This window comes from Anastrepha obliqua, chromosome 5 (assembly GCF_027943255.1).
Source record: "Anastrepha obliqua isolate idAnaObli1 chromosome 5, idAnaObli1_1.0, whole genome shotgun sequence".
In the NCBI taxonomy this organism is placed as follows: domain Eukaryota; kingdom Metazoa; phylum Arthropoda; class Insecta; order Diptera; family Tephritidae; genus Anastrepha; species Anastrepha obliqua.
Genome location: NC_072896.1, coordinates 87,511,817 through 87,655,995, shown reverse-complemented (window position 1 = coordinate 87,655,995; position 144,179 = coordinate 87,511,817).

The window sequence follows — 144,179 nt, the reverse complement described above, 5'->3', positions numbered from 1 at the left end:
TGGATCTGTCATGAAGATAATGATCCTAAATCCACGAGTCGGAATTCAAGAATTGGCTTCGCGCAAATAAAATTCAGGTTATGGAATGGTCAGCCTATTTCGCCGACCACAATACTAAAGAAAATCTGTGAGTGACTTAAAAAGAGCTATACACAATGCCAACCCGAGTAAATTCGGAACTTGGTAGAGATGCGTGGTTGAAGATTCCGTAGCAGCGGGAGACTCAATGCTCGTCGTTGAGCTGCAGTAGTAAAAATTTGGCAGATTCAACTAAATGTTAGTTACAACTTTGTATCAGCAAACTTTGTCAATGCAGTTCTTCTTAAATTTTTCTATAAACTTGAGAATGAGCTATCAGAATGAGCTGCGTAGATGACCACTGCTATCTTAGTGTTAACCCTGAATTTCTATTTTTTGTTATACAAATTTTGGTTTTTCGTTATAGAATTATTTTGCATTTGTTTGTAATTAAAGGATAGAATAATATTTCAAAACAATAATAAAAATTTTCTAATCATATCATTAATTAAAATTTTGTTGAAAAAAATCTAATATTTTGTGATACCGCTATTTTCGTGCTCGCAACTGTATATATATTCTTATATGTATCCAATAGGAAAGTTATTTTCGTAGTTTTCCAAGGTTATTCATATAATGCATGCCCATTGCATGGAGTGAATTTCTGAAAATTAATGAAATCAACTGTCGCTAAATAAATGCTTTTGGCGAACTTTCTCGCTGATTGTAATTCCCCAAAGAGTAATCTCCAGAATTAAGTAGTGCTTATTATAATACGAATAGAAGCAATGATAATTATCTGGCACATGTCATCTGACCTTTGTGAGGTCGCAGAGATTCTCAGATGGTAAGCAGCTCAGCTGCTGGAAGGTCTCTACTAGAAAAAGTGAATTTATACTACATTTAATACAATTGAGCGACGAGGAAGTATTATCAAAGAGTGCTATGGAGTACATAATTAAAAACGATTGAAAAACTTTCTTCGCTCCTTTGAGTACACGCGTTGATTCTCATTCTAAAATAGTCATACTTTGGAAAACTTATTGAGACACCAGCATAGAAGGCGCATATGAATCTAATGGAAAATTTATGGCACCACTTGAAAAAATAATCAATGTTCCCCCTTTTAAAAACATTGTCTTAACCAACTGTATACTTACTAACTGGAGTATAAAATTTAGAAAATTGCACTCATTCCATGCTTTTGCTATACTCGTATACAAACGTACACGTATTCACATACACACACATATATATATATATATATATAATTGTAATACAATCATTCGTCTTTTGTAAGCCAAGACGTGTGTTTGTCTGTTCATCTTAAATCAATTGAAAGTATTAGTACGTACAAAAAAAAAACATTGACAATGACACTAAAAAATAATCGAAATGATGTGAATTCAACTCAATTCAATTGAGATGAGATGGACTGAGGTAATAGAAAACACAAGCGAAATTTAGCAGGATGCAGGAGTGTAATAAATGCGTGGAAGAACAAGATAGAATAGTCGTAAAAAAATACCTACAAAGCAAAATGGAATTCCAAGGGGTTACGCGGGAAAGTAAATGCACACAAAACACTTATTCGAGTGCAAACTGAAGCACAATAGAAGAAAAAAAAAGAGATATTGAATGGAAAAGTAGAAAGTGGCAGTGGAGAAAATGTATAGAAATCTCATAAAAATGCAGCTGTACCTATAAATAAGAAAAGTTACAGTATGTAGGCACCTTGAAGTTGTGGTGAATCGAACTAACTCAAGTGCAGTACAGGAATAGCAGCGGTTAACCCTTCTAAAGTGTTTTGTATAAAAAGGAGGCGTTTTTAAAGAAAAAAATATGCGATGATGGTGGAAAGTAAAACAGGCCGACCAAATTTGATTGAATTGTCGAACTTAAGAATTATTAGTAAAAACCAGAGATATTCCTGTTGAAAAGTGCAAAAACATGAATTTTGCTATATTTGGAGTTATATCATTTTTAAAGTCCTAAAAGTAATTGGAAGTATAGATTTCTCACTTCTAAGCCAATTTTGATACATAAACATTTTTATCTCTCTAACAGCTTTAGCTTTACAGTGTTTATTTTATACTAGCCATCACGGATGATAGATTTACAAGATTTGCTCTTTAACTATGATGCAAAAGAAATTTGTGAGGGAAGCTTTATCTGTCACGTCACTTGAGGGATTCGGCAGCCGAATATAGTGCAACATTTCATTTCACATACATATTTTCACACACTTGCCCAATCAGTCGTCGCTCAGATGGAACAAAGTGCCATTGCTTGATTTAATTCGCATATCACTAGCACAATCTCAGTTTTCTTTAAACACATTCCAAGTGACGTCAGCTCATCAGCTGATTCTGTCAATTTCGCTCGGAGCCGAATAACGAGCTGTTAATGAGCACATCTCTAAAAATCTTTTCTCCATGCTAGCAAATACCAGGCATGCGCTGCTCTGTCCTTAAGGCAAAATATATATGAAGGTATAGGGAGAAACACAATAACAAGTTAGCAGATATAAAAATCAGAGACCGAACATTGTCGATCTTTGCTTGGCCTACTTATTCTCACTTATGTCGCTTAGCGGAGTTTGGCACACAGCGAAATTATTGAATTACAGAAAGCAATTTTTTGAAAAAATGTTCTTTTAAGGTTCTTTAAGGTTCGAAAGGAAATAAACATTACACTTACCGGTTGAGTCATTTTTGGTTTCTTTGAGTTTGAAAACTAATTTCGTGATTTTTTAACTCATTTTGGCTTATGGGCACACCTGTTTTCTAAGTTTATGAAATTGATGTCGAAAAAGCCTTTCAGGAGTGGCAGACTTCAAAATGTAAAAAACCGCGTGCAAATCGGAATATTCTGTGCGTAGTTATTAGCGTACATATTTATATATTTTGTTACAGCAATTTATATGATCCTAAGACCCTAGATGTCATAGGCTGATGTTTTTATTGCTTTAATATTTATGAAACAACTTCAAATAAAAAAATAAGATTTCTTAAATAAATAAAATTTACAAGATATAGAGATTTTCCCTAAGAGATACGGGCCTAGAGATATACGAGTATGCCTTATGCTAGACAAGGAGATCAGGACAGCAGTAAGTAGGTAAGAAAGAGATTTTCTCTAAATCTGATGCTTGGTAATTATGGCACATCGACGAATTCACTAAACCCTAGGGGTTTTGTTTTAAGTTCCGAGCAAACTACGCTAATTCTGTAGAATAATGTCAAGGAAGCTCAGGTAAAGTAAAATACATGTTTTTTTGTGTCTTTTTTCAGAAGGTCACCAACCATACACCCTGTAATTTGGGATATTTATACACAAATTAATATTTGCCTAAATTTTAAAGTAATTTCGATCCCGCAAACTTACAACGCCTAGTAATTAATGACCTACTGCCTTAAAAAAAACTGCAGAAAATTGTTAAATCTTGATGACCGAATTGATTTCTGGGAGTCTTGTTGTTGTTTTTCAGGGTATCACACATATATTGAAAGCAAGCCTGATAAAAAAACAAACAAATTCTCTCAAAATTTTTTTAAAAATATACAAATATACATACATATTTTCTCAAAAAAATCTGATTAAAAACAATTTTTTTTTAGAAATTTTTGCACAGAAATTATTAATTTTTTAATTCTAAAAACTCCGCGCTGCAATTTTCAAAATTGAATACATTTTAATATAGTTGCATTTTTTCTGTTTCTAAAAATTTTTAATAAAAAAACTATTAATTTTTAATAAAAAATATATTAAAATTTATAAAAATGTTAATAATAACCGAAGATTACGAAGATTGACTTAAGAAAAACTCCGCCCTGAAATTTTCAACATTGAATAAATCTCAAAATAGTTAAACTTAATAAAAAATACGTTTTTTATACATAAAATTAAAAAAAAAAATTATAAAAATGTTAAAAATAACTGAAGATTGACTTAAAAAAACTTCATCCCTATATTTTAAATATTACATAGATCTCTAAATAATAATAATTTTTCAGCTTTAAAAAATTTGAATAAAAAAATATTTTTTTCCCAAAATTTGAATAAAAAAATAATTTTTTCCCCAAAAATTTGAATAAGAAATAATTTTTTTTTAATTAAAAAAAGATTTAAAAAAGTCAAAAAGAAACGGAGATATTTGACTTTAAAAAACTCGGCACCGAAACTTTCAAAATGGAATAAAATCTCAAAGTAATTAAATATTTTCAGTTTCAAAAATGCTTCCCCCCAAAAATTTTGAACTAAATTTAGTAAAAAAATATTTTTTTTTTCCCAGAGATTTTTAATAAAAAACTTAAAATTAAAAAATCTTATAAAAATGTTAAAAATTACCGAAGATATTTGACTTTAAAGAAACTCGGCACCGAAACTTTCAAAATGGAATAAAATCTCAAATAATTAAATCTTTTCAGTTTCAAAAATGCTTCCCCCCAAAAATTTTGAGCTAAATTTAGTGAAAAAAAATTTTTTTTCCAGAAATTTTTAATAAAAGACTTAAAATTAAAAAATCTTATAAAAATGTTAAAAATAACCGAAGATATTTGACTTTAAAGAAACTCGGCGCCGAAACTTTCAAAATGGAATAAAGTCTCATATAATTAAATATTTTCAGTTTCAAAACTGTTTCCCCCCAAAAATTTTGAACTAAGTTTAGTAAAAAAATATTTTTTTTCCCAGAAATTTTTAATAAAAAACTTAAAATTAAGAAATCTTATAAAAATGTTAAAAATAACCGAAGATATTTGACTTTAAAAAAACTCCGCAACGATTTTCAATATTAAGAAGATACAATTTTTCCAGCTTTAAAAAATAAGAATAAAAATTTTTTTTTTCCCAAAATTTGAAGACAAAACTATTTCCTTATTTTATTATTTTATGAATAGAAAAATATTTTTGTTTAATTAGAAAAAAGATTTATAAAATTTCAAAAAGAAACAAAGATATTTGATTCAAAAAAACTTGGCCCCGATACTTTCAAAACGGAATAAATCTCAAAATAATTAAATATTTTCAGTTTCAAAAAAGTTGAATAAAAAATAACTTTTTTCCTAAAAATGTTCTATAAAAAGTTTTTTTTCTAATTGTTTTCTCCGAAAAATTTTAAATAGAAAAATTTCTTTGTTTTTAATTAAAACATACAACTTTTTATAAAAGTATTAAAAAGAAACGAAGATATTTGAATTTAAAGAACGTCACACCAAAATTTTTAACATTAAATAAATCGCAAAATATCTACCATTTTTTCTGTTTACTTCTACAAATAAACTAATTTTCGGAAAAAATTTGCGACAATGAGGAAAATAATACTTAAATCACTTGACACAAAATTGCTTCTGTACACAGGGGTACACTACTCCAGAAGGATTACTCTGCCATAAAAATGTATTCCATTTTCTAATAAGGCCAGGCAGAAAAGATGAGTCTTATTAACTCTCTGTTATGAGTTTCAACTGCCGCTCTTTGCCGTCTACGCCAAGCCCACGATGCTCATGAAATACGTTTTATAGAACTGATTCTTATGTGAGACTGTGAAAATTTCTAATGCTAGATATACGAGTACGTATAGCACTTTGTGTGTGAATGGGAATGTGAATGTGAATGTGAATACCAGGAAGTTTATAAAAAGAAGCAGCAACAGAGGTCGATAAGATAAAAGAAGGAAGAAGAGCTTTTTGGTAGGACAAAGCCAACTGACGATGCGAAGAAAAAAACGATGATGAAAAATGCTGATTTCTCTCCATGCACACTACATACATACATGTGTGTGTATGCGTATGTAAGTATACTTATATATACTCTTATGTAGTACTCCCAGTTGAATACTGTTCAGTAAGAATGTAAACGCATAACGAGCGCAAACTACAGCAGGTGTTGTTGAAATGGCATCAATTTACAAAAGCGCATTTCAAGCGTATTGAAGACATATTGGCTGACTAACTGACTGACTGAGTGAGGGACTGACTGAGTGACTGACTGACTGACTGCCTGACTGCCTGACTGCCTGACTGTCTTGGCTGGTGTTTTATAAGCGCCTTTGCTGAAGGATTGTAAGAGTAAAGTGAACTAGTGAAGGTGGAGTGAAAAAGTCAGCTTGGCAAGCAAGTGTTGGAGTAGCTCCTCGGGAGCAGGCGTCAGACGATGTATGCCAAGTGGATGCCAATTGAATTCAGTCTATTATTATGTCAATTGAGCGCATTGAATACTACATATTGCACTAACAAACACAAACGTTCATGAATAGCTGCATATCTATCCATTTGTACGAGTGAACACTTTTATCGCTGGTGTCAGAGTAACAGCGGACAATAAAGGACAACAACAGCAGCAGCAGCAGCAGCAGCAACAGCAAGGAATTGAATCAAATAATGTCGATACAAAAGACAACGCAATTTCATGTAGTCCAGCCCTAGCCCACGTGTGACAGGGGGTGGAGGATGGATGAATGAAGCAATGCTTCGCCGCAGTAAACTGCGAGGCTGCATGCACTTTAAGATTGCACTGAGTGAGTGACGATGTGCTTGGCGAAAGAAGACTTAGCAGCTGTGCGCTTTTGTGTGCTATAAATTGACGGCATTCAAGTTGGCACAAATGCCAAAAGTGAGTTTAGCGTAAAATAACAAATGTGTAGAATGCAATGCAATGTGCGGATAGTTGATACAATTTCTGAATGTAGGGCTGCAGGTTCATGAGGTTGTAAAGAAAATTTCAAAATACAAGCACAGTTGGCAAAACGACCGGCCATAAGCGGAAATTACTTGCATTTGTGACGTTTTAATGCTTGCCTGAATGTTATTAAGTAGCTGCTTTGTGCCAAAAGTACAGAATATTCTTAGGACTACTTGTAAAGGGTTTTACGAAAGGTCAGGTAGAAATAGTAATTGTAGAAGATAAGCTTTGTGTGAGGTATTAATGGAATTCAATGTTTGTTTGATTTTTTTTATTTTAATTTTTTTTCATTTGCGAAGCTCATTAATGGCATTATGTAGAGGATATGACTGGTTCAGATGTTGACATGGACTCACCACTATGAGAAGTAAGGAATAGATTTGTAGCAGTAGGCATTTCATGAACATTTTTGTGATGCTATTTGAAAGTACTAATAATGAATTCTTTCCCATATTTTCGCGATGCCACAAATCAAAATCGAAGGACGCGGGAGGATTCCACTGGGGAAAAAGTTTCTTACACGCAGCTGGTCAAACATTATGAAGTCACCGTGAATGGTGTCAAAAACATAATTAACAAATTTGCAGAAACTTGTTCCCTGGAAGGCAAACCAAAAATTCGAAGAAAAAGTGGGCGAGGAAACCGAGCCCTGAAGGAAAAGTACTGACTATAAAAATATAAAACAAAATAATATTTGTGTGACGTATGGAGAAAAAGCCAAGAACTAATGCTTCAATGATACAAAAAGTGAAGAAAAGTCATAATTTAAAAATATAGAGAAAAAAGAAAAAAATCCCAAAAAAAAAATTTAGAAAAACCAGGCTGTGAAAATAGTATAACCGAGAGCCTGTTGCCTATATTATGACGGATGACGAAAATTACGTCTAAATTAACTCTAGAACCCTATCAGGTTCACAGTACTTCATAAAAGAGAAATGAGGTACAGTGGATGGGTGGGTAATGAACATAAAAGTAGAAAATTTTAGTGAGTATTTAAGTGAGGAGTTGCCTAATCGGGCGCGTCCTAGGTGGTGGATAGGGAAGCCCTGGCATCCCACGAGTGGCCTTCCCTGACGGGGTAGGCTCAACACTCGTGTGATGACTCCAAATTAGCATAGAATCAGCGTGCCATCTGCGAACCAAACTGGCTAGAGAAGAATCTCGAGTTAAAACCTTCCTCGGTAATGGACAACAGCAAGGATAATACTCCACGTGGAACCCACACAAGTGACAATCCACCCACTTTGGCGGCAGGGGCATGGATTCTGCCAATCATTACTCAAGTCTCTCAGCTGTATGAGCCAACGCGCATCCTGGAGGAATCGGGGGTTGTTATCGCAATCTCATCTTCTTCAGAGACTGATAAACGTTTTCCAGTTTCGGAGGGCCTGAGTTGTGAGGTCCCCTCGGTGGCGGCACGACCTCGCAAAGAAGCCGAGAAATCGAAGAGCGTGGCAAGGAAGGAAAGAAGAAAGCGGCGGGCAAGACTCATGCGGGAGAAATCCTTATGATTGGCTCTTACGGTTCCTGTAGTTTCCGTCCCTTGACGGTGACACAAATTAACTTGCAGCATTCCAAAGCCGCTACCGCACTACTAAGTACCATAGATGTCGCTAGGAGTATTTTTAAACCTTCCCAAATATCTTGTTTTTTCGTCTGCCATCTGTCTACAACTGAACTGAATGTTCATTGTTTGTTACATTGATGGCAGATCAGTTTGGAGTGACCCAAAAAACTATTTCCAAACGTTTGAAAGACATGGGCATGATTTTAAAGATCGGAAGATGGGTGCCGCATGAACTGACTGAAAGGCAGCAAGAGAACCGAAAAACCATTTGTGAAATGATGCTCTCCCGGTTCAAAAGGAAGTCTTTTTTGCATCGAACCGTTACGGGTGATGAAAAATGGGTGTATTTCTCCAATCCCAAGCGTAAACGAGCGTATGGACCCGGCCACAAGTCAAAAACAACGGCCAAAAAGAATCGCTTCGGCCGCAAGGTAATGCTGTGTGTTTTCTGGGATCAGCGAGGTATGATTTGGTACGAGCTATTAAAACCAGGTGAAACAGTTGACGGTGCACGCTACCAACGACAATTGGCCGATTTGAATAGCGCTATACACCGAAAACGCCCAGAATATGCCGATCGGCGTCACAAAGTAATTTTTCTTGATGAAAATGCACCGCCACGTCGAACAAGAGCGACCCGGGAATTGGTGGAGACGTACGATTGGGAACCGCTGGTGCATGCGGCTTACTCACCCGACTTGGCGCCTTCCTATTATTATTTGTGTGCATCGATGGGCCACGCACTTTCCGAGCAGCGCTTCAATTCTCACGAAGAAGCCAAAAAATTGCTCGATGATTGGTTTGCGGCCAAAGACGGCCAAGTTTTTTGGCGCGGCATCCACAAATTGCCTGAGAGATGGGAAAAATGTGCCGCTAGTGATGGCTATTATTTTGAAGCTTAAATTTGTAACCATTTTTTGTTAATAAACTTTTGAAATTGATAAAAGTCTCATTTCATAGGTATATACCAAGGCTGACCTGGGTTGGGCTTGAGGCAAACTTCGTTGATCGGGAGACCGTTCTGCCACTCCTTTCTGCAGCTATCAAAGCCACGTTTAGTAAACGGGTTACTCTAACCCACAAGCGAGCTTGGCAGGCTGAGAGAGGCGGACAAAACTGATGTTACCTGACATGTGCGACCGACTGTCGCAGTTCTTCCTGTCACTAAGCAGAGGCTCGTAGGAGGCTCGTTTGCGGGCCACTTTCTATGGGCAAAGCACATGGAAAACGTGGGCATCTCAGACAGTGCACTCTGCCCAACATGTGGAGAGGAGGATGAGACGGCGGACCACTTTCTGTGCATCTCCCCCGCCTGCGCTCTAATCAGGCTTGAGGTCTTTGGCACTGATGTGTTAAGAAACGACCACCTTTGCTCTTTGGCGCTCCCAGATCTACTCAGATTTCCTCGGAGTTCGAACAGATTTAAAGGAAATTAAAAAGGGAATCCGAGTGCAGTACAATGGACTTAATTGTGTACGAGTGCTGTATTTGCTAGTCAGTCCCGACAAAAAAAAAAAGTATTTAAGTGAGTAAGGGTCTAATATGGCGGGCTATTCGAGCTTGTGGACTTAAAATCACACCATTTTACACGACAGAGTCCGCATCGGTCGAGTTTTACATGAAAGTAGTACTTTAATCAATCATTGCCTTATAACAATAAAAAGAAAAATCAGTATTTCAATAATATCGTGGCATGATTTTGCTACGGCGCATTCAGCAATTCCATTTTGGCTTTAATGAAAAAGAACAATTTCAGTTATGCGGTAAAAGAGGAGAACCCACCAAACCCTCCACAATTGAGGCCAATTGGTAAAAAAACGAAATCATAAGAGGAATGCGCAAGCTGCCATTCATTATATGGTCTTTGTTATAGAAGAAATAAGCAAAAAATAAAATAACTAAGTAAATAATCAGGAATTGCTTCTGTTTTTCTATCTATCGACATAGCTGAAAGCACAAAATTCAATTTTGTTTAAATTCGCTTAATTAGTTTCGAGTGAATTTGTCGCCATAAAAATCTGTCAACAGACAATTTAAATGCAGATGAACCAAATAACTATTAATTGGCTGCATACAAATTAATTTATTAAACAATTTATCTTGAATACGAGCTATTCAAATAGTTCAAGTAGTTTTTATTTTCCACTCCAAAAACCACAAAACTAATTTATGGCGCCAACAAAAAAAAACGAACTCGCGATCACACGAACTTTCAGTTGCTCATTTGTATACCAGCAGACAGCAGAGTTCAGCAACCTTTGACAAGTGTTTAAAGTTTATTTTCCACATTAACTAATCCTTGAATATGTATATGTAGAGAAACAAACACATACTTACAAATATTGAACGAATGTAGTTCGTTGCACGTTGAAGTATTTTCTTCATATTTTTCAAAAGATATTCCATTGGAAACCCATGGAAATATATAAGTACATTCATGTGAGTGCGGATTTGTATATGTGTAAGTGTTAATGGCTACTTATGTACACTGATGCACAAAATTAAAGCAAATGAAGTCATATGATTTTATATTGGCTTAAGTGTTTCTTAATTGGAATAAAAAAACAATTAAAACAAGAAATTGTCGACGTTTTAGCTGTAAGTCAAATTCAATTAAACGCAAGTAAAATGAGCTGAACTTCTCATGTAATATTTTTGATATAACGAGCAATGATGATCCGTTCCATGGGGCTGATATCGACAAACTAAGCAGCCAATGCTGGGCTAAGAATTAATACAGAGAAAACGAAGTTTATGGTCGGATCCAGCTCCGGTTTAAACCAAGATGACCTGCTGATGGGAGACTATGCATTCGAGAGTGTATAAGAATTTATCTATCTGGGTATTAAAATATCAGCCAATAAGGAAACATCATTGACAATAAATTATAGAGTTTTAGCAGCAAATAAGTCTTTTTCTAATTTGAAGCTGTTTAAGTGTACCCATTGCGGTTGCGAACTATATATAATAATTGGCGCGTACACCCTTTTTAGATGTTTGGCAGAGCTCATTCTCTTATTTGTGGTGTGCGTCTTGATGTTGTTCCACAAATGGAGGGACCTACAGTTTCAAACCGACTTCGAACGGCAGATATTTTTGTGAGGAGCTTTTTCATGGCAGAAATACACTCAGAGGTTTGCCATTGCCTGCCGAGGGGTGACCGCTATTAGAAAAATGTTTTTCTTAATGTTGGTGTTTTCACCGAGATTCGAGTCGACGTTCTCTCTGTGATTTCCGAATGGTAATGACGCACCAACCCATTCGGCTACGGCGGTTGCGTACTAGGGACGTTAAAAACTACTGACATCAATCAGCTGATGATATTTAAAAAAAAAAAACATATTGTATTGACCAGTAAGACTGCACGACGGTACCTATCGAATTAGGTATAATCCTGAGCTGGAACTACATATGTATTAGCAAAGAACGAAACTGTGAAAAAATGTATAAAATCTCAGGGGATGAGATGGCTCGGACACGTGTATAGAACGCCCAAGGGGAAAACAACTCGAAAGGCAATTGAATTACGCCCTATTGGAGGCCGAAGAAGAGGACGCCCCAGAAAGAGATGGCTTCGAAGACGTGGAAGTTGACCTTGAGAAGCTAAAGGTGCGGCGATGGAAGGAGGTAGTCTTAGGTTCTGTCTTTACCCAAAGGCGAAAGGTTGTGAGTGAAGCACTGATGAAGAAGAGCAGCCAATTTAAAACTTAAATCTAACTTATATTACTTAGGGTAAACAGAAATTTAGTTTGGATATACAGTATTTGGAAGCTAACGACAAGTAATTGAACATAAATCGAAATATGATATTATAAATTTGACAAATTTAAAGTCGGTCTATTAGAAAAATTAGAAACAAATGTTGCTAAATGAACCTGCATAACTATGCCAAAAACTTGTGAAAATTGTAAGGCCACTTAGTTGCCAGATTATGCTATTAATTTATCTTCCTTTTTTAAACGATGTAATTTAATAAATTTTTTTTTATGAATAAAAATGCTTAAAACTTTTTTAGAAGGGGCGGGCATACTTGAACAGGTTAATAAAGGAAACTATAAACACAAAAAGGAAAACTTGAAAGGGACAGATAAGGCATTCGAAAAACAATTATACGGGATTTTAGATGAAAAATAGCTGCACCTCGAACAGGTGGGTATGTTCAAGCCAAACATCTACTAATACACAACTTACTACTGTGGGCAAAAAGTAAGGTGAATGTGGTTGTAAAATGAAAAATATTTATTTATTCTTGTAAATCAATTTCATCCCCTTCAAAATAATCCCCTCTCGATGAAATACACTTATGCCAAAGATTTTTCTAATCCCCGAAACATGCCAAATAGTCCATTTCCGGTATAGCCATCAGCACCTTCTTCGATTCAGCTTTTATCTCCTCAATCGACTCGAAACGCGTTTCCCGGAGTGATCTCTTGAGTTTTGGGAATAGCCAGAAGTCACACGGAGCCAAATCAGGCGTATACGGTGGTTGCCTTCTGCAACATGCTAAACGTTTCCGCAGCCGAAATTTCATTCCGCAAACAAAATTTGATGGCACTTCTTTGCTCAATCAAATCAGACATTGTAAAAATCGAAAAATGCACTCTTGATCGTTTGGTAAACACAAGCGTAAATATATTACTGATAATGACATTCACATGAAAGTTGGCCCAAATGTTATTAACAGTGCTGCCAACTCATGAAAAAAATAACTAGAACGAAATTTTAATCCCGCGAAGTTTGACAAATAAATTCACCTTACTTTTGCCCACGAAATGAGAGCTAGCAAGTCTGAAACATAGCCACGCGCAAGTAAGAAAGCTGAGGAGTAGTGATTGATAAGCACATAGATAGATTGCAACATGTGTATAATGATGCCATAACAAGAATACAAAGGTGGTTGAATAACGCCAGCCTGGAACTAGCTGCCCAAAAAACAGAACTATTGCTGATCATCAGGAGCAAGCAGAAAGAAAAGCTGTCAATATAAGTTGGTGGCCACGATATAGAGTCCCAGAAGTCTATAAAATATCTTAGCGTGTATATTGATGCCAGGCTAACATTCAGGGAACATCTTATAGCTGTTAGTGTGAAGGCGACAAAGGTTAATAACGCACTTATGGGCATGTTACCGTACATAGGAGGACCACAGGGTGCCAGGAGAAAAATTATTTCCACTGTGACAGACTCCACAATGCTGTACGCCTCTCCAATCTGGTCTGGAGCAAAAAGGTGTCATTTTAAAGAAGTACTACACGACAGTAGAACAAGTGCATTGAGGACCGACTGTGCCTATAGAACGGTGTTGGACGAAGCAATCTGCGTCATAGCATAGCAAAATGCCTATAAACATCCGGGAAAACTTACAGAAGAGGTTTTACTGCTCGCAAGGTATGAAGCTGACACAGGAATTCAAGTAAGCAGCACATTCTACCTGGCTAGCTGACTGACAATCAAAGTGGGACCCGTCATCAAACGTTGATTTCTTCCTAACGCAGCAATTAAGTGGACACGGATGTTTTAAAAAATATCTGCATCGCCTTGACTTGGCTGGTAGTTCTTATTGTCCAGAATGCTTGGACGAAGAGGAGACGGTCGAACATGTGGCTTTCTATTGTAGCAGATTCGTTAGCAATAACAACTGGTGTGTTTCTCACGCCCAATAACCTAGTTCCACAAATGCTCGAGTCGAATGAAAAATGGAGGGGAGTGCAAACTTTTGCAACTCGAATTATCGTGGAACTTCGCAACATTGACTAGAGGCGAAGGAGCTATGCGAGACGAACGCGGCAGCAACCATAACTGTCGCATTGATAAAATGCAGCAAGACGCACAGTAGACGAATATTACTGACAATTGAGCTTATTGCTTACGACGGCCTGCAGACGTAATTATCAAAACGGTATTCCTGTAGGATGCACCGTCGGACTTGAGGTGCTTTTAGTGGCGTTAAAGTCCCACACCGACTAAGGCATTCGATTGCTTTTACACATCGTTAAAACAAAAAAAAAAAAAAAAACAAAAAAAAAACTGACATTGCCTTCCAGACTGTCTTGCAGTTGGTCAGTAGAGCTGTCAATCCCGGTATTTTTAAGCATTGAAAATAACGAATTTTTTAATGGCTTCGAAGTTAAGCAGAAGATAAGATCTTTAATTAGCTCTTCTTGAAAGAAAGCCGGCATTAGTCCAAATTATAAAATGTTCGCCTTTTGTTGTGCCAATCACTGGGATAAATGTAAAAAATTGACAATTTTGTTGTTATTTTATTGAATTTGAAAGATTTATATCTCGGGACTAGTTTCGAGATCCCGGTAATACCTACTTGCTTCTGTTTTTTTATAAAAAGAATAAGGATTATTAATATTTTATAGAATTTGAAAGAGTTATTTTTCGGTACTAATTTCGGGATCCCGGTCTCACACTTAAAGTCCTCCCTACTTCTAATTTTTATAAAACATTTTGAGATTAACGATTTTTTATTGAATTTGAAAGAGTTATACCTCGGGACTAATTTCGGGATTCCGGTCTTACACTAAAAATCCTTCCTGTTTCTGTTTTTTACTAAACACATAACGATTTTTGATTGAATTTCTAAGTTATATGTCGGGACTTTATAAAACAAAACACATTAAAATTATTGTTTTTTTATTAAATTTTAAAGTTATGTATATCTCGGCACCCTTTCTGAGATTTCGCGATATCCTTTAAAATTATCCCGAAATTCTGGGCTAAAAAATTTGCCCCATTATTGGCATCACCGCTATGCATCATATGGCACATCATATTTGAGGCTGGTGTAAATAGAAGAAGAAGAAGGTGTTAGGGTCACAAACACCAACTGAGCAGTGAGAGTTGGCAGAGATCTTTCTGAGCCATTTCAAATAAAGCGGGGCTTCAGATAAGGCGACTCCTTATCATGGAACTTTTTCAATTTGATGATGCAGCCATTTTTTCGCGCCGCCAACATTGACATTTCGGGTACTATTTTCTATAAAAGTGTCATGCTGCTCGCTTACGCTGATGATATCGACATTATTGGCATTAGTCAGCGTGCAGTCAGTGACACCTTCTCTACTCTTGAAAAAGAATCCTGTCGAGTGGGTCTTGCGGTAAACGAAGACAAGAGAAAATACCTTGTGTCAACAACCAAAAAGTCTACACGTATTGGCCAGCAGGTTGCGATTGTCAATTACGAGATCGGCGTAGTCAAGGATTTTGTCGACCGAGAATCCAGCATTAACACTAACAACAACGTCAGCCAAGAGATCCAGCGAAGAATAAGTCTTGCTAACAGGTGCTAGTTTGGGCTGAGTAAGCAATTTAAAAGCAGATCCCTTTCTCGATTCACGAAAAAAATTCTATCAGTCTCTCATCCTACCGATCTCACTGTATGGGGCTGAGTTCGTGACATTGACGAACACCGATGGGCGGTAATTAGGAGCTTTCGAGTGAACAATTCTTTGCAAGATCTATGATTCGATTTGCGTGATTCGAGGCGTATCGAATAAGATCGAACCACGAGCTGTACGAGCTGTATGCTGGCATGGACGCATAAAGATTCAGGGGGTTGGTTGGCTAGGACACGTTGAGTGAATGTACGATAACACTCCAGCAAAGAAGGTGCTCTTTTCGAAATGCAGTGGTGTAACTCGCGATAAAGGACGTCCTCTCATCTATGTTGGAAATACCAAGTCGGCGCCGACCTGACCGCCTTTGGTTTTTCTAACTGGCGTCAACGCGCGCAATGCAGAGGCGATTGGCGTAATATATTCGCCAAGACAAATTATCGATTGCATTTGCTAGCGAAATAAGTAGGTTTTTTAGGTTTGGCAGCCGCATCGCACATAGAAACAGCGATGCTACTAAGACCACGAAATCGTTCCGTTGTTAGCACCGAAATAAGTAAGTAAGTACATACATAGAAACATGTACAGTTTATATAAAAGAGTACCTGAAACACCTTGCGTGCTACAGCCCCGTATTCCCAGCCGATGTTGTGCTCGCTGCCTAGAGTTTACATTTCATCCTTCATCGAGCGATATGGTCAATAAAACCAGAAACTGTTCACACTCGATAAAGAGTGCACAGAGATGAAGGCTTGAAGCTTATGCTGGCATACCTTCCATTCTCTTTGCATCACAGGAGACCAATACTTAGCCCTTGTTATAAGATTTTTGTTGGGCACCAAAATATTTCCACTTTCATAAGCAAACGTTCTGAACCCCATCATCAGCTGTTGCTTATATTTAGTTCAACACTGTTGAATATTTACGCTTTCCGCTCATCTTTAACAGGGGTTAAGTAATAAAAATTTCGTTGCGCGCCCAGATAAATGCATAATTAATTGCTCTACATGCAACTCAACACACCAACACAAACGCACATATTAAGAAATTTAATGCGCTCAGCATAAATCAATTTTCAACGCCACATTATGCCCCACAAACCCATCCACTGTCGCTCCCTTCCACCACCGCCGCTATCAATTCCACACTAATCAATTTGTGTGGGTGTGTGTGTGTATTTTGCTCCATGAGCTGATTGCTGCAGACGAAGTGGCGGCGAGCACACAGGATATCGCTGGATAGTGGATGGTGAATTTCAATGAGCTATTGAACTTTTATGCACATCTATTGATCAATTCAAGTGGTGGCACTCAGTTGAGCTGAGATTTTTAAGTAGCAACTGTTGCAGTCGTTTGTTATAGTGTACGTGAGTGTAAAGGCAACGGGTGTGGGTAAACATTTGTATGTTTTTTGCTTGTTGAATGTGTTTCTTTTTTTTTTTGAGTGAGAATCAACACATCACCAAGCGTTTTATAATTATGATCGCATGCGTGCCTTAGACCGTCTGATTTAGTCACAAATCTATGCATTGCAGATATGAAGGAATTTTCATGCTTAGGTGCGTGTGTGTAAGTATGTATGTACACTTAAGTGATTGGGTGCATGTAAAAAATTTCGTGTATGCGCATTTTCCATACTCCAATGTAAAGAAATGTCAAAACTAAAATTTATTTTAATTAAAATTCTCCCACCCGCACGCTAGTTGCCTATGGTTATTCACATAAAAACACAAAATTTTCCAAAAAAAAAAGATAAGCTTTTTAACTTCAAATATTTCCTACAACTGACATGTTGAATATCTGCTCTTGCCACATCCGCTTGCCATTCCACGAAAATTCAAAACTTCTATATGCTGTCATGTAAATGTTTGCCCTAAATTCATCCGATTATCACGGGCCGCGTCATATACTCATTCATTTATTCACATGTCAAACTTGGCTAAGCCGGTGCTGGCGTGCCCTGTTACCCTACCACACACACACACACACACGCATGCACATACACTATTGCATCAACGCTTGCACATTCTGAGTGCTTTACACACACAAGCATAAAGTGCAGAACAGCTTGGCTTTGTGAAAATTTAAATACTCCAGACATTCTTTAGGTGGCATACCGCATCCGAGCTGGAATGAAGGCGAGCGAAACAACAGAGAATGAATGGCAAGGTTCCATGCCAGATTTGTGAATTATGCTGCAGCTAAATTAGGCATTCGCCATACGAAGCAGGCAAGCTGCTAGCAGTCAACAGCACATGAAGAAGCTGGGCAAGCGAGGATCAGACGAACTGTGCATGTTAGAGCAGATAGAACCACTAGAGCCAGCTGCGAGCTGGCTCGGTAAGCAGGCTATGCATGTGTGTATGTATGCATGTATATGAACACCTTTATATGTATGTGCCGGGCACCTTTGCTGGAAAGTGTCACAGGTTGTTAGTTATTGGAGTTCAGAAGGCGTTGGGAGGGAGTCACTTTTAAATCATTTAAGCTATTTCAAATTGCGACAGCCAACGCAATAAAGAAGCATTTCAGAGGAGGTCAGGACATAAATGTGCAGAAGCATGTGTGCGTATTACAAAAACAAAAAGCAAGAAAATAAAAAAAAAGATATAAAAAAAATTGTGGAAAACTCCAAAAACAGAAAAAAATGGCAAACGCATTTTTGTATTTGCCAGGTATCAGCAATTCTCACTCGATATGCGTACATTCATTGCGTTGATGAAGAAGCTGCAAAAGCGGCCGTGGCGCGCAAAAGGAAGCGAATATAAAAATGCGAAAAAAAGCGTCACGGAAATTGCGCTGTGTTGCCTCTTCCGCCAGCCGCTTCCTGGAGTTCTTACCAATGGCCTTGCAGCCTTATCCGGCGATCCCCACATACCCATGCGCATATATAAATGTGCAGATATGAATATATGTAAAGGTCAAGGAACAATACGCCTGCACACGTACGTACACTCGAGTTCTCAACATGAGCAGAGCATGACAATATTGCAAAGTTTTGATTTTTTTTTTAAATTTGCTTAATTTTTTACAAAAACATAGTTCATACTGCAACAAAAATTATATGGCGAAATGTTTTGGGCTTTGCATAAAATTGAAAAATATTTCATCAATTTTTATCAAAAATTCTAACCTAAACTAACTATCAAATATGCAGAATTTTTTAATCGGAATTTATCTAAATTTTTTTTTATTTTTGTACAATTTTTTTCTAATAATTCTAGGTATGCAGTTTTGTAACCCATTTTGGTTCAATTTGGTACAATTGTTCTCGTATTAGAAATTTTTCTAAAAATAAGGATTGAAATTTTGAAATTTTTATGAAAATTTGTTGAAAATTTGTGGAAAATTCCTCGAATATTTTTATTTATCTACATACAGTGATGAACAGAAGTATTGGCACAGCAAGATACTTCCACCTTAACATTATTTTTTGTGCACTTTTGAAGTGATTTTTAATCTCGAAAAAACTGGCCAGTCGGCATGGCAAATTATCAATTAGATTCCGTTTAATTTATTTTATATAATTAACACTAATTATAAAAGAAAAAAGTACTTACTATAACGAAAATAAATTACAAAAAAAAAAAAACTAAAAAAAATTCTGGGTATGCTGTTTTGTAGGCAAATTTGGTTCAGAAGTTTGCATTGATTTTTCATGCTTTTTTCCGTTTCGCCATTTAAAGAAAGTTAGACATGTTTTTATTTAGAGGAAACGCAAAAGACTGGTAGCAAAAACAAAAGGGGAAAAACAAACAAAAAATACAAAAAAAAAATCATAAAACAACCTTCGATTTGTTATGCCATGTCCAACTTGCACTTTTTTATAACAAAAGCCATTGAGCTGCATACTCGAAATTTTTCTAAAAATTCTGATACAAATTTTTAAATTTTGACGAAAATTTCTGTAATAGTTTTTTAATTTATTTCTTCATTTATTTATCCAGTTCTTTATTTTTTGAAAACTTTATTACGAAAATTTTTTAAATTTGCGCAAAGTATGAAATTTCGATTTAAAAACTTTCTGTTATAAAAAAATTATTGAAAATTATTAAATACAAATATAAATAAACAGTTTTTTCCACTTTCTCTATATAACGAATGGTAGATATTTTTTTTATATAGAGCAAACGCACAAGACCGCCAGAAAAAAAAGAGAAAATAACCTTCGATTTTTTAGCTATGTCGAATTTGCACTTTTTTAGAACAAAATTCAATCAGCTATGAAACTGCCAACTCAAAATTTTCCTAAAAATTCTGATTAAAATTTAGAAATTCTGCTAAATAATTTTTTTGCATATTTTTATTTATTTATATGTATATCTAAATTTTTGTTTTGTAAAAACTAGATTCCGAAATTTTTTTTTTTCAAATTTGTGCATGCAATTTGAGTATGAAAAGTCGATTTGAAGACTTTCTGTCAGGGGAAAAAAATTATTGAAAATTAATGAGTACAAAAATAAATAAATTTTTTTTAGAGAAAACGCACAAGACCGCCAGAAAAAAAATCACAAAATATCCTTGAATTTTTTAGCCATGTCGTATTTGCACAAGAACAAAAATTATAACACAATTCAATCAGCTATGAAACTGAAAACTCTACATTTTCCTTAAAATTAAATCTTAGAAATTCTGATTGCGAAATTTTTTTTAAATTTGTGCATGAAATTTGAGTATGAAAAGTCGATTTGCAGACTTTCTGTTATGGAAAAAAATTATTGAAAAATAAATAAGTAGTCAAAACTTTGCAGTATATTTTTTTCATGGAGGTGGCAAAAATCATTGAAAGCCGAAAAGTGTGAGACTTGTCTTTCGGCTCACCCACTAAAAACTCATCTCAGCTCCATTTCCCTCCCTCGGGACGATTGTTAGATAATATTTAACAGGATGGAGGAGTGACCTATTGACTCTACATAAAAATCTACGCTGTTGTTCAGCGCGACGCAGTTTGGTATTTACTATTCTTTCCAAATTACTGACAGCGGACCAATGTTCTTGTGAGTCAAGCATGATATCTACTAGGTTCCCAACCCTATCACTCAGGACTTCTCTTTCCAGCTCAAAACGAGGGCAGACAAAGAAGGTAGTGCTGTTATTGTGCACACAGGTGTACCGACGCACCAATTGAAATTTACGCATGTATGCGTGCTCGCTGCGACCCAACCAAGGCTTTAGGTTAATTAACGACTTGCTTTTAAAAATGCGGTATTAGCAGCATTTATTTAATTAGCCAACAAGGATCACAAAAAGTGAGTATAATTAGAAATAAAATTTAAAACTTGGAAGCAAAAAAAAAAAAAAATAATGTATTGTAATTAAAAAAATTGTATAATAATAAAATAAAAAAAAAATTAAATAAAAAAGCAGCTAAGCGCATGCATGCGCGGAAAATTATGTCCTAGTCTGTGAAATATTTTTATATGAAATTCATTAATGGTCAACTTAAAAGGCACTTCAAATAACTATTACAGCCACAAGAGGCCAGCAAAACAGATAAAAAGGAGCTGAGGGGGTGAGAGAATGCGGAAAATGTATGCAAGAGAGTGCAGGAAACCACAATTTACGCAACAATTTTTAATGAAAATACCGCTAGCAGGCAATTGTGTTAAAAAAGTAAAAAGAGAAATATGTTAATTAAAAAAAAAAAATATATAATAAAAAAATATCAAAAATACCGCAGTTTATGTATAAAAGTGAACACTTTTTACTAAGAAAAAACATTTTTGCTATTAAGCTATTTTTTCATGCTACCGGCTAAAAATGTTCAAACACGATAATTCTCGCTTATGACTTCTTGCTTAACATTCCAACGGTGTGTGTTTATAACTCATAATGCTCTGTTCACAGTTATGTCGAACAACATAACAACAACTCTCATTTGTATTATGCGACATTTCGTAATTTGTGCACTACTTTTTTGCCTATCAAATATGAGTACTAAAATACACAGCGTTTTTTCGCCATTGCACTATAAAGAAATTGACAAATATTTTTATTTAATATGCACATTAATTACTTAATTAAAAGCTATTATTGTGCATAAACAATCAAGACTATAGATTGGAACTGATAGCGAGCAGCAGGCCACGCAAAAGCAAGAAAAAATTTTAGCCTATAAGCGAAAAAATGAAAAAAAATATCGCTCGCAGGGAATGTTATATTACATACTCGGCTTACATTTCTATCTAAATATACACACACACTCGTGTATTTTTTTGTAGCCCACCAACGTATAAGCCGTCCAAGCGAGTGTGATGCTGATTTGGTGAGTTATGGCAAGCTTGACGAGTATGCTGCGACCCACTATGTAGGTAGGAGTCGTTGGAGTGCAGATATTTATAGAAATCTTATTGATAAGGTTTGTGAAGGGGTTAAGGGTAGTCAGAGGCCCGAAAAAATGATAATTTTCAATGATTTTTTTACTAGTCAATTGCTTTATTTTTTAAAATAAAAACACCCCTTCAATACATCATGTTTCGACTTGACTTTAGGAAAAAAAGTAGTATTTGTAAAAGTTTTCGCTGTTTGTGTAGAGCCCGTTTCTCAAGAAATGCCTTGCGGTGATCATCACAAGTCCTTGGAGATTCATCTAAAATCAATCGGACAAGAGAAATTAGTTTTATTAATAGATAATAGGTATTGTCCCCGACCGAAGTTTTTTTTTTTTTTTTCAAAATTAACAACATGGCGGTCTCAGGAAATATTTTTCAGATTTTCGAGAAAAAACCCAAGAATTAATTTGCCAAAAAAAAACCGAGTTGTTTGAAAATTCTGACTACCTCCAAGCCCTTAATTTATTGCTTATTTAAGTTTAATAATTTTTTTATGAAGAATAATTCATGATACTATAAGACCCGTATAAATAAAACAGAGAAACTTTGAACCAATAAAAATAATCAACAAAATTTCTCAATAGAATCTTTAGAAAAACTTTCGGGTACACAGTTTTGAAGCCTCTTGAGTTTTGGTGTAATATGTGGTAAATTTTTAGAAGCACAAAAATACCGTCGAATTTTATGAAATTTTTTGATGACGTTGGTAGATGTTTACTTCCATATAAAAAAGAAGTCGAGCATTCATTATGCTATTTCGGGAAATCATAGTAATGGTCCTATTTGGTTCACAATCTGAATATATTAACAAATGGAGCGCATAAGACTCAAAGTGAAGATTTCCATAGCTCAAAATTATTATTTTTTTTAGTAAAAAAGTTATTAAAAAATTAGTTCTGCTACGAAAAAGCTCCTCACAAAAATATTTGCCGTTTGGAGTCGGCTTAAAACTGTAGGTCCCTCCATTTGTGGAACAACATCAATACGCTCGCCACAAAATAGGAGGAACTCGGCCAAACACCCAAGTATGGGTGTAAGGGCCAATTACATATTTATATAGGTATATTAAAAATCAAAATTATAGGAGTTTATCTACTGACGCTGGATGTTTCAGGTCCATCTCGTTTCCAGCGTCACTAACCATAAACCAGAACACTGATTGGAAAGCTACAAATGCCGCCCTTGGCACAATAAAGACTTGGCGCAATAAAGACTACCAACAGCAAACCATGGATTTCTGACACCACCCGAGGCATCATTCAGCTCAGAAATGAACTTAAAAGGCCACTTATGAGCGATGGCTCCCTTCAGCCAGCCTATAGAGAGGTGGCGAAGCAAGTGAAGAAATCGGCCAGAAATGATAAGGGAAAGTTCATTGAAGATCTTGCTAGCGAAGCCGAAGCGGCAGCAGGAGTAAGCAGCTGTACCGCATAGTTGGCCGCCTAACCAACCAGCAGAGTAACAGCAATCAGTCGATCAGAGATCAGAATGGTGCTTTGCTGACTTCCAATGATGACCAGATCCGCAAATGCAAGGAGCACTTTGAAGCAACTAGCAACATTGCTCTTAGCAGTATATCTTGCTTTAAAGTGGCCAGCACAACAACCAGCAATAAAGTAAAAACATCCTGCCCCAGCCTAGCGGAGATTCGGGATGCAATTAAGAAGCTGAAGCTCAACAAAGCTGCCGGTGAAGATGGCATACAGCCTGAACTAATGATTGTCGACCCGCAAATATCAGCGGAAGTTCTTCATCCCCACATCACCGCCGTTTGGAGCAAGGAAAATCTGCCTCCGTCCTGGACAAAAGGCATCATAGTCAAGCTGCCCAATAAAGGCGACCTGCGTTACTGCGGCAACTGGCGAGGAATAACAAAATTGTAGCCGTGATCATGTAAAGTAGGCTCACAAGCAAGCTAGTTTTCGCCGTCACCGAATCTGTGTTGACCTAGCCAACACACTTCGGATTATAGTAGAACAATCAGTTTAGTGGCGCTCCTCTCTCTATACGCTGTTGGTTGACTTTAAGAAGGCGTTCGACACTATCAAACGAACGCAGTATGGCTGGCACTGAGAGAAAGGGAGTTCCCGCCAAGAAAATCCGCCTCATTAAAGCCCTCTACGAGAACTCCGAACTGGCAGTACTTCACAAAGGCGATATCAGCGAACGATTCACTACCAATGCAGAGGTAAGGCAAGGTTGTACCCTGTCGCCCCTTCTCTTCTCATGAGCCAACTGACCCTGCACAAAAAAGGCATCGGATGGAGTTTCATCAGACATCTTGAGGATCTGGAATTCGCCGATGGTATCTGCCGTCTCTCTCATAAACTAACTGACATGCCAGCAAATGCGGAGAGACTAGTCGCGCTGGCACGCACTGTCGGACTCTAGGTCAACATCGCCAAGACCAAGACTATGAGAATTAACCAAAATAACGTTAGGCTGATATTGGTTGGCGGATACCCGGTGAAATTCGTCGAAAGCGTCTGTTACCTCGGCTGCATCATCACGGCAGATGGTGGAGCGGATAAAAATGCCAACTGTTGGCAAAACAAAGAGAGGGCGGCATTCGGGCGAATGCATCCACTATGAATATTCGGCTCATGCATGAAGTCCGTATTGTTGTACGGAAGAGAAACTTGGCTGGTCTGCAACACCATCACACAGAGGCTACAGTCTTTCGTCAAGCAATGCCTCCGCATCATCTGCAGAATATTCTGGCCAAACACCATCAGTAACGACGCACTGTGGAGATTAACGAAAGAGCAACCCATCCTCAGGCAAATCAAACGCAGACAATGGCGATGGATAGGTCGCACGTTTAGAAAATCACCAGATAGCAACTTCAGAATGGCACTGGACTGGAATCTGCATGGGAGTAGAAGTCGCGGTTGACCAAAAAACATTTGAAGATGTGTCCGTGCGAACTAGAACAGATGTCGACATCTCATGGGACAGTGAAAAAACAACAGCATAGAACTGTGTACGATGGAAGAGTCTTGTCGAGGCTCTTGAAAAAGTTCATTTGCCGGAAATGACTAACTGCAAACCTTCGCTTTCCGAAGTATTACCTACCTGTAAAAAAATCAGTATAGCCGAAAAAAGTTTCACATGAAACTTGAAAAAACCGCTACTGAAAATAATAATATATTTAAAAAATAAAAAGTATTAGAACGAAAGACATTGAAAAATATTCATGCCCTTTCTCCCAATCATCCTCAAAAATTTTACTGAAGAAATTATGATTGTACATATGTATATCTTTACTGGATATCTGTGGAAACTAAGTCAAAATTACTACCTTCACGTTTAAGTGATTGAATGCTGATAAAGAATAAATAAAAAAAATCGATCTGAGTTGTGGAGGTATCGGCTATGAGTTCTCCAGAAAGACAATGTGCCTGCCGCCCTTTTTTGTAACCTAATCTAATGATTTGTAGCTAAGTGCAGCAGAGTATACAAAGTGGCGTAGAATTAATCATCCAATTTTTGAATAATTTCTCTACTGTCCAGTTCACAAGTGTCAAAAATGATTGGCGCACGACAGCATTTGTAAAAATTAATAATCTTCCGATAGGGTGACTAGTTTTGTGCCACTATATTGTAGACACTCGTACTATTCGACTTATTCAGGGTGTCTTATGACGCAGGACTGCTAACGATTTCTTTCAATAAAATATGATTCTCCATTCTTCTACGTAGGTTAACGACCTCTTTCGTCCAGCAAGGCCAAAAGGCCTTTTTTCTTCGTGCCATCAAGGCCGGTTTTCCTTCATGCCAAGATCTTAATTCCCATTGTAGAATCCTTGGTATGTCGGACTTGCATTAACAAAACTAGCTTTTTTCAGTATATTATTGTAAATGGTAGAATTCTAAATTTTTTAAATAAAATGAACTAATATGAAATATGAAGAAAACGACCCACACATTCAAGGAAAAAAATGATGAAAAATGAACGTGATTTTTGCGTCACTTGAAACTTTCACTTTATTAATAAAAACTTATTAGACTCTGCATACTCAGAATTGTTCTAAATTTTTCTTCTTATTTAAAAGTTCGACATTTTTAGGACAATTTGTCGAACTTTTAAAAATTTTGTACAAAGCTTGAAACATGACTTAATATGACATAGACACTCAATAATTTTATAAAAAAAGTATATATTTCTTTATACAATATTTTTTATTGAAATGTTATAAATTCTTAAATACATTTCATTAAATTACACCTACTTACAGTATAACTTCATTGCGCCTATGAAAATATCCCACAAAACTCCTGGAAAGAGATTCAATACACATTAAGTAAAGTCCTCAAATCAAATAAAGCGGCAGGATATGACCTACTAACAAGTAAAGAGTTTCAGATTCATTACTTTTTTATTTAATGCGATGATGAAGTAAGAATACTTTCTCATTCAATGGAAAATTGTGCAGATTTACTATCCGGAAAATGGGTTTCGAGTAGAGCATTAATCGTTTCCGATTTGGAAATGGTGCATGAACCATCTGGTTTCCGAATGGAATCCTGCCTTATTGAGTGGTCTAGATGAAGGGCTTTACAAAGTCTCGCTGCTTCCACATGTCTTCGACGTTGCTACAGAAATTTCTATAGGATTCAAGTTTGGCTTTCCGTTCTTTTTTCTTATATTCTCTCTGTGTAAGTCGACGATTGGTCCAGTCCTCTTCTGTTTGGGTTTTTAAGGCCTTATTAAAAAGTTTTCTGGACCGTACACGAAACTTCGACAGTTCAGGGTTCCACCAAGGATCCGCTTCCCCTTGTCTATTTTGCCTGAGTGGGCACAATTCCTCAAAGCAATTGATTAAAGTACCTTCTACTTTCTCAGTAGCATCTTCAATCATTTCTATTGATTTCAGTTTTTTCAGGTTTGGTAATTGCTTTGTTACAGGCTCACCATACCTGTCCCAGTCCATATTTCGAGGATTCCTACCGTAAGGTATTGATATTGTATCAATTCCCAGTCGGAATTCGATAAGACGATGATCAGAAAGAGAGTCCTCTTCCAAAACTCGCTATCGGTTGACTTAATTTCCAACTGACGCATTGGTAAGTGTTAAATCAATCACCTCTTGTCTCCTTTTTGGTCACAAAAGTTGGTTTGTTACCAGTGTTTTGAATGACCAAATCTGATGACAGGATAAAATCCAGTAACTTGAGACCTCTGGGGTTGCATTTGCTGCTTCCACATACAATGTTCTGTGAATTTGCATTACAACCAAGCCCTCCACCTTATCCTAGACACGGAAATAGATTCGCCCCAAATGTAGATGAGGACGGCATCCGTACTTCAAATTCAGCACTTTGAGCGCCCCAAGATCGATACCCAGCCCCAGGTGGGAACCCGCTTCCGAAGTGGTAGCGAATTTCTAACTAGTGCACGAGTATACTCTCCAGAGAGTCATGTCAATATCGTGTTTTTTGAACACGGATGCGTGTGATGACTTCTGCTGAACTAAAGGAAGAACCCGGAATCGAGACACTCGCCCGTACCAGCTTTTCCCTGCTACTCTCAACAAGAATGAACTTGCTGTTTTCGCAGACTGGAATTTTTGTTATCTCCTTTTCCCGCATTCTAGGGAAAATTGGAAGAGTCCACCACACTTTTACCCTCGAAAGTCTTGTTGCCCTTTGGACAATAGACCGTCTTGTTTGTCGGTATATATCTCTACCGTTATTGCCTTTGCTGCCAGTCTCACGAATGATTCGCCTGACGTTGACGGAGGAGTGCTATTCGACATGTGAGGTTTCTTAGCTTTTGCCTTCTCAGTTAAAGGTTTATCTGCCTTGTATTGGGTCGAGGATGCAGGTATTTCCGCTTTCTCTCTCTCAACTTCCTCTTCATTGTCTTTCTTCTGTAGTTATTGTTGTTGTAGCAGCATAAACATTCCCCATACATATATGGGGGATGCTGCTGAAGTGATAGTCTTTGGCAGGATATAAATCCGGGTCGTTCCGGTAACGTAGAACCGACTGTCGCGGGAACGTCTCCTTTCTCCTCATTCCGGTCGTTGGCACATACTCCGTTTATCTCCGGAAGAGTACAACGTTACAGAGAAGTCCCCAGTTCTGCCGCGCTTTCCCGTTTCCATTACAGGTGTCAAAGTTGACGGAGCTTGAGTACTTGCCTTAGCTAATGCTTCGGCTTTCTTCGCCTTCTGTCTTCTTCGTTTGATCTGCCTTGTGAATAGACCAGCACCTGTGATCGAATCTCCAATAACTTCAGTCTTTTTACCGATACTTACCTTATTCACACCAGGTTTAACCGTTGCCAAAGACTTACTCGGTACCAGAGATCCACCCGAACCTATTGAGATATTGATCGCCATCTTCATATCCTCCACAACTTGTTCAGTTGCTTCAGATCATTTCGACGTTGGTGTAGTGCTCTCATCCACTCGGCTCTCCATTAACATAGCCAATGTGCCATTTTTCACCACTAGTAGTGCACATCCTCCTCCAGAACCCTGGGTGTCAGTTCCGGTCATAAGGGGAAGAGAGGTTCGGGCTTGCACATCCGATGCCCGAGCCGCCGATTGCTTGACGGGAGGATTTCACAAAAAAGGGTTACCTCGTGCAGAGAGATCTTTGTTTAGCCTCCACATTACAAGGAAGAAATGCATTTTATACCTCCTGCCAGGTTGTCGCTACGGTAATCTCCACGTAGTATTTGGTTAGCCACCAATTCCGCCGTTCTCCTATATGGAGCTGCATCCTTAGTTCGTGGTAAGTTAATCTCCATAACATGGGGTTAAATCCCCACTTAAGCCTGATCTCCGCGGCAAGGAGACCGACACGATGAGGAAAAAAAACAATGTTTAGAATTATGTAAGGGACTCCACTGGGATTTTTTGCTCAATGCCCACCTTAAATTTCAACTAAAAGTAATACAGAATGTTACTTTTAAATGACAGATTGCGTGTAATAGATAGAGTTAAAAACAAAAAAAATCGAACAAAGAACCTGAATCAAATTTTGTGTGAAAAACGAAATAAAGTGCGCGGATGCATTTCGAATGTTGACTGCGTCATACGGAGAAGCAACTTTGGACCAAAGCAACGTTTATCGGTGGTACAAAATGTTCTCAGAAGGCCGAAAAGATGTGAACGACGAAAAGCGTGGCGGACGCCCCGAGTACTTCAACAACAGATGAAAAAATTGATGAAGTGAAGAAAATGGTATTGGCCAATCATCGAATCACCGTTAGAGAAGTTGCTGAGGACCATTCTATTTTTTCAATGATTTGGGCATGAGAGGGGTCGCCGCAAAATTCATACCAAAACTGCTCAATTTCGACCAAAAGTAGCATCGCATGAACATTGCTAATGAGATGTTGGACTCTATTCACGACGACCCAAATTTGCTCCAGAGGGTCATAACTGGTGACGAATCATGAGTTTATGGTTATGACGTAGAGACCAAAGCTCAATCATCTCAATGGAAGCTGCCGCATGAACCAAGACCAACAAAAAGCGCGTCAAGTTCGGTCGAATGTAAAAGTTTTGTTCACCGTTTTCTTCGATTGCAGGGGCGTTGTGCATCATGAGTTCTTGCCACAGGGTAAAACGGTTAATAAGGAATATTACCCGCAAGTTATGCGCAATTTCCGCGAAGCAATCCACCAGGAACGAGAAGCGCCAGGGTTTTTGCAAGAACAAAAATTGGCTCTTGCATCAAGATAGTGCCCCTGCTCACACATTGTTACTTGTGCGTGACTTTTTGGCCAAAAACAACACACTAATGATGCCACAGCCACCGTATTCCCCAGATCTGGCCCCCTGTGACTTTTTCTTGTTCCCGTACTCCCGAAACTGAAGAGACCCATGAAAGGACGACGCTACGCTACGATTGACGAGGTGTAGACGGCATCGAAGGAGGAGCTGAACAAGATAAAAAAAACGATTTTTTGAAGTGCTTCGAAGATTGGAAAAACGCTGACACAAGTGCATAGTATCTCATGGGGATTACTTTGAAGGGGACAAACTAGATATTAGTAAATAAATAAATAATAGATATTAATAAAAAAATAACAATACACAAAGTTCGTGACACTTTTTGAACACACCTCGTATCTTAGCATACAATGCGATTCCACTGACTCGGAAAGTTATCTTTAGGAAAACTTTTATACGAGTACCTGATCGAACGAAATGAAACAAAAAGATGTCAAAATAAAAATCTGGCCAACCAAACATCAGTAAAAGTTTACTGGTACTGCAAATTAAATTTCATTATCAGTAAAATTTTACTGGTTACTGCTATTTGTAATGCCGTAAATATGTTGTATAATGCGGTGTGCCTATCCGTGTATACCCCACATGGGAGCGGTACGCTTAATCCATGCAGCACAACGTTTGATTTTTATACGCCAACTTTCTTTAGATTCCGGCTACTCTCACCATCAAATTACTAAAATGTGTCCTAAGAATATTTAAAGCGCCTCACCGTTTCCAGCATAAATGACAACGGAAATAAAATTTTCCATCAACATTTATTACGTGATTCACTAAATACTTAAAACTGATGATGAAACAACAAAAAGATTGCACTGTCATTCATTTAATTCCTGCGCTAATGGAGACCAAAAACAAATAAAAATAAATAAAAACAAAATTAAAAAGAAAATGAATACAAAAATGTAAATGAAATTTACCTCAATGGCACTTGGCAGCTGAGTTGGTGTGGTGATGGTTGTGGCGATGACGGTGACAACCCCCCACAGTTGCCGTACTGAAGCACCAGGCTCCAATGAAAAAGCGCAAATGTGTAACAGCAGCCTAATAAAATGAGCAGAGATACATTTTATGATAAGCAAATGAAAATAACAATTTTTTGCTTGATTTGTTTTTAGCTCAACAAAAGGTACAAATTCTGTCTTTTATGGTTACTTTTTCTGACCACTTTGTCTTATTGCTTGTAGTTTCTTTTGCTGGGTGCTTCGTTAGGCATTTTTGTCATGCAGCGGCGTAGCTAATGTACAGTTATATTTATTTGTATAGGTATGTGCCATCATGTTTTGTTATTTGTGTTGCATTTCATTAGAATTACAAAATTAATTAAGTAGAAAATGAAAATCATAAAACAGTGGAATTTATGAAGAAAACGATTAAATACAAGGAAATGAAAATACTCTAAGTGTTACCAACGGAGAAACCCTCTTGCAACAAGTGCTACTTTGGAGCAAATGGCCAATTGAGTATTGAAGCCCTTTTTGGACGAATGAAAACAACATTCCGAAGCCTGGACAATCAAGCAATCAGATGCACCGCTCTTGGTGTTTTTGAGAGAATTTTGTGAAAACTTCGCAAATTTGTTGGTTCTGCTCGCGTGATTATGACATAGTCAAACAAGTAACCCTGCAGCGACTAAGGTGGCTGGGTCATGTTGTCCGTACGGAGGGATCTGCCCTGGCGAAGGAGGGGTTTGAGACGGTAGTGGGCGGCTGACGGCGAAAAGGACGCTCGTGTGTCCGGTGGAAGTACCAAATTGAAGATGAACTGGATGTTCTTGGCTTGAGAAACTGGAAAAGATGTGCGGAAAATAGATACAACTGGCGAGGCATTATTCGGCAGGCCCTAACTCGGAAACGGCCAACTAAATAATTAAATTCTGTCAAAAAAAAAAAATAAAAAAATAACGGGAATTGTTCATTTACAAAGCGCGCATTACACAAATGTCTAATTTTTTTTTGCTGTAATGTTGTTACAACTATCCTCTATAGTGCCGCAGAGCTTGAGCGTGATCTGTCAATTATCTTGTTTTTGGCATTTAATTATATCAGTCAACAACCGCAGCTGTCTTCTTCGGTTTTTACTATGGATAAAAATATCGAACAAAGAATTTGTCTTAAATTTGGTGTTTTGAACGGGATTTCGTAAGCCGAATTGTTGAAAATATTGCAGAAAGCCTATGGCGAGTGTGCTTCATCAAAAACATGGACTTTCGCAGAGGGCCGAGAAGTCGTGGAAGATTTGCCCGATCTGGTCGCCCGTCAACGTCTTCAACGGATAAAAACGTCGACAAAGTCAAGGAAATGTTACTGAAAAACCATCATTTAAATTTGAGGGAGGTAGCTCGTAACCTTAGCGTGTCTCACGAATCAATTCGCAACATTTTACACCATCAATTAGACATGAGGCGCGTGGCTGCTCGACTAATTCCAAGAGAGTTGAATTTATTTAAAAAAATTCATCGGAAGAAAGTGGCTGAAGACATGCTTGAGCAAGTGAATACAGACCCAACGTTTTTCCATCGCATCATACCAGGTGACGTGACGTGGGTATAGGAGTTTGACATGCAAACCAGTCAACAGGCGCTTGATTGGCGCTATCCACATGAGCCGAAATCCAAAAAACCACTTCGAAGTCGATCAAAAGTGAAAGTCATGCTACTCGTTTTCCTTGATTATCATGGAGCTGTGCACTCGGAATTCATTCCAAATGGTGCTACGGTAAATAAAGAATATTATTTGGAAGTTATGCGACGTTTGAGAGCGAATATGCGTAGGAAACGGCCCAATTTGTTGAAGGAAAATTAATGGATCTTGCACCAAGATAACGCACCGTCTCACAAAGCTTATATTGTGAACACTTTTAGGACCAAAAACTCAACAAATATCATCCTGTCACTTTTTCCTTTTCTCAAAACTTAAATTGCCACTCCTCGGACGAAGCTTTGAGTCGATAGAGGCCATTAAGGAGAATTCGCTGAAGGAGCTGGAGAAGTTCTCTTAGATCGCGTTTAAAGGGTGCTTTGATGATTGGACTAATCGTTAGAAAATGTTTAATGGAACTAATTCTAACAAAAGGGATATTTATTCTAAATTTGCCATAGCCCTCATGCTGGCCCTTTTTAATATATCATAATGAGAGCAGCGGTTTTTTTCAATGTGCCGCGGAATTTGAGGTCTCCTGCATGTGAACGACCTCAAATTGTGTCTTTGAAGACATTAAGACCACTTCTCTTTAAAATTTCTTCAGTTCACGCAACGATAATTTTGGCTCTGTCGTAAACAAATCAATGATCTTCTATTCTTGTTTTGGAGCGCATGTTTTTGAGCCATTTCCAGGGATGTTCTCAACGTTTTTAAATTCGATGTACCATCGCGCCCATTTATTTATAAACATCTTCGACTTCTTGAAATACTTGAATGCAGATGCATGTTACTTGTTTGGACCTTTAAGGTGTTTATATAGGAACAATGCTTCAAATTTAAATTTTTTATAACGTCGGTCACGCTTCCATTAGACAGACTTTACATGCCCGTATTGTACCTACTTAAATACACATACAATCACATACATTCACAATCTCAACAAAGGGCGTTAAGCAGTTATTTTATCGTTTCCAGCAACTTAAGTGGACGATATTACCGATTCCAGTGTTGTTGTTGCTCCTGATAGCAACATGGTTTTTTTTTGTTGCTTTTTTGCCATGCTCAAAATTAGTTGTTCACCTTGCTATTGCTGATACTACTTGCACGACGTCAGCTTGCCGTTAAGTTGTTATTGTATTTTTCAAAATATTATAGAATTTTCATCATCGCGTTTTGTTTAGAAACTTTTAATTAGTGTTGCAGAAACTTTTTCAATTAACACCACCTGCAAACTATTTATTTCCTTTTAATTTAGTACGCTGCCATTAAGAATGAACAACAACGCGCGCGCTCAAATACACCCACACGCACACACAAACATACACCCTTCTAAGCAAGCAAACAAAAATGCGTAGCCCACTCAGCGCACTTTTGGCGGGCGGCAGATTGAAAGAATCTTTGTGTGAGTTGCGCTACCTAAAGCGCAAGATCCTTAGTCCTTGCCCGCTTTCTCATTCTCTTTCGCATTATCCTTATCACTGCCGTCATCATCGTTTTATTTTATTGCTGCTGTCAACAATAAATTACAAAAATATAACTCCAGCTTCCCTGTTCAAATGCATCAGCGTCCAAACGATTGGCTGGCTACAGTCACTACTGACCTTCAAAGTGTTTGCTTTGTATTGCTAAGATTTCGCTCTGAGAAAATATATTTTAAACCCTAATAAAATAATAAGTTTTCGAGTTCTTCGGTTGTGCATTGGAAGCTTCGTTCATTCCTTACCTTCGCACTTTACTGTAGGTAACAAATTACACTGCCCCTCTGCTATGTTGAATGGTCCATTCCTTGGCGAAGTGCTGCAAATCTGCAAATGCTTGGTATGCGTTAATTGCTTGAGTTTGCCTGTGTGCGCCAACTTAATTGAAATATTGAGAAATTGTTGTACATTTGGTGGTGCATTTCAAAGTAGTAATGGCATTGGTTGGCTGTTAAAGCAGTGAAATTGCAGAAATTTCTATTTTGTAAACCTGGCAAAAGAAACAGTCAACTATTGTAATTGCTTTAGATTTACCGAAATGTGGAACAAGCGCGAGGAAGGAGGTAGAAATGGCTTCTCAAAAATAGTGATATTCTTCTACACTCAACAAGTTCTAATTAGATCAAAGTCGAGTTGCATTAGTGCAGGCAAATGTTCGAGTTTTGAATTACTCACTTATAGTTTGCTTTGCAGCTGAAGAAGTTCGCTGTTCTATACTAGCAACTGGTAGTTTGCTGATTTAGTAATTAATTATTGAGCGATTTCATATCAAGTAATTCAAATAACGGGTGATTTTTTAGCTATTATCTTTTTAAATAGTTGGTTTAACCAGCTGACGCACGTTTCGTGTTTTGTTTCACTGTCAAACATCTTCAGTTTGGTCTATAATTTAACCATGAATCGTCTTACAAACGAACAACACTTGTAAATCATTGAATTTTGTTATAAAAATACCTGTTCTGTTAAGAAAATTTATCGCTCGCTTCCTTTATTTTATGGTCAGTTTAATCGACCCACTGAAGCGGCTATTCGAGCTATAGTGACTAAATTTAGAACCAAATTTACATTATTGGACATCAAACCACCAACACGCTTACGTAGAGTGCGAACTGAAGAAAATATCGCAGCTGTATCGGCCAGTGTTAATGATGACCATCAATTATCGATTCGTCACCGTTCGCAGCAATTGGGCCTCTGTTACTCAACAACGTGCAACATTTTGCGAAAGGATTTAGGTGTGAAGCCTAGAATTGAAGCGGAACGACCTACCGCAACGCAGAATTTTTGGTGAATGGGCTCTTGGAAAGTCGGCCGAAGAATCCACACAAAATTGTGTTCAGCGACGAAGCTCATTTTTGGATCAATGGGTACGTAAATAAGCAGAAGTGTCGATTTTGGAGTGAAGATCATCCAGAAGAATTGCTAGAGCTACCAATGTATCCAGAAAAGGTCACAGTTTGGTGCGGTTTATGGGCTGGAGGTATCATTGGACCGTACATTGAGTGCTACCTTGAAGTGATATCCAACTTTTTTTGCCCAAAATGCAAGAGCTTGACTTGCATGACATGTGGTTTCAGTAAGACGGTGCCACATGCCACACAGCACGCGTAACAATGGACTTGTTGAGAGGCGAGTTCGGTGAACATTTTATTTCACGTTCGGGACTTGTCAATTGGCCACCCAGGTCGTGCGATATAACGCCTTTAGATTATTTTTTGTGAGGCTATGTTAAAGCTCATGTCTATTCAGACAAGCCTGCTTCAATTAACGCATTGGAAGGCAGCAATCAAGCACTTATATGTGAGATACCGGCCGAAACATTGGAAAGAGTATGCCAAAATTGGACTAAGCGGATGGACCATTTGAAGCGCACTCGCGGCCAAGATTTGCAAGAAATAATCTTCAAACATTAAATTATATGGACTGTACTATCGATTTAAATAAAAGTTTCATGCATTTTTCTGAATTTTACGTATGTTTTTTTGAAAAACTTTCCTATAGCTCTTAAAAAATGGCCCTTTACTTACCATTTATTTAAATATTTTTCTTTCTTTTTTGATATGAATTAAATTCTTTAAAAAATATGGCTTTGGGAAACTTTTAATTTTATTTCTTATTTTAAAAAAAATTTGGATTTTGATGTATGTAAATATTGGAATAGAGTTTTTTAATCTGAAATAACTGCAGTGTTGTTTAACATTTTTATATATTATTTTTATTAATTTTATAGTGTAAAATATATTCTTTGAAAACATTTTTTGGGAAGATATTAAACTTATTTATTATTGGAAATTTATTACTTAAAAACAAAAATTTGGAACCTTTTTGGTTAAAAATTTTAAGATTTTCAAAAAACATAAAATAATTTTGTTGTTGGAAAATTTTATACCATTTTTTTTAAAAATCTTAGAATTTTCAAAAATTATAGAACGAAGTTCTTTTCTTAAAACCATTTTTGTGGGATTTGGTGGAAAATATATTCTTAAAAAATTTTCGAAAGAGAAATTTTAATTGTTTTGGAACCATTTTTAATTATATTTATTAATTTATTAATGTTTTTTTTGACTATTAACTAAAAAAAATGTTGTAATGTCTTTGTTTTAATTGTTAGATTTTCAAAAATGATAAAACAAAATTTTTTGGATTTTCAAAAATGACAAAAGAAGAATTTTGAACAATTACTTTTTCTAAAAAATATGAGAGTTTTCAAAAATAGCAAAAACAAATTTCTCTTCTCAAAACCAATTTTTTCCAAATAATGCGAAGCTGATTTGGTATAAAATATATTCTTAACAAATTTTTATTTTGTTTGGAAACATTTTTAATTTTATTTATTAGTTTAAAAAAAAAGTTTGGGAAATTTATTAATTAAAAAAAACAATGACACCATTTACAAAATGTTTTTTTAGTTGTAAGATTTTCAAAAACGATAAAACAAAGTTTATTGGAAAATTGTATATTCTTTTTTTTCAAAAAGTTTAGAATTTTCAAAAATGACAAAACCAAATTTCTCTTCTCAAATCAATTCAAAACAGATTTGGTATAAAATATATATTCCCAAAAACATTGAAAACATTTTTTGGGAAGATATTAAACTTATTTATTATTGGAAATTTATTACTTAAAAACAAAAATTTGGAACCTTTTTGGTTAAAAATTTTAAGATTTTCAAAAAACATAAAATAATTTTGTTGTTGGAAAATTTTATACCATTTTTTTTAAAAATCTTAGAATTTTCAAAAATTATAGAACGAAGTTCTTTTCTTAAAACCATTTTTGTGGGATTTGGTGGAAAATATATTCTTAAAAAATTTTCGAAAGAGAAATTTTAATTGTTTTGGAACCATTTTTAATTATATTTATTAATTTATTAATGTTTTTTTTGACTATTAACTAAAAAAAATGTTGTAATGTCTTTGTTTTAATTGTTAGATTTTCAAAAATGATAAAACAAAATTTTTTGGATTTTCAAAAATGACAAAAGAAGAATTTTGAACAATTACTTTTTCTAAAAAATATGAGAGTTTTCAAAAATAGCAAAAACAAATTTCTCTTCTCAAAACCAATTTTTTCCAAATAATGCGAAGCTGATTTGGTATAAAATATATTCTTAACAAATTTTTATTTTGTTTGGAAACATTTTTAATTTTATTTATTAGTTTAAAAAAAAAGTTTGGGAAATTTATTAATTAAAAAAAACAATGACACCATTTACAAAATGTTTTTTTAGTTGTAAGATTTTCAAAAACGATAAAACAAAGTTTATTGGAAAATTTTATATTCTTTTTTTTCAAAAAGTTTAGAATTTTCAAAAATGACAAAACCAAATTTCTCTTCTCAAATCAATTCAAAACAGATTTGGTATAAAATATATATTCCCAAAAAATTGTTACTTTTTTTGGAAACATTTTTAGTTTTATTTATTAAAAAAAAATTTGGAAAACCTATTAACCTAATTGTGAGATTTTCAAAAATGCCAAAACAAATTTTTTGGAAAATTTTATATTATTTTTTGTTTTAATTTTAGAATTTTGAAAAATGGCAAAAACCAAATTCTCTTCTCAAAACCAATGTTGTAATTTTTTTTAATTGTAGGGTTTTCAAATATTATAAAACAAAATTATATTTTGGAAAATTTTATATAATTTTTTCGACAATTTTACACTTTTCAAAAATGACAAAAATCAAATTTTCTTATCAAAAGCAATTTTTTTCCAAACAATAAAAAACTTATTGGATAATTAAAATTGCATAACATTAAAGTAATCCAAATATTTTACCGTCAAATTAAAAAAAATTAATTATTTGTGAGTTTGGGTATAATGAGGAGTAAGTTTAAAAAATTTTACAATTTTTAGATATATTCAATGGTCAAAATTTTGGAAAAAATTATTTAAGAATTATTTATAATTATGTTTAAAAGGTTTTGAATTTTCAGAAATAATGAAACAACAGTTTTTCGCATTAACAAAAAAATACTTAGTTTTACAATTATTTTTGTGTATATTTGTTTTGGAAAACTTCTATTTGGAAAATTCGGGCTTGGAAAAAATCTTCCTAGACATTTTTTAAAGTTTTTATTCAAAAAGTTTTGAATTTTCAAATAACTCTTTTCTAAAAAACTTGATAAAAAATATCTATTTTGTTTTTTTTTTTAATATTATTTAAGCATATTTTTAGTTTTAATGAAATTATATTTTGGTTTTAATTAAAAAACTGAAATATTCCTTTTAAATAACTGTATATCAAAAGTTTCAAAATTGAGTAAATTTCAAAATTTTAAAATGCATCAAACATTTTTTCAGTTTATTTCTTATCACCTCAGCTTACACCTAACCTAATTTTCGAAAAATTTAGAACAATGTCCAAAACGCTTGGATCACTTGACATGGAATCCCTCTGTTATATGTATATAAACTAAAGTAGACACAGCAACAATGCTCTCCGCTGTTTTCAGTGATAACAACTGCCATTTTTTATGTATAGATGTCGTACGTGACAACTAATATTTCTCTAAGGGAGTTAATACTTCACGAGTTATGCCTGATTTTCCCATGCCAAGAAGGAATTGACGTATTTCTAAATTCATTTTTGTTTTTCTAATTTATATAATTTTTATATTTGTCTATCTGTTGTAATTTTTCCCAGTACGATAGATGGCGATCCTCGCCGATCTTATGTAATAAAATTCAATACTCTACAATCCACTTAATTATACTCGTATTCCATTTTAATCCATTTTAATCCACTTCAATCCAACCAGCTTCAATTCAATTCAATCACATCGAATTCAATGGAACCTAATCCAATCTAATGCAGTCTAATCGAGCTTCACCTAATCCAATCTAATCCACTCAGTCATCTAATTCCACGAAATTTCGCTAAATTCCATTATATGTATTCCAGTCCATCCCAAACCTTTTGGTTACATTCCATTTCGTTCCACTTCGTGCGAGTACATTGCGCTCTCACACTTTTCACTCCAAAACTGTCTTGCTGGGTTTCTTAGGCCATTCCTTCCATTGTATTTCTACCCACGAGCTTCAATGCCTATTATCGAATATCTTGGTTTTCATTCCTTTATATTTGAGATAGTTTTAATATCTGCTACCTGTCAAAATATGTTTGAATTTAAATAAATTTTTTTGTAATAAAATTTAATTAGTTATTGTAAACACTCTCAAATTTCCTTTCTTTTCATATAGGCGACTATTACATACAATAAAATGACACCAAATTTGCGTATGAGCATTTTTGTATTACAACAACGGGTAGCCAAACATAAAAACAATAAAACACTCAGCCACCGACTTGTATTAAAAGCGAAAAATGAATATCATCGAAATGAGTTTGCAGATTTTTGCAATAATTGTCGGCGCATTTTTCGCAAAATTTCAACGCTACACAAATAGCATTACATAACTTTGCGTATTTGTATAGATGTGCTCGATTGCCTGTACAATGGCGCCCGCAACATTTGGCGCCGACCACAACGCTTACACAACTCAAAACACCAATACGAGCAACAAACAACAACAAGTAACTGCTGTGGCTGCCACAACATTGGCGATGCCGATACCAGGCATTGTCGATATGCCTACACAGATATACTCGTACGTGAAGGGTACGTTGAATGTGTGTGTATGTGGGTGTTCTCATTTATACGAATGTTAGTTTGGAAAAGTGCTATGCAAACATTTATTTATAAGTGCGATATGAATAGCTCTCCAAAATCCGCAAATACTTTGGTCGGCATTGCTCTTTTGCATATAGGCAGGTATGACCACCACATTTTCAGCTATCGCTTAGATTGGCTTTCATAGGCATATGTGTGCGTATGTGTGTGGGTATATGAATTTCAATAACAACAGCACCAACAAAACAACAAATATTAGTACTAACTTTACGGTATTATTTTTAGTTGTTTAGCCAATTTTATATATACATATATTTTTTTTTTTGTTGCATATTAAGTTGAGTGGATGTTGTAGGTAGTCACACAATAGGCGTATAAAATAACTGGTGACACTATTGGCATGTGACCACCAACAATAATACCACTAGCAGTGGCACAAAGCTCACAAACTCATTTAGTGCGGCCACCAGCTAACCATAACTTAAGCCGAACTCTCATCTGGAACACCGCAAATGTATTGGCAATCACCATCACCATCACCATCGCAATCACCATCAAGCACCTACGTAGTATCGAGTTTGGTTGTTGTGTTTGTGGCTATCTGGTGCTTCTGCCGCCATTTCATTACTTTTATTACAAAACTTTTCATATTTAATTTTACATTTTTGTGCTACTTTTGCGCCGAATATTTGTTAATAAATATAAAGTTTTTTGTTCTCTTTCCGTTTGGCACTCTTTGTTTGTTATTCTTGCGGTGAAAAGCATGCAAATTTACCGTGAAATTTTTTTATTAAAAGTAAAGGAAAAATCTTTTGTTTGTAAATTGACTGTAGTGATGGGGTATTTAGAATGTTTTTTATTCATACTGTTCAGTTTACTTTGAAAGTAATATTTGTGGAAAATAGCAAACAGAGATATTCATTTATTTGTGTTGTGTATTTATCAGCACTTACGTACGTACAGGCCGCGAAAAAAATCCAGCACCTCAATATTCTGACCAGGTGTGTAGTTATTTTTTTCCATAAAATTATTATTATTTAATAAAAAACAAACCCAAAAAGCTCAAAAAAAAAACATATAAATGAGAACTTAAAATTTTATACAAAAAATAGAAAAATTGGTAGAATTTTCATCAAAATTTAAATATTTTTATTTGGAATTAAAAAAATAGGAATGCAGTTTTAAAGCTCATTCAGTTGTAATATACTAAAGAGCAGCTTAGAAATTCCTAGTAGATCATCGATTTGCCTTTTTCAAGACACATTACACTCGAAACACTCCCTTTCATTTCCTACTTTCCCTATCATCGTCCCATTCTCAACAGTGAAATGGTTCATTGCCATGCACACAGGATGAAGGCAAATGCAAATACAAATATGTGAATTTATATAAATATGCGCATATACATACATATACATACATATATATGCTCACTTAAGTTGGAGAGAGCTAGATGTCAAACGTTGCCGAACGCGATGGCTGATTGTGCCTCTTTCTAGTTCGTTCCGCGCTCTCGCTTGCAGTTCAAACAAGGTAACGACGCATTGTTTGGTGTGTTCAGCCGGCTAAATCGAATTATAAGACGTTATCATGTCAAAAAAAATTAATAATTCTAAAAGTTATCGCTGTTTGTGTGGTCCCTGTTTCTCCGAAAGTTCCTTGCGGTGATCATCACAAGTCCTTGGAAATTCATCTAAAATCAATCGAACAAGAAAAATTAGTTTTATTAATAGATAATCTTATTCCTGATCGAAGCTGTTTTTTTCCAAAATAAACAATATGTCGGCTTCAGGAAATACTTTTTACACATTTTCGAGAAAAAACCGACAATTTAAAAAAAAACGAAATTTTTGAAAAAAACATCTTTCGATCAGACACGACTTTTTCAAAAGCACCGGTTTTTAACTTACTGTGATCACCAGTTGAAAAAGCATAGTTTAAAAAAAAACGCATTTAAAGTTTTGCTATTTGGTCTTGAACGCTCCAGAGCGCCCGAGCGCCCCCTGTTAATTGTGGAATAACTCGAAAAGTATTTGTCGGTTTCACTTCAAATTTTCACACAATATTTCTAAGATATCATACTTTAAGAAAATGTAAAAAAGTAAATTTTTTAAAAATTCTGACTACCCCTAACCAATGAATAATATTTAATAAATAATTCGTGTTATAACTAATAAAGTATCGAATACATCGGCGAGGCGGTAGTTTGCGATATTTGATTCTGCTGATTCTGATTCTGGTGTGCGTATTGAAGATGGCGCACGCTCTGGCAGGCCAATCGCCGAAAATCCTAGAAATCGTCCAGTCGCGCCAATATGGCATAACTTTTTCTATTGCCTGGGAATTAAAGATTACTCAGAAAACTGATTGGCACAATTCGCAGAAAGATCATTATAACTTTACAAATTTCATCGCCGAAATAAAGCGAGAAAATGTTAGCAACTTGGCACCAAAAAAACTGCATAATTTATTTATATTACAACAAAGTTCATTTACCATTTGGCTTACATCTTATTTCTTTATGCAATCCCTACTTTCTCTATTACTAAAACTACAACTCGTGCATATAACAAAAGTGTTTTTTCTGTTTGCCAGGCAGAAATCTGCATTTACTTACCCCTATTCAGATGCAGCGAAGCTTGTTTTTGGCACTCTGATCTTATGTAAGTAAATATTAAATGGCTGCTTACAAGCACTTTTTCTACGTTCCCTCACATTTATTTAACTTTCAGCAGTACAAAATTACAACAAAAAAGAAAATGAAGAGAAAAAGTTTGCAAAAGTTTAGAAAAGTTAAATAAGAGTGTTAGCAGGCCCAAATAAAACACTTTACAGCCACCTTTGCATGCGTTTGCAGGTGAAATAAGTAAAAAGTATTGCACTCGTATTCCCACTTTCACAAAGAAATATAATATTAGTTGGAGAAGTGGAACTATTGCAAGCAAAATTTGTGCATCTTTCTAAGCTCTTTGGCAGCAGCACAAAATTCTCGCTCCGCCCACGCATACATTTCTATTCACTTATATGCATTTAGTTTCAAAGCAAAATATCAAACATGTTTTGCATAAGTGCAATGGTTACTTAGAAGATTTTGCAAAATTTATTTCTATGGTTTTTTTCGTGCTAAGTACAGCTGAAGAGCGTTATGTGGACTTTGAAATTTGGCTACAGCAAAAGTTTGCCAAAAACAAAACTTGACTGAAAAATAACTACAAAAACGCATAAATACAGAATTTTCGAATAGTTTTTGCATCAAATTTTGCTTAATACACGTATTTTGTTTTAAGTTTGCGTATATGTAGTTGTGTGTGTGCATATTTTTATTAAAGCCATTGCGTGGCGTATGAGTAACTTCTGTGCATTAAAAGTTAGGGTGTAGTTGCCTAATAGAACTAGTTCTATACTATGCTTAGATATACCACTTTGAAACTAGTTGGAATAAAGAAAATACAGGCTTTCAGTCTGCTCTGCTAAAATAGGAAATGTTTCACAGAGCGCAGCTTCAAATTAGCCCATATGAGGCCGATATGTAGCAGCAGGCAACTACGAATATCCATAGCCAGTGGGTATATAAAGCTATAGCCATGCGCGACAAATTTTGGTCCCAATAAAAGCTGCCACTCTTCGTATTAGTAGGTAGATAAAAAGCAGCTCTCATCCGAGGCCTTGTGTAGTTTTTCATTGGAGGAGATTTTTTCGTGGTGGATCCCAAACCCAGCGTTCAACCAGATATTCTGGGATGCTTCGCCTTCTTACATTAGCTTGCTTTCAAACAGGTGTTCGGGAGCTACCCTGAGGATACTTGGGCAAAGCCGCCCGGAGGTTGTGAGCTGCTTGGATTTGTATGCAGAAGAATTCTCCTGGTCCCTCCGAAGTGAATGACAATCAGGAACTTTTCCCACTTGCGTGGACTTCTACACATGGAACCATCTTCAGCATCCTCCAGACTCGAATCCCAACGTGGCAATTGAGTAGTAAAATGTTCTCTCTACCAACAAAACTCACACTTTGTAAGGCTCTCATTATGCCCGTCCTATCGTATGGCGCAGAAGCTTGGACGGTGCCAACATCCGATGAGGCATCACTTGGAATATTGGAGAAAAAGATTCTGCTCAAGATTTTTGGCCCTTAGTACGTTAGCAACGAGGATGGAACTATGAGCTGTATGAGCTTTACGACGACGTAGACAGAGTGCAGCGAATAAAAGTCCAACGACTTCATCAAATCGTCCGAATAGCCACGATATGGTACCAGTTGGTGATAGCAGAGGAAGAGGAAGGCTCCTCTGCGCAACTTTGTTAAAATGTTTACTCTAAGAAATATGAAATTATATCGGCTAATATATCCGAATTATGCAGCATATTTACTTGTGCAATGATCTTGCGGAGAGCTTTTCTCTCGAAGGCTCCCCAAACTTTTCCCAACTGCTGTTAACATCCCCCTTTTAACATCACCCCATATAAAAGGGCAAGAATGATGAATAAGCGTTTTGTAGAGCTCGATTTGGCTTAAAGAATGTTTGTTTGGCCCTTCGAGATAGAAAGCTCTACTTCTTAATTGCCTACTGAGGCCAAAATAACACCTCTAGCGCAAGAGTTTTTTCCGCTTGATAAACATTATTTCAGTAGTGTACGTAAATACATACATACATATATATCTAAATTAACCTAAAAATCTTAGCCTAATGACTCTTTTAGAAAGGGACAATTTTTGTTATTGGTCTTATTTTGATGCGGATCCTAAGGTAGACCAAATCTTTCACTACTTCGTATTGCTGGTTGTTAACACCAACATTTTGTCTAAGACGCGAATTCTCCTTGCCTGTTAAGAGCAAGTTCTTGGTTTTGTTCTTCTTCACCATAAGACCCTCGTTGCTCGGTTCCCTCTTTAAACTGGAGTATGCCCGGCATATAGTGCGGTTGGTTTCGCCGATAATGTCGATGACATCGGCGTGTGCTAGTCGCATGGATCTCTTGTGGAGGGTAGTACCAGTGCGGTTCGGCTCGGTGGCACGAAAGATTTTTTCGAGTAAGAGGTTGAAAAAATCACAAATTAGAGAATCACGTTGCCTGCTACCTCGTTTGCGATCGAAAGGTTCGGAGGGGTTACTTCCAACTCTGACAAAAAAAATACCGAAGATGAAATTAAAAAAATATACAAAAATGCTGGGGAGCAACTTGGAATTAATGGCTTTGTTTAAAAAAAACTCAGGCTAACGATTTTTGAAATACAAAACGTTTACAAAACAAAAGTACAAAACGCTTATTTGAATATTTAGTGTAAAATAATTAGCAGAAGATTATAGAGCCCGAGGAAAGACCACAGACAGTTTTAAAAGCCACTGGACTGAGCCGAACTCCGACCTAACTTTTGTAAATTGTTTTGTAATATTCCAGCAACATGATGCCAGAAACATGATGCGGGCAACATTTTTTTAGACCGACTCAAAATGCACATTTAAAATTGAGCGAAAACTGACCGTTCATTTGCGCGTAAAGTGCCTGAGTTCAAATAGTCCGAAGGCATGACATTTTCAAGCAAAACGTCTTGGCAAAGAGTGCAAGTAAATATAAAATAAGTTCATTCTATATTTTTTTTATATCCTTGCTTAGTTCGCTCCTGATGCTAGGGCCTCGGTAAGACTCTTCCATCGTTCAAGGCTCTAGGCTGTTGCTTTTGCAGATTGCTACCTTGCGTCTAGCTCAGTGTCCTTCTCGTGATGCTATTTGGTGGTTTTCTAAGCGTTTGATTTGGAATGGATACCATAGAATGAGCTCCTCATTCGTCAATCTTCATAGGCCGTCGTTGTAGATGATTTTCGGCCAGAATATTTCATAGGCATTTGTTGACGAAAGATTAAGACCTCTGCCAGAGACCCACCATGTTTTCCTTCCGTAAAAGATCACTGCCTTCCCAAATGAATTGAATAGTCGCAGTTTAGACCGCCTGGAGATTTGCGAACCTGCCGATACTGTATGCATACGTCCGAACACTGCCATTGTTTTGTTTAGCCTGCAATTGATAGTGCAGCCGTCTGTCGTGATAGTGCAACCGAGGAAACAGAAGCTTTCGCCTAATTCCACCAGACACCCGTCAACCATTGTAGGTCTTACTTTATTGTGGTTGACTCTCATAACCTTGGTCTTGGCGATGTTGACCTCCACTCCGACAGTGCATGTCAGTGCGACTAGTCTCGTCGTCTTCGCTTGCATGTCAGTTAGTTTATGCGAGATGAGGCAAATGTCATCGGCGAAATCCAGATCCTGGTCAGTGTCAACGTCAATACAATAGTTTGGGGGGGGAAAAAATACTTTTTTTTTTGTTAATCACCCATTTTACAAAAAAATGCCAATTGCTTCTAAAGCAATGCTCGTAAATTTGACGTTTCTTCTCATTTGACAATCAATGTTGCTTCCACGGCAAGCCAAATGCATGTTGCTGGCAAAATTTCAAGGCTGTAAAGTACTTACTAGCCTTAAGGCTTGAATGTAACCCCAAAAACTAATCCGAAAAACTAGCGCAAGTGGACCAGTTACACATTAGTTACTCGGCAAGCATTATAAATTTTGGTTTGGGTTACTAAAAGATATTCTTTGAATATTATGAATAGTAAATAAATATCTAATGGAAAACTTCTTCGTATATGACCTTCAAACAAAAAGTTTGCAATTTCGCCTGCATACATGCAAGCACCTGTTCGTGCGCAAATACTTTACTTTGACTAAACAGTTATATGCAAACTGCATACATATACATACACATATACCTATATATGTGCTCCTGTATGTAGTTGGGCGGAAATAATATGAACACACATTTGTGTTTTTACTAGCAAAAGTTTTCAAATACTCAGATAACAGCTGCAGAAAAATGTGAAGCTCGAGTGAAACATTTTCATTTCAATCCGGGTAAGTGAGCTTTCTACATATTTTGGAAATTTCAATTATTTGCATTTTGAATTAGTAGGAGAAACTTTTCTATTTATCTTAGTAAATAAAATATAGATTGATGTTAGGATGACTGTGGGAATTGGAGCTCATTTTAATTGTTTCGTATTGTGATCTTTAAAAAAATATTTTTAAAGCAACATAAAAAGATAAGGAAGGAAAAGAGAGATGCAATTTTAAAAATTAAAAATTGGAAATTTTATTCTCATTATTAAAATAATGATTGCAATCTTTAAAAAAATATTTTTAATGCATCAAATGCATCAAAAACAATGAAAAATTAGAAATTGTATTTTAATAAACAGAATAATTGGTAGAGTTGGAAGAAATCGGGGAATTAGAGCCCATTTTCATAGTTTAGCTTATTTCAATCTCTAAACAAAATTTTAATATTCACAAAAAAAGTAAGAAGGAGAGGAAGGAATCGAGGGATCTCATTCTATAATTGAAAAATTAAAAATTGGAAATTTAATTTTCATTACTAAAATAATGACTGCAGTTGGAAGGACTCGGAATTAGAGCTCATTTTTATAGTTTAGCTTATTTCAGTGTCTAGTAAACATTTTTACATTCAACAAAGAAAGGAGAAAAGAGCTTTATAAGTGGGAAAGAGAGAGAGAGAGAGGAGAAGAGGTTATTACGCTTAAACTTTCATTTTGAGCTTTATGAATCTTTGACGCCTCTATGCTAGTATATTTAGTAGAATATTGAAAGGTGTTATCCATGGGTTAAAGACTACATAAAAATCATGCGTTAAAAGCAATTTACTTACTCTCCGTGGTGTAACCTAATCATTGTAATACAATTGACTTTATGATCCGCTGGATTGTTCTACTCTAGTCGCTACGCCACTCTAGTATCTAGGGAACGAGCAATTATCACTTTTCGAGGCCGAGATCGAATCTAACTGAACACTTTGAAGAGTACAAAACAATGGAAGAAGGTTTTTAAAAAAATGCACCTTCTTTATGTTCATAAAACAAAATATATGTAGATGCAGTAGGTTAAATTAAAAAAAAAACCTATCTATTGTATACAAAATTAGTTTCTCTAGCTCAGGTTATTCAAAAATCCACACAAAGAAAAAAAAAAATAAAAAGGTGAACAATGTAAAAAGCGCCACTATTTGTTCTATTTCTTTACTAAATTTTATCCACTAAAATATTAGGTGGGCAACTAAGTTCTCGGGTTTTTTTTTTGATGAAAATACAACTTTATTATGAAAAAATGGTTACAAGTGAATCATTTAAAGCAGTGCTCATCGCTGGCTACTTACTTTTTTCCCATCTTTCTGGTAGATCTCGTATACCGTCGCGGTAAAACTGTTCATCTTTTGAAGCTATCCATGGATCAAGCCATTTTTAGATGTCTTCATATGAAAGGAACTGCTGTTCAGCTAGACCATGAGCCATCGATCGGAACAGGTGATAATCGGACGGCACAATATCTGGAGAATATGGCGGGTGGGATAGGATTTCCCATTTCAGTGTTTCCAGGTGGTTTTAACGGCCTCTCTTTGTCTTGCTGTAGAATCACTTTTTCATGCCTCTCCGCGTAATGCGGCCGCATCTCGCGCAGTGCTCGGCTGAATCGCATCAATTAGAGTCGATACCGATCACCAGTGATGGTTTCGCTTGGTTTTAACAGTTCATAATAAATAACACCAACTTGGTCCCACCAAGTACATAGCATAACTTTCCCAGCGTAAATATTCGGCCGAGTCGATGACGTAGTAGCATGACCGGGCAGTCCCCATGACTTTCTTTTCTTTGGATTCCTGTAATGAATGAATCCATTTTTCATCACCCGTCACGATGCGATGCAGAAAACTCTTCCTCCCTTCCTTTTTTGCCACTGGAGCAGTTATTCACAGGCGAAAAAACGACGCAGAACATCTCTCGGTTTTAACTCATATGGAACCCAAGCCCTCTGTTTCTGAATCATTCCAAAGCATGCAATCGATTGGAAATGGATTGGCGGGTAACTTCTAATACTGAAGAAAGCTCTTCTTGTGTTTGACACAGATCCTCATTGAGCAATGCCTTCAATTCAGCGTCTTCGAAGGGTTTTGGTCTTCCTGCACGCGGACGGTCGTCAACATTAAAATCACCATCATCGTCTTTGAAGCGACGGAACCAATCTTGGCACGTTGTTCCACTTAAAGCAACATCTCCATAAACTTTTTGTAGCTCTCAATGCGCTTCAGCCGCCGATTCTTTCGAATGAAAGAGGAATATCATTCGGCACAAAATCAGACATTTTCACAAAACCAAAAGTATATGATGCCAAAACAAAATCACTAATGAGTCAAAGCAGTTTGCTTACCATATGTCTAAGCTTGGTTTAAGATGTTTAGGTTGTATGAAAATCGCCTAGCACACACTGCTGGCGGCATCTATTGACAAACAGCGGGAACTTAGTTGCGCACCTAATATTATCAACTTAAGCCTGTATTTCTGTTATAATTGCGATCTGGAAGATCTATTGGGTGAAGTTCTGAGGACTTCAAAAGCCCGGACTATCTTTCTGAGTCCAACTTCCTCAATAAACTTAAGGTTTTTGAGTTGTGCTTGAAGCACATTTCTATTTATTATAAAAAAGTATAAAAGACACCTTGGCACACTAAATGGATAAGGATTCTAAAGAATCTGAAAAAGAAATTTGACAAACTGTAAAAAAGGACTGGTGCTGGGACGTATTATTTTAAATTTCAGTACCATTTAAAAGGAATTTAACTGTTTGAATAAGTTCTTTTACAGATATTACATGTTGAGTTTTGAAAGCAATATTGTTTCTAACTCGAAGGTCTTTCGGCAATTCATCGAATCAAAAAGGTCTTGTCCAACGGTGTCAAATAATGTTTTTTATAATAGTAAATTTGCAAATTCTGCCGTAGATTCTGCCAATTTATTTTCTGACTTTTTTGCTTTCATTTTGAACACGATTTGGACTTGGCTTCTAATATCCCTCCAATAGTTTTTCCTTTCTTAATTTTGGGTCATTGTGTCTATCTGTTGCTGATGCCATCAGTGGTGTTAGGAAGGTGAAGTCCACATCTGAAACCGACTTGCATATCCTCTCGGCTATCTTGCTGAAGAATTGTTGGTGTCTTGCTCATTTATTATTCGTATCATTATTGGAACTGTAGATTGTTCTTCCCTTTTAAGTAAAATTCCTAACGAGAAACTTCGACAGTACTAAACCTTGAAAATTGGCTTCTCAATAATCAATTACGGGGTGTATGCTCCGATTCCTAGGGCATGTGCAGATTTAAATTTGTTTTTGAATTCTTCTGGTGCTGATTTTACATGGCATCTTAGTCAACCATCTTAAATCGTTTTTTTATTAATTAATTACTAATTACTAAACTATTGCACATTAGCTTACAATAATCTGTAAGAATGTATCCATTGAAAGAAAAACAAAAGGCTGAGTTTCAAGTCTTTCGTTAGCTAATAGGGTGACGTAAAAAATATGTAAATTACGATATGCTTTGCTGTTGGGCTTTCTGAGTATTTTGCAGAGGATCAAAGCAAACTTTTTTTTTATTTATGCCAAAATTGTTACGATTTATTCTAGTTAAGAATAAGTTATTGGTTGTATACCTTAAGAAAAAGTAATTAGAAGCAATTATTTTGTGTAATTAGTGAATTTATCATTCAATTATGCTAAGTCTAGAAAAATAATACAAAAGGAAATATACAAGGTGAAGTCCAAAATAAACAAGACTGGCGTCATAAAAAATTTTTTTGATGGCGCCATCTTTTTAAGGAGTTGGTGCTTTGGAAGCTACATCTCTAGCTGACTTCCAGTGAAACCTTGGTAGCATTCGGCTTAGTGGAAGCGAAGTTATTGCGTCTAAAGTGTCAGTATGTTTGTGTCATTGGTCCAAAAAAGAGTTTCGAACAAAGTGCGAATATCAAATTTTGTTTTAAAATCGGAGTACTTCCTTTACAACAATGTAACTGGTGATGAAACGTGGTTTTTCCAACGTGAACCTGAAACTAAGGATCAAAGTACAAAATGGAAGGCCCTAGACGAGCTACCACCAAAAAAATCGCGTGTGGGGAAGTCGAAAATCTAGTCGATGCTCATTTGTCGACGCTCATTTGTTTTTACGATTCCAAGGGAATTGTCCACAAGGAGGTCTATTTTGGCATTCTGCAATGTTTGTTGCATTCGTCAAATTCGCCCTGAATACCGCGGAGGAGGAAGCTGGCGCTTGTTGCCTTATAATGGCCCATCTCCTCGACTCACTCTTGTGACTGATTTTTTGACTAGAATTCGCATGTTAACCATCAATCACTCACCGTATTCGTCTGAAATGGCTCCCTGTGACTTCCATCTATTCGGAAGGTTGCATTTGGCTATGAAAGGAAAACTTTTGCGTCCGTAGAGGCCATCTAAAAGGCGTGCACCGACATTCTGAAGGACATTCCGGTCAATGACCTAAAACACTCTTTCGAAAAGCTTTTAGATCGTGCAAGTGTATCAAGGTCAGAGAAGACTATTTTGAATAAATAAACTCTAAGATATAAGAACAAAGCTCCTGTCGTTTCTATTTTAGCTCAGTTTTGTTTATTTTCCTTGTAAATCACTTGTTTTTAGAAACAAAGTATTACTTCAAGGACTTTATTTCAAGGACTCACTCTTGGTGGCACAAAATTAATCATCAAATTTTTAGTTTTGTTTAAATAACTTTTCTAAATAAAAAAAAATTCTTTGAGTGCTGAAAAATAATTATTTTGACTTTTACGCACTTCATTGTTTGCCTGTTTGTATACTGCAACTGCAAAGAAGCGAAGAGCCTTATCCCTTTAAATCAAGAGCGATAGTATACGGGACTGTGAAAAAAAAAATTACAAATTAAGCGCAGCAGTCGCTATTTATCCAGGTTCAAACTCTTTATTTATAAATCGCTCATTCGACCAGTGTTGACCTACGGCATAGGTATTTGGAGCATGAATCTTGCAGACGAGGAGCGCCTAAAAATATTTGAGCGCGTAAAATATTGGGCGGAATATGCGAGGAAGATGGGAGAGTAGAAAATCAGGCACAAAAAGGAGCTGCTAAGTCGACGACCTCAATGGCGAAGATAATGTTAGATTTATCAAGTCGCAACACATCGATGGATAGGTCACATCATCCGCATGTACCTATAACGGAAAAACTTCTGCTGGACTAGAATGCTTATGCTCAACACTCCGATAAAGAACAACTTGGCTATATAATGTCAGGGGGGCTCTGAGAAAATTAGGCATCAAAAACTGGAAATCTTTAGCGCTGGATTGTGTTGAATGCAGGAAGATTGCCGAGGCAGTTAAAGCTCACCCCGCACTCACTTTTTTTCTTAACGCTAGTAGATGTTGATGAAGATGCTCCTACATAGTAACTAAATTTTAGTTGGAAGAAAATTTTGAGTTATGATCCAAAATTCGGCACACACAAATCTACCAAATTCAACCAAACTTTTTTTGCTGAAAAATAATGTTGCATGGTGTAATTATTTTAATAATTTTAATATTTACTCTGAGTGTAGGCTAAAATCAATAGCTTACATGTATTTGAGTGAGAGCTGGCCGACATCGATGGTGCTGCTGATTGGCGTTTTAAAGCAAATTTTAATGGAAAATGTTAATATTAAAAAATGCAAGGTGTGTACAACTTTGAGAGAAAAACAAATAAATCATTTTTGAACTAAGCCGAACTGAAACCGAACCCAGCTTTTCTGTCCGAACGTGAGCGAAGCCAAGCCCACGGCGAAGTTCCAGCAATCTCTAGTGGGGAAAATAACCAATGAATGGCAGAGCACTCACATTCAGTTAGTTTCGCTTGTTCACCTTCACCACTTCATCTACCCCCTTTCGCAATTGCATTAAGCGCAAACACATTTAGTTGTTATTTAATATTATACTTCTTGCCAAGTCGAAATGTCAACAGTCAGATGCAAAGGCAACTGCAAAGAAAAGCCAAAATCATAAAAAAAAAAATTTTTTGGAAATGAAAAGAGTAGACCCACCGCAGAATGGCACATTGATAAGAGGGAATTGCGGCATAGTGGATGCACGCTAAGAAGAAGAAGAAGAATATACATTCATTGAAACAACAACAGAAACTGGCATAATACAAAGCTAGTGCTGCAATAGTAATAAAAACGTACAAAACTATGCTGGAGCAGCATAAACTTTTCGCTTCAGTACAAACAATTTTCACAAAGCTTTATTTATGTTTGAGCCATAACTTTAATGTTGTCTAAATAAACGAAAATTCCGAATGCAAGCTGCTGCTGCAACAACTCTGCCATGCAGCTGGCAACAATTCGGCTTTGCTGATGTTAGCAACATTTCGTCGTTGTTCTTTTCTAAAATACGTAGATACTCACTTTTTTCCTTAATGCGCGCCGGCTTCAACTGTCACCTACACTTGAGTGGCTTGAGAGTGCAGTGAGAGTGTGTATGAGTGTATGTGTGTATGTGTGAGTGAATGTGTGCTAAACTTTCCTCACTCAAGTCTTAGATTATTGCATTAACCTCCGCTGCTTGCTTCACCACTCAACCCTACTCCACTCCACTCCACTCCACTGCCCTCCTCCTAAATCCAGCTGCCACTACTCTTCTTATTTTTGTTCGCACATTGCGCTTGCTACTATTTAGTGAAATTTATTTTTGTTTGCAATTTAGCTAACTTTTTCTTTACAATTTTTTGTTCGCTCCTCTTCGCTTTTCGTTGTTCTTTTCCCAGGCGCTGCCATTTCTTCTTACTGAAACTACTTTCAGTTACGTTTCTATTTCGGAAAACTGCTAAATAAATTCTTCAAGTTATTTCTTATCATCAATGGGAGGTTAGCGGGTGAATAACGGTTGCGTGGTAACTTATGCTTGTATCTGTTGCTAAATTTACTGACAAATCCCAGCGAACCCATTGGTACAATTTAGAATTTACTAGCCCGAAAAAACTTCTATGTATTCTTCTATGAAGGCTTCAGAAAGTTCAACGCATGGCGCTTATATGAACCAGCGGTGCTCTTAGAACGACTAAATCTCTTGATGGGGTTGCCACTAATTCCATGCGATTGTGCAACAACTATCCTCATCTCGACTTTAGTCTAAATTTGTATAATTTTAAGCAGCAATCTCAAACTAAATACTCAAAAGCATTTCGTATAAAGCAGTCTGTAAGATTTATCTGTAGACTGAAAGGAATGAATGAATAAAAATAAATAAGAAAATGCTTGCTGGGTTCAAAATAGCTGTGTGTGCATACGTAGATACATTTTTGCTTAAAGAGTTACACAATAAAGGATATCTTCACGATAATTGAATTTCTAGTTTTGTAGTAAATTTCCGCACTAGAAGATAAGAATTAGTTGCCGCTTTATTGCTTTTAAGTCGGAAAAGTTTTTTGGCTTTTACCGAAATGCTGCCATGACTTAAGGCGATTCATATAGTGGACCGGTAATGCATTAAAACAAGTCAAATATACGGTTGTTCTAAAACTTATTGTTCGTTAATAAAAACACAATTTCTGTCTGTCAATGTGGAATCATATTTCTGAGAATCTGAAAGGGCTGCAAAATATGATTCCACATTTGTCATGACCCCTCATTTGATGAAAAAAGTTTTCCGCGCATGTCTTTTTTTTAGGTCTGGAAACAGATGGAAGTCGCTAGGGGTCAAATCCTGTGAATTCGGTGGATGCTCCAACAACTCGAACTTAAATTCATGGAATCAAAATGCTCCTGTGACACGGTGCATGGTCCTGATTAAAAATAATTTTTTTCTTCTGCAAACTGAATCTTTTTTCACGATTCTTTTCCTTCAGCTGGTCTAAAAGTTCACCAGAATATTCAGAATTTATTGTTTTATCAGTTTGCAAAACTACACAAACACAATTCCTTTCGCATTCCATTGATGCTAAACCTTCTAGGCTAATTTCTGGACAAAAACTCGTTTCGGTGCTGAAGAACCAGATTCAGACCACTCTTTAGCCTCTTGTTTTGATTTAGGATCATGGAGATGGACTCAAGTCTTATTCATAGTGATGAATCGATATACAAAGTCCACTTTATCATTTCGGAAATGCTCTAAATGTTGCTGAGAAAGACGCACTCGAATGTGTTTTTGTTCCATTGATAGCGAATGCAGCACCCTTTGTGCACACAGGTTTCTGAAACTTAATAGTTCAGTAAAAATATTGCTTACACTACCCAATGAGTTGCCTAGAGCTTCTGCTAAATTTCTTTCAGGCACTGCACGATTTTCCATTACGGTATCCTGTATTTTTTCTGCGATTTCCGGTGCTGTTGCTGTTTTTGAACGCCCTTAACGTGGATCGTCTTCAAGGCGTGTACGCCTTGAGTTTAAATTCATCAATCCATCTTTCTACTGTACTAATTGATGGCGGAAAATTCTTATACGCTTTCAACATTCGTTCATCAATTGCCTTTGCATTTAAACCTTGATACTTGCGTTACTGGATTTTTTCCATTTTAGAAAATGCTGTGGCGCGTCTATACTAAATGGCTGGAAAACAAAGAATGAATGGACGGATTGAAATGAAACTTCACTGGCGTTCTTATCAAAAGTGCACCAACATAACAACGAAAGGCTAGTAGCAAAGAATTCTCTAAACGCACCGCATAACTTATTGAGCCAAATCAGACCATCTTTATAATTTCTAAAAATTATTCGACGTCCGCATCACCTGGAATAAAAAGTAGCCTATAACCTGCTTAGAAAACGCATTTACCTATCGGCGAAAGAATCGTTCAAATCGGTTTATCCATTTCGGAGATATTTGATTACAAACAAGAAAATAGATAGGTAAAGTGTTTCATTGTGTTTCAGTGTACATTTTCAGTATAGTTAAGTTATTTGCGCTCTGTTATTCAATAAATACAAAGTATTTATATGTAAGTACAAGGAACGTAGAACGAACAACTTACTGGCTTTAGTTACTAGGGAAATAATGGATATGGTCTATGGTCTATGGATAAGTTCGTGCGGTTTTACAACAGATGGCGTAACTTGATTATTATTCCATCGATCCACATTTCCAAACATTCATTGGAGAGCTACTGTCGTAAGGCACAAACGTCAGTATAAGTTTTTTATTTGAAGCGTAAACAACAATATTTTTACCACACTTGAAAATGTCGAATTTCGTGCCAAATAATGTGTTTTTGCGGGGAATTCTTTAATATGAAGAAAAAAGCAGCCGAAAGTCATCGTATCTTGGTGGAAGTTTATGGTGAGCATGCTCTAGCTGAGCGAACGTGCCAGAAGTGGTTTGCACGCTTTAAAAGTGGTGATTTTGGCCGCGCCGCCAAAGTTCATGGATACCGAATTGGAGGAATTGCTCGATCAAGATCCGGCTCAAACGCAAGAAGAGGTTGCAAAAACTTTGGGAGTTGATCAATCAACCATTTCCAAACGTTTAAAAGCCATGGGAATGATCCGAAATTCAAATTTCGAAAAAAAAAACCGCACGAACTTATTCATAGACCTATTAGTTGTAATTTTCTCCACTGCCAAGCGTTAAGTGGGTTGTCAACTATAACATTATTTCATTACGATGAACAGGACTTAAATGTAAAGCCCTTATTAAAATTTGTAATTGACTTGTATAGTAAGTCACTCTTTCTGATTTTCGACTCATGAGAGTCAGAATTATGTGATTCTTCGTTAGTGTTTTTCTATTCTTGATAGTTTCCCAAAATTTATTTGCTAGGTAAGAATGGTTTTGGTAATTATCTGTACTTTTATTAGCTAATCCATAAAAAATATATTTTACGAGAAAAAGACAAAGTAATCGTATTCATCAAACGAAACCAGGAGTGCCATAGCTGAACTTTTGCAAGAAAAAGCGCGTTCTATAGCGAAATAGGAAAAGCCTGAGTGCAGCTAATGTTACCCGGCTGGCCAAAATAGTAAACTCCTTTAAAAATGTAGCCATTGTTTGCACAACTAATCTGCAAAATGTTGTACCAAAATAGAAAGATCTTTGAGCTCATTTGCCGCATCGTAGCGAGACACACTCTGGAGGCACGAAGTAAACCAGCTGGAAAAAATACTTATAAATGATTCCCGGAATAGAAATAACTCCTGGATGAGTTGAACGCATACTAGCAAAAAAAAGTGTAAGCCGAAAAGTCTAAATTTGCGCTTAATATGGACTAAGCTTCATAAAAACTGTGCGGAAGTGGAATGAAACAGGTAAACATAAAAATTGTGGGCAATCGCCGAATGGTGGTAATGGTAATGGGTTTGCAGCTTAGTCTAAGGCCTTTCTGTACTGCGATTGGATTGATTTAGTGTGCGCCTCTACATGCTTAATGTTAATTAATTAGTAATTCGAGGAAACAAATTAGCCCCTTGGGAGGGAATATTTGTAAGTCTTCATCCTCTAGTAGGTACAAGTCCAAGATTCCGTGTCGCCTGTGATCTAATGCTTGACAATTGGTGACTAAGTGCTCCATAGACTCCTCTTCATCTGGGCTGAAGCTGCATAAACTAGTGCTAGATATTCCTATTGTATTGAAATGCTTATTGCAGGCAAACTGGCCTGTAAGTGCTCCACAGAATAATCTAAGGGCCTTTTTATCTAGGCTTAGAACAAGTTTTGTTCTGTTCGTATTACAGTTCAGGAACTTTTTGGAGTGATTCAGGTCATTTATGCCATTCTAGTATTCCCTCGTTTTCATTTGGTTTTGTTACAGCCGAAAAATGGGACATAAAAATCTGCCTCGTTTCTTCATAACCTTAACGCAAGTCAGGGAGACTTGGTAAAGAGTCGCCAATTTTTTGAGTGCATTGTTACATTTTATATGGACTTTTGAATTGAATCTAAAGTTTTAAGGAGTGATTGACTGTCCAAAGGTATTTTAATTTTTACTTTGAACCCTCTTGCGGATGCAACAACCCCTGTTTCCATTTTAGCAAAAAGCTCCACATGGAAAATTATTGTATCTGTACTCAATGTTAAAGATTGGTCTGCTCTAGGCCCCACTATTCCCGCACCTACCACTTGGGCTAGTGTTCAACTCTTCGAGTGCTTGTATAGCAGCTTCTTCTTGTGGTGCTGTGGCAATCGCCTAAACGTAAACGTTTGAAATTACCTCTCTATCACTCTCTACTTGGCCAGAAGCTAGGTGTTGAAATGATTCCTTCTACATTTTTCTTGCGACGAGCTTTTAGTCGAAACCCTATCAGCAAATGGCGGGAAAACTGCGCAAGTACGAGTACTGACTAATTCACCTCATTCCCTTGATTTGGGCTGCAGTTTGAACGATTACCAAGATTTGCTAAGTTGTAGTATCGCGAATGATATTTGGTACATCTCCCCAAGTTGAAGGATGACAGAAATAATACCCTTTGAATTAAGCACGTCTTGGCAGTAAGCATAAAATAAAAACGATAGGTGGTGAGGACATAAAATCAGAGTCTAAAAGTGATAGTTAAACTGGTCTAAAGGTCTTCGTAACCATTCGCATCTCTCCAAAAACGAGGAGGAATGAGCTTCAACTTTTGTGGGTGTGCCTTGGTGTTCAAGGCAACGAACTGGTCAATGAATTGAAATTCAAATTTGAAAAAGACGAGCCAAGAAGCAACGAGATAATATAATAATAGCTCCTAAAACACTTACGCTAAAAAGCTAATTGTATTCAAAGCTCTTGAAAGTAAAAGGGCTGATAGTCAAGGAGGAAACGAGAGAAGTAACAAAGAAAAAGAGAAAGCGAAAGTTCAAATAGAGTACCTCTACCTGTGAAAATTCTTTGGCAAATCTGAAAATATCCTCCAGTTTGAGAGAACGAATATTATTTACTTTCATGATATCGGAACCCGAAATTCGTAGCAAAAGCAGGATACTCACAAAGAAAATGCTTAGTGCTATCCGCTTCCTGTAAGCAAGACATGCAAATCGAATACTAAGTGATTCCAATGGTGGTCAAATGCTCTGCCTATGGGTTGTGTCCTGTAATAATACCGACCATCAACCAAACGTCTTTTCTACCAAGTTTTACAAGAAAGTTCGTGAGTTTTCTGTTCGGGCTTCTCACAAAATGCTTTGCAGTTCTATAGCGTTCTAGACCGGATCATCGATCTTTATGTAAATTGCAAACATAATCGCTGATCCAATTCATGATTTCTGAGGAACTGATTCCGATTATTGGCTCTTGATCCCTGTGGGGTAACCGCTGATCCACAGTTGGCCCATTCAACGGCGATATCATTTCCTTGCTTGATGAATTAGTGAACTGACATTATATGGATCATCCAACTAGCCCGGAGTTTTTAGGGTCAAACATAGTCGGAACAGTCGAGTGCATCAAAGGTTTTATTAAAAGAATTCATGAAAATAATTTGTGTAGTACTGATACTTTAAAAAAAACAAGTGCTTTCAGATGAGGCCTGACAGAGGGGTAGAAAAATTTCTTTTCAGACAGAAAAGGAGTTTGCTATGAGAATTGGTAGGACTAATTACGAACACAATCCGTGGGCACGACTTATGATCACCACAAGCATTATCGACGACCACAGCGTCTACCTTGTTTGGAGGACGAGGATGATGCAGATCATTTTATCTGCCACTGAACAGCTTTCACTAGACATAGGCGGTTTATTTTTGGATCGGATATACTGAGAGTGGACGAGCTACATTCACTTTTCTTTGCCAAGCTATGGAAATTTAAAAAGGTCCCCACTTGTCTCTTCCTATCCGCTAAATATTTCTAACCCTTCGGCCGCTGTAGCCGAATGGGTTAGTGCGTGACCACCATTCGGGCTACAAAGGTTCGAATCTCCGTGCATGAAATACCAAAATGAAGAAAACGCTTTTAATAGCGGTCGCCCCTCGGCAGGCAATGGCAAACCTCCGAGTGTATTTCTGCCATAAAAAAGCTCCTCATAAAAATATCTGGCATTTGAAGTCGGCTTAAAACTCTAGGTCCCGGCATTTCGGGAGCAACATCAAGACGCTCGCTACAAACAGGAGTAGGTGCTCGGCCACACACCTACAGGAAGTGTACCGTCAATTATTTATTTACTTATTTATTAAGCCTTAATCCAGTCATCTTTGATAAAGCCATATAAGTAAGTAGGTAAGTGTAATGGGCAATACTGCTGGAGTGGCTGGACAATTTTGGGTCATTCACAATTCTATTCCATATCATTTCTTCCAGTTCTGGTGGTAGCTGCCGCAAAGTGAAAGTTTATTGGGAATTAACTTAAAAAATAATTATCAAAGAATTATGAAAATGGAGCCCTAAGTAAATATCTTTTTTTTTAAGATAATATTTTAAATTTAGATTGTTATTCTTTAATAATTTTTCTGTTTTCTGAGTAGTAGTCAGGAAAATTAAGTAATTAAAAATTAACTAACTTAATTTAAGAAAATACCTCAAAAATTTTTCTATATAAAGTATTTCACTTAATTAGCCTTCAGCTTTTTTTCGCACAATTTTAAAAGGATCCGCTCCAATAATGCCCCGGAAGTGAAAAGCAATTAAACAAAGAGCATACACATCGAGAAAGGGAGAAGCAAAAAAGAAAAGATTTCAAATTCATTTCACTTGAAAATCCTGCAGCGTAACACGATTCACCATCAACATCAGCGTTTGCAATATCTTTGAAGTGCTGCACGTCCAGCCGTCAAAACACGTCTTTTTCTTATCACTGCCACAGCAAGCTGATCCGCTACTCAGCCTGCAAACCTGCAAACCAGCAAACAGCCACTTTACTACCAACCCTCCGCATCGCCTATTGTACGGCTGTCTGACAAAATATGCACAAAGCGTGTTTGAACACTGAACAGTACTTTGTTTTGGCCTTCATAGCCCTGCCTGGCTGTGGGCAGGTGAAATAGAAGAACGCAGGCGGGTGCGTTACTGCTCGGCTTTAGCTTCAGCTGCAGCTTCAGGTGTAACCTCAACAACTCAGCAACAACTCAACGTGCAGTAACTGAAGTGGCTGCCACACAACGGAAACGACGCAGCGGTGAGTGGCAGTGAGGTGAAGTGACATGTCAAATCAAGTACGGATTCGAGAAGATGAACGTCAGAGCACACGGTGGGGGATGCCAACCTGCAGTTTACAGCTGCGTTGCAAATTGCGTTTCTTGGCTGTTGGATCGGTCGGTGACAGCGCTCGAGCAGATGAACGTGCCGTGAAAATTTTAATTTTTTTTCCAGCTCTTCATCTACTTGTACAGCTTTGTTCTTGCTTTAGTTGAGAGTTATTTTTTTGTAGACCTTTTACTTGCTTAGTATTCTTTCATGGCAACAGTCAGGCTTGTCGATGTGCATGCTAAAGTAGCTAAAGCTGCAGTTGTTGTTATTATTTGTTGTGGCAGTTACTGCTACTGCGCGTGGCAAACGAATAAGGGAACCTGTGTATGTATGTGTGCGGCTAAGCCATGAAACACACACACACACACACGCATAGTGTATATGAAGCAGTCAATATTTGCACTAAGATATTTATGTGTCCCTAAGTATGCACTAAAGAGTAGTTTTCCGCGGCTAGACTTCCTTCGTAGTGGCGTAGTGACTGTGATGCTGCTGCTTATAGTCGCTGGCAAAACTGGTAGTTGAGTTAGACAGATTACCTATGTTACCGCCACCATTATTACTGCGGTGATGCGGCTGCTGTTGTTTTTTTTTTTGTATTTATTTTCGTTTTTGTTTTTCTCTCATGTGGCCAGTGTTGTTGCTGCTGCCGCATGGCTGTTGCCTTAGTGCGCGAGAGCGAAAGCGTGCATTAGTAGTCGTTAAGTTTTTAATGCTTTAATGGCGCTCAATGTGCGTGCATTGCATAGTAAACGGCCTTGAACTCGCGGATGGGAAGGCTGCGTGGAAGTTTTAGTTTTTGTTTGTGTATATGTGGGAGTGTGTGTGTATTAGGGAGGTCAGCCCGGGTTGCCGGTGTTTCTCAGGTCCCGTATATTCATGGAAACTAATTTCGGGATTCCAAAAATTTTAAAATATAAATTTAAAGCACGTAAAGTTGTTTATTACAAAATACGATCGCAACAAATGCTTTCCAAATACCAAAAAACTAGTTTTAGTTTACTTATTCAATAAATATAAATACAAGGTGGCGCAAAAGTAAGCTTGCGATGTTTTTTGGCTGTAATTTAAAAAAAAAAATGAAAAACTATGATTCTTCTTGTTGAATATTTTTATTTGGTCTTTTAACTTTTTTTACATCAAGTCGAGAATATGATGTCATGTAAATGGCCGCCGCCACAGTTGATTGCCATTAGAGCCCTTTTTATGGCATTTCCCATCACTTTGGCCAAAACTTCCGGCGATCGTAAATCGTCTTCGCATTCTTGAGGGATATTGTCTTTAAGAGCTGCAAGAATCTGAGGCTTGTTGACATAAACCCGCGACTTCAAAAAGCCCCACAAAAAGAAGTCTGGAGCGGTCAAATCAGGCGATCTTGCTGGCCAGTGCAAATCGCCACAACGGGAGATTAGGCGCCCGGGAAATGCATCCTTCAGCATATCGGTTGTGGCACGTGCAGTGTGTGCCGTTGCACCGTCCTGTTGGAACCACATGTTTTCCAATCCCAATTCATCAAGTTGCTCTGTAGCGCTCACCATTCACAGTAACCGTTTGGCCCGCGACGTCTTCGAAGAAAACAGCACACCATACAGTGACTTTGAGCGGGTGTAATGGCTCTTCGTGGATTACACGCGGATTTTCAGTGCCCCAGAAGTGTAAATTTTGCTTATTTACGTACCCACTAAGATGGAAATGGGTCTCATCACTCATGATTATTTTTGATGAAAATTCATCTTCCTCTTGGTGGTGATTAAGGATGGCTTGAGCGTATGTTAGACGCGATTGGCGGTCAGCACCTAACAGCTGATGCACCGTCTGGACTTTGTACGGGTACATCTTCAAATCTTGTACCAAAATGCGCTGTAAAGGCCGTCGACTGATACCCATTTGCGTGGCACGTCGTCTGGTCGATGTCGACGGCGCTTCCATGACATCCTCGGCTACAGCAGCAATATTCTCTGCAGAACGGCTACTCCGGGGTCTGCCACGACTGGCAGCATCTCGTGTTGTGCCAGTCTCTTCGAGGCGAGCGGCTAGACGTCGCGGTGTTTTACCAGTAGGCGTCGGACGGCGAGGAAATCTGCGACGAAATTCACGTTGGGCCAAAGTCACCGACCGATTATTAGTCAAATAAATAGTCAGCAATATTCCGCGTTCTGGAGCAATGTAGCGTAGCATTGTTTATTAACGTGTATTTCGCATGTGTTTACTACACAAATGTCAAAACAGAACTGACATTAGGGGCCAATGGCAAAATTTATAGCATTTTCTGATAGGAGGATTACTATAGCGCCACCTGTTACAAGGTGCAGTCCAAAATAAACAAGACTGAGCAAAAATAGAAACGACAGGAGCTTTTCTCTGATAACTTCGAGTTTATGTTTACAAAATATAATAGTCCCCTATGGCCTCGATACACTGTTTTGCGCGATCTAAAAGCGTTTTGAGAAAGTGTTTCAGCTCGCTGACCGGAATGTCCTTCAGGGTGTCGGTACAAGCCTTTTGGTTGGTCTCTACGCACGCAAATCGTTTTCTTTTCACATCCATATGCAATTTTTTGAGTAGGTGGAAGTAATAGGGAGCCATATCAGGCGAATACGGTGAGTGGTTGATGGTTAAAATTCGATTTTTAGTCAAAAAATTACATATGGAACCAAACATTGGCCAAGTGGCCGCCGGGGCCTCGGCGGCATACCTCCATCCGATGGTCCAAATTTTCGATGGCGCTGAGGCATAATTGAGGTTCTATGCCGTTAATGTGCCGGATTATCTCATCCTTTAGCTCTTAAATTGTTGCTGGTTTATCGACGTACACTTTTTCTTTCAAATAACCTCGAAGAAAGAAGTCCAACGGTGTCGTTGACGTTTAGGTGAGGTTCACATTCAATATCGGCCCTTGAAATTTAATCACCCTTTAGCAGGTTCAACTACGTAAGGAAGTAGGTAAGTAAGTTACTGTTGTATATTTCAAGCTGAAATCAATGCCGAGACCAAATCAGCTAAATTGGCTCCGGAATTAACTACTCTTGATACTCGGAAAAACATTTGTATTCAAAGTCAAGCGGCTATTAAAGCAATTATGGCTCACTGCACAAACTCGGAATGGGTTCAACAATGCAGATCCAAAATATAGGAACTCTGCGGAAACGGAGAGGTCACTATTTACTGGATACAAGGATGAGCCCGTTAAGGCAGGTATTCCCTTGACGAGGTTCAACACTCTGGAAACGCAGTCGATATGGGAACACTCTACTTCGTACAGAACTGCCGAAAGTATGTTAAAGACTTGGAGTACGAAAACTACAAACTTTATTTTATCACTTTCGAGAAATTACTGCAAAATATTGGTTGGCGTACTTACTAGGACACTGTCTTACCCCTAAATGCGTTCAGCCATTCAATTTTTACTGATACTAAAAATATTATGCCAAAAAATATGTCCCGCAGTGAATCTCGCAATTTCTAGACTATTTAAAAAATATCCCGAAATCCCGTGATTAAAATTTTACACTAATATCGGCTTCGTGCTTGTGTGTATGTGTACACACTTTTATGCATTCTCGGTTAGAATTCATTGTTATTTAATGGAATTGTATAAGAAAAGCATGAATTTACTGCGGGTATTAAAGCTCGATGATGAGTATTTAAAATACCATTTTAGATAAGATTACGCATTTATACTCTATATGTATGTATGCGTGAATATCCGCTTGCAACTTGGCCACACGGACGGAATATTATAGCATTTCAGTAAATTTAAAAAAATATGTCAATCAATTTAAAGTCATTGTTTTGGAGGGGAATTAAACCACATTTGGATGAAAGAGCTACGACCGTTTAGGGAAATCAGCAAATCCTTTTGGCATTCTCAGAAGCAATTTTTTTATAGCTTAAATACTTTTTAAACTATGCACCTGAGCGTCTTCGTAAAATGGGTCGAAAAACGTTCAAATACTTAGCGGAGCGATATTTCGCTTAGTTTGAACGTAAGTATCAGGTCAGTCCATAAGTTCGTGCGAATTTTACCTATAATTTTACTTTTGTACGATTTTTCCATACAAAAAATTATTCGCGGAATATAACGAAATTATTTATATTTTCTTTGTTATATTGTGCACTCAACAAGTGATTTTAATTGCGGGAAGAAGCACGTGTTGTTAAAAAATAAAATGGAATCTTCGAACGCACATAAGAGGCATATTTTGTATTTTTTTTTATAAAAGTGGTAAAAATGCAAAAACTGCTGCTGCAGAAATAAACACTGTTCACGGAGAGGATACTGTGAGTGTAAGGACTGCGCAAAAGTGGTTTTCAAAACTCCGTAGTGTTAACTGCGGAGGGTGCTCCGCGCGCTGGTCGTCCTGAAGTCTTTAACTCCGACGCCTTGCTCGAACTCGCGAAAGCTGAGCCAAATTTGACAGTCGATATGATAGCTCAGAGGTTAAATTCATCGCATGGAACAGTTCACAGTTCACAGGCACCTGGTTCAGTTGAGAAAGGTTTCAAAGCTGGGAAAATGGGTTCCGCATAGACTTTCCGTCGCCAACCTTCAGCAGAGAGTGAATGTGTATTCTCAGCTGCTGCAACGGCTTGAAAATGAAAATTTTTTGAACCGTATCGTTACTGGTAATGAAATAATCCTGTTCGCAAACGCCAATGGTTAGATAAAGATGAAACACCAGAACCGACCCCTAGAGATGGCCTTCAGCCCAAGAAGATTCTCCTGTCTGTATTTGGTGGGATATGGCTGGTATTGTTTATTATGAACTTCTGGTACCAAACCAGATGATAACTTCTGATTATTCCTACCATCAGCTATCAAACCTGAATGAGGTACTTAACAAAAATCGACCGTCTTTAGTGAATAGACGCAAAGTTTTTTTTCACCACGACAACGCAAGACCTCATACCGCAAGGCAAACATTAGGTAAGCTGAAAGAGCTCGGATGGGAGCTAATGCCGCATTCACCATACTCTCCGGATATTGCACCTTGTGATTATTATCTTCCATGGACTTCAATCCCATATAAGTAACAAGAACTACTCCTCAAAAGAAGCTATGAAAAGGGATATCGAAGCGTATTTTGGCTCCAAGGACAAACAATTTTTTGAGCGGGGAATTAAACATTTGCCTAAACGTTGGGAAAACATTGTAAATAATGAAGGAAAATATATCATTGATTAATAAATACTTTGAACATCTAAAACCACCTTTAAAAAACGCACGAACTTATGAACAGACCTGATAGTAAAATTTCGAGAGAAATATTTTTGTATAATTTTTGACCCATGAGCTCCCTGAAATAGGCTCGTTTTAGACACTAATTTGAGGAAGTTTAAAAAATCAATGCTCTCTATAGATATCAGAGGCTGGAAATGTGCCAAAGAAATATTCCTGGGAAAATTTGGCCACAGGTGTTTTCAGACAAATTCTGCATAAGTGCAACGACAGAAACTAAAATAGCAAAGTGTCCCCCTTATAATCGCGGGCTAAGATTCGTGAAGCGTATCACTTCATTTGCCGACATAAGTGTGGTTCTTTTAGAATACGTTTTGGTATAACAATTTTCCTAAAATATTTGGAAGAAATATTAACCATTACCAAAGTGATTACAGTACTAGTATTTTAGGTAATTTTTAAAATGACTTGATAATGTAAATGAAGCATTTTGGTGAAATTTCTTCTGTTAAAAAGTGTACAAAATTTAATGAATTCTAGAAATGACAGTGTTTTAATTCAAAATTTATTAAATTAAAATGTAAAATTTTTAAGAAACGGAATAAAAAATTAATTTAATTATTAAAAAAAAATTTTAATATATTAAAAAAAATGTTTTTTTGAAAAATAATATAAAAAGTGAAAAATATTTTTTTTTTATTAAAAATGAATTAAAATAAAATTAAAAGTTTTTTTTATTAAAAATGAATTAAAATAAAATTAAAAGTTTTTTTTATTAAAAATTAATTAAAATAAAATTAAAAATTTTTTCTTATTAAAAATTAATTACAATAAAATAAATTTTTTTTCATTTAATGTTTTTTTCGTAAATCAATTTTTTTAAATTATTATTGTATATATCGTCCCCTTAGTATAACAATAGCCTATGTGCTCATAGGCTATTATATTTTTATTGAATTTTTGGAGTCTCCATCGTCGATTTTATATGTGGTCAAAATTTTGTCAAATTCTAGTTCCACAAAGTGGGTCAAAACGTCAGTCAAAAAATAATAAATATTTACAGACATAGCGAGATTTGAGTGAGAGCTACTTTCGACAAAAAGTTTGAAATTCATTTTCTCAAAACATCAAAAAATGTATAGGCTATTTTAATACTAAGGGGACGATATATAAGTTTTAATCACCTGAACAAAGCTTTTATGGAAAACTATTTTACTCCTCGTATACTTCAATATTTTTGAAATAATAAATTAAAAACAAATCGGATATTTAATGCACAAATCAATGATATCCATTTGCGTAAGGTAGCACCATGAATCACACAAATATTCAACTGTGGTGATATGAATGACAAGTGAATTTTCGCTGAAGAAACTTTTTAACCAAATTGGCGCCTGAGAATAAGCGATGCAATGAGGGTCACATATGAAAATAGCCGACGAAAAGATTTTAGTAAAGACGCATTCAGCCATCCCTAAACGATCTAGAGTTAAAGGTCACGAAGGTTTTGCTCTGTGTTTGGCGGGATTTCAAAGAAATTATCCACTATGGTACACCTCCGTCAGACTAAGTACTCGATTTCCTCCTTTACAATCAACAATTTAGCAGATTAAAATAAGCAAATTACTAGAATAGACAGAAGTGGAGAACAGCAAAGATGCTGTCATTTACAGAGACAAAGTTAGGACGCACACATTTTTAACGTCTTGACCGGAGCTTCACGGGATTAGAAGAAAGGTTCCATTGCATTCCTCTTACAGTCCAGACCTCAGACTAAGAAGTTATTGAACTTCTTTTTTCATGTTTTCGTCTACAAGAAACTCATTTTTATATGGAATAGAGTGAAAAATGACATAAGCAAAAAAAAAAAAAAAAATCGTTAAAACTCAACGCGGTTTCTTAGCCTCTTAATACTTGCACTTCATTTTAACAAAATTTCATGAGACGATGATTGCGTTGGGTTTGTGCTAACCTCTTTATGCTGCTAATAATATTCATCGGGTTTTTAATATTAGCAGGTGTAGCAAAAAAGTGAAAGCCAAGATGCCTAAATCTTAGTCCTTCGAAAGCTTAGCTGCCCTGGAGAAGGTGCTGAGATGACTCCACCTCATCTTCCATACAACTGACGCGAAAAGGAATTGAGGTGAATCCAAGTCTCACAGCATGCATACCTCGCGGATGGTGTCTTGTGACATTTTTTCAACCTCAGAAAATCCCTCGAATGCCTCCGATCTACACGTGGTAAAAAGTATTTCACGACCTTACAAGTTTTTGTATTTGCCTTTCGCTCGCTGAGTTGGCGCGAAACCCTTCTTTCCAGGATCAGATCACAGCTGGTCAAAGGGATCCCAATCGTCTCCCTCTCACGTGTTCCTTACCCGGGCAGCTCATCCGCCTCACAGATTCTCGCAACGTCGCTGTGACCAGACACCCAGATGAGTCTTTTGTCAAAGAACTCGTATGCAATCGATAGTGATACCAAGCGCTCCCTGGCCAGTTTCGAATGCACCATAATTGAGCCCAGGACCCTAATTGCATCTTGGTTATCAGAGTAAATATTTACTTTCTTGACAATCAATACGCAGGAGAGTACTCAACCAGCTGCTTCTTTGCTTGCGGGTACTTTTGCTTGGAAGCAATGGTTCGGTAACCTAAATTTGAGTCTGATGGGAAACGCTTCGCACAATACTCCTCCGCCAACCTCTCCTTCCAACTGTGAGCGACATGTGAGGCTATTAGGTTAATAAGTTGAAAATTTATAGGAACACTTTTTGGATTGTTGAGAATTTTTTATATGTTTCAAGATTTCTGATTTCTTTTATATGGCGTCGATGAAAGCATAATGAATGAAACAAAAAAAATTAAAAAAGATAAAAAAGAATTATTAAAAAAAAAATTTAATTAAAACAAAAATTAAATTAAAGAAAAAATTAAAAAAAATGTTTTTTAAATTACAATGTTTACAATGTTTTTCAAGTTATTAAAAAAAAAATTTAAGCAAAAAAAATTTTTAAACAAAAACAATTGTAGAGATATTTTTTAATATTTATAAAAAAAATGGTTAAAAAAAAAAATTTTAAACAAAAAAAAATTTTTTGTAATTGTTTAAAAAAATCTCTACAATTGTTTTTGATTAAAAATTTTTTTGTTTAAAAAAAAAAAAACTTTTAAACAAAAAAAAATCTTGAAAATTCATTCATTGATTTCATAGGAACATTTTTGGGATTGTTTTTTTTTAATATTTACAATGTTTTTCAAGTTAATTAAAAAGAAATTTAAACAAAAAAAAATAGTTTTTAAACAAAAAAATGTTTCAGATTTTTTTAAATATTTACAACAAATTTTTTTATGTTTTAAGATTTTTTGTTTTGTTAAAATTTTTTTTTTGTTAAACATTTTTCTTTTATTTAAACATTTTTTTTTTGTTTAAAAATGGTTTTTGTAAATATTTAGAAAAATCTCAAAAATTCATTCATTCATTTCATAGGAATATTTTTGGGATTTTTTTTTTAAATATTTACAATGTTTTTCAAGTTAATTAAAAAGAAATTTAAACAAAAAAAAAGTTTTTAAACAAAAAAATCATTCAGATTTTTTTAAATATTTATAAAAACTTTTTTTTGTTTAAACATTTTTTATTTTGTTTAAAAAAAAATCTCAAAAATTCATTGCTTCAATTATAGGAACATTTTTTGGATTGTTCCGAATTTTTTATAATTTTTGCAGATTTTTTGGTTTCGATGAAAGCATGAATAATTAAAAAAAAAGATAAAACGGATATATTAAAAAGAAATTAAATTAAAGAAAATATTAAAAAAAAAATGTTAATTAAAAAAAAATTAAAGAAACAATTTTTTTTTTAATTAACTTGAAAACCCCTTCAAATCTCAAAAAACCATTCGGTCAGATATGACCGCCCCTGTATATTTCATTTATTAAGAAGAGTGATTTTTTTATATTATTGGTTATATTCTTAAGTAGGCTAATATCATCTGCATGCTATGCTTGGTTAATTTGCAAAATGGTTTGCTGGCATTAAAGAACTCTCCGCACTCTGATTACTCGATTGCTGTACAGCTTCAACAATCCGCATTAAAAGGAAAAACCATTACTTGCGCATTTTTCTTTAGACCAAAGCCAAGCGCAACTCTTACAAATTCAAAGGTAAACACAACAATATGCCATCCGATTTTTTTTCTTTACACATTTTTTAATTATTATTCATGGAACAAATCACTTTACAAAATACTTCGCCGAGCCTTTTGCCAACAGCGTCCAAAAAGTCATCAGCGAATTCAATGTACCAGCAGATTTGTGGTTCATAAATTTTGTCGCAGCACTTCATTGAGAGCAAAGGAGAATTGCGGCCAAAAAACAAATGAAGTAACAATCAATGCAACACCTACAACGACACATGCACTTAACTATGTGTGCCCAGTGTAGAGCAAAAGAGTGCATACGTAAAGAAAAACCGAAAAAGAAACACTAATGAACCACCAGCAGAATGCCTGCCAACACATTTTGTTGGCCACGGTTGTTTGTCGTAGTGCGATTGCACTTTGGCAAATGCGAATTGAAAGTAGAGGGGTGAAGGGCAATATAGGAGCAGCTATCATCCAACAGCCAACCAATCAGCTAGCCAAAGAGCACTGACTCTGCGTGCTGACGCTGAGTGACTTGAGTGGAGTGTCGGCGAGTTGAAGTGTGTAGTGTAAGTAATTCCGCAGCGTAAATGTAGTCGATTATAAAAAGGAGTTTTTTGCATGCAATAGAGGAAGCAATGCAAACATGAGAAACAAAAAAAAAAAAAAATGAAATGAACGAGAGACTTTGGCACAGCCGCTGCCAACACCATTGACTAGCAAAAACAAAAACAATGAAAGTCGGTGAAAAAATTGAGCGAAAACAATGCAACACAGCAGCGTTATAACCAGTGAGAGGGTGAGGGGTGGAATATAAGCAGAAGTGGTGAAAAAGGAAGCATCAGTGAGTATAAACGGAGTAGCAGTGGTGAAAGAGGGAGCAGCAGTGGTGAGAGAGGGGGATTTAGTGGCAGCAAACAACAACGACGACAAACCAAAAAAGGAGAAAAAAAACGACACATAAAGCTAGGAACAAAAACAACAACATCAACGGTAACGCTGGCAATATAGCAGCGGTGTGGACAGAAAAACACTCACGCTATGCGCACAAACACACACGTGCAGCAACAATAGCGAAACAACAAAAGCAACGAGGTGCAAGAAAGTGAGTACATCAGGCCAAGCAGCAGACGGCAGGCAGCAAGTAAATGGCAAATGGTAGAGGCGAATAATGAACGCAAAGGCAAAGGCAGAGCGAAGGCACAGGCAAAGCACAAACACAAGCAAACAAATAAACAACCAATACGAAGTGACAACAATACAGAAACAACAAAAGCAAAAACAAGAACAAAAAATGGTAAGCAAAATAGCAACAGCAAGAATAATGTAACAACATTGCTGCGCGGAAGCGTTGGAAGGAAGTCGCAGACAATAACAATGCAAACGAAAGGATATTAGGTTCAAACAATGCCAGTGAACGAACCAACGAGCCGACGAACGCACAAATGCACGAAATGGGCCTAACAATATTTTTCTTCTCGTATTATTGTTGTTGCTTCTGTTGCTGATGTTGTTTTTGCTTTCTTTGTTGTTATTGCTGTTTGTGTTGTTATTATTCTTGTTGTTGTTTTCCGTATTGTGGTCGGGCGCTACTATTGTCACAATCGCAACAAAGTGTTATGGCTGTTGTTGGCCGGTGTTGTTGTTATTTGCAGTTTTTGGCATTGGTGTGTGCGGCGGCTCTTGCAGTAATTAATTTGCTGTATCTTTCCGTTTACACACGCGCACGCCCATGCCCACGCATAGCCACACAACCACCCACACTCACATTCAACCAGCGCAAAGATGCCCTGAAGGAAACTTCGACATGTTGTGACTTGATGGATGTAAAAATATATGCGAAGGCTTGTGGCCAAGCAAACCTGCATCCTTAAGATCCTAAAGAGCAGTAAGGGTATACTTTTTTGTTTGCATTTTTATTTTAATAGTGTGTCAAAATTCCTCGTCGATTGGTGCAAAACTGACGAAGTTGTGGATATTTGGGCGCCTGTTGATTCAGACCTGCGCGAATTTAAGGTGATTTGAAATTTTGTAAAGTACCTATTCTTTGTATCTTGCCAAATGCATGGTAAATAGTTGGGAGAATACTCAAAGTACTACGCATTGGGAAGGCACACAAAAACATTGGGAAGGCACACAAGAACTTGCGTAAAGTAGACAGAAGGAAAATAAAGGGTGAAATAAATCAACGAAAATTCTAATTGACTGGGCAACATTTAACGTTTTTGTGTAGAACCATTAATGACATTTATTTTTTAAAGATAATCCCTTTTAAATGTTGGCTGTAACTGCGCTGTAATTCGGCCACCCGTAAATACCAACTTTGAATTACTCTCTGGAGGATTTCGGATGGTATCTCGTGAATAACTTTAGTTATGTTGGCTTCCACAGACTCAATCGAAGCTATCCACAAATAATTTAGACTTTACATAGCCTTACAAATATAGTTTGCACGACCTTGGTGACCAATCCACTCGTCCAAAACGAGAGATAAATGGCTTACCAAAACGATAATGCAGCAAATCCATTGTTTCGCGGGCTGTGTGGCAAGTATCACCGTCTTGTGGGTTCAAATTTTGCTTATCAGTCGCTTATCACGGTGTGTTAGTGTTCGCCATTTACTGTTACATTGGCGCCAGTCTCTTCTTTGAAGAAATATGGGCTCATAATGGCAGTTCTTGAATGCCTTAGGGTTGCTTTTCAGTCCCAATACGGCAATTGTGCTTATTAACGTAGTCATTAAGCCAGAAATGGGTCTCATCCCTAAGCGAAATGCGGTGTTTCGACGAGTTTTTCAAGAGCCAACGAATGAAATTATGACACGTTGGAAGATCCCCCAGCTTTAAATCTTAGACCAGCTATATTTTATACGCTTTCAAACCAATAGTGCCATAAGATAGGCCAAGCTGTTGAGATCGGCACCAAAACGAATCTTCCGGGTAGTCGGCAACACTCTCATTTACAGCCGCAATATTCTTTTCACTTTGGACTATACACGGTCTAATCGGTCGAGTGTCATCCAGTAATGTAAAATTATTCTCAAATTTGCCCATGGTTTGTCGAATAGTGCGTTCGGTAGGACGGTCATGAACACCATAAGTTCGCCTGAGCGCTCGTTAAACACTTTTCACAGAGCGTCGATTTTCGTAATACAAATTTATGATTTGCAAAAGTTGGTGAGGCGTAAGGTTGTCCATAAAGAAATGTCAATGAATACTGAACAAAATTATATATTCAGTTTGACGTCACGCGTGATATGTCAAAAAAGTAAAGTACCTCCAATCTGATCACCCTTTGGCCTTGTTCTATTAACCTTTGGTCAGTTGGAAGACCTCAGCACTGTGGATATCAGTAAGTGATATTCTGAAGCTTGTGAAAAGTTCGCATTGCGTTCATGCGAGATCAAGAAGTTCTCCATGCGGCATCACAATACTCGTAACAATTGAGTCTGAGTCTGGTCCATAGTAGAACCTGTTGCAGCAGAGCATTCCACTATAAAATTCGTTTGAAGAAAGTCAAAGCTTTTTCGCTTTCTAGAGCCTCCAGACCTGACTGTACCCAATTTGCTCTTCAGAAGTTATTGGCAAACATAATTTTATTAAATATCAATGATTTAATTGACAGGCCTTGCCTTGTCGAGGGTCTATGCTACAGAGCGCAGTAAAAAAGATATCAGGCCCGCAGGCTAAAAAATATTATCGCGAAAGTTTGTGTCCAGAAAAAAATTTGTTTCGCATTTTGTATCTTAGCATTCGTCACTTGAGTATCTGATATTTAGCATTTTCTTAAACTTAAGTCACCCTTTTGAGGCGTCGCGTCTACATAAAAGAGAATTTCTGGCATGAACCGAAGGCGACTCTGAAAATTGCATTCGAAATAAGTTTAGATTACTGGACTTTTCTTTGGAATTCATTGTAGTGCAGCAGGGACTATTTTGAAGGTGATAAAATAAATTTGAATGAATAATAAATATCTGGTTTTTCATTGACTAATTCTCGGTACTTTTTATAGAATATATTATATGGGTACATATTTTTTAGCTTACTTTCAAAATTTTGAACCGCTTAAAATCTGTTTCTCGCTACCTGCATTTAGTTCTTCCAAGCAACCTCACAGTTAGCCAGTTGGCAATTTCCGCTGTATACATAAGCATTTTGCATTCATATGCACTACGTACATACATATTACATATATTCATATTTGCAACAATTGTTTGCGTGGCCCAACTTGGCTATTTATGCTTTGTATGCATTTTATGCAAATATGAATAATTAATCTGATGACAATTAAGCGCAGAACTAACCAATTTATGTACCATGAATAAGCTGGTGTGCATTAAAGATACGACGAACGCGAGCACAGAGTTTGCTGATTGATATTAATACACACACATAGCGCTTCATAGGTATGTGTGCAAGTGTGCAATTAGTTTAAATTATGAGGTTACGTATACGCACTGGTGTATGCGTTTGATAAAGTGCACACAGGTAAAGCCAAACCCACAGCTTAAGTTTAAGCCCACAAAGGCTGACGAAAACTAGCAACGATAATAACTGTAATTAAAATTTACATACAGTGGTGGACATAAAAATGATAGCACCTGAAAAAAAAGTTATCAAGCTGTCAAAAACAAAAAAAAATATTTTATGACGTGAAACTATGGATTCTATATACGAATACTGCATACTCATTTTTTTCTTTCCTCACGAGCATATTTTTTTAAAGACCTCTGTAGTTTCAGAGCACTATATTTGATATTAATATGAATATCGAACGATAGTGGATATATCCAGTTGTTAAAAACAAATTTTTGCTTGCCTTTCGCCACGAAAAATATAGTTAAATTAGTTATAGTTAAAATTTGAACAGGTCCTTCTAAGAAATAGTAAGCTGGAGCTAGTTTTCTTCAAAGTTGTTTAACCCTTAGAGTACGGAGTTGGGGACTTTAGGTCCCCCAAGATTAGTTTTTCTTTAATAACTTCGTAAATAATTGTTTGCTCTTTTTTTTACTTTGGGTCGAGTTTTATTGTAAATCCTGTATAAAAGTTTATTAGTGGTCTTCTATTTGATAAGCGCATTATGATACTAAAAGGCTTAGCATTGCCTACAAAGAAAAATTGTTATTAAAAAATCAAAGAAAAAAATTAACTTTTTCCCAGTTAAAATCCGCACAGAAAAGCGCCATCAACAGGTTTAGCAAGGCAAGAACCGCATTCGGGTGCTTATGGAAAATATGGGCAAACTCGCAAACTTCCAGGAATATTACGCTCAGGATATACAACGCAAGAGTCAAGTCGACGCTACTGTACGGAAGTGAAAATTAGCTTGTTTCTAAAATGATCAACCAGAAACTTTAATGCTTCCCCAAAAAAAAAATATATATATATATAATTGGCGCTTACACCCTTCTTGGGTATTTGGCCGAGCTCCTCCTCCTATTTGTGGTGTGCGTCTTGATGTTGTTCCACAAATGGAGGGACCCACAGTTTCAAGCCGTCTCCGAACGGCAGATATTTTTATGAAGAGCTTTTTCATGGCAGAAATACACTCGGAGGTTTGCCATTGCCTGCCGAGGGGCGACCGCTATTAGAAAAATGTTTTTATTAATTTTGGTTTCACCGAGATTCGAACCAACGTTCTCTTTGTGAATTCCGAATGGTAGTCGCGCACTAACCCATTTGGCTACGGCGGCCGAAAAAACGCTTTAGGTTAATTTGCAGAATATTCTGTACCAACGTCATGGAGAACTTTGCAGATAAACGAACGATAAGTCCATCTTACGTCAGATAATATGGAAGAAATGGAGTTGGATATGCCACGTTTTGAGAAAATCGCCCCACAGCATCACAAGAACGGTCCTAGATTAGAGTTCCCAGTGAAGCAAAAACCGCAGCCGGCCAAAGAACACCAGAAAAATAGCCATCCTGCATGAATTATTTTCCACAAGCAAAACCTGGGACATTGTTGAGGCGATAGTATCTAATCACGTGCCTTGGTGAAGCCTTGTAGATGCTCTATGCTCCTCAAAGCAGTAATGAGGAGAAAAAAATAAAAGAAATATCCGCAGTAATGGCAGAGCATAAAAAACTCATGTCGGTATGTAACGAATAAACCCACAAGCCCGTGTCAGTTGTACAAACCAAATACTTTAGTTACTTCCTTTTAAGTTAGGTTTCTTCAAACCATGTGAAAAATACACAAATGTTGCTTCAGCGTCCTCGCTTTTGTTACCAAAACTTAACTAAATCAGCTGACACCAGGCAAAGTGGTTATTAACTTTTTTAGATCCAAAACAAAATATGTTACTTTTTTTGGGCGGAAGTGATTTTTGAGAGGTCTTCGGGCAAATTAGTAGTTTCGTGTTGCTTTCGTGGAGTCTTGTTTTGCTTAGTTATGCTCTTAATTTTTCAACAAATGCTCTTCTAATATCCTTCGCTGTTTGGAATCGATCGCGCAACTTATTATTTTTAGCAAACGAGCTATACAGCGATTTTTGAACACTTCCATTTCATTCCATTTAAATCTATAGTTGCAAGAGTCTTGCAGACAAGATTCATACATATATTTACTTAAAAATAATTCTTAAATGCTAGAATACACGAGAGCTGATGTGAATAATGGAACGTAATTATCGTATGGTAAAGAAATCTTGGCATAGCAAAGTCTAGGGCGAATGGCGGTTTTTTTTTTTTTTTTTTTTTTATATCTCCCTTTATTTATTACAGTCTGTTATATATTAACAATATGTATAATAATTTTTGTACAATTAGGGTCTATTAAGTTCTTTTACCAATGTAAGAAGAATCTGTTATTATTATTATTGTTTTTTGTGATTACACTGTAAATCTTATAGTTAGATCAGTCGGTGTGAGTCGCTTTAATCTTCGTTTGGTATTTTCTGCCGGTGCTATTTTACGCATTTCTTCATTTTGGTGCACTGACAGTCGCTGTATATGCTTATTGCTACATTTTGTGATTGTTTCTTGGATAGTTTCTACATTTAATTCACGATGTATGGCTTCATTGGGAATAAACCAACCAGCATTTGTTATATTTCGTAATATTTTGGATTGTGTTCGCTGTATGAGCTGAATATTTGTGTTTTTAGCCGTTCCACATATTTCTATTCCGTATTTCCAGATAGGAGTAATAATTGTTTTGTATATAGTCACTTTATTATACAGTGATAGTTTTGATGCTCGTCCTATTAGCCAACTTAATTGCCGGTACTTATTCTTGATTTGATTTCTTTTGTTAATGATATGCTGCTTCCATGTTAGTTTTTCGTCAATAGTTATTCCAAGATATTTTGCTGCTGGGCAGATTTTTATTTTGTTGTTTTTTAAGGTTAGATTATATTTTGATGTCTTTTTGTTTGTATATATAACTTGTATAGTTTTGTCTTTATTAACTTCTATACCCCATTTGTCAAACCAATTTACTGTATTGTTTATTAATTTTTGGAGTGTAAAGGTCGCCAGTTTTTCGTCATTGTTTGAGGCCATTAATACAGTATCATCCGCGAACGTTGCTATCATTGTATTATCTGTTGTCGGAGTTGGCACATCTGCGGTGTATATTAGATATAAGAGAGGACCTAATACACTGCCTTGCGGTACTCCAGCTGTCATTGGTACAATATCGGAATATTCGTCTTCATATCTTATATAAAATTTTCGATCAGTTATGTAGCTCTTCAAAAGTTCAAAGTAGTTTTGTGGAAAGATTCGTTTGAGCTTATGCAAAAGTCCTTTATGCCAAACTTTATCAAAGGCTTTTGCAATGTCTAGGTATACAGCTACACAATATTTTTTGTCATTCATATCGTTAAGTATTTTGTTAGTAACCCTGTGGATTTGTTGGACTGTTGTGTGTTGCCGTCTAAATCCGAATTGATGGCTTGGTATCACTTTTTTTGCTGTCAAAATTGGTTCTAGTCGGTCGAACAATATTTTTTCAAACACTTTTGAAAGAATTGGCAATAGGCTGATGGGTTGTTATGAGGCAGTTTTGGTGGCATCTTTTCCTGGTTTGGGTATGGCGGTAATTTGAGCAATTTTCCATAGTCGTGAGAAGTATTTAGTCTCTAACATGCAATTGAATATATTTCTTATGAATTGCAATGCTGTTTCAGGTAACTTTTTTAAAATTTTTCCATTTATTAAATCATATCCTGGAGCTTTCTTATCGCTTAGCTGTTTTATTTGATTTTTAATTTCGCTTATGGTGGTCTTTCTTGTTTTGATTTGCGGAACGTTTATTATGTTATCAGATTTAATGTTAATGTTTTGATTATCCATTTCGCTTGTAAATGTGTCTAAGAAGTGTCTGGCTAGGGTGTCGGTTTTTTCTTTGCTTGTTTTTGCCCATGTGCCGGCTTCTGTTTTGATGGGAGGTTTATGTATTATAGCGCCATTAATGTGTTTTGTTGCTTTCCATAAGGAGTAATTTGTAGATGCTGCTGTTCCCAGGTTTGCCATATAATTTCGAAGTTTGGTCTTATCTGCTGGATGTCTGGTCGTTTGCCATGTTTTGCGGAGTTTTCTTTTTTCGCCGATTTTCTCTTTAACGTAAGTTGGGATATTTTCTTTATTTGTCATTTTCGGTGTGGGTGTAGAGGAAGCAACTGCTTGTATTACGCTATCATTGAAATATACAATAGCGGCGTCAATTTCTTCTTGAGTTTTCAGTGATATATTTATTTTGAGTTTTTGCTCTAATATTTGGCAAGCATTAGTCCAATTCGTGCTAGAATTATATGGCGGTGATAGAGGTGTTGTCTGAGTAGCACTGTCCAGATCCAATTACCACACAGACGCTATTGTGATACACCACTTCTAGAAACACAGATTTTTATTAGTCGTTCCATCTTGAACCATTTTTTTCTGCAATTTGTTTCAAGTTAACCATCGAGAATTCCCCCAGCATCCTGTGACATAGAGCGCCCAGCACTCACACAGCTAGCGAAAGACTGTTTGCTTAGATTCTTCTTTAGGTTCTACATCTATCGTTGTACCCATACACATCTTCTTGGCATGGACGCCAATAGACCAGTGGCCGGTTAAGGTTGGCGTACCTCTGAATAATGTCTGTTCGTGGCTTTCTTAATAGCTTGTCAGTTCTGGAATTGTTGTAGTCTGGTCACATTCCTTACTACTCCTTCGCTATTTTCCAGGTATCATTGCTCCAAATGTCAACGGCCTGCTTCTAGGAATAGTGAGAATAGCAGCCTATTTTTACCGCTTCGGATTCTTTATGGGATGCCATCTGTCTTGCCGCTTCATCAGCTTCCTTCTATGTTCTTATGGGCAGGTACCCAGACGAGAGTGATGTCTGTTGGGCGCACTAAAGCATTAAGTTCTTCTTTGCATTCTCTGACGATTTTTGAATTGGTTATAGGTGATTAGGTCGATACTGTAGATCTGTAGATGCTATTTTATTAAGTGAGAGCTTTCGTAGTAGCGCCAAGGTTTTAGTAATTTAATTTGACTGCTTTGACATTAGATGGGTAGTAAAATCTAAAAGAGTTGTGTGAGAAACACTGAAGCCGATCTATTCAAGAACTTTGGGATAATCAATAGAACCACAAATAACATTAAAAAAAAAAAAAAAATGACAAAGACTGAAGCGTACGTCGGTTGGCAAGGCACCTTAGATTTATTACGATGCACCGACTACTATAGGGTGGTAGTGGATCAGAGAAATGAAGAGGTTGCAGAGTGAATCGAATAAAATTTTGTTGTGCCCTTTCAACTCTATTCGAGAGAGAGGCATACGTTTTACTCCAAACCAAAGATGCATGTTCAAGACGAGAAGAAACAAGGTTAGCTCGAAGCGGTTGTCTTGTGAGGCACACTCAGTTTCATGGTCCATTGGGATGGCGCGTGGGGAACTTGTCCTTATCTCTCCGTAAACCAGTGAGTACTTAAAAAAAATGTAGCAGAGCCCTTATTTCTATAACTCCGAAGTCCTTTAATTTAATAAAAATGTTCTACCTTAAATTGTAAACCTACGTCTAGGTTATAGCTGGACGATGGCACAGAAGTTGCGAGACCGTCTCTTCCTCATCTATACAGCTTTTACTGGAGTGATTTTACACACCCGTTTTCTAGGCGTGCCTACCTATTAGGCAGTGCCCGCACTGTGCTAAGACTCTGCTTATTTTGACTCAGTAGAGATTCTGTGGGAACTAGAACGAACAGGGAGTTGTATAAATTTTTCTAGTACAGGGATCTTCAAAATCGCCTGAATAACGTATCAGTTTGAGTTCTGTGGATTTAAAAGTCTAATCAGCCTTTAAAAGTTTAGTTGCTTCTGGTCTACTAAAGTCAGCTCTGCTGCTGATAACACTCAAACTTATATTCTGCAATCCTATTGTCAGAATTTTCACTTTCGGGCTTTTTTTGCAACTTATCATATTTTGCACTTAACGCTGCATCACCGCAAAATAGTTATGCAACTTAAATTTAGTTAATTTAGTTTATTAAATTATATTAATATATTATATTGATTAAATTATATTATATAATTGTAATAAGAAAAAGTATTAAAAGTTTCAAAATGTCAGTAAAGTATTTCATTTACGGTCATATTCACTGTTTATACTTCCATATCCACCGCTGTATGACTAGAATGAAGCTTACAAAGCTAAATCTATGATAATTCGCATAATTTGTTGTGACAAAATTTATTTATTCGGCATGGCGTTGCTGAGGTGAAAGTTCGTATAATTTTTGCTTTGACTTATCTTCATTAAAGCTTAAATTTTTCATAGAGCTTAACAACAGATATTAATTAAAATTAAACATTTTATTTGAACCGTGAACGTGTCGTGCGTCGTCTGTAATTTCTCGACATATTTGCAATTCGACTTAATCTGTTGTAAAATTACCAAAGTTGCCTTTACGTGACAGACATTGTCTAGACGCGTGAATTTAAGCTGCGAGCGACTTTTCGTCACAGAAGTGAAAATGATGGTGTTCCTATCCCCTTAATTGTTGCTAGAAAAGAAAATTCTATTGGCAAAAATAATTGCCTTAGTTTTTAAGCACTGCTTTATTATTTGAAAAATTGCTTAGAAGAATGTCATTGAACAGTGTTTGGCGTAGTGGAAGGCATTAACGATTAGTATTTATTTATAGGTGTACCTTAAAGTGCCATTTAACTTTCATTGCCTTGAGTCTTAGACCAGGTTTGTGGTAGTTTGTGACGGCAAATAGAATAAAATAAAAAAAAAAGAGTTTCAGACCCTTCCCATTTTTGTTGACTTGAAAGGCGCTTTTACTTGCCCGAAAAGGGGCAGTATTAACGTATGAGATTTTGACTATTTTATAGGCTGACTGCTTATCATAAATATTTGTGCGCCAAAATTAACCAAAAATTAAGAAAAACATTTTTCTAATAGCGATCGCCTCTTGGCAGGCAATGGCAAACCTCCGAGTGTATTTCTGCCATTAAAAAGCTCCTCATAAAAATATCTGCCGTTCGGAGTCGGCTTGAAACTGTAGGTCCCTCCATTTGTGGAACAACATCAAGACGCACACCACAAATAGGAGGAGGAACTCGGCCAAACACCCAAAAAGGGTGTACGCGCCAATTATATATATATATATATAGTACAATCCGACTTGAATGAATAGCGGCTAAACTGAATTCCTCAATCAAGTGCATAGCAAATTTCTTCTATTGAGTACTCAGTAGGGTGAACACATAATTTCTTTTGTACTGAATAGAGTTGACAAACATTAAGAACTGAATGAAAAATGTATTCTAACAGTGTAAGAACTTCTTACAGTCCATGCTAATTGACAAAGCTATTGAATTAACCGAATAAAACACACATTTTCTTGGTAGTAGACTTGCCTTTCGAAATTTTTGAGTCAAAGCTGTAAATGAATATCTTAAGGGGACAGCTACCTGTAAGCGGCCACATTTTCCCTGATTTTCATTAAAATTATTTAAAATGAAGAAGTCAATATATTTTTTTCCAAATTGGAAAACAGTTTATTTATACGTTAAAATAATATAAATTAAATAATTGTGTAGCATTCAGAAATGACTATTCTATTATACATTACTTTTACATTCTATGTACATTGTAATAGCAACGAGGTGACATATAGAGTAGAATGGGGTAAGATAGGTCATTTTTTTGGAGAGCTCTTGCTACGGTGTTTTTGCATTGATTTTGAAAAATAAGCAAGATTTTGAAAGGTTATTCATCTGCTAATATTTTGGTTATACTGACTTATGTTTGGCTAAATATTTTGGAAGCTGCATTCAATAAGACAAAGGTACTTTTTTTCGATATTTTCAAAATCGGAGGGCACGATAGGTCACTATATGTGAGGGGAAAAGAACAATGTACATGGCTTGGAAATTAACGTTTTAACTTTTATTTATAGAGTATGAACACTGCACATGTTATGAAAGTTAGGAATTTTTCGTATGAGTTTTTGTATGAGCTTCTGCCTCTTTGCAGCCTCTCTTTCTTTTTTTCTTTCGGCGGCAAATTGTTTTTTTGCTTCCGCGTCCGATTTCTTCTGAGCTGCAGCTGCTTGCTCAGCGCGTAATGACTCTAGCATCACTGCATCTGTGAGAAGTGCAGCTTTACGTCGCTTCCGGCCTCGATTTGATGGTTTGCGCAGTGGAGCTTTAGGAAACGGCCGAATGTCCTCAATTGGAATTAATAGGTCGAGATTCGATCGATCTGGCTCTTAATCGGCATTCGATAAAACAGGCTCTTCATGGGCATTCGATGGACCAGTCTCTTGATGAGCAATCGATGGACCAGCCTCTTGATCTGGTTCGTCCTCGTACGGACGATCAGTTACGAATGCTGACGTGAAATCATCTTCCAAAAAAATGTCGCGATTAAATGGCCAAATGCCAGTTGATCTGAATCCAGCGATGATATTCATGCTGGAAGCACCTTTCAACAAGGGTTCAGCTACCAGTTCAGCTATTCGGTCGATGGTAATAGGAATGCCGGAATATAAGTTTTGAGCGGGCCAAATACTCCTCTATCGAGAGGCTGCAAACGATGGCACGATTGTCATGTGAGATTCGTGGTTATCCATGATGAGCAAAGTTTTTTCAGTACTGGATCGAATCGCATAATTTTTGAAGTGCTTCGAACGGAATTTTAAATTGTTTAGAGGCTGATCGAATACTAGCGCCATCTCGAACTGCCGCGATTGCGTTTTTTACGTTCTCTTCACTTCGTTTCGGCGTTTTTCGCACATAATTACGCACCATTTTGCTGCAAAAACAATTAAAATTTATTTTATTCAATTAAAAGTAGTGACCTATAATGCCCCCAGACGGCTTACCTATAGTGCCCCCAAGCACATGTTTTATATTAGTGTCGATATTTTTTTAAAAACAAAAATATCAAAAAACTAACACATTATTCGTGTTCAGCATTATTTTCTACGTAAAATAAAACTCACCTGATAAATATTTACATACATTAAATGCACTGCACCGTAGAATAAAAAAAATGCTATGTCGGAGAAAAGCTCACAAAAAACTAAACGACGCCAGAACTAGGATAACTAATCAATGGTGACGGCCGAAATGACAGTCGCAAACGTTGTTCCCCACCACGTATTCAATTCACATAAGACGAGTGACCTCTGCAAAAACAGTGCGACGAAAACCCCACCTACCTATTGTGCCCCCATACCTATCTTACCCCATTCTACTCTACAAATTATTTTTGCAGACAAAATAGGCGACAACTTACTTTGAAAGGCTTCGTGCGAGAACAAATTTTATGGGATTTGACTCGTCTTGAAATACCGATGCTATGGATTGCTGTTTAGTGGCGCATTTATATGGGGAACTGCATGACTCGGACACAGTTCAATCAATTATATATAATATGTTTTTTAATTAAACTTGACTGAATTGAAAAAATAAAAAAAATTTCACCATGAGCTAATTTTTGAGCGATTGCTAATATAGTCGATATTCAAAGTAAATAGATCTCTTTCACACCCAAATTTTTATATAATACTTAGCTTAATCGTCTACGATAGACTGGTCACATTATAAGGGTAGACGAAGCATACCCACCAAAGAAAATCCTACTGGGTACGTGCAGAAGAAATAGAGGCAAGGGAAAACCAAAACTCCGATGGTTGGATGGCATAGACAGGGACGATGAGCTATCAGGTCAGTCCATAAGTTCGTGCGTATTTTACCCCTATTTTCACTTTTGTACGATTTTTCCATACAAAAAATTATTCGCGGAATATAACAAAACTATTTATATTCTTTTTGATATATTGTGCATTCAACAAGTGATTTTAATTCCGGATGGAAGCATGTGTTATTAAAAAATAAAATGGAATCTTCGAACGCGTATAAGAGGCATTTTTTGTATTTTTTTTATAAAAGTGGTAAAAATGCAACAACTGCTGCTGCAGTAATAAACACTGTTAACGGAGAGGACACCGTGAGTGTAAGGATTGCGCAAAAGTGGTTTTCAAAACTCCGAAGTGGTAACTGCGATGTGGAGAAAGCCCCGCGCGCTGGTCGTCCTGAAGTCTTTAACTCCGACGCCTTGCGCGAACTCGTGGAAGCTGAGCCAAATTTGACAGTCGATATGATAGCTCAGAGGTGAAATTCATTGCATGCATTTCATTCACACACACCTGGTTCAGTTGGAAAAGGTTTCAAAGCTGGGAAAATGGAAGTTCGCATAGACTTTCCGTCACCAACCTTCAGCAGAGAGTGAATGAGTGTTCTCAGCTGCTGCAACGGCTTGAATATGAAAGTGTTTTGAACTGTATCGTTACTGGTGATGAAAAATGGGTTCTTTACAATAATCCTGTTCACAAACGCCAATGGTTAGATAAACATGAAACACCAGAACTGACCCCTAGAGATGCCCTTCACCCCAAGTAGATTCTCCTGCCTGTATTTGGTGGGATGTGGCCGGTATTGTTTGTTATGAACTTCTGGAACCAAACCAGACGATAACAAAAAGTTCTGAATGCGATTAACAGCAAAACTTTCAGACTTTATCATGCTAATTATTCGATTCAATATTAGTGTTGCCATTTCTAAAAACTTAAATAGTAAACTAAAAATAAGTAAAAAAATAACACAGAAATATATGAAGTCATAACTCAATAGACTTTTGTTAAGTAAATAGGGAATTTTTAGTGAAACCATTTCCGAGACGAAGTCTTGCGTATAAAATTAAAAATTCAAGCTTGCTAAAATCAATTTAAAGTCAAATATTTTTTTATCTTATTTTGCTTATTATTGCAATTGTAATGCTTTCAAATTTATCTGGTATTTTTTCTATTTTATTTCCTATTTACTATTTTCCGTATATGTCCCTCTAAAATGAATAAATATTGAAATTGTCTTTGTTTGCTTAGTCGTAGCTTATTTCTTTCCGTTTAATCTACAGTTCGATGCATAAAATAATATTATTTTTTCTCTATATTTTTTGTATGTAAATATTTCTTTTAACTTATGCTTGATAATGCAAATACGGCGCTTATGGCTTATTATGCAGGCAAAGGAATGAGATACAAGGTGTTACAAAAGTATCAGTTTTATACCTATGAAACCGGAATTCATACATAAATCATTTTTCTATAGAAAAATGAATGTTTGAGCTGCATTTACTATGTGATTTTATGGCTTGAAAGACTACAACGCCGTGATGATGATGTCCGCTGCAAAATGTTCTAAGCGCTATGAATTGAGGGCATGTAACTAGAATGTTTTTGTTTTGTTTTATGAAGAGCCGGAGCGTTTGTCTCCATCCGGACGACATGACCCAGACAACGTAGCCGCTTGATCTTTATTCGTGCTATGTCTATGTCGTCATAAAGCTCATACAGCTCATCGTTCCATCGCCAACGTGCAAAGGTTCAAAAACCTTCCATAGAATTGTGCTCCAAGCCCTCCAAGGGAAGATACGATCTCGCACTCAAAGAGACGGTTTCGCACCTCTTTTGTGCTGCTCCATCCACACTTAGGTTTACTTTTTTAATTTGAAATTTTTTCAACGAATTAGAAGATTTCAGTTCTGCAGAAATCTAAAATATTCTAAAATTTTTAAGAAGTACACACACGGTGTCACAATGACCTCTGATACCGCATAGTGGACAACCGCTTCAACCTAACCTAACCTATCTCTTGGTAAGAAATTGTGATGCCAAGACAATCATTTTGCGATAACCGAAAGGTGCATTTCTTGCGTTATAGTCGTGCGCATAGTCCTGAGATCTATACCTAGATCATTCTAGGTTCGCAAATGGCTCTCTGTAGCGAAAACTCTTAGCGTAATATCACACGGAATGCTCCATATCAAAACATTGCAGTCGAAACAACCAGCAAGCAATTCTCACTTTCACTCTCAATTCTGCTTTCAAAGAGTACTGGGCAACAAAACGGTTGCAAGAGTAATGTGGGGACATTTCTTTATCACAACTTACCGTCATCAAAGAGGATTGCAAATTTCAATAAGCTCACTGAACCCATTTGTAGGCGATCGGGCGAAAGGCGAGCTGAAGGGATTCGCGAGCGCTTTCTCAACACAGGGAGGGAAGAACAGAAGGGAGAGCTGGGATCCCGTAGAACTCGAGACACTATTAGAAAGGTTAAACCCCCAAAAATTAAAGAACAAAACTAATTAGGCAGCTCGTAGAAGATTTTAAGATCGAAGGAAAGTTTTAAGCAAAAAACTCGGATAGCAGAAGCCATGGAATTGACGTGCTGAGCCATCCTGAGTTATTAAGTTTTGAGGATGTCTAGGGATGGCTCGAAGTTAGACGAGCTCAAGCTCAAATTCAGGCTTTCGGACCTCTGTGATGCTTTCCAAGCGGAGGTAGTTGCAATCAAGGAAGCAGTGGAGTGTTTGATTACTTCTGTAATTACTGCAAAAATACGTAAATATCTATTGTGACAGCCAAGCGGCAATTAGGACCTTGGGCTCGTTGTTTGTGCGTTCGAAATTAGCTGGGGAATGCCTGACTACTCTCTCGGTTGCATGCGAATACTTCCATATTAAGTTTACCTGGGTATAGAGAGAAATTGCTGGGCTGATGTGCTGGCCAGACAGACCCTGGAGATGGTTTCTTCTCAAAATGAGAGGATTGGGATTCCCTTGAGAACCTGTGGTCTACTACTGGAAAGATGGGCTTGACGCGAGACCCAGTGAGCGCAGAACATGCAAAGTCATGAGATGCTTCTGGCCACGGGTAGATCGGGGGTGCTCGATGGAACTTCTAATGCTTACAAAGCTGCAGCTCTCAAATATTGGGAGTGTCCTTACCGAGTCGAGCATTGTCTGTTAGGTGTCCCTGTGGTGAGACTTGGGATTGATTCAAGTCCTTTCTGCAGAAGCTGTCGGAGGTTGAGGTGGAATCTTCACAGTCCCTTCTTCTCAGTTGTCCTTCTCTCGTCGAGCAAAGATTTAAACATTTGGGAGTCTCACTACATCCGCGGATTTTGCGGGCTTAAATATCACACATCTGGCGAAATTCATCTGTAGCTTGAAGCGATTAATACGAGCATAAATAGCCACTGTTGTTCCTCATTCCCTAATCCAAATCCTCTTCTTCCTTTCTCCACCTGTTTGGTGCTTTTCACTCTATGTCTCACCGTCACGTTATGGTATCACAACGGACGAATTTTCATTATTTCTCCAAGTGGGTCTCCTCGCATTGGCCCCCATTTACCCTATCCCAAGTTTTAAGTAATGCGCACATTTTATATTTTGCATTTTATTGAAAGCAAACATTCTCTTGGAGCACCTTGTATGCGGAAACCCCTCCGTCAACAGGCTCTTATTTGCAGATATATATATTCTTTTAATTTTAGCTGCCACAAATTGAAAATGAATGCGTTTAAAAATCATCGAATGAAATCGATTTAACTGACCCTGAAGGTTTGTGAAAGGCAATATTGTACAAAAAAGGCAAAAATATCGAACCGCACAGCCACATAAATCAACGAATTACATTTTCAATATATGCAATGCCTGCTTATTTTTATTTAGCTACTACTATTTGTTGTCAAAATAGGTCTGACGCTTGCTGTCTGTACTAAAATGCGTATGTGTGGGTGTGTGTGTGTTTGAACGAACTTATGCACGTACTTACTTTTCGCAAGCACATAGTTGCTGTTGTAATGTTAAAATTTGTATTTTTCCTGTTGTGCTTTTTTGGGATAAAATCCACAATAGCCGAATGCTGATTGCGATACGCAGCGCCATCGCAGATAAAGGAAGACAGCCGTGCAGCAGCCAGACGTTTAGTGTCGCATGAGGAAGGTGTGGGTTTTGTGTGTCTATATGTAATATACATACATCAATGCGTGTGTGTGGAAAACGCACAAATTTTATCAATCGAAACGAATCGATATTCCATGGAAAATTGTTGTGTTGCTGTTGTCATCATTGACGTTGTTGGTGCTCGACTTTGACGATTTTTACGCTTTTTGCACACGTCGAATTTTCTTTTATAAAAAATTGCTACTGATTGCCTGCGGTATGGATGCTTTAGTCAGTCATCAAGCTTTCCGGCTGGTCGGGTGGACAGTTTGTCTAATGCAACCTTTTCGTAGCTGCCATTGAAGTTAGAACGTAATTGAAGTTGGGTATGGCGGCAGCCTTGCTGAAGAAATGTTGCGAAGATGTCGTGCACAGGGCTGATGGAATGTCGTATAGACGGATGAACGGACGGACGGACGGACGGAAATAAAATTGTTGTTCAAGGCATCAACTTGAATGACAACGATGGTGACGATGGATTTGTTTGCCTTTCTAATCGCGTTGATTTGAAGTTGGACCAAGAAAATGTGCGCTTTATTTGGCTTCATTTTAGTTTATTGACGAAAGGGGGGGATGGTGATCTGTGGCGCATTATGGGATTCGGAAAATGAATTGAAAGTGGCTGATGTGAAGTGAAAAGGAAGTATAGAAATGTGCAAACAAATCAATGAGTGCGAATCTATGTATGTATGTGTGTATGTAAGTGCCGCACATGCCAAAAAATTTGTGATACAAGCGAACGGAAATATCGCACTTGCCCGGTACAAACAAATAAGCCGTTTTTATATTCTTTTTTTGTGCAAATACACTCACATTTACAAATGCAGACATGGAGAGTAGGGATCTATTACTACACATAGTCATTATTTGCTTTAAACATAGCTACATATTTGTAACAACTACTGATTCATTCTCAACTGCTCGCTCCTGGCTTCTTATCTTGGGTTAAATTTCCAAAGCGTAGCATAATAATTTTGCGGTATCATTTTTTTTTTGTTTCCTTAACCCAGCACCCAGCCGAAAGATGGAAAATAAATTTAATTGTGGTGAATTACTTAAGTGGTGATGCGAATGTCACTGCTGTTGGTAGTGCTGGTACGAGTATTAGCGCTGGATGCAGAAAAGTGGCGACAAGTCTGTCTTCGCTGGCGTCCTGTGCGTGGCTGCTCAAATTTATTATATTTGCATAAGTGTTTGTGCTTCTATGGCAATGGAGTTTGAGTACTCTTCACAATAAGGAGAGTATAACAGTTTGCTTAGCTGCGCATGCACGCGTGTAGAGGGAATACATTTTGTCTGAGCAGTGGTGAATATGAGACCAACTGAGTGCTTCGCATTTGGGAGATGCGGAGATGCAGAGAATAAATTTGTGTTAAATTTATGCTTCGCGATGTTAAAATGTTGTATTTCAAGAACTGAAAAGAAATGCTGGCACATGTTAACGTGAAATGGAACGAAATGTAAAGATTTGATCAATACAATGAAAAGGGAATGAAGCTAAATTACAACAAATAGAGAAAGAATTGAAGAAAATTGAAGTGTTACAAAGTAATCATAACAGGGAAAATTAAATTTTACTAAAAATTAAAATTAAATAGCAAGCGAAATATGAAGATTTATATATAAGGATTTTATTAATACAACTGAAATAGAACGAAGCTACAGTAAATTGAATAAAAAAAAAATTGAAGGATGCCGAAATATAGTAAAGTAATCCTAACAGGGAAAATTAAATTTGAATACCTATTAAAATTAAATATTATTTAAATTAAAATTTATAAACAGTTGAAAAGCATCTGGCTTAAATTAGACCATAATAGACTGGTATAGAAAACAATAAAATAAAAGAATGTTTCGCGAACGGGTTCGCTTAGCAGCTTCTTGCCTTTAAACTTCTTTTCACAATAAGAGCCGTACGACATTTCGTAAGGTATTTCCTATTTATTCATTTATTTTTAATTTAATTTTGGGAAATTTGTTTTAGAAATATGGCTCAATCATGTAACTTGAAGTTTCAAACCTTGTAGAAAACAATTTTTATAATTTTATTTTTTTTATTTATTTCTTTATTTTTATTTTTGGGAATTTGTTCTTGAAATGTGGCTCAATCATAAAACTGAAGTTCCAAACTTTGAAAAAAAATAGTATTAAAATATTTTTATTGTTTATCTTATTTTTTTTATTAATTTTTTACTTTAGTCTTTATTCATTTTGTAGAAGCATTGTCCAATTGCATCTAGTAAATATTTATAAAAAGATGCTAACTAGCAATTTTTAATTGATAATTTAACTTGTTTTCAGAAGCATTTTCCAATATAATCACTACTAACTCTCCATAAGATCGGCTACCGTTGCGCGCGTTAAACGTCTTCGAGAAAAATTAAGCCGAAGACAGCTGGTTGCTGCATCGTTGACATGATTTATTAGTCGCTATGGCAAATTGCTTCGTTAGTTCAGTCACAGTTGGTAAGCCAGGATCATGATGAAGACCGTTATTTCTTATATGGTAAGGTGCGTTTATTATGCTCTGCATGATGTTGTTTTGCAGGCATTGTGTCCCCTCTGCACTTTTCGCTAGCTCATTCCCAGAATTGTATACCGCAAGTCCAAGCCCAAACATTTACAACAAGTGCTGCTGGAGTGACAGCCTTTGGCCGGATATAAATCCGGGCCGTTCCGGTTACGTAGAACCGACTGTCGTGAGAACGGTCCTCGGGCTTGTTTATAAATAAACAATATGTGCAGATTGATAATCTAGAGCGCTTGTCAAAGAGAGAAACAAAATTTTAATCTTTTCAATCAGAGTCTGAAGGTGGTCAAATACTCAGTTTTTATAGATACTTTTTAAGAGTTTTTTTTTAAGATAATAAAATGCGATCATTTTAATTTTATAGAATAACATACTATTAACATCAAATAGTATACAAAAATAATTTTTTTACATATTTTTGGTAGCAGTGTGGCACCAAAATAAGCGTCTTAAAAAAAGTTAGGTGGTTTGTCAACAGGATTTTGGCTACTCAGGGTATCTGAAACGAAAAAGTTAAACTGATTATTATTCTGTACGCGTGTCAAAAAAAGGGATTTTTCAAAAGTCCGCTATTTTGTTATTTTTCAAAAAAATGTTCCCATTTTAGTACCTGCCAGAGTGGCAAGCCTACAGAGTAATTATCAGTTTAACTTTAAGAAAAACTCTGGTTATGCAGTTTTGTAAAACTTTGAAATTGGAAATAATATGAGCCATCAGTTTAAGATGGTTCAAAACACGTTCTGATTTTTTATAAATTTATCGCATTTAATTTTGCATATAATGATTTGATTTTTTAGAAAATGTTCAAGACCGCCAAAGAAAACAAAATCAATTTGCGTTTTGTTGTATCAAAATTTAATGGGGTTTTGGGATGTATTCTGATTAAAAAGTTTGACAGTCATTTCAAGTTATTTAGTTGTTGTTATACTCTGATTTATGTTTTTATAAAAAAATAATAATAAAAAAGAATACAAATATAATTATATATATAGTCAAAACTTTCCAATATGAAGGGAAGGGCGTGAAATGGAATCAAATGTAATCAGACTCACTGGAATGAATCAAATGGTTAGATTTTAATACAACAAAATTGAGACGAAATTATGTACTAAAACTATTGGTTTGGAATGTAATATAATCCCCTTCTTCTTCTTCTTCTTCTTCTTCTTCTTCTTGATTGGCGCGATAACCGCTTAAGTGATTTCACCCGAGTTTAATAGAGCGCCAGTCGTTTGCTTCTCGTGCTAACGGGCGCTGGTTGAACACACCAAAAAGAAGCCAAATTCTTCTCCGCCTTATCTTTCCAAAGCAGAAGAGGTCTTCCTCTTCCTCTGCTATCACCAGCTGGTACTGCATCGAATAGTTTCAGATCTGGAGCGTTTGTATTCATTGGGTCGACATTACCAGACGAGCCACTGAATCATTATTCGTTGCACCGTTCCATCGCCTACGATACTCGCCGTCACCAACATGCAAAGATCTAAAAATCTTCCGCAAAATCTTTCTCTCAAACTCTCCAACGGACACCTCATCGGATATTGTCTTCGTCCAAGCTTCTGCGCCAAACGATAGCACAGGCATGAAATGAAAATGATACACCACAGCGCAGACCATGGCTTAGAAACTCAGCCAGCGTACAGGCGTGAGAACTGTTCGCTTCATCGTATTCTCACGCCATATAAATCCAAGCTTACTGGCCAATGCTACAACAACAACGTCAGCGCAAGCTGCACCAACAACAGCAACACTGTCACCGAAATTGTGCCAAGCTTAAGGATATATATCTATGTATAGCGCTTAAAATAAAAAAAAATGTTGCTTTTAATGAGCTGATAGTACTTAAAACCAATAATTTAAAACTAATAACTTATAATCCTTCATTTGGCTTCCATGCTGCTAGAAATGAACGAATACAGAAAGTATTTTTATATTTCACGTGCGTAATTTATGCTTGTCAGGTCTCCCACCTATGAAGTGCATTGGTTATTGATAATATAGCTTTAAATTATTTCAGAACAGGAAAATTATCTTAACTTTGAATTTGAATGAATTTGAAAAGGTCGAGCCAAGGAGCACCAGGAGATTTGGTGGCTCCTAAAACACTCAGGCTAATGAGCCCATTGTATTTAAAGCTCTGGAAAGGGGGTAGATAGTCAAGAAGGGAAGGAGAAAAGTATCAGAGAAAGAGATAGAAAAGAATAGAGACAGAGATAGAGATAGTTAGTCCTGTGAGAATTTTCCAGATTCTTTGGCAAATCTGTAAATATCCTCCAGTTTTAGAGAACGAATATTACTCATTCTCATGACATCGGAACCCAATACTCGTAGCCTTGCTCTACCAAACGCAGGACACTCACAGAGAAAGTGCTCAATGCTATCCGCCTCCTCCAAGCATGACAAGCATACCGGGTCCTCGATGATTCCAATGGTGGTCATATGCTGACCCCATGGGTTGTGTCCTGTAATGATGCCGACCATCAACCGAATATCTTTCCTTCTAAGTTTTAGTAGAAAGTTTGACAGTTTTCTGTTCGGACTTGTCACAAAACACTTTGCAGTTCTGCAGCGTTCCAGACCGGACCATCGCTCTTTATGTAGATTGCTCACATAATCGCTGATCCAATTCTTGATTCATGCGGGACTGATTCCGATTATTGGCTCTGGCCCCTGTGGGGGCACCGTTGATCCACGGTTGGCCAATTCGTCGGCAATTTCGTTTCCTTGAACACCGGAGTGTCGCGGAACCCATATAAGTACAAGCCTGTTTTGTCTTGCGACAAAATTAGGCTTCTTCTTACATCCTCGAACAATCTTTGAGGTTTGCTTCGCGTTCTCCAGGGCTTTCAATGCAGCCTGACTGTCACTGAAGACTCCAATCTGTTTCCCGATCCATCTCCTCTCGATTATCCATTCGGCTACTTTTAGGATGGCAAAAACTTCTGTTTGGAAAACAGTTGTTATTCCCCCCATAGCATAGTGATACCTATTACTATCGTTTAAGTACCATCCGGCTCCAGACCTATTTCATTCTTGGACCCATCGGTAAAGAAAATATCCGTCAAACCTCCCTGCATGCATTCTGGATTGCTCCATTGCTCACGCAATGGAAATCTGACATCAAATTTCCTTCCAAATGAAACTGTGGGTACCAGGTCATCTTTAGGTGCTAAAAACAGTGGATACTGCTCCGACAGCAACTTAAAGATTTCCGTGTGTCACGAAATTCCATCTTTTATTGCTTCCTATTGTATCTTAAGATCCAGGGAGAGCAAATCAAGCATAACGTTTAGGGCATCGCCGGAGGTTGTACTCATGGCACCCGTGATGCATAAACATACACTTCTTTGCAGCCTGGATAGTTCCCGGATTGTGGACTTAACCATGCTCCGTCGCCACCAGACTACAGAAGCGTAAGTGATGATTGGTCTGATAAGTGCTGTGTATATCCATAGGACCACAGCAGGTTTCAGACCCCAGGTTTTGCCAAAGGCTCTACGGCATTGCTGAAAAATCTTCAATGCACGATTCACCTTCAGTGAAACGTGTGACTCCCAAGTCAGCTTCTTATCCAAGACTACTCCTAGATATTTAACTTCGTTGGAAAGACCAAGTGTCACACCTTTCAGTGTTGGAAGACTGAGTCCATCCAATTTCCGTTTTCTCGTAAACAAGACTATGGTTGTTTTGTTCGGATTAACTTAAACATTTTTGGGTCATCGTGAAGCACCTTGTCGGGGCGCAATACAGAAATTGGTGAAAAAATTCGAGCTGTTGTGCCAAGTGAAGAATAAAACCCGTGCACGTCGCTCAAGAACAGCCGAAAATATTGCTGCTGTAGCCGAAAGTGTTGAAGAAAACCCAGGCTTGTCCATTCCTCGTCGTTCTTTGAATTTAGGCATTCCACAAACGTCATTACACCGTGTTTTGCATACTGATTTGGGTCTTAAGACTTATAAAGTTCAGTTAACAGAAGCACTCATACCAGTCGATCATCAACAACGTCGTGGCTTTGCTGATTGGGTCGTTGAAATACATGAAAATGACTCGGAATTCCATCAGAAAGTCATCTTGAGTGATGAGGCCCATTTCCACCTCGGAAAATCCAAGAGTTATTGTTGAAAAGCCTCTCTATCCTCAACGTGTGCCATTTTTTGTTGCGGTTTATGGTCCGGCGGAGTCATTGGACCTTACTTTTTCGAAAATGAAGCTGGAGCAACAATTACGGTGAATGGATTGCGCTATCGAGAGATGATTAACAATTTTTTATGGGCGGAATTGGATGGTATTGATCTGGACAACGTTTATTTCCGACAAGACGGCGCTACGTGCCACACAAGCAAGAGTTTAATAAAATCTCTAAATTTATTAAGATCGATTTTTCATTTTCAATATATTTTCATTATAATATAATAAATGTAAATAGTTTATTTGCACTTTCTGGTTTTTCTTTTAGTGTCCATCAACTTTAAAATATGTCCACTTAGCCGTTAAGAATTTATTATAATATTATTATATATAAATAAAAAATAAATAAATAAATAAATAAATAATTAAATAGATAAATAAAATATATTTATAACCTTACCTGAAATCATTGTTATTCTGGATATCAGACCCCTGTGGGTCCATGGAGAGGAATGCGATAACCTGCTATGAATATATCTGAGCTCAAGAAAGAAAAAACTTACCCAGCAAATGACCCTCAGATCGTTGGCCATTACTTTGACATTACATTCTGTTAAATAGAAAATTCATCATCAAAGATTTCGTACTCTCTGTGCAAAACGGGGGAAATTTACTCTTATACAAGCTTTTTTTGTGTGCAACTGCAAGGTTGTGAGATTACAAACTGAGTTGTGTATGGAATTATAAATTAGAAGAAGAAGAAGATATTAAGAGAGGACATGAGAATTGGAGAACTTTTAGGAAGACCAATTGTTGTTAATTTCTTATCACAGCAAATAATGATTTTGAAAGAAATGTTTAATAAATAAATAATAATATCTGATATAACTTGGCAGAAATTTCATGATATACGAAATTCATTATATGTTACCCATAACATCCTCGCCACATTGAGTGCAAGTAAGCAGCTGAAAGACGTATTGACCAAAGAAAATAAAACAAAATAATTCGTAACTGTCATAAAAAACCGGACATAAGAAATATTCGGCATACTAGCGACGGCCAAAATTGAGAACACGAACAACGTGGTCATGGTTAAATGAGTGAATTGCAAGCGAGCTGAAGCATGAGCGTATAGAGTAAATTATAGCAGTGACGGCACATAAACAAGGATGTGTTATACTGAGCGCAATTTATAGCGCTGAGAAAAGGGCTGTGTGAATTCATGTGCCTGTGCTGAAGTTATAACAGTGGCCAACAGCTGATTTGCAGACATTGGTTACACTAAAAAGTGAGGTTATTTAGGCACGCGAGCGGTTAAGAATGAACTGCTGAGTGCGCAGAATGTCTAAAGGACATCAACTGTGGTAAACTGTGGTGTTGACCGGAGAGCTTAACCACGAGAGGGCATTGTGCTATTACAGCTATGACCGGGTAAATTGTATAACACTTAGAACGCACACCCATTTTGATGAACGAACAAACGAACGAACGAACGAGAGAGTGAATTGAGAGCTACGACGGATACGGTGGCAAAAGCGGCGAGTAGAGGTCGTCAACGATGGCTTTGGCTAGAGTAAAAAGCGCCAAGCGACAGCAACTGTGACGACGGCGGCGGCAACCATAGAAAGCACGGCATACGGCGTTAGCCAAAGTGGGGGAAATGAAGGTAGGAAAAAATGAATGCATAGGCGACGACGTGATTTGGAAACTAGTCTAACAGCGTCTTTCGTAAATGACACTACGCTGTCGCGTCGTTTTACCGTTCGCTACAACAGCTGAGTGAAAGCTGGTGAAAGGAATTTGTGTTTAAAACCAAAAATATACACACACGCATGAATAAACGCGAGTGAGTGTGTGTATGTTTGGTGTATGACGATGTTTATTTCCTTTGCATAATTTGCAATTGTCGTGCGAAAATATGATTGAAAATTGACGTGTGTGATATGGAAAGCACAAATAAGTAGGCATTTACGTCCTTAGGGTGAAGTGTATTTCGATTGAGACAACGAAGTAGCGCAGTGCGATCAGCTGTGCCGCGGTCGAATTGCAGTGGAATCGGTGCTGCAAACACGCCCAAATGGCTGCAAGTGCGAAGAAGTTTGACAAAAATTAACAAAAGAAGGCACAATGGCAAGCCAGAAGTGTGGGAGGGCGGCATAGAAAGCGTGGGACGAATTGCAGTAAAAAAACATGTGGTAACTTGGTGTGAATGTGCAAAGGTAGACGAAGCTCGATTTGAGTCAGTGCGGAAAATAAATAACGCAAGTGATTGTGCGTTGATAAATTTACGCGAATCATGTGGGCGGCACAGTGACAGCGAGGCCTTTAGACAGAGCTTAACAACAATAATCGCTTGTGGCAGATGATGGGAGAGATTAAAGATAAATAAATACGAAAATCAATGCAAAATAAAGCAATTTTTTCAAGTGGAGTGAAAATTTATCGAGAGCGATTTGGGTGAAAAAGTAATTAAACTGCAAAGCGTTAAAACAAGGAGCTAAGAAGCTGTAATAAAAAAAAAAACAAAAAGGAAAAACAAATATTTAAAAAATTTACTTTGCGTGCATAAGCAGAATAGATTAAATTTTGAAATAAAAAATAAATGAAGTATTAATAGGCGGCAAGGATTAAGTTTTGAAATAAAAAATTAGTGAAGTAACAAAAGCCGCTAAGGAGAAAAAAGCGAGCTAAAAAGTAACCAAATTAGAAAAATTCACGCACGTGTACACAGACACATTTATAAGAAGGAAAAAACATAGCAAAAAAAAAAAAACAAAAAAGGCAAAGAAAAAAAAAAAAAAAGAAAACAACATAAAATAAATAACTAAGTAAAAAAGACTACTGGGGGCTTAATCAAAACGCGAAGAAGCATAAAAATTACAACAAGAAAAAATTCGAACTTTATTTGGCATCAAACCACGGATTTTATTACGGCAGATCTAAAAACCAAATTGTGAAATAACTTTGCGAATTTTTCGTAAGCTAATTTAATAAATTTGGTCAGTAGTGAAAACAAAACAAAAAAAAAACACCAAAATAAAAAAACAAAAAACAAAAAACAATAAAAAAACAAAAAACAAAAATAATAATATTATAATAAAAACTAAAAACGTGCTAAAATGTGTTCTGTAAAATGTTAAATAAATTTGAAAAGTTTCCGATAAAAGAAAGTTTTAAAACATAAAAAATTACTTATTTAACAAATTCGAGAAACTTTGAACGGAAAAAAGAGCAAAAATCATGTAAAGGCTAGAAAAAAATTAAGAAAAAACAAGAAAGAAATATTAAAAAGAAATTAAAAAAAAAACCTGGAAAGAAATATTTAGAAGAAATTCAAAAAAAAAAATTAAAAACGAAATAAAAAGAAAATTATAAATAAATAAACGTAATTTTATTACTTGGACACTAAAGAAAAAAGATTTTAATGTAAAAAATTTACAACTTTTAGCGAAAGGAATAGCAAAAAACGATATAAAAAGATAATAGTAAAAAGAAATTTTTTAAATTAAATATTTAATTACAAAAACAACAAAAGAAAATTTGAAGTGAAAAAAATTAAAAAAAGAATTAAAAAAAAAATATTGAAAAAAGTTTTATAAATTAAATAATTAAGCAATTAAGTATTAACTAACACAGCAGCAAACAACAAAAAAAAAAATTAAGTAAAAAAAGCTTAAAACTTCTAGCGAAAGGAAAATCTAAAAATCATATAAAGGTAAGAAATTCCGCTGATAAATATTTTGACTAAGTAAATATTATTTTAATAACTCATAGTTAACCGACCATAATGTACTGCTACCTCCACTAAGGTCTACTCTGATATAACCTATAGTAGCAATAATATAAATAAGAGTAATTCGCAATAACAATAAGTTGTAGTAACATTTTCTAAATAACATTTTTTTACAACGGTTTTTTAATAAAATTTTTCTAACAAAGTTTTTTTATCATTTTTTTTATAATAAATAAATAAAAAAATGTAGGAAGAAAAAAATTTGCCTTATAAAATCAATAAAACATGGGCTTAAATTACGAATGTCTTTTTGCGCAAATTTCATGAAATAATTTTCTCATACAAATAAACTTAGTTTCATCAAAAATACCATTTCAGAGAAAAATATGAAGCTCTCAAAGTGCTTCATTATTCATACCCGCTAGTTATTCAAGTATATTTTCGTTTGTGCCTTCCTCTGTGTGTGTGTATGTGTGTGCACTTCGCGTCGTCTTATAGGCGACCGACCACTTGTGCACTGAAAACGTGTGATTTTGCGGTGAATGGCATGCAGAGCAGCATAAAGTTTGTGCCAACAAAATCAGCTCAGCACAAACTAAATTTGCTTCTTATTTCTTTAATTTTTTTTTTTTAATTTCCTCTACAATAAAATGAACACAAAAACAAATAAAAAATTAAAACCAACTAAATGTAAAGAAGCAGTAAATATTCAGCAAAGTAAGTTTCTATCGTTTTCATTAACAAAAAATAAAAAAAAATAAAATCTGAGTCACTTTAACATCCACGCCAGTCTCAAATTTTCCTCCTCCATCCAGCAACGTCATTATTATTCTCATCATAATAAATATTGTAATAATTACCCAGTTCATTTACATCACTACTATGTATTATTCCTTCATTACCACCGCTCACCGCTCCCCACTCACCGCTCATTGCTCACATCTCACAATACTCGCAATACTCGCAACACTCACGTCACTCATTCCACTCAACACAGACCACCCAAGCTGAAGCTCAAGCGAGCGAATGTACACATAAATCCATATTTCCGAATAATAGATATTTCAAATTGTGATTGATTTTGATTGACATTCACCAATGGGACGCAGACACGTGACGTCACAGCGAGCTACATGCCTGCCGGGCTGTCTGAGTGACGTTCAGCACGGAGTGTGGGCTAGAAAGTGTTTCTGAGTGGCCATAGGAATGGCAATACTTTTTTATATAATTCTTATTTTCATTTGTGTTGTGGGTGGCCAAAGTTGCTGTTTTGCTGCTGTGTGGCACTTAGGTACCACCACTTAATGTTGCAACTAAATGTCAATTGTCAGCTGGCTACTATTGCAATGCTAAGTGCACAATTGACAAGTGAGGAATTGCGCTAATGGGTTGCAACATAAGGAACAAAAATGAAAAATAAGTACACAGAATGTAAAAGGGTGCGAGTGTTTGTAGGCAGGAAAGTTTGAATGGCTGAGAGTAAAAAAAAATAAATAAATAAATAAAAAAATTAAAAAAAAAATAAATAAATAAATATAGAAAATTAAAATAAATAATTAAAAAAAAATATATAAAATAAAAAATTAACAAACCTATTCGCTTGCATTGAACTTTGTTGAGGGTTATCAGCATGCGGTTTTACGTTTTCGTGACACTTTATGCCACCTTTCGCCGGCAAATTGTTTTTATAAGAAACTGAAGTTTTTCTGTTGCCGCTGTACTGCCTGACCGACTTTGTTCAGGTGTCACTAACATTACTTTGGTATCGGGTGGCTCGATGCGCTCAATGGTGATGCAAAACATTTAAATCATTTAAGCAGCAGTGACTTTCTAATAGAGCTTACCGCACGACTGACTTTGGAAAAGCTCCAAACCTTGAGATGAAGAAGAGCTGAACAAAAAATATCAGCGTTTTGGAGCCTGAGATGCCGCTTCAACTTATTGCAGGCATCTTGATATTATCATAAACAAGGTATGGTCTAAGCGTCTCTTATGAGAAGCATTTCCATGCCTACGCTCGACGGTACATACATATGTACTTATACAAAAGTAGGTAGGTAGATAGGTAGAAGTGGAAGTCGGTCTCTAAACCAACTCACTTAGACCTTTGCCTTTCCATTGCCATCCAGTTTATCGACTACTTCTCGTTAAGCCACTTTGTTTTAAGTGCAAACCTCTTGGTTTGGCTAAGGTTATCAGTATCATTCTTGAAGGATGAGCCAAAGTATCTAAGCCTAGTGGCATGCCACGCGGGGTAGCAACAGATAAGACGTATGACAGATTCATCCTCCACCTTCTTCTTCAATAGTCGAAATGAGTTACGTTTAATCTTTGAGCATATCGACTAAGTAGACAATGGCCGGTGATGAAAGCAACTAACATAGAGTGGTTTTTCCTTGACCGATTAAGTAGCGCCTTTGAGCACCTGACGACCCATTTTGGCCAGATTTTTTTTTGGAGCATTACATGTCAGACTATCAACTCATCTCGTGTTGGTTAAAGTGGCATTGCTACTTACACCACGCAGTTTGAAGGTTGAAAGGGGTATACCTACAATCTCTACACCAAGAGCGAGGCGAGTAGTAGTGTCATCTCTCGCTAATTTGTCTGCCTTGCAACTCCCTATAACTATGCCCTGGCACGCATATCAAATGGATGCGGAAATATTCCGAAATCTGTTAAGAGACGCTCGAGCAATGATGAATGATTAGTGACAATCCCACCAAGAGATTTATTCGCCGCTTGGCTATCGGAGTAAATATAGATTTCTATGAAAATAGTCGCATTTTTGCCTAACCAGGCACTTATTACCTCATAAATGGCTAGAATTTTAGGCTGAAATACGCTACAGTGATTAGAAAGACGAGCAGAAACGCTTACTTCTGGTTTCTTACAGTAGACACCAAAACTAAATTTATCGTCTAACTGAGCCATCAGTCCAGAAACATAAGCAGTTTTTCCCAACCAGGATATATACATAAAAGATGGCTTACAATAAAATTTATAAATCGATGGCTTAGAAATAAACAAAAAAACGAAAACTGAGGCTCTGGCGCCTTAGCCCCACGTTGGACGCACTGAAGTTTTCAGTAACATTTTCCAAAAAAAAGATTTTTCAAATCTTCATGCATCAAATTGCTTAACTCTGTTAATATATTAGCTTCCAATAAACAGTTGTAAACTTTAAAACTTTGAGTGTTAAAAAATCTCAAATTCTTGATTTGCTTATGCGTGAAATATTGTGTTGTTTTGCTCGATGATGAGTTCATTTTTGCAAATTGTATTTTTTTTTCAATATTTTGATTCCAGAAGTACCTAACCAAGTTACTATTTAGTTTGATTTAGAAATAAGTTTACACTCCGGACAGCTTACATAGGGTTTTCCAATTGGCGCGGGTCGATTTTGGCGCCCTGTGGCAGCCATTTTGTTTTGGTGACATCTGTCAAATATTTTGTTTATTATTCAGTTGTTTATGCCAAATCATCATGGCAAGTTACACGATTGAACAGCACGTTCAAATGATAAAACTTTATTATCAAAATGAGTGTTCATTAACGCAAACGTTGCGCGCATTGCGCTCATTTTTCGGTAGACGTGGTAGCCCTTCCGATCTCTCGTCGGATGGAAACCGTAGTCGGAGAACAATCACCTTCCAAAACAGACGAAGAACTTCAGAACTGGCATGATTTTATCGTAGTTTAAAGAGCTACTCGTTTGGATTGTACCATAACTTACTTTCTGTTAAGCGAGCACCCAAAACAAAAAAGGCCGTGCAGTGGTTTGTTCCTTATCAACCTTTTTGTGTTTATTGCTTCATAGCAAAGCTTCATTCCTTTTCAACCTTTTTGTGTTTACTGCTTCGTAGCAAAGCTTCAGCTTAAAAATTCGTAGGCTCTTGTATTTAGTCTGCTGAGCAGCGAAATAATTTATTGAGCCATTGACTGTGTTCAGATATCTGTGCATTTCGTCGTTCCGAACAAACCACGGTGCTGTAACAACATTTCGGCATTCCCACAATAGTCCTTTCTAGGTAACCGGATCAACCCAGACTTATATTAGGGCAAGTACAGTCAATTCAGAAGCATTCCCCATATGTATGGAGAATGTTTATGCTGATACAAAAACAACAACAACATTTCGGGGCACCTTATTATGAGAGCAAGAGATGATACAAATCTCAACATTACTTTTCGCTGTGCTTACCCACATCTGCCCGCTTTAGGTCCATACTGGTTTAAGAATCTCATTGTAAATTAACAGTTTATTTTCGATACTCAGCTTTGAGTTTGTGCATTTTACAGATATCATATGTTCAGCAGATCCACGTAAAAAATAACGGGGAATATTTTTGTGGACCATTTGAACCCTCTGACTTTTGCAGCAGGTGGGTATTTTTTGTGTCTTTTAGGGAAAAGGGCCAATGATACTATCAACAGTGGAATATATCATATATTTGATCCATAGGGCCTCAACAAATTGTTTCCACTGGTCCCGAGTTTGCGCCAGTAATTTAATTTTGTTCTATGTTTTATTTCTCTTCTCCATCTCCATCTCTATCATCCGTCTCTATGTGTTTGACGGTCTTCCTCTGCGGCGGCTGCCCTGCGGGTTCCACTCAACTGCATTTTTGGTGATGTCGTTGTTTGATCTCCGTAAGGAGTGGCCAAGCCAGTTTACTTACGTTTAGTGATTTTAATTATAATCGTTTTTTGCTTTGTGGCTTGCCAGCGTGCGGTGTTTTGAATTGTATTTGGCCAGAATATGTGCATGAGCGGTTTACAAAGGTATTTCGAATATCGGTTTATGGTGAAGTTTGCAGTGTTATGTACCATAATTTTCATAGGCTTGGTTTTTACGAGTATCGTATAATCCGAGTTTGAGATCTTGTACAATATTTATAACAATTCGAAAAAATTTCATAAAAGTTTCAAATAATAAATATACCTATTTTTTATTATAATAAAAAAATTTAGTTCATTCCACAAAAAATAGTTTAAGACTTTGTGCATGTCTAGTTTTTTTTATATATTTGCCTTTTTTTTAATTTTCATATAATTAAAAAAAAAATTGGGTGTTTGGTCAAATAATCCAGCATAATTTTGGGCTCGGTGCGATGGCGCGTTATCGAGGAAAACAGTCAACATCACATTCACGATACTTTCTGATCATAGGGTACACTTATGAGCCGTAGGACCTAGGAGCCAGCGCTTATCTTTAGTGGATTAATTATTCATAATTAGTTTTCATATAAATAAATAAACAAAACAAAAAAAAAAAATATTCTCAACATTTCCTGGCATACAAGGTTTGATTAAAAAGTAATGAGCCTTATTTTTTTTAAGCAGTTTTATTTAACCTTTTGGTTTATACAACTAATATTCTTCGAAATAGGAGCCTTGAGTGTCAATGCACCGCTGGTAGCGGTCCTTCCACTGCAGGAAACATTTTTTAAACTCATCCGCCGGAATCGCGTTCAATTCGGCTGTCACAGTTTTTTGTGACCCCCATCTTGGTCAATACAAAGGTGCAGAGGAAGGCGGTGTGAGCCGACGCATTGTCGTGATGAAGGGTCCAATTATTGACGAGGTCGGGCTGAACCCGGGCGACGCGGTTTTTCAGCCGCAGGAGCACTTCTTTGTAAAATGCCGCAGTGCTTCCTGGAGGTACAAACTGTTTAGCTTTACGCAAAATTTCATCGAGTAACGTTGCTTATACAGATGGTTCAAAGCAAGACGGCAAAGTGGGATCTGGAATATTTTCCAATTCCCCTCACATCAATCTATCATTTAGATTACCCGACTACTGTAGTGTATTCCAAGCGGAAGTATGCGCTATCTGGTATGCTGCGAAAACTCTCTTCGAAAATAGAATATCACTAGAGGATATCCGCTTTTTCACCGACAGTCAAGCGGCCGTTCGAGCACTTAGCTCCCCTTATACTCACTCAGATGTGGTTCGATCCTGTCTCTTATCTCTTAATTATTTCGTTCAGAATTCTGTCCAAGTTATCTGGATACCGGGTCACAGTGGATTCGAAGGTAACTGTAAGGCTGATGAGCTCGCAAGAGCTGAAGCTGCGCAATCAAATGTTAGTAACTTACCCACAACCCACATTCCGCTCTCAACATGTAAATTGCTCATTGATCGAGAATTTCACAGCATTGCTGATCGGAGGTGGCGAGTGGAAACTACTTGCGTTACGACCAGACAAATCTGGCCATCCTACAATCTGAAATAGACAAAAACCCTTATAAGTCTTTCGAAACACGAACTAAGGCATATAATATCTCTTATCACCGGCCACTGCCTTTTGGGCACTCACGCACGTCGGCTCGGGGTTCCTCAAAACGACCTGTGCAGATACTGCGAGGACGAAGATGAGGAAGTATCGAGCAGACATTTGATGTGCAGTTGTCCCGGTCTAGCCAGAAGTCGACTCGCTCTTCTAGGCTCTCCAACAATTGACAATCTTTCAGTACTCTCGAACCTGAAAATCGAATCTCTCGTCAAATTCTCGAAACGAATTAATATCTTTGACCAAAATCTACAATAAAAATCTCGGTTAGGTGGGGAAATCATATAACATAATGAGCTCTAGGGCAACACAACGGACCCAACTTGCGGTCTATGTGGCACTCCGATGCGGGGTCTTAACCAACCAACCAACGTTGCTCCAACGATCGCTGCATTTTCGCCACTGCCAAATCCTAACACACTTTTAAAACAGCTTTCACGCGCGGAGCGATTTTGATTGCACCGCTGTTGCCAGCGAACTGGGACCGATTTCTAGTGGAAGGGGAAGGTCTAACGATCATTTTCCCCCACCAGCCGATTCGGTTGATCGCTTGGTAGACGCTCCGCGCGGGAAGGCTCATTACTTTTCAATCAAACCCTGTATTTTTTTACTTTTATAAGCTCTTTGAACTCTTGTTTAAATTATCATTTCGTTGCTTTTTTTTTGAAAGAATATAGTCGACATATGCACAGGTTGTGAAGGTACTCCGAATTTCTTCATGGGCCCCTTTAAGCTAACTTATTTAATAACCTTTCCTTACCATTTGCGCACCCACCTTCGTATTCAGATATCTCATCTCTTGCGCTATTTATCAGCGATGGCAACTGTGAGCAGCTGGCCAACTCGAGCAGAGTAGGCTGATAAGCTGCTTCAATACCACCAACGGTAATCGCTTATTCGGATATTTTATTCATAAAGACGCACAATTATTTGTACTCCTTTTACGGAAAAATTTTAAGTCCCTGATTTGTTTTTTTTTTGTGTGAATTATTGCGAATAAAAATTCACTAAAACACAACGTTAATTTTCAAATCCATTAACTGTGGCAATGGCTACTTTAATAAAATAAATATGCAGTAATTAAAATTTGGTTAAAAGCCAACAAAAAAAAAAGCTGTGATTATATTTAATGACATTGTGACTGAATTAATTGATTGTAATTTTTCAAACAAATTGCAAATATAAATAACGACTGCGATTACGTGTCGATGGGGGGAAAATGTAAATACTTATGAAAAAAAAAACAAAAACAACCAAGAAAGAACAAAAAAAATTAAAATTAATTAGAACACTGCGCAAATAAATAAAATGCGAACAAATTGAATGAGCACAAAGGCATTAATAAAACAACACATCTACGCATCCACACACACACACACCCACACATATATATATACATGCAGCCAACTATGCGAAAAAACACAAAGGAAGGTGTAATAAATATGCATTCGTATAAATTATGCGGTCGCGCAATAAAAAGGGATTAAAAGTTGTCAACAGCAACGGAAGCAAGCGGAATGAAAAATAGTAATAAATAAGAACAAAATGTGAAGTAGAAAAAACTTAGTAAAAATATTTTAAAAACAAAAAAAAAAAGATTAACAGAAATGCGAAGTATGGCAACAGTAGTGCATAGCAAAAACAACTATAAAAAACGTACAAAATGCGCTTATAGCGACAGAAAAGAGAAAGTTTCAATTTTTTCCGCAAATGCTGTTGTTGTAGTTGCATAAGCTGTCGCTTGCCTTTTGGCGCAACTTCTGTAATGTAAAAGTTTGCGCGCAAGCAAAAAAATTTTAAATTAAATATAAAACTAAATAACAACAACTAAGGCCACGTCTATTATTGCAGATACCAGAGAAAAGAGGGGAAAAGAAATAAAGCCAAATAAATACCAAATAAAGCGTGTAAAAAATTTGCAAAAAAAAAAAAACAAAAAACAACAAAAAAAAACTAAAAAAATAAAAATAATAAAATAAAAATAATAAAATGAAATTAAATAAATAAAAAAGTTTAGAAATGCGTGGAGTTTTTGTATTTTGCACGGCCAACTGGCAAGCAAATAAATATCGAAAGAGCGGCATTAAAAATTCTGGCATTGCATAATTGAAACTAATCGGATAAAGGATAGCTGTTCTGTTATCATCTGCTTTTGTTCTAGAATTTAAGCGATTAGGGAAGATTTGCAAAATTGTCAGCGTTGAAATCGGCGAGTATTTGGAGCAGCTTTTGCTTTGGTTTTTATGATTTTTGTTTTTTTTTTTTTTTTAATTTTTTTTTTTTAATTTTTCGGGTTCTTAAATAAAAAAAAATATTTTTTAAACCCTTCATCCATAGTACAATACGGTTGAGCCCAAATTGAATTAAATTGTCATTTCTGATTTCCTTTTAGCTAAATAAAAATTGCAGCTATTCACTTAACTGTAAATTTATAGAACAAAACCCCGTAGTTATGTTTTTTAAATAAAACTAAAGTTAATGCAATTTAAATTCTGACCCTTCTTTGCAAAATATTTGTATTTCAATTTCTAAAACACTCCTTCTCATAAATAGAAAACTTATTCCACTCTTTTCTGGAAAACCTTTCTATTTGAATTTCGAATTAGAACTATCAAAATTTTTGTAAGTTCATGGCTCTAGGTTAGGTTAGCTTATGGTGGTAGTCGGTCTGCACAACCACCTCACTTAGATCTTACAGCTCCGTTGTGATACCACTGTGCTGCACGGGAACCCCATTCGTGGAACCATTTTGTGGCTCTTATGAAACGTAGAATTGATCCCAATCCCACGCCAGACAGCTCTGTAAGAGAATTGAAAAAGAATTTACCTAGACAACCTGCTCTGATTTTTGCAAGGGCTGGACAATTGCAAAGGAAGTGCTCAACTGTTTCTGCCTCTTCCTCATCTCTGCAGCTTCTGCAATATTCATGGGAGAAAACTCCTAGTCTCGAGGGATGCCGGCCAAATGGCATCTCTTGAGAGTCTAAACAATCCCTTTGTCTTTTCCTTGTTTATTTTCGGCCATAGTAGGCTAGCTTTTACGCATGTATCTTCATTTCTCCATGAGCTATTGGCCTCTTGGATAATTTTGTTTTCTATTATTAGTTTACTCGTGGTCAAAGGTATTGCAATTGTACTTTTATCACTGAGCAGTTGGAGAGCAGTACCTTTTCGGGCTAGCTCAACAGCTTTACAGTTTCCCTCAATATCTCAACGCAAATAAAGTTGATGCCTGAATGCGACACTAATATCATTTAGGGCTGCCCGGCGTTCCTGTGCAATTTTTGATCGTAGTATAGCCGCATTTATTGATTTAATAGCTGCCTGGCTATCCGAGAATATATTTATAGTCGTTTTTGTTACGGCATGCGTAATCCTTTTTTTATAGCTAGAACCTCTGCCTGATAAACGCTGCAGTAGTCTGGTAGTCGAACGGATAGTTCCAGTCCTAATTCTTTTGAAAATACTCCATAGCCAACCTTATCGTCTGTATAAAAATTTAATTTCTCCATTCTCCATGGTCTTGGTGTCTGCCACTTCCTTCTTGACGATATACTCGTCTTGAAGATCCTGTCGAAGGTGAGTCTAGGAATAGAGTAGCCTATTTCTTGTTTGTGATTATTCGAGAGTGCAAAATAGAAGCGTGGCCCAACCGCCGTTCTTTCCAAAGCGCCATACTTCTGAGTCTGAGCGCGAAGGCGGCGGCCACGTGTTTCCCTACCAGATTTAGTGTAGGTAAATTGATTAGCACTTCTGGCGCTTTGTTTGGGGTAGTCCTTAAAGCGCCAGAGATGCATAAAAAAGCTGTTCTTTGCAGATGGCCCCTATACAAATATTCCATGTATTAAGATTGGCCTAACTACCGAAGTATAGAGCCAATGTATAATACGAGGTGTTAGTCCCCATTTAATACCGACTGCTTTTTTGCTAGTATAAAATGCAAAGTTGGTCTTTTTTACTCTTTGCTCAATATTAGGTTTCCACGTGAGTTTCCTGTCTAATATGAGTCCTAAGTACTTGACATTCTCTCTCAAAGGAATCTCCACACCCTTAAAAATTAGCGGGCAGATTATAGGGCGCCTATGTTTCTTTGTAATGGCCGCCGTAGCCGAATGGGTTGGTGCGTGATTACCATTCGGAATTCACAGAGAGGTCGTTGGTTCGAATTTCGGTGAAAGCCAAATTAATAAAAACATTTTTCTAATAGCGGTCGCCCCTCGGCAGGCAATGGCAAACATCCGAGTGTATTTCTGCCATGAAAAAGCTCCTCATAAAAATATCTGCCGTTCGGAGTCGGCTTGAAACTGTAGGTCCCTCCATTTGTGGAACAACATCAAAACGCACACCACAAATAGAAGGAGGGACTCGGCCAAACACCTAACAGAAGTGTACGCGCCAATTATTTATTTTTTTTTATGTTTCTTTGTAAAGAGTTTAGTTCTAAAAAATTGTTCCCTTTTGTAAATAAAAATCACTTATTTTAAAAACATTTTAAAACCCACATTTTTTAGAGACAAAATTAATTGAAAAACCAGTCGCTACATAGATAAAAATACTTTATGGCCTAGTTAGGATTTTTCTTACAAGATACTTGAAAAAGAGACCTTTAATAAATAAAAAAACCTCTGTTGCAAAATTTCTGTATTTGAATTTTGATTTTGGAAATTTGAAAAATAGAGCTTCTGATATAAATAAAAATAGTTAATGGCTCGATTTTGGATTTTTTTTTAATTTTTAGTTAAGAAATCCATATTTTTATAAATAAAAATAATTTATGGCCTTATTTTTGAAAGTTTATGAATTTTGAATTTAATAAAACTACTTTTTTTATAAATGAAAGCAACTTGTGATTCTCTTTTGGAAAATTTTTCAATTCTAAATTCGAATTTTGGGAAACACAGCTTTTATGAATAAAAATAATTTACGGTCCTATTTTGGAAATTTTAGAGTTTTTAATTGAAAAAAAAAAAAAAATATTTTCATAAATAGAATTAAATTATGGAGCTCTTTTTCAAAATTTTTGGATTTCAAATTTGAAAAAAGCAGAGCATTTTATAAATAAAAATAATTCGTGGTCCTATTTTAGAAATTTTTGGAACTTTGAATTAAAAAACTCATATTTTTATAAAGAAAATAAACTTATTGGGTTTCGAATTTGAGAAGCCTGCTTTCTATAAATAAAAGCAACTTATGATATTTTTTCAGAAAAATTTTGAATTTGAATTTTCGAAAGTTTTTTAATTTTTATTTGAAGGAGACCCACCATTTCATAAATACATAAAAGTAACTTATGACAATTTTTAGGAAAATTTTTTAATTTTGATTTTTCGAAAGTTTCTAATCCTTAATTAAAAGAGACCCATTAAATAAAAGACTTTTGGTTCTAATTTGAAAAAGTCTTTCAGTGCCTGGATAGTAAAGATTTTAACTGTTGTACTTTTTAGAAATTGTTTACGAAAGTGTTAGACATAAACGAGTTCTTAAAACTCACACAAATCCCATTCACTGTAATCCACTAAAACGCGCATCAAAAACTGTAATTAAATTTACATTAAAAATAATGTTTTAAAAAGATATCTTAAATGGAAAGCAATATTATGAGTTAAAAAAAATCCTAATACTTTGATTTGCCTAACCTGCTTTTATTTCAACCAAATGAGTGATGCGGGAGAAGTCTGCTTTTACCATTCAAACTCAAAACACCAAAAAAAAAAAATGAGTGAATCGGATAAAAATTAGCTAAATTCTGAGTGATTATCCACAGTTGTAGCGGCAGACTAATCACCTACCCTGTCAGAAATCATAAGCAGATTAACGAAACCAACGCACGACTGAGTCTTGTCGAGGCCCTATGCTTCCAAGAGGAGTGAAGAAGGAAAAAAAAATTCACAGTAATGTAGACAGTAACTGTTTTTTGGCAACAAAATGAAGTGAAAATGAGCTGCGAATGTGAAATTTTTCCAGACTTCTGTAGATGTGCTTGATATGTTAAAAAAAAATTTAAAAAAAAATATAAAAAAAATCAGCGATATTTTGTAGTCACATAAAACGAACGCACGCTTTATTGTACATAATAAAATTTAATGGACTGTAAGACTCGTTACCATGGATAACTTCTGACTAAGTAGTTGAAAATCTATATTGTAATTTTTTGAAATTTGTTAACTTTTATGAATTTTGTACAATTTTCGGATATTTGATTTATGAGGGTTTTGTGATGCATTGAATTACAATTTTTTTTAACAAAACAAAAAAACAAGCTTCCCCCTAGATATGTTTTACCTGTATGACAAAAAAATTAGGCACTTTTTTATTTTTTTTTTGTGGTTTTTGTGTTGTTTTTGTTATTTTGTATTTTTTTGTTATTTAATATTCACCAGTGTCGCCAAAGTCTTGAAAATTACTATAGAATTCGCATGGGAAAAATTCCACTTCCAATTAATTTGGTATACAAATTTATATTATTTAATCATCTACCGAAATGCTGAAAAAACGCGATAAATATTTTTGATTAATAATTTTTTAAATTTCGTTGCATTTTCAATGTCACTATAAAAAATAGTTTAAATTATAATTTTTTCTTTTGGCAATCGAACAGTTTTCACAAAAAAAACAATGTTTGGGCTATCCTAGGTTAGGCTAGGTTAGGATAAATGGCTGCCAAATTCGTCCATTGTGATGCCATACAGAGGAAAAAGAGAGGGCGAAAAATCAAAGAAAAACCGAAAAAGGGGAAAGTGAGTGATGACTAAAGATATATACATTTTTTATTTTTAATTTTTTTAACTTTTTTTCACTTTTGGTGGCTTTTCAATGTCACTATAAAAAATGGTTTAAATTATAAGATTTTTTTGATAATCGGACAGATAATAGAAAAAAAAATTGAGCTATTCTAGTTGCCAAATGGCTGCTAATTCAGGTCCCACTTATAGAAAGAATCAAATTCGTCTCTTGTGATGCCATACAGAGGAAAAAACAGAGGAGGAAAAACAAACCAAAAACCGGGGGAAGAAGTAGGAAGTAGCGTGATGCCCTCTAATGGGCCACCCTAATTTTTATATAAATATATCGCTCATAGAAGTAATTTCATACATATTTGTTGAGCCACAAATTTGAAATGTGAGAAAACTAATTGCAACTTTGTCTGTGGCCATACAACTTTTGCTATTTTACTCATTAATTTATGCATACAAATTAAATTTGTGACTAAACGAAAAAGTTGAGACTTAATGAACCCAACTAGTGCGAGTTATTAATGTACTTTAGAAATCTGCATATCAAAATGTAGCTTTTCATATCACTAGTCCTTTATTTGTTATAGTTACATACCTGAGACGCCTTTGTGCAAAACCCGAAAGCTCATCCATTGTCACGTTTTTAATAATGAAGCTAAAATGCAAATAGTAAATTTATTATTTAACATAAATTCAGGCTCTTTAGAAAGAAAATAAGGAAATAGAGAAAAAAAAGAATAATAGAAAAAACTAATTAATATAATCACACATACGAGCATAAGTTGATATATCCCAGCAAACATATGCCCATACCAGTATTTGAGCGGATGTGTGTGTGGCTGGCTTTGAGCGAGCTTTGTTCCTGTGAACAGCGTAGTAAATGGTTGGGTACTTCTTAGTTTCAAGGCAATGCGAATCTGCTGTTACATTCGTACTAGTCGTAGTGTGGGTGCATGTAGAAGTGCGGAATGAGAAATGCTTACAGAGTTAAATATTATTTCCATGATTTACCAACACATTTGTTAGACAGTTTGTCAGACATTTAGTCAAGCCGTCAGTCACTTGCGGGCATTCAGATGGTTGGTGTGGTGTAGCGTAGTGGCAAGACAAAGGCATACAGGGTGATGGATGAATTGTGTTACGATGAGAAACTCAAACGAATTTTGAGGCAATTCAGTTACTTTTTTTTAATGCAATTTTAAAGAAATTTTATTTCACTTTTATTTTTTTAAGATATATTTTCAATGCCAAAAAGATGAAGTAATATAAATGACTTCCACACTGAGTGGCGTATGCGCATCATCTAATCAGAAAATTATTTTTCACTAGTCGGATATTCAAATCGACTCCTTCAAAATTATTAAAAGCTAAAGACTTTTTTTTTTTCTTATTAGGAAAAATCAAAGAAGCAAAAATTAGATGCTAAGGGAGTGTTAATGAAACTTCTAGTTCCTTAAGTTAATTTTGTCAGACATAAGAGACCTGGTTATATGTGAACTTGCCGCATCTTGCAGCCACCACATAGCTTGTGGAGGAACTACGTTGTTCTTGTAGCAGCATAAATCTTCCCCATAAATGCTTGTGGAATGCTGCTGGAGTGACTGTTCTTGACCGGAAATAAATCCGGATCGTTCCGGTAACGTAGAATTGACTGTTTTGGAAGAGTTGAACGAATTCTTCTTCGGGTTGATTCTGAAGAGGAGAATTGTTTTAAAAATACTGCCAGTGTGATTGCTAAAAACCCGGCGAGTTTTGGGAAATTATTTAATAAAAGTTTGGCAAAAGTTTTTGAAGGTTTTCAAGTTTATTGAATGCACTAAGAAGCTTCCAGCATGCACTGCTATGCTGTTAAGTACTCAAAGTATTAGTTTGCTGAGAAAGAAATCCATTATTTTCTCGGTAAATGGCTGTAGTGATCGATATCTTGTAAAGAATCGATCGAAATTGCGAAAATGCAAGCCAGGCCACAGAAATTGTGAATGGTGTTTATGGTGCCTATATTGTAACAGGTAATTGCGTGCAATTTCGGTTTCGTCCATTCCGTTCAGTCATATTTCATGTTAAAGAAAATGACCATAAAACCACAAGAGCTAAAAATCGACTATAAAACAGTTTTAAGCCATTTGCGCAAAACTTTCGCGCAAAAGTAATGGATTTATTTCTCCTCAAACTGGTTGAAATTCTAAGCCATTCTAGCTGAGAGAGCCAACATTCTTACACAAATCTTTTTTTTTTGTTTTTGTTCTTCTTTTTATGTGTAGATTTCACCACGCACTTTGATGAAATTTATACCCACTATACTAGGCTTGAGTAAGGTGCTTGTTGAATTTAGATGATGAAATAGAACTCAGCATGTTTTTGTCCTTTCTAACATCCGAAAAATTCACTGGTGTATTTCTGAGCGAATCATTGAGGCGACATATCTTATTTTGCTTATAATATAAGTGTAATGGTAATAAAAATTTAAGCCATATTAGCCGAATTTTTTGTAGCGATGGTTGTGTTTTTTGTTTTTGCGAGGAGGAAGCATCGGAAGTCCGCACCCCCGTCAGTGTGGATCTTTAACTCGAACTATACCTCCCACCGTCAACCTATACTGCAAATGGTTGGGAGTGTTTGCCCACTAGGCTCTACGTCAGTTACTGTTATTATGTAGGTTGTCAAGAGATGCATGTACTTTAATCGTCCCGCAGTTTCGCCTATTACACAAGAGAACCACCCCAGTTGGGCGTTCACCTCTTCCCACCACACTTGTCTCTGATCGACTTAAGAGTCTATTTTTTTTGTTAAGCTCCGTCTGTTTAGCTGCCGTTAACCTCGTGCACGTCTGCGTGTTTTAAAGCATGACGCACATCCCTGATTGCTGAGGACATCTTGTCCCACGCATCCTTTAAAGTCATCATCGTGTTCACTATGTTTCCTGGTGTTATTGAGTCTTCTGATAGCGCGGCTAAATCACGTCTTCTAGTCGTAAATCATTGGTAATCCAAAATCACATGCCTTGCATCTTATTCTTAATGACATACTGGACATAAAAGCCACTCTCTGTCAGGAATTGTGTTATCTGGAAATTTGGCTCATCATAACTTCGATTTAACCATCTTCCAATGTTTGAGATTAGCGTATAGATCCACCTTCCTTTCGTCGAATTTTCCAACGCTCTTGCCATTTTAGTAAGGCATTCATCTTCATCTATAAATAATCCCTGATATGTTAGTGAGGCTCTGCTCTTTCTTCATGTACACTCTTGCTCGTTCTTCCGCCAATATGATATGTCGGTCGGCCCGCTTACGTTCAGAAGCATTCAAGAGAGCTTACCGTATATTCTTGACGCTTTGTGCTTAATAAATATATATAGCAGGTGACCCAAAATTGAGCCAGCCGCCAATTATTACACCCAGATAAATCTACAAATACCAGAGTTATGTCATCCGCATAGCCAATGATGTGTACATATGTGGGAAATGGGTGGCGAAATGCTTCGTTGCACATAATATTCCATAGCGTGGAGCCTAGCACTGAGCTCTGCGGCAAACCTGCTGTAACCTCATACTTCTTCATTCCATTTGATGTGTTATATTCCAAAACTCAATTGCTCTGATAGCTTTTGACAATATTGTAAATGCAGGCTGGGACAGCTAGCCTTTAACCTGCACTAAGAAGGTACTTCCATTCTGCCGATTTGAACGCATTTATCACACTCGAGGTCATGACTGCACAATATTGTTTATCACCGTCTCTCCATTGCTCGCCTGGGATCGTGTCTGTAGCAATTAAGACTACGTTTTGTATTGCCGTTGCAATAGACCTTTGTTTTCGCAGTCCAACCGGTACGGGGATAGTCCCGCCTCGCATTCAGTGTACGGTTGTATTCTATTGTTTCTGAGCCGTTTCAAAACCTTCTGCCGACCGTAGGGGCCTGGTATACTTGGTATACTTCAGGAGCAGTACGAGGAGGTACTGCTTGCTAATACCCATTTGAGCAGATAAATTCCTTTTTTAAAGACTTCGAGTGACCGGCATGTCAACCTCTACAGCAGCAATGCCCTTTTGCGTACGAATGATGGTAAGATATTTGAAGAACTGTCGATCATGTTAGGTAAAATCCTTTATCAGCTTCATTATTATCCACAAGCTCAGAGATGTGCATGAAAAAGAGTGTTAAATTTTCGCGTTTGAATGTAAGTTAACGGCTCCAAAGCCTAAAAGCTTCACCCACCACAATTATTTGCCAATTTATTCTAATTGTGGATGTTAATTGAATAAAAATGTCTTACTGTAAGTAAAAAAAAAGAAAACAAAAAATTGTTTACTACCCCAAAAACCAGCTACACATTTCTTGGTAGCACTTTTCTGCAGTCACCCTGTACTTGTAAATGCAAGTGTCAGCCTGTGCGTATGTTTGTTTATTTTCTTGTTGGAAACATTCAAAGCTAAATGAGTGTTTGCTTGCCGGCGGAGAGAGTTAAAATTTGTTGCTTCAACACAAGAATAAACATATTCACCCATTACGGAGCTTAAACATTAGTACTACAATGAAATCTTAGGCACTAACTGCGAGAATACACACAGCGTAAATACGTGCAGGGGAATTAATAATACTTTGTGTGTACACAACCATGAATGCATATAACCATTTGGCGTACGTGTGTAAGATGGTGCGAATTTTGAAAAATCAACAACCTGCACGTCCTGGAACGACAACGGAAGCAAGCAAAATACGAATAGCCAACGACATCAACGACGAGCTTTAAATTATTCAGCAAATTGTTAAACAAATACTATGAAACAATCTGACTGTTCGAGAGAAAGATGGAAGGAGCCGAGTGAAAGCACAAATGGCACGAAGAAATGAAGAGCTGCTAGAAGAAGCGGAAGCAGTTGGTAGCAACGTGGTCACTATAAAGCAAAGCAACAGCAACGGAGCTACCCAGGAAGACTTATCTACATGTATGAGTGCAGCATACACACATTCGCACATATATTCATGCATACATTTATGTGTTTGCCATTTTATTTAGGTTTGAGTGCTTGCTAAGCTCCTCGTTAGCACAGTAATGAAAACTAGTATGTGTGTACCCACTGCAAGAACAAGTAAATATATTACACACACACAAACATACACAGTCACACACACGAAGAGGCTGAAGTGCCCTTGAGTGTCGTCTTAAATGAGTATTGTGCGAGTATGAGGCGCCTACAGTTAAATCTACACCTTTACTTGCCTTCGTGCTTGGATGGCCCTCGTTGTCAGCACCTACTACATACTTACATCTATATTTATAACTGCGAATGCGGACATTTATGTATGTGGTTGTTTCACGTGTGAAAATTATTTTTAGTTTGCAAGTGGAAATGTTGTGCACAAAAAAAAATCACAGAAAAGGGGGGAAAAAAATAAATAAAAATATTTTTAGCATACAAGTCAAAATGGCACACAAAAATAAGAAACCAACAAAAAAAGCAAATTGCACCTCACCGGGAATATTCGAAATAACTAAGTCAAGCACGTATTGGAATATACAATGGTCACACAATTTACTCGTAGGTTAGGTTAGGTTGAAGCGGTTGTCCTGTGGGACACACACAGGCTCATAGCCCATTGTGATGCCGCGTGGGGAGCTTGTCCCTATCTCTCCTAAAACCAGTGTGTGCTTTTCAAAAATTTTAAAATATCTCTGATTTCTGTAGAACTGACTAGATAAGGGATGTGCGGTATTTCATGGCTACCTTGGAGGTTGTCGACTGTTTTGTGAGGGATTTTATCGCCGCTTGGCTATCAGTGAAAATGTAGATATCATTTCCGCATATCGCATCACACTGTATCAGTGTTGCGGCTTTTATTATTGTCATCAGTTCAGCCTGAAAGACACTACAGTAGTCGGGGAGCCGAAAACTGAAGGAGATCCCCAAATGTTCGGAATATACACCTCCGCCCACCCTGCCCTCGAGCTTTGAGGCATCTGTGTATACATGGATGGACTCGCCCTGTCTCACATCGTCCCGTTCCCACTCTTCCCTTAAGGGTAGGAGAGTCGTAAACGATGTAATGGCAAGTATAGGCGGGAGTGCATAGTCCACCAGTCGGGGAAGCCCCAAAGTTCCAGCCAGGATTTTACCGTGACCATAATCCGTGTTTGATCACTTGCTTAGAGTGTTCAGTCCTTTTGCCGCACTGCGTGCGTTATATATTGCCTGCAGATCTACCGGAAGGAGGTTTAATGTCGCATATAATGCTTTCGATGGTGTGGTTGACATGGCGCCGGTTATCAGAACAGATGCTAGTCTTTGCACCTTGTCAAGTTTCTTGATGTTGCCACCCTTCTGAACGGCATCCCACCATATTACAATACCATAGTAGAGAATTGGCCTAACCACTGCTGTGTAGAGCCAATGTATCATTCTGGGTTCCAATCCCCATTTCTTCCCAATAAGCCTTCGGCAGGAGTACATTGCGGTCATAGCTTTACGTGCTCTGTCTGCGACTGTGAGCCCCCAATTTAGCTTCCTATCTAGTATAGGTCCTAGATATTTTGCCCTTTCTATTACTCTAAGTGGTTTCCCTCCTAGGAATATTTGTTGAAAAGCGGGTGTTTTGTGTTTCCTACTAAAAAGTATCAGATCCGTTTTTTCCAGATTTACTTCTAGTCCTCGACTTTTACACCAAAGTGATAGTCTGTTGAGAGATCTTTGTTGGAGGTCACATAATGTTGGAAGGTGTTTCCCCGAGATTGCTATTGCAATACCATCGGAATATGATATTATTTTACCTCCAATTTTTTCAAGTTCTTGTAGAAGATTATTGACAGTTAGGTTCCACAGAAGTGGAGATATTACCCCACCATTTTAACAAATGTGTCACCCAAATTTGCGCTTATCGTTCGCCCAGTTAGCATTCGTTCTATAAACGAGAATTTTGCATTGCTTACTCCCATTTCCATTAGCGAAGTGATAACTGCTTCCGGATATATATTATTGAAGGCACCCTCGATGTCTAGAAAGGCAGCGAGGGTGAATTCTTTGTAGTGAAGTGATTTCTCGACTGTGTGAACTAGCTCATGGAGCGCTGTTTCCACTGATTTGCCTTTACTGTATGCAAGTTGGGAAGGTGACAGTTTGTCGCTTGTCCTTTGATATGTACATCTAGCAACAGCTCTAAAGATTTTAACAAAAAGGATGATAGGCTAATTGGCCTGAAGTCCTTCGGTTTCGTATGTGTGGTTTTCTCTCCTTTGGGAATGAATACCACTTTTACTTCTGCCCATTTTTGGGGGTATAGTTAAGACGTATCGCTGCCTCAAAATTTATTCGTACACCCACAGTTTATATACTTAGCACGATGTATACATACGAATAAAATTTTGATATGTATATTCCTAAAGAATAACATATTTATTCAATACTAGCAAACCCGGCCCCCTTCGCTGGGCACACTAAAATAGAATAGATATGGCTTAGAACAGAAAATATATGATTTTCATATTATTTATTTCTTTATTCTTTATTCAAAAAAAAAAAAAATTGTTTTTGAGTAAATATAAAATATAAATTGAAAATCAGGAAAAAAGAAGATTGTTTTTAAATTTCAAATCAACGCATATGAATAACTAAGAAACAATCGTCTTTTTTCCTGATCATCCATGAATTTTTCGTTTCAAATTATATGTTTTATTAAGCATTGGAGCTTTTTTAACCATTATCCATTTATATTTTCAAAAAAAAAAAAACGAAAAAAAATTTTTTTTCCACGAACACATAATTTCATTCGGATTTCACATTAAATTCTCAAATTTCGTAAGAAATTATTCACTGTTCCAAAATCCACTCCAAAAAAATTCAAAAACAATTTTTACATGTTGCACTTACGTTTTTTCCTTATGGCATCCAAATCAGAAAGAAATATTGACACATTGTAACTCACACTATCAATTTGACAGTTCAGTTCCGCCCCAAGCGTTAAAAAAGTAAGCGACATTATGGCTGGCTCAAAAGAACCCTGTACCCGTTGCCAGTGCTCCGAATTACAACTAAACTTTACGAAACCCATTTTCAATACTTACTTAACAATGTGCGTAAGCTTGGTTTAATTCGGTGCAAAGACACGGCGGATCCACGTTTGGCATATATTTCGAGACCCTAGTCATGAATAGGTATGAAAATTACCTCGTATTAAAGCACTTATCAACAGCTTTCATTTGATACCCATATTGTACATACACAACCAAAGGTTACCCGGGTCCACGTTTTGACCTATATCTCGAGACCCCAGTCACGGAGCGGCATGAAAAATACTCTGTACTAAAGCATTCACCAACAGCTTCAATTTGATACCCATATTGTACATACACAACCAAAGGTTACCCGCGTCCACGTTTTGACCTATATCTCGATACCCCAGTCACGGAGCGGCATGGAAAATACTCTGTACTAAAGCATTCACCAACAGCTTCCATTTGATACCCATATTGTACATACACATCCGAAGGTTACCCGGGTCCACGTTTTGACCTATATCTCGAGCCTTATTTCCAAAATAAAATATAATCCATGTTACTCGTGGATGATGTAGCTTTCGAATGGTGAAAGAATTTTTAAAGTCGGTCCAGTAGTTTTTAAGCCTATTCATTACAACCAAACAAACAAACACACAAAGTTTTCCTCTTTATAATATTAGTATAGATTTAACGAACGAAGACTTTCAATTTCATTTCTAGAATTAGAGAACTGAAGGCAATAACGAAATAAGGCACAATTTTAGGCAAAAATATTATTCGTACATAGCCATATAAGGAATGCTTTATTAAAAAAATGATGAAAAATCAAGTATTTAGTACTTTGTTGGGTATTTAGTACTTTGTTGGGTCGTCTTTAGCTTTAAAAATTGCTTCCAAACGTCGTTGCATACTTTTTACCACAACCTTGGTTTCATTGGGTGCAATTTTCTTCCACTCAACACTTAAAGCTGTCTTTAATGACGCCTTTGATGTTATTTTGTGCTTTCTGATTCTCTTTTCTAAGAGCTCGTAGACATGCTCAATTGGGTTCAGATCCGGTGATTGCGGTGAATATTTCATATGCTTACAGCGGTAAATAAGCCATTCTTACACGAGATAAGATTCGAGTTTTGGGTCATTGTTTTGTTGGAACAAGAACCCTCTAGCATTCAGTCCAAATTTAACGGCACTATCATGCAAATTATTCTTCAAAATGTTTAAATACAGATGTCTGTCCATTTTATAATCAATAAAAACCATTTTTCCTACTTCAGAGGCAACTATGCACCCCCAAACCATTGCTTCTCCTCCTCCATGCTTAACGATAGGAATACGATTTTTTTTATTCTGGTCTGTATTTTCTTTTCGCCAAACTTTTGGAAGCCCATCTGATCCGGAAACATTAAATTTTGACTCATCACTGAATATGACGTTTTCCCAAAAAGAATGTGGCTCATTTACATATCATTTGGCGCACTTTAATCTCTTCTTTCTGCTAATATCAGAAATTTAGGGCTTGCGCCGTGCCACTCTGCTATGATAATCAACATTTGCAGACAATTACGGACTGTTTATGGGCTTATTTTTTTATGCAGCGACTCTAGAATATTTCGTGGATGTTATTTTGTGATTTTGCGCGACTGACGTTACTACGTTGCGTTCCGCACGTGAAGTCAATACTTTTCGTCTTCCGGCTTGGTGGTCATTAGCTTCCAATTTACCAGTACTAACTTAATTAGCAATAACACTTTGCACCGTATAATGCGATTTGCCAATTTTTTTTCGATTTCGCGCAGAGACTTGTTTTCCATGTACAATTTAATAACAATTTTACGCATTTCTAATGGTAAATCCACACTTCGTCCCATTTTGTCACTTTCAGTCGAGAAATTACTGAAACTGAATCAGCGTTAAAATGAAAAACACCTATATTACTTCGTTTTAAGCAATATTAGTAAAAATACAAACGATTTTTACTGTTACTTTTGCAGCAACAATATCATGAACTGAAAGTGTACGAATAAATGTTTTGTAGCATTTTGCTACGTCTACCTGCTTTCCTTGGAATCCCTCAGTGTGAGTTGAAATAACGGGATTTTCGTTTCCGGCAATTCATCAGGAATGTAACATTCTTACAGTGACCCAAAAAAAGTATATTGTCAGAGCAAATATTTTGCGCAAAGCTAAAGTTTTTACGCACTATTTTCTGTATATATTTAAGTATATATGTATATTTTCTTCTTATGCACTGAATAACCCTTCAACATAGTGAAAAGTATAGGAAATATGTTATTTTATGTAAATATGTACTACGTTCTGCCATAAGTTCTGTTACAAGCTAAGTCCGTTATAGACACGAAATTAAAATACTTTTTTTAATCCAATCTAAAACTAATTGAAACTAATTATGTAAATATAAAAATATGGTCTTAGACTTTCATATGAAATGGTCCTTATTTGCTTTTACACAAGCCTACAAACGATTAAGCCATTCAGCTTTGGCAGCACGCACGGTTTTCATGGATATTGACATCGCTGCTCGAACCAAAGACGACTCTAAATTTCTGTGAGGTAATTTTTTCTTCAATTTTGACCACAAACTGTAGTCCAATGGACTTCCAGACGTCAATCTTCTGCGGCTATGAACCCAGGAATATTGATTTTTAGCCACTCCTGGGTGGTTTTTACTTTATAAGCTGGAGCGGAATCTTGCTGGAAGATCCAACGTTCGCCATTGAAAAGAGTACAGCGCGATGGCTTCAGCACACCTTGTAAGACAGTCTCCTAGAGCACCTTCACCCCGGTCTTAACACCTTTTTCGCAGAAATGAAGAGACGTAACGCCTTCACAAGGCAAAACCGCACCAAACCATTACGGAGGTTGAATACTTTGAACAACATTTTTTACGTCTTTAGACGTTATAGCATAGATTTGGACGCTTTGCGTATTAAACACTTCTTCAACAGTGAACGTTGCCTCACCTGTGAAAAGAATATTTTCATGGCCGTTGACCGCGTGCCACTAAAGAAGCTGCTTGCAGCTGACGAGTCTAATTGTCTTCAAGCGCGTTGTTAGAAGATAAGCAGTTGTGTTACGGAGGGCTTTCATATGCAGAGATGATCTTAGTCTTGACATTGACCTGGTTGATACATTCATTTCCCAGGGCATGATTTTCCGTTTTCTAAGAAGATTTCTGCGAATTCTTTCTCGCACGGCTTTTATGGCTGCATTGGTTCGAACCACGCAATAACGACCACTTCTTTTTCTGCCAGTGACATCACATCACTATTTAATGATAGAATGTGCAACAACATTAACCCATATCGATTACCATACAGAAAAAAAATTACAAAAACTCCCGCTAGTCTAAAAGCGGACTTTGCAAAGCTTGTAGCGTCGTAAAAAATGTCCGCATAAGCCGCACACAAGAGATGTGGTAGAGAATGCGCCTAGATGGTGTTGTTATTGGGCGCAGCTCGCTCTTATTCTTCTTCTTCTTCTTCTTAGCTTCACGGTCTGTGGTGGACCATAGCTTCATCAACAACCCGCCTCCAGTTCACTGTCTCTCTCTCGCTACATTTTTCCAATTACGAATATTCATCACTTTCAAGTCTACTTTCGACGCCATCAAACCATCTATTTCTTTGTCGGTCTCTTTTTCTTCCTCTTATTGGACGTAAGGTAAAAACTTTTTTTATAATTCTTTCAATTTGCATTGTTATAATGTGACCAATCCATCTAATCCGCAGCGGTTTCTAAAAACGTTCTCAATTCCGTTTTTGTAACGGATACGTTACGTGTCGTCTTGAAGCCGAATAAGACCGTCGATTTTTCTAATTATGCTTCTTTCAAATTGTAATAGCTGGTTTTTATCATCAGCTTTCAACATTCAGATTTCAGCACCCGAGGTAAGAACCGAATCAAAATTTTAAACAATTTGAATATCTGCGTTCGTGATAAAACCTTTGATCAGTGATTCGAACAGTTGATTGATAAAACCATTGCATAATACGCCTTGTTGGTCTAGTGGAGCTACATCTCCGGGATCTCTAAGATCAGGTACTAACACCTGAATGGAGAGCAGGAAGACTGATTGAGAGTAAAGATACCAAAAGTGCCTAGTAAACCTGGATCGGCACATTCTGGAACTACGGCCTGCAAAGTGGCAGACTCGAAGAATAAAAGCGCAAGACAACTGGACTCGTCGCATGCTTCAACATCCAAGATGTTTATCCCAAAATAATACTAAGGCGATGGATATGGTGCTTTTTTATTATTGATTTTTATATAATACTTTTTAATTGTTATTCCTTTTTTTTAATATATTCCATTAAATTTAAGAGCAAACATGATTTTTCTAACAGTTGAAATATTCTCGTAACTTTTCACTGTAATTCACTATTCAGCGCTTCCGTTACAATTCGCCTCCATGTCACTTGGTTTCAGTCTTTCTTTTCACATGAGATATGCCCGTGGTTCGTATGTCTTCTTCTATGTCATCTCTCAATATTATTCTCGGCGGACTTCTTTTTCTATCGCCGTGTGGATTTGTTTCAAAGATCTTTTTTACAGTTTTATCATTGCTCAATCGTAGAATGTGACCGTATTATCGAAATTTTTGCGCTTTAATGAATCTGATAACATTTGTGCCTCTGCTAAGTGCTTCTAACACGTCATTGTACCGAATGCGGGGAGATAAAGTGACGGGGTAGTAGTATCGAATTTTCTAGCGACAGTCAAGTTGCACTAAGAGCTCTTGCTAACCCACGCCGCTCTTCAAAATTAGTCGGTGAATGTAAGACAAAACTGAACAGTGTTGCAAAACACAACATAGATTGCCTTTTTTTAGGTGCCTGGTCATTGAAGTTGTGTGAGTTGGCTGATAAACTGGCTACTGAATGCTCTGCAAGCATACCACTCTGGCCTGAATCATTTCCAGGTGACAATTCTGCATCGATTCAACTATGGATTGACGACTGCATGAGATCTACCCAGAGAAGACGTTGGTCAGAGTTGGCAGGTGCTTTGTGAAAGAACCAAACAGGAAGCTAGCGAACTTTTTCCTAAAACTTAGTAGGCAGGAACTGAGAGTACTGCTGAGTGTATTCACTGGGCACAACGTCTGTGGCTACCAAGACGAATCATTAACGACCGAATATGCCTATCCTGCCGTAAGTATGAGGAGACTGCAGAACATTTTCTCTGTAGCTGCCCGGCGTTTTCTAGAATCAGATTTAGGTCATTGGGGTGCGATGTACTGAGTATGGATAAAGTTCATACTCTTCCTCTTTTGGATCTCTTAAGATTCGTCAATGAATCCAAAAGATTTGCGGAAGAGTGGCCTCAAACCAATTTTTCTGTCTTACCATCCAAACTGTATCTATCCTGTATCTATTTTTCTTCCACTGCAACCTATCCGAATGTAGTACAATGGTCAACCAATCAAAAAACTAATCTATCTAATAAAATCGAATGCGAGAGGTATCACCTTCTAGCCGTAGAGGGGCTATATCGTCCCCTTTCTGTGCTAACCTCGTAACTTCCTTTTTTTCGAAATTGAGATTTTTAGTGAAAAACACTCCTTAGTACCACTGTTACGTAAAACAAAACATACAATGTTCATAATGATTATAGAATTTTTTTCAGAGCGTTTCGATTTTTCTCGTATCAACATGTTCGAATTCAAAAACCTCGTATCTGCTATAAGTATCGGATCAAATAAGTTATAACTTTTCATAGAAGTTAAGTAACTCTAAACATTTTTATCGATTTACTGCAAATTATGATTTTGTAGATACGAGGTTAACACAGAAAGGGGACGATACATCTTTCTGGGAATTTTTCTCTTTTGAAACAAATTAATTGATCGACTTCATTAGGTTTCAGCTTCCAGACTTCGCAACCATATGCGAGTGTATGTGAGTGCAATTAACTCGTAACTAAGTTCCAAAACAAGGCTGCTTAGATTATTGTTGCAGCGCACATACCGGTATTTTGATAATCTAGGTGGCCAAAAGTCAATTTTGTGAAATGCATTAATTGATTTTAATAATGAATAAAATAGAAAGATAACACAATAGAGTATTCACTCCACCCCCTCTCGCGCTTTTTCGTCACGTGCGCTACCGCCATATTGGCAGTCAAAAGTTCATTGCTTATCACACTACACATATCTCGCTGCTTCTGGCACAACTTCTACCAATAAGTGCTATATTTGTGGCGCTACATCCAAAGATTTTAATCAGCTGCATTTAAAGCACGATATTAACCACGAATGTCTTGAGTGAGTTTGGTTTATCTGTTTTTCACGCCAGGAGAAGACTCTTTGAGAGTATTCTCCATCTTGCCTACAAGTTGCCTGTTCGAAAATACAGAGAAAGAAAGACAGAAGCGGAAAAAACGCTCGAGAAAGACAGCAAAACTTGAAATCCTGGCTTGCTTGTTGATATGCCAAAAACTAACTTTGGAAACACGAATGATGGTAACACAAGCAGGAGATTTTTCGAAGATCCAAAGTTAGCTGCTGAAATAACCGGAATCAACTATGATCTCATTTATCGGTTAAAAGTCATATTGGAGACCATTTCATGCGGACATAAAGTGGACTCGGAGAAGTATGATAAATATGCATTTGACACAGCTCAGTTGTACGTTGAATTATACCCATGGCACCCGATGACACCGACAATGCACAAAATACTTGTGCATGGTGCATTAATCATAAAAAATGCATTGGTGCCTATTGGGAAACTTTCGGAGGAAGATGCAGAAGCAAGGAATAAACATTTTAGAACTTACCGCCAAGACTTCGCAAGAAAATTTTCCCGAGAAAACTGCAATAGAGACATTTTTAATCGACTTATTTTTAAGTTCAGACCCTTTATTTAGCAGCACTAGAAATGTGAAAAGAGGAAAATTAAAATCATATTTACCGGAAACGTTAAGTTTACTCATTCCGGCCCAACCTAACGAATCTGATTCATCAGATAATGAAAATTTGTAATTTTTTCCTTTATTTTGTTTCATTTTGCTTTAGTTCTTATTGACGTAAGATTACTGATTGAATTAAATATTTTTTTTTTGGTTCAAATAATGTATTTTATTTGACACCTTCTGTGAAACTTGACATTTGATAATAAATAATTAAAACATTAATAATGATGTCTATTTTATATAATTTAACCTATAAATACCCAAAAACAAGTGCATTTTCTATTTATTCTAGTACAAAATGGTTGTATCTTTAAAGATACCACGGTCATTTAAGGGTTAATAAAATAATAGTTCAATAAAAAAAGTCCATTGTCTAAATGATGATGAATAAAAGTACTTAAAACTACTTAAGAACGTTAAAATAGTTTTGGCCGCCTAGATTATCAAAATACCGGTATGTGCGGCGTCTGTTGGAGGTGATGCAGTTCTCGATGCAGCAAATGGGATAAGGAGTAGGATCCATGTTTGTTTCTATTCCGTGTTGACAGGTAGAGTTTAAAGATATAATACTTAAAGTAAAGAAGTAACCCATATGCGGATTATGGGCTCAACTAGGAGGTTGAATTAGTTTTAAAGGTGACACACAGATGGCGCTATTTATCACTTTATCGCGTTGGCAATACTGAATATATATTCATGATAAAGCCTCATCCCTAGGCTTTGTTTATCAGTATCTGTCATTTCGCTGAAGTATAAACAACGCAGTGTTTTCGTGCTCCGAGTATGTCAACTTTCGTGCCGTCGAAACGCAATTTGCGAGAAGCTTTGCTTTTCTGCTTCAGTTTGAAAAAAAATACAGCCCAAGCCCGTGAATTGCTGCAGGAGGCCTACCCAGACCATACTCCGTCGATTTCAACATGTGAGTACTGGTTTCGACGATTCAAAAGTGGGGATTTTCACACCGAAGACAAGGAGCGTCTTGGCCAGCCCAAAAAGTTCGAGGACGTGGAATTGGGGGAATTGGTAAACGAGGACTCGTGCCAAACCCAAGAAGAGCTTGCTGAATCATTGGGCGTTGATAAATCAACCGTTTGCAAGCGTCTAAAAGCGATGGGAATGATCCAAAAGCAAGGACATTGGGTCCCGTACGAGTTGAAGCTGCGCGACGTCGAAGGGCGATTTTTTACGTGCGATTTGCTGATCGAGCGACAAAATCGGAAGGGTTTTTTGCATCGGGTGGTGACTGGCGACGAAAAATGGATCCACTACGATAACCCAAAACGCAAAAAATCATGGGGTTTGCCCGGCCACGCATCAACGTCGACGGCCAAGCAGAATATTCACGGCAAGAAAATCATGCTCTGCATTTGGTGGGATCAGGTCGGCGTCGTATATTTTGAGCTGCTCCAACCGGGCGAAACAATCACGGGGGATCGTTACCGACTGCAATTGATGCGTTTAAGCCGGGCATTGAAAGAAAAACGGCCGGAAACGGTAAAAAGGCACGACAAGGTTATTTTGCAACATGACAACGCTCGGCCGCATGTTGCTCAACCTGTCAAGAAATACCTTGGAACGCTTGGCTGGGAAGTGTTACCCCACCCGCCGTATAGTCCACACATAGCTCCCTCCGATTATCATTTGTTCCGGCATATGAGTCTCGATTTGGCGGACCAGCGGTTCTCCTCGTACGAGGCTACCAAAATATGGGTTGAGTCATGGATAGCCAAGCAGCGGCCAGAATTTTGGAGAAACAGCATCCGGAAATTGCTCGAAAGATGGGCGAAAGTTGTAGCTAGCGATGGCCAATACTTCGAATAAAATATTTTGTACCGTTTTTTCACAATAAAGCCCCAAATCTTCGAAAAAAACCTTTAAAACTAATTCAACCTCCATAGTAAAGGCTAAAGTTTTATAAAAAGGAAAAAAATGTAAAAATACGTAACTAAACTAAAAATAAACGTAATAATTTAAACTTTTTTATTCGTTATAACTCATTCTCAACGTAACCGTCCCCTATTTCTGATACATATTTTCTGTTTTTCTTTAATTTTTTTTGATTATGTTTGTTCGATAATTTTTTTTCGATTTTTTTCCATTGTTTAAATTATGGCACGTACTAATCAAGATGAATTTGAAATCGCTCTTTTGTTATGTAGAACTACCTGCTGAGTCTATTCAATTCCATTATTTTTAAATACAATATTACACGATTTTCCTCGCCACCCTGTATGCATATATTCGTTAATATATTTACACAGATGCTAAAGGGGCTTTAACTATTGTAACTACCAGCATTTTGTTGCCATTTTCTGTGTTTCTTGTTACTACCACCATTGTTGTTGTTAGTGCCGAGGCTACTCTTTTAGCATGTAAGACAACAAATATGACAATCAGATGGGATAAGCAGACAAACATTTCATGTAGTTACATACGAGTACGTACATATACATGCAAATATGTGTGAACGCCGGTCGAGGCTCCCAACACGTCTAGCGTGAAAATTTACATTTTTATTAGAATTCCTCGCTATATTGTCCTGCTGTGCCTGTGTATGCGTATATCTATATGTGTATTCGAGAAAATATATATTGTCATTGTGTGAGGGTTCACTCATGTAGGTACGTGTGGGTGAGTGCTCACTTATTCATGCACATGTGTGTGGCTGCTTTCTTGCCAGATTATTTTCCACACCTCAACACAATAGCAGACTTGTCGGCAGCTGGACCGCTCTCAAATTGGTTGTGGTGTGTGCTCGCAAGCGTGTTGAACCGTGCTTGTGTGGCCTTGTACTTTAGCTGGGCGCACACGTGCACATAAATATGGAGCATATTTTGCACACACACACACACGTAAACATACGTTGTTGTTTACAATGTCGTCTCGCAAAGCCAAAGCACCTTTCTTCACACACCACCACCACTTTTGTACATGCAGCGCAAATACCTCTTTGCTTTTGTTTTTGTTTTCGTTTCCGTTTTATTTTCAGTTAGCTTTCAATTCAACTTTTGTTGGCAGATTTGCATGCCTCGTTGAAGTGGAACAATTGGCTTGTTTTCCTATTTTGTTGTTATCCCATTACTTGTTTTCTTTTATACGACTTTTTTTTATTTTTTTTTTTTTTAATTTTGTTTTTATTTATCCCTTCCCGCACTAGTTCTCACTTTACTTTTATTTTTTTAGCACCCGCAGTTTTACGTATCCATGAACATCTGATTGTATGTGTAAAATATATTTATACACCCACACACGCAGACATGTCCTGGGCGTCTATTAGACGCATACAAAACCCGAATGCTGCCAGAAAGTGGAAAATAATTTACACTTTTACCACTAAATTGTAAACTAAAAATGCAAATTTATTCACCCATAAAAGCACCCGAATATGTTTGCAAAAAATAAAAAGGCACAAGAAATGGTGCCGGCCACCTCTGCGCCGGTTGGTATGCTGTGATTTTTTGATAGTGCTTCGCTACCGGGTATCGGGGTTGTATGTCCACATAGACAGTTAGTTTCGCCTACTGATGCTCTCATGGCTGATATGCATATTACGCTGATATGGCTGTCAAGAGCTCCATTTGTAGCAAAATGTGCGTGCGTCATCATTGCTACATCGTTGCGCGTCATTGACGAACTTGCTGCGTTTTACACACACACACAAACACGAGCGCAAATGTACGTGCCTTTAAAAAGTGTATGCGAGTATCTAACGGATAGAGCAACGGAAGCATCAATAAGAGCCAACGGAAGTGTGCTCTTTGTGTTCCCAGAAGTGCTAGTATGTGTGTGTGTGCACGTACATCTATGCATTCATATGTGCATGTATAGGCTATTCATATACTCATATAGGCGTAGCCTGCATTGTTAAGTGAGGTGAGTACTCATAAAAGCTCTTCATGCTCATCGTGTCCCTGCTATGCCTGCATGTGACTCTTCAAAAAGGGCGCACGTTTTCTTTTGAGTTAAAAGTTTAAGGTTTTTCTTAAATGACTTAACTTTTTTGGAACATATTGCAGCATTTAGAATTATAGGTATTATTATTTTTGAGGTATTGATTTTAATGCCAATTGGGATGAGATCACTTTGAAATTTCTACTTGTTATTTCTCTTACTTCCTTCCTTGATTGGGGCGATAAACGCTTACGCGGGTTTGATTGGCGATTTCTTTTACTACTTTTTAAAACTAAATTTTACCTAAGACAGCCTTAACTAGTTTTCCAGAAATTCACTTCATTCATACTTTTTACGAAATTTGTAAGAATTCTTCTTTTTCTAAGATTTGCTGAACAATTTTGAAGTGTGCAATTTTTTAGCTTATTAAATTTTGGTACAACAAAGTGAAAGTTTCAAGTAGTTCCCAAATCACACTGATTTTTGAGATTTTTCTTTCGGTCTCGGTTTCGTGCATTTTCTCCATTTTTTTATATGGAGGAAAACACGAAACACCGGACCAGCAGCTACTACTCGTATTCTTTCCAAACAGTTTTAGCATTGTATTTATATAATAAAACTAGTAAATAATAATAATAGAAATGGACTTACGGAAATCCCGAATTCGGAAATATCTCAACCCCGCACAGTAGTTGAAATGACCGATCTTGTGAAATTTAATTCCTATCCCGAAAAAAAGGAGCGCTACGTAATTTTTTTATGCACATACGAAGTAAAGTTTCCGAAATAATTTTAGAAAACAAAACTTTATTTCATTGCTTTTTATTTCAATTTTTATTGGGCTTTTATATGAGGATTTTATTTAATAGATGAAAGGTTACAGTATATCAAAGTTATGACAGTAGCTGTTAACACACAGGACAAACATATTTTTTGTATATTTTATAACTTATATTTATAAAAATTTATTTATTTCTGAATCACAATTTGAGTTGTTGAAGTTGAGCTTTCAGATCAGGAATAAATACGGAAGTCTTTGAAACTGGAACAGCTTTTATAATTTCACCTCCGTGAATTAAAATTTTACAAAGCTGGGTATATAGAACCAGGTATATTTTATGACAAAGAGATCAGCTGTTTTTGTAGCGTATTGTTAAGAAGATTCAATATTAATTCGATATACATAAGAAATAGCTCGTAGAGTCACGCTGAATTTTTAAATCAGTTTTTCGCTTATACCAGTTAATCGGGATGATATTTCTGGTTGCTAGAAAAAGCGCCTAGCTGTATTACCATTGTTGGTGGTCCGAATAAGCCATTGGAATATCAGTTAGCAGAACCATGCGTTATTTGAAAAGTTTTTGATTTCTTAAACTATTTGCTTTTACAATATCTTCGTCTGCATCTCGAATTTACAAAGCGACTTCCTCGGAAGTATCTGTGACATGTGTACCATGGATAGCATTGCAGTATTGATTTGCAGTATTGACTATCACTCCAGCTATCATATTAACTAAAAGCTGGCACCATTTTGAGCAGGACGTTATGCAAGGCCCCAAAAATCATACTTTGTTCATCGAAATCCAATTACATATCAAACAAAACCACAAAAGAAAAGAATCAAGCAAGAAGAAAGAAAAAACATTCATAATATTTCAAAATTGAATATCTATTAATATTAAGTTTGTATAGAAAATGTAGATTATTTCATATCGAAGTCAGTGGTACCTGCTTTATTGAGCAGAAATTGTATGAAAGTGTCTTAACTTATGTATGTATGTATATCGATTTCCGTAGACTGCTACAAAATTGTATGAAAAAGTTAAAGTGTTAGAGTTCACTACCAATATTTAGCGCATAGAAATAGTTTTACCTTGAAAAACTTGCAAAATTTTCTGAATTTTTAGAATTTTTAGAATTTGCACAAAGAGCAAAGAACTAAAAAAAAACACGTGCATGTGTAGGTATCTAAAAAACAGCAACCAACTATGCATGCATTCAACACGCACATACATCCTTACCACTCATGTATAGTTTTGGGCAAAAAAGTGTAGTTTTCCATGAAAACTTGCTTGTGATGGGTTTCAGCACAAGTCAGCAAAATTGCACGAGCAGAAAGTGAAAGGTCAAACTTCACTTGAAAGTAATTAAAATCATGTCAAAATTTACATTGAAAGTAGAAACTTGTATGTTAAAAATGAATAGTGAAATATTTCCGGAAACAAAATTGAAAAAAAAAAAACAAAATCTAAAAAAATAGAACAAAATTCAAAATTCAAAAGGAAGAGCAGCAAACAATTTAAAGTTGAATTTTCGGCTTTGCCTCAAAAGCTTCCGGCTGATACTCGAGCACACACAAATCACATACATACGCACGTAAATAAGGTATTTTGCTTATGAACTTTTACTAGTTGATGACTATTTTATGCCGCTTTGAGCTGAAACGCAAGCGAACGGAGAAATATAAAATATATGAATAGATGGTTTTGAAAATATGAGCGTGCGTCAGGTATGTATGTGTTCAAATGCATTTTGTATATGTGGAAGTGCACTCATACATACATATATACATACACGCATGCTGCGGTGAAGAATATGTTTTGAAATATTTCCAACTTTATGCTAATTCCAAAGTGGGTTTCTAGTACACATACATACACGCGCTCATATACATGCATATACATATATATAATATATACAGGCAAAGTACATACATGCATACTTATACCTGCGTATATTTACAAGCAAATAAGTAGAAAATCAGTAGCACAAAGTAAAAGTATCCAGCCAGCAGTCAAAGTGGGGACCGCCGAAGCTGGCTGCGCTGCGCTGCGCTGTTGAGAGTGAAACCGACAAATGCATGCACTTATAGACACCAGAGTGCACTTGTATGCGCTTATGTTGGCCAACACACATCACAGGCACGCCCACACAAACACTTCCATACACACCACTTACACACTCACACACACTAATAAAATCGTATTTTCAACTTAGCGGATTTATATGTGGGGCATTTTGTTGGTAGGTAAAAAATATTTTTTATAGTAAAAATATCCTACTGCCTTCGTATGTGTGCGTGCGTGTGTGCTTGTATGTGAATGTTGAAGAGTTTCTGTGTGTGTCGGCTTGAAAGTGTGTGCGGGTGCGTGACATACTTTTAATGTTTTTCACTTTGCAAAAGTAGTGCACCCAGCCATTACCTACCGTAACCGTTAACATTACCAATGTATTGCCGCGCGCACGCACACTCATATCCTCTTATATGTAGATACATAGACACCTGTGTTCGCAATAATAGGCGCGCGTTAAAATGGGAAGTGTTCAATATTTGTTTGCTCTTAATTAAATTTTATATAAAAATAATAAAAAACAGAAACTTTTATAAAAATTTATTAAAAAATTAATGCTACAGCAAAAATCATATACATAAATGAAATTTTCCAATAATGCTCAAAATTTTTGAAATTCGGGAAATTTATAAGGAGTGATTAATTTAGAGGCATCGGATTTTAAATTGAAATAAAACAACGAAAATGCACATTGATTGGGTAATCTTTATTATTTTTTTATTCACTACAATTATTTTTCAAAGGTAAGCTCTTTCAAAATATTGGTCGTAACTGCGCTGTATTTCAGCCATCCGTAAACAACAATTTTGAATGACTTGCTGGAGAACTTATGTCGGTATCTCGGTATCTAATTTTAGCAATCTTGCCTTCCAATGCCTCAGTCGAAGCTGGCTTATCCACAAAGTATTTAGACTTTACATACCTCTACAAATAAAAGTCCAAAGGTATGACACGATCACACAATCTTGGTGGCCAACCCACTGGTGCGAGATGGAAGCCAAATTGCCCACCGAAACGACGACGCAGCAAATCCATTGTTTCACGGGCTGTAAAGTGTAAAATGCAACTTTCAAGCAGGTGACAAATTAAATTGATTTTTGATAATCTTTTTTCTATGTTTTTTTTTTTTCATTTTTCCACATTCTCGAAATTTTTGTTAAATGGAAGAAAACACGCACAGATATCTCGAAAGCACCCAAAAATGATCGAAACTCGACTGCCTCCAACAGAGTGCGTAACGTCACATTGATGCATTTGTATGAGGGAGATGTGAAAATGCGAATAAGAGTGGAAGAAGAAGAAAAAATTACACATACAAGACATGCATAAATTGCCCAAGTGCGCCGTTACACACACAGCGATTCTGTTAAATTCGCTGAGATCAAATTAGCGGGGCTACGATCTTTGTCCCCTTATTATTCTCGCGAACGTGGAAAGCAGCAAATACCATCCGCAAAAAACAAAAATGTCAAAAATCAATGCGATTTTTGGATTGCTTAATATTTGCATTCTATTTTCCAAAATTTGGTGGATTATAACGCTGCGCACTCCAAATATTTTTAAAAATTCTAAACAAAAAATTTTGAAATTTCGATGAAAATTTGCTGTATTTTTGTAAAATTTTACGTATATTTAGACTCAAAGTCTGCACACTCGAAATGGTTCTAAAAATTCTGAAAACAAGTTTGAAATTTCAATGAAAATTTTATGAATTCTTTTGAAATTTTGGATATATTCAGACTCAAAATCTGCGCATTCCAAATTTTTCTAAATATTCTGTAAAAAAAATTTAAAATTTCGATGAAAATTTGTTGAATTTGTTTTTCAAATTTTACAGTATTTATACTGAAACTCTGTACACTCCAAATGTTTCTAAAAATTCTAAAAAAAGCTCTAAATTTCGATGAAAATTTGCTGAATTTGTTTTTAATTTTCTATAATTTTAGACCCAAAGTCTGCACACCCAAAGGTTCCTAAAAATTATGAAAAGAAATTTGAAATTTCGGTGAAAATTGGCTGAAGTTTTTTTTTTCAAATTTTAGAGTATTTATATTCAAACTCTGCACACTCTAAATGTTTCTACAATTTTCGAAAAAAAAAACTATGAAATTGCGGTGAAAATTTAATGAAGTTTTCTTAAATGTGCAAATAATAAGTCTGAAATTTGTATTTATGTAAATACAATAACTTTGCAGGATAATGAATTATATTTTATGAAATTAAGCAAAAACAAATAAACAGTCAAAAACCTTGCAATAAAACGCGCTGCTATTATTGTGAACGCAGGTGTACGCACAAACCCACATTCCATCTGCTAGGCGCCAAAAACTGGCACGGCATTAAATGAAAGCTTTCTGTTTGTCTTTTTCATGCTTTGTACATGTGTGTGTAAGCACATACTGCAAGTGTATATGTGCACACATACACACATACATGCAATATGTACCTGGCATCTTGTTTCATAACAATAATGCACGTTTACGGGCGTAACCTTCGCGCAGTGCAGGCAAACAGTATAATGTCTGCATGTATGGATGCGTATGTGAATGAGCAAAGGTACGATGGGCTAGAGTACTTTTAATGGTACGCAAATGCATTGAAAGAAAATATAATTTCTAGATTTTTTCATATTTATTATAGTTTCCTCAATTTATTTTTAAAAATATCAAAAGTTTTCGAGGAATAAATCGACTTACTTCAATTCAAGCGAAAGTGCAACTTTTCTGAGAACAAAAAGTGTTTACACCTAATTCTCTGTTTACACGAATTTGATGTAACAAAGAAAAAGAAAAACTTTTTTACAGGAATTGTTTGGTTCTAACACGACTTTCAATATTTTATGAATTTTCCTTGAATCTAATAAAGCAAATAGAGTGAGATTTTTCGACGCATGTACGAAGCGGTTAAATTAGTCTTAGGAAAGGTCTCTAAGACTCGGTAGATTTTGCTATCGCCTTGCTTTAGTAATTTTTTTCTTATTTTCAATCATTTTCCTTTCGGAGTTGGCTTAAAACTGCACGTTCTTTCACTTGTAGAACAACATCAAGACACGCGCCACAAACAGCAGGAGGAGCTCGGCCAAATACCTAGCAGAAGTGTACGCGCCAATTATATATTTTATTTTATTTGTAAGAAATTAATAAATATGTGACTCAAATTCTCCAAAAACTTCGGTATATCGGAAAAAAGTTGAAGCGCACCTATTGAATAACCCGATATTTCTATTTGATTGAATAATGTTCAATACCATACGATGCAGCTCACTGCGGCTTTTACAATTATGAGTTTTCGCCCTTAATAAGGCTAGTGCGCAGATCCCTAGCGCTGCCGCCGTTGTTTGGAGGGTTCATCCCTTCAGTGCAAATTTATTGTCCTACTTACCTAACGACCCTTTGCACCCTGCCAGCCGTTAGTACGTTTCTTGGACTTACCATTAGATAACATTAAGGACGACGGCCGGTGACATTACGGGGTCTGGCACGGTTTGATGAACTGCCACAATAATAAAAACAAAGTTTATTGGCAAGTACTGCATGCCTTAATAGCGCAAAGCTGATACAGAGACCTAACTTCTCGTGTACATGACGCCCGTTTTGTATGGAAAGACACCACGTAAATTGCTTTTTTGTTGTTTCGCGTCTATACATCCAAATTCTCCAGATATTACAAATTTTTATGACCTACTCTTTTTCCTTTAATCCAAAGCAGTTATGAGGATATATCTCAAAAACTAAATGACAGAAAAAAGACTACATGACGGAAATTGAGTCGATTTTCGGACTCAGGTACCGATTTTACATATAATATAAATTCGCTGAAATGATTCTTGGGTAATCAAAAAAAATCATTCTTTATTTTTAAGTTTGTGTTATTTGAACGTGAAAAGGATCGAATTATTGACTCATTGCCAGTATTTTCCTGATTTAGCGCTTAATGAATTCTTCGTCTTAATGAATTCGTTGAAACGTAGAATGCGTGTTAAGAGCTTTTCAGCACCAGCAAAACAAGTTTTTATGTCAAATATAAACTTTTATGTTTTTCTGAAAAATGTTATGATTTTGTCTGGATTTACACCCATTATCATATTTCTTCCACATTGTAAAGTTCTCCTATAGTTAAAAACCGGCGAACTACGCTGATAAATTTTGGGCTTAAAACCCATATTTTTCAGCGTATTATGAATGCTTTTGCGGCTTTTTGAAAGACTTGTTATTATACTGGCTGGAAAAAATTTTTTTGACTCCCTGGGATAGTGCAAGTTCTCTATTCTGTCAGCTTTAATAGAGCAAACGCTAATTATGAATTTTATGTTTTTAGGCAAAAGTTTTTCTAAACAGCATTTTGCCAAACATCATCCTTGGCTTAGCTGCAGTCCATAGAATATTTATAGAAAATTTAATTAATTAAAAGGCAATAAGTTGACAGAAAACTGCTGAATCTAACCTGTGTTTCTTTTTGAAATTTTCTTTTTTTTTCATTGTCCAAAATTGTATGCACTTTTAAAATTTTCAACGTGTACGCATTGCCACACTTAAATTGCTCCCTTGTTGCGAGCAATAAAAAAAATATTTTTGATTTTCTTTTTGCATATAAAATGCATTAAAATTATTGCCAACGTTTCAGAAATCATGCAGTAGTGCCTCTTGCAGATACTTCTGTATGTATGCACGAGTATAATTGTATGTCTATGTCCACACAAAATTTTACATTTTGCATACTAAAATTTCAAAATGTAAATATCAAAAAAAAAAAAAAACTCATTCGCTATTTCAGATGAAAAGCCTTATAAAATACATCATTCCCGTTTGGTACTTTGCATATATTTTTTACCTTCATTATGAGTTTATTTTTAGTTTATGTTTATTTTGGCAGAAATGGAAAGGGTTTTGCTGAAAATGCTTACCTTTCATTGCTGAAGAAAAATATTAAGTGCGTAGTCATTTTCATGCACAGTTTGAAAGTGAAGTGAATGAATAAATTCATTAACTTCCACTTGAAGGCAATTACTCTCGCCTGTTGTTTTATTCTAATAGAATTTTCAGTTCATGCCTCAATTTAAGTGGAGTGCATTATGCCAGAAGTGAGTGGTGGGAAAATTTCCTAGAAAAATTATAATTTTCTAATTACGCTTTTGATTAAATTTCAATAGCTTTTCATCACATTTTGGCATAGGAAAAAAAGAAAAGAAAATAACAAAAAATGAGTTGAGAAAATGAGCCGTCGATGGGGTTGAAATTAGAGAGGTGTCATAAGTTTTTTTAATGGGGATGGGCCGATGTTGAGAGGTTGAGAGGTTGGGGCCATATCATCATTGCAAATTACTTTTTGTTATGAATGACTTGTGGGCATGGTTATCTGTTCTGGAAGTAATGTATGTCTTTGGATGGCTACGAAAAAAAATTAATAATTTTTTGTTAATTTGTGCTACGCCCATAAACTTTTTATATTGGCAAAAAATGAGTTAAGTGTTGGTTTATTGATGCTGCTCATTAGATGTTTTCTATGGACAAAAAAAAATTCTTTTGTTTATGATTTTTGTTTCTAGTATTTATTTCAAAGCTATAATTGCGTATATTATATATGAGAAAAATAAAATTTTGCATAAATTTAATTTCCCTTCAAAATTTGTTCAAAAAACTGCAAATATATTTATATTTATATATATTTATTAAATAATTCTCAATACAGACTTAGAAAAAAAATTATAGAAAAAAAAATTATCTCGTTTTTTTTGGCTAAATGGTTTTAATAACAATAATAATAACTTTATTATTTTCAAATATTTTTCAATCAATCAATAAATTTTTGATATTTCATAACTTTTTATATCTTATAGAAAAAAGAAAGTTGTATTTCTTATAGGAGCCGTTTTTTCAAATAATTTAATAATAAAAAAATTACTATTTAAATAAAAATTGTATGGCTTTAAAAATTTTAAATTGTTATTTATTGCTTAAATAATTGGTTTTCAATAATTAATAGGGTATCAATTTGGAACATTTGGGAAAGAAAGATATTCAAAGAAGAGATTAAGGGCACAGATACCTGTAAACGGCCATATTTTCCCTGACTTTCATTAAAATTATTTAAAATGAAGAAGTCAATATATTTTTTCAAAATTGGCATACAGTTTATTTATACATTAAAATAATACACTTGTTTTTTATTTGAATCATTTAAAATGGCGGATGTACACTCATTTCTTCCAGGAAGGTCGCAGCGGGGCTTCTCGATCGGCGGACTTTGTAGCATTGGCGTCAGTAACCTGAATACAGAAAACCAAACATTTTTTTTGTTATTAATGTCAAAATTTCTATATGAATTAAAACAAAATGAAAAAAAAAATCGCGGAATAAAATACTTCAAAAAAAAAAAAATGAATTTTTGGGGGAATTTTCATACTATTTTTCCTTCGAAAAAATTATTTTCTTGGAAAATTTTCGAAAACTTGTAAATTCACATAGAAAGTAATATCATAAAAAAGATGTGTGCAAAATTTCAAAGAGAGCGGTCAGTAACTTTTCGAGTCATCGTGTACGCCAATTCGAAAAATATAGTTTTGAGAAAAACGTCTCTCCCAGCGCTCGAACGCAAAGAATATAGTCGTCACGGTTGACGTTCTATAATATAAGAAATACTTAAATTTACGTTCTGAAAATTTGTTGACATATTCTTAAAGGATTATACTAATATTTCAGAAAAAAACATTTTTTCGAAATTTTACAGGTATCTGTCCCTTAAATGATAAAAAATATTATTTAAATACAAAAAACTATTGCTGTAAAAGTTTAGAATTATTGTTTATTGCTTAAATCATTTTTTTTGTTTTTTTTTTTGTTTTTTTTTTTTTTTGTTTTTTGAATAAGGAATAGGTTATCAATTTGGAATATTTGTGAAAGAAAGAAATTCAAAGAAGAGATCAAATCACATCGATGTGTAAATATTTTGTACTCAATTTATAGTGAAGTGTTTTCCCCCATGTGAGTTCAATTATAATTTGGCGGCACGGTGGCTAACATCAAGAAAAATACTAATTTTTTTTGGCCCATATATGCGCAATATGAGATGGTATGCCTTCATATGCGGACTATTGGAATAAAAAATCTTTCAAATATGCGCCGCGGCTTCGACACAGGTCGTAGAGGTCTAGTTTTCAATGACTTTGCTGAATAGATAAGGTTACATTTGAGTAATGACCTACGGTAAGTTGATTTTTATACTATCGCCTCTGTGCGACTTATTGGCAACTACGAAAAGAAACACAGAAAAGTTCGAGGTAAATCAAACCTTTTCTCTTTTAAATAAAAAAATATAATTTCGGTAATATTTCACAGAAAGTTCTATATAGGGTTTTCCAATAAGAGGTGCTATTTTGATATTCAAAGAAAAATGCTATTTTTAACATAAATGATCGGTTGTTTATTTCATTATTAAGAGGAAGGTGTGCCGTTAATAGTGGAAAATAACATCAGGCAAATGACCACCACGACCACGCTTACAGGACAATATACTTTTCATAAAATTTTCTATAAAAGAATTGCAAAGTGGCTGCCTTATGTCCTCGATAGCCGCACGAATTCCATCTTTGAGGTCTTGAATCGACCCTGGGCTGTTGGCGTAGACCTTCACTTTCACGTGTCCCCAAAGAAAAAAGTCACAAGGTGTTAAATCCCCAATTGTGATCACCTCTTCGAGAGATAACACGGTCCAGAAACTTTTCCTGTAAAATATCAATGGTTTCGTTGCTTGTGTGGCACGTAGCGCCGTCTTGTTGAAGATAAACGTTGTACAGATCAATACCATCCAATTCCGGCCATAGAAAATCGTTAATCATCTCTCGATAACGCAATCCATTCACGAATAACACCTGTCAATTGATCTTCCTTTATTGGAAAATTGTATTTCAGCATACATTTTTAGTAGATTTTTTCCGAACTCAATCAGAACCTTTAGCGCGACTTTGTTATTATTATTGGGGCATAGTGCCCTACGACCTGTAAGCCCCACACCAAGTTCACAGCTGAAGACTTTTAATAAAATTGAATACTTCTTCAGGCTCCTTGCTCCATATCAAAAGCCAGCGTTGCTTCACTTAGCTTAGAGAAGTCGGCAAACCGAGCAAAGCGCAACAACGAGTTACCACGTATTAGAAAAGCCCCTAATATTTGAAGCTTCCAAGTACTTTTTGTAATTTAAAAAAAAAAGCAAATGAAAATCAAATTTGTTTTCCTACTTTTGCTGCGGTATCATAAAATGTTTCTACACAAAATTGTGGTATATTTTGAAAACATTTCTCTATACTGCCTCCGCTCATAAAGTTTTATGTTTGTTTTTTAAGAAGCAATGCGATTTTACGGAAAAATGCTAACTATGACTAAAGATTTTCACCTCCTTTTTTAATTTTTTAATTTTTTAATTTTTTTGTTTTTGGTTTTTATGGTTAACTGCCCCTCCAGGGAGGTTACCATGGCGCCACGCGCGCTGACTAAGGAGGATATTGGGAAAATAACCGGTCCGCCAAGGCAGCACCCCATACAATGAAAAGGCCACCGTAACAACCTGAGATCAGGCGATCTCATCAGAAGGGCTACGTTAGGAGACAGCCTAAAATTATTATCATCGCCCATGCTTCTGCGTCATACGTTAGGACGGGCATGATGAGAGCCTTGTAGAGAGTTTCGTTTGTCGAGAGAGGACTTTACAAGGACCTTTCAAGGCTGACATTGTTATCGGTGTTAATGCTGGTTCCTAAATAGACGAAGTCTTTTACAACCTCGAAATCATAACTGTCAACAGTGACGTGGGTGCCGATACGCGAGTGCGCCGACTGTTTGTTTGAAGACAGGAGGTACTTCGTCCTATCCTCGTTCACCACCAAACCCATTTGCATTGCCTCTTTATCCAATTTGGAGAAGGCAGAACTAAAATTCAGTGATGATAAAATTCGTATTTGAACTACCAGTAAAGAGGTAGTGGTAGTGAAACACTCATTGAATTTATTTTTTAGTGCCTTGTGCCCAATGCTGGGAAGCGTCTTTTTCGACAGGTCGCGGTCGACCAAAATATACTTGCGCTAACTAACAGATGCCGACATCTGATGGGATGGTGCAATAACAGCAGCACAGAACCGTGTTCGTTGGAAGAATTTTGTCAAAGCCCTATGCTCCCGAGGTGAGTGAACAAGGAAAAAAAGAACAATCCTGGACGATCTCAAAAAGAAAAGGCAAAAGCTGCATTGGGTATCATAATGACTCGCATCCCTACCTCTAGTTTTCCCTACGTGGACGTGGTTGATATCTACTTAAGAAATTGAAGAAAAAAACCTTTAAGAATAGAATTGCATTGAATAGTCAGTTGTAGGGGTTTTCAAATAAATAAAAATACAAATTATTCCTACTAATTGAATAAAAAGATTAAAAATAACGGATGTGGATTTTTTTAAATAAAAAACAATTCGTAGAGTTACCCAAACAACACAGAAAGGTTAACCGAACTTTTTCGAGTTGTAACAAACATTAAACAAATAATACTAACATTTGAACTATCCAAAAGTTTTCAAGTCCTTTTTATCATTTCAATGCAAGTCAGATTTATTAATAAGCAGATAAGGAAATAAAATAGCAATCCTAAAAAAAACCACAAAAAGTCCCAAAAAAGGAAAACAAAAAAAAATTTTAAATAAAAATAATAATAAAAATCACACACAAAAAGCGCCAAAGATTAGGCAAATATGAAAGACTCAATGAAAACGAGTATGCCAGTAAAAGGCAGTGGAAGTTGGCATGAAAAATTGCTACATCTACGAGAAGCTTCCTTAGTTAAGCCCACAATATTGGGGAACTTTCAAAGAATACGCATTTGGGCACACGACAGCAAATCACTTTATTACAAGCACAAACACTCAAACAACACTAACACAAAAAAGCATACACAAAGGCACCTAAAATACTTAAACAACAACAAAACAAAAAAGCATACACAAGGCACCTAAAACTGGACCAACAAAGTGATACTAAAAATTCAAAGCAAAGACGAACCCATAGTCAATCGTCCATCTATTTTCGCCTACTTTCCACTTTAATAGCCTCCAACCAATACATGCACCCATATGTAGCGGCAAATTTTTCAAATATGATTACTTTTCGTTTCGTAAGTATTACAAATATTTGCAGATTGTCAGACTTTTCCAAACTGTAAGTTACTCCAAATGTCCTTTCTCACACTGACAGCCGTATGCCAGTCTTTCCAAATTAAAATAAAAAAAATGGTTATTTATTTGGGTATTTTTCAATATGGTTGACTCTTCGCTCTCCGACAATTTTCGTAATGTCAAAAATGTAAAATCTATCGCAGCGTTGGCATGGTCGCCATTGCCTCGGGCAACCAGCGCAGAGCATCATCGCATGCACACAAGGCGAGTTAAGTTTGTGCTCACCGCTGCTTCAATATATTCATATTTGCTACATATTTTCCAACTTTTCTGTGTAACGGTTGATTTTGCATA